At 42.5% G+C, this 144,179-nt stretch overlaps 3 protein-coding genes and 3 pseudogenes across 3 annotated transcripts; all 6 read left to right on the top strand.

The window, feature by feature from the left end:
* The first annotated feature begins 2,511 nt into the window (after nt 1–2,511).
* LOC142210388 (uncharacterized) lies at nt 2,512–89,562 on the top strand. Its single transcript, XM_075279490.1, is given in 17 exon segments — nt 2,512–2,553; nt 5,358–5,438; nt 6,133–6,312; nt 6,392–6,515; nt 6,599–6,672; nt 6,802–6,904; nt 8,419–9,062; nt 9,129–9,488; nt 19,979–20,302; nt 32,133–32,137; nt 35,673–36,218; nt 36,220–36,338; nt 49,414–50,052; nt 59,493–60,002; nt 60,365–60,369; nt 68,634–69,144; nt 88,125–89,562. Coding segments are annotated over 16 exon segments (5,418 nt in total). The 5' UTR covers nt 2,512–2,553; nt 5,358–5,366; the 3' UTR covers nt 89,327–89,562.
* On the top strand, nt 15,625–105,128 carry LOC142209085 (uncharacterized). Its single transcript, XM_075278027.1, has 7 exons — nt 15,625–15,652; nt 101,269–101,401; nt 101,531–101,710; nt 101,792–101,915; nt 101,999–102,090; nt 102,549–102,639; nt 103,657–105,128. The coding sequence occupies exons 2-7, from the start codon at nt 101,324–101,326 to the stop codon at nt 105,126–105,128; spliced, it is 2,037 nt and encodes a 678-aa protein (XP_075134128.1). The 5' UTR covers nt 15,625–15,652; nt 101,269–101,323.
* Nucleotides 43,835–47,691, top strand: LOC142210376 (oocyte zinc finger protein XlCOF29-like). Its single transcript, XM_075279482.1, has 3 exons — nt 43,835–43,908; nt 47,176–47,262; nt 47,392–47,691. The coding sequence occupies exons 1-3, from the start codon at nt 43,882–43,884 to the stop codon at nt 47,614–47,616; spliced, it is 339 nt and encodes a 112-aa protein (XP_075135583.1). The 5' UTR covers nt 43,835–43,881; the 3' UTR covers nt 47,617–47,691.
* LOC142210375 (uncharacterized) lies at nt 85,239–86,644 on the top strand (annotated as a pseudogene).
* Nucleotides 105,129–111,162: 6,034 nt separating the features above from the next.
* LOC142209086 (uncharacterized) lies at nt 111,163–118,462 on the top strand (annotated as a pseudogene).
* Nucleotides 118,463–141,893: 23,431 nt separating this feature from the next.
* Nucleotides 141,894–144,179, top strand: part of LOC142209938 (uncharacterized) — an 8,219-nt pseudogene continuing 5,933 nt past the window's right edge.

The following is a 144,179-nucleotide window of genomic DNA, read 5'->3' on the forward strand; positions in this document are numbered from 1 at the left end:
CACCCCTGATAGGCGGTACAATATGAGCTTTCTCTCCAAATATTGTTGTATTTGGCAAAGGACAAATTTCCCAGTGCTATAGTTCGTTCATAGGGATGAGTATGATCAATAAGAGTTAAGAGTTCCCGAACAGGAGGAGCAGAAGATTGTTTCCAACTCCTAACAATTACTAGTTTAGCGATAACTAAAATCTTACATATTAATTTTCGATTTGGAGATGGAATCGAGCTCAATTCTAAATGGAGAAGAGCCGTCTGTGGAGTACGAGTACGAGTCAGAAACTATGACCGACCGAGCAGTCAAAAGAGCTCGTAATAGCGCTGTATCTACAGCACGTTCTAATAACTGTATGTTTGTCAGCCTCTGATGATGCTGGCACTGTGAATTAGTCAGCTGAAACGCGTCAGGAACTACATATATCTCGCTCTTATTTTAACAAGTTTGTGTGTGTGTCTAAGTATGTGGGTTCCAGCTTGTGTCTAATAGCCTATATCCCAATGCCCGAGAATAGCCCAAACTGAGATTAGCAATGTCACTCCCCTCCCTAGCTATTTGCTGCATGCAATTGTGAATACTTGGTGGTGTGTCTGTCAGAGAACTGTTACTCTGTGTGCTAGTTGGATACTTAGTGGCAATTCATACACCTTTTCTATGCAGCTATAGTGGAACATTGGGTGGTAGTGACTTTAATTGGGTGGGATGCTAACTGAACACCAAACTATTGAGAGTTTTTCCCTTGTATTTAATTAGGGGGAACCCTCTTTTGGTGTCTAAAACACAGCAGCCACATGACCACACACTACGTGAGGAACGTTTAAGTGTGTTATTTTGTTACATTGAGACTTTTAACAATCACTATTAAAAGTTATATTTTAGTGTGCATAAAAATTCCCCTAAAACCTTGTTTTCCGAGTAACCGAACCATGCATTAATTTATCCAAAATATCAAAAACTTCTTTCCAGTATTCAGTTACCCTGATACAGTCCCAAAGGATATGAAGTAAGGAACCAATCTCTCCACATAACCTCCAACATACCGGGGAACATCTGATGTAAGCGGGCCGGGGAAAAATACCATCCCAGGGTAACCTTATATGCAGTCTCTATATGGGAACTGCATATAAGTGAGAAAGCGGCTTGCCATGCTTCATTGGACCAACTTTTATCAAGTGTTCTCTCCATAAACGAATCGGGTGACTCTTTTGAAAGGATGAACGAGAATCAATAGAGTAGTAGATGGGTCGTAGACCATGACGAGGTGGTCTAAGAAGTATAACTTCTGGGTTACAGCTTACTTTGAAATAATCATAAATTTGTATGCGATGTCTAACTTAGAAATATTTATAAAAATCACTGTTGGGCAGATCCAGTTCTTAGGACAGAGAGGCATAAACCTTAAGAATATGAATTTAAACTGACCAGCCCTTTCGTAATCCAGCTCTCTATACTCAAAAACGGGACCAGAATTGAAAATATTGGAATGGGAATCATAGAATAATCTAATATATTTCGTCTAACTGCTCGTGAATAGGGTTGAGATTTCAAGATCGATTTTAAAATCCGATTTCCGATCATTTTCCAGCCGATCTCGATCCCGATCGTGAAATTTGCTCGATTGCCGATCGGAATCCGATCTTTTCCGATCCCGATCCTCCACCCTAGTCAATGCTTTTCTATGGGAAACGTCACTTTTGCGTTTGAGCCGATCTTGAGATAACCATCGATCTCGATCCCGCTGGAAAAGATCGGGTCGGAATTCCGATCGCGATCGTGAAATTTACTTGATCGCCCATCGGAATCCGATCTTTTCCGATCCCGATCGCTCAACCCTACTCGTGAATGAACAGACCTCGGAGCAGAGACGGAGTATTTAGTAATTACCGCCTGGTTAACCACTACGCCGCTCTGTGCGTCAATTGTGAGAAAAGCGCGTTACAAGTCTTTGTTGTCATGGCGTTTACACACAGCTCTGACATTTAACCCCTTTTTGTTTGATCACATGATTATGACATCATCACAGGTCCTTTAGCCTAAAGTTTGACTCCTCCCAGTCATGTGACTGATCACATGGTCAAACATCCCTAAAGGTCCTTTTAGCTCCTCCTGCAGCACAGCCCTGACCCCTCCCACATGTGACTGATCACATGGTCATGACATCATCACAGGTCCTTTCCCCAGCAGGATCCCTCCTCTCACACATATATATATATATATAGTGAACAGGTGTGTATATATAGTATACAAGCGGAGGTATATCACATATATGTGTATAGTCACCGGGGAACATGTACCATTAACCCCTTCATTACCACCTCTCTGACCCGGGGTGGCCTCTCGGACAGTATTGACACCAGGAGGGCGGTGCCGGTAATAATAATTGGTGGTCCAGGGATTTCTCCCTCCCTGATTGGTCAGGCTGTGTGTCAGTCTTCCAGTCTGGCCAATCAGAAGTGTCAGGGGCTGAGAGGACAGAGCTGCAGTGTGGCTGTCAGTGTCCAGCCCAGGACATTGCAGGCTCAGATCCTGGAGCTGTTCTGTCTGCTGGAGCCTGGAGTAAGTGGTGTGCAGGGGATGATGGGGAGACATGGCTGCTGTGTGGGCTGTGCGGGAAGGAGGGGGGGATGCTGCTGCTGCTGCTGCTGCTGCTGATTCTTCATCATGGCTGAGCTGAGTACAGATCAGGGGATAAGATCTCAGATAGAATGGGTTTTGGTTGCAGTAATCATATTGCTTTATATATGGAACAAGAGAAGGCCTTGGGTATTCTGGTTACAAGTAAGGGAAGCAGCAGTGTCAAGCAGTACTCGGCGTCAAGTGGCAACTGCAAAGCAAATAAGATTTTAGGGTGTATACAAAGAGAGGTTAAAAACCTAGGAACCCAATGTAATATGATTCTGGCTCTAGCAGATAAAAATCTGCACTTGCAATTTCCAGTAGAATTTGGAGCTGATTTTGAGGCAGGACTTGATGGGCTGGCATTTATTCAGCCTAATTAAAGGGGTTGTCCAGGAATTGAACAAACTATGGAATGGCCTGGGAAGGTGTAACATATAAAAAAAAATACTCACCTGTCCCTGCTGCAGTCTGTTTAATCGTACACTCTACCATGGCCGGGGAAGCCCTGCACCCACACGTGACCGCTGAGGCCATTGATTGGTCGCTGAAGAGGAACATCACTGGTCACATAAGGTTCAGGGCTTCTGGGGACCAAGTCACGGCCCTCAACCAAATGTACTGTGGCAACAACAACAGAGTGGCGAGGATGAGTGAGTATTTTTTAATGTTTTTATGTTGTACTTGCCCTTTCCAGTTCCTGGACAACCCCTTTAATTACATAACTACGGATGAACCCATTGTAGTATACTGCAGATGATAGATGTCATCAGGGTAACATTCTGCAGGGCACAGATACACCCACTACAATTGCTGCCTTATTTATGTGGTTGTGGAGTACCACGCTTAGGCCATGGTCCCATGTAGAGGCTGGCGAGTTGTCGTGAGACCTATAACATGTCTACAAGCATTTGATTCTTGGTTAATGGGCGCTTGGTTTTTCAGTTTTATCTGGACTCTCTAAGTTCCCTGTGATGTTTTTCTGTATAGTGTCCAGACGATACCTGTTATGTGTATCTGAGATGCTTTGGGGGTGAACTGATCGAACCCTTGTATACAGGGGCGAACCTGCCCCTTTCGCCGCCCGAGGCGAACTACAGAAAGCCGCCCCCCCCTCCGCCGGAGGAGGGGGCGTGGTGAAGTGCAGGGGGAGGGGCTTAGCGCCGTTCGCCGACAGAGAGCAGGCACGGAGACGACCTGCTCTCTGCCTGAGCGTGAGAGGAGGCTGCTGGAGCAGCGCTGCTCCAGTGGCCTCCCCAAACCACCGCTCCATGCTAAACCAGTCCAGGACAGCTTGTCCTAGACTGACTTAGGTAACCAAAAATGCCACCCTCCCTGAGGCCCTGGCATAGCGCCGCCTGAAGCGGTCGCTTCAGGTCGCCTCATGGGAGGTGCGGCGCTGCTTGTATAACCTGTGGGATATAAATCTGTGGTTCACACATTCTGGAGGCTTACCAGTCTTATGAGGAAAAGCACAGACTCTCTGTATAAGTAGAAAGGATATCTGTGATTCTTGTATTTAAAGGGGTTCTCTAGGGACTGTTTAAACACTTTCCTCCCCCTGGGTTCTACTTAGGTTGAACATGGGGTTTTCTGGCTGATTCCACGATCAGAAGTAGCTCCTTGGCACCAAGCTGATCCATCTCCTCCCACCTCTTCCATGTTCACAGGTAGTCACCTGTGTTATGGGGGATGCCAAAATAGCTACTGGTATTATTATAGCCAGTGCTCCAAGGACTGACCTATGAGAACAGGAGAAGGAGGGAGGAGGCAGATCAAATGAGGTACTGGCTGGCTTTGATCATGTGACCCAGGGTAGAAATGTGCCCAGAAATCCAATCTTCAACCCAAATAGAACCCAGGGAAAGTAAAGACTTTAACAGTTTCTTCATTATCTTTGCAACACTACTACACTACAATGGCTATATACAGCTTGCAATGCATCATGGGTACATCACTGTGATTTACATAAATGTGATAGTTTCATCTATTTCACTTTATTAGGCTGTGTATGGACACGTTATACCAGCAGTTCCTGAATATGTGCAGTGGTAGAGTGGGCTTACTCTCAACTACATCACGGCCACACTATAGCTGCCCATTTGTCCAGTAGAACTTGATTGCATCCATGTGTTATCTGTATTAGCAAAACATTTAGATTGCAATCAGAATAGCAGATCTGAACAATCCACCAGGGTCAAATGGCAGCCAGTCAGTGAGGGAGAAGTGACTAAGAGTGCCATTCATGACTGCATAGATGTATGTAATGGCGACATCAAAAATAATAAAAATGAGGCAACATTCCGGGTGGTGAAAAAGTAATCCAATGAGCTTTTTGACCCACACATGGATATATAAACTCACTGGATAATTTTTTCACTAATTGGAATAATTCCTCAATTATTATTAATATAAGGACTCTGAACCAGGACCCGCCAACGACCACCGTAGCTATGCTGCCATATTTTTCCGAGTGAGCACTGTACCCTCTTCACTGAATAACAAGTGCAGCGCTGTATATATCTGTGCTCGGTACTGTTACTGAAGCACGTGACCGATGAAAGTGACATCATCGGAACACAGAAGAGGATGCATTAATCGTGTGAGTGACTGTCTCTTCAACAGCTAATATATATTATGGTCAATGGCTTCAAACATCTGCATAGCCTCAAATATGTCCCTCTATTATCTCCAGTAATTGTAATTTTTGTGATTTTTACATTATTACTCTTCTTTTCAATCAGATTTCTACAATGGATAAGGACAAGAATGCAGAGAATATATTAAATTTCACCTTAGAGATTCTCTTTCTGCTTACTGGAGAGGTGAGAGATTCTGATGATGTCACATTACATCATTCTTATCTATAGTAATAACAGATGATATGACTGGAGAGGTGAGGGACTCTGAGAATGGATGGAGTGATATTTATTAAAGGGATCCTATCACTCAGACACAATTTTTTGTAGGTACCACGTCGGAATAGCCTTAAGAAAGGCTATTCTTCTCCTACCTTTCATCGTCTTCTCCGCGCCGCCGTTTGCCTACAATCCCGGTTCTTGTCGGTATGCAAATGAGCTCTCTCGCAGCACTGGGGGCGGGCCCCAGCGTTCAGACAGCACTGGGGTGTCCCCAGTATTGTAAGCAGCCATTTTCTCGTGGCCTGTGGGCATGCACAGTCTGCTCTGCCCACGGCCCGAGGCCTAGAAGCTACAAGCCATCGCCGGAAGAAGAGGCTGAAGGTGACGTTGATGAAGAAGATGGAGGAGGTGCTGGAGATAGTTCTCTCGCAGCATTGGGGACACCCCCAGTGCTGTCTGAGTGCTGGGGCTCACGCCCCAGTGCTGCAAGACAACTCATTTGCATACCGACAAGAACTGGGATTGTAGGCGAATGGTGGCGCGAAGAAGACGACGAAAGGTAGGAGAGTAGCCTTTCTTAAGGCTATTCCAACGTGGTACCTACAAAAAAATTGTGTCTGAGTGATAGGATCCCTTTAATGTGTCTCTCCATAAACAGGACTACACAGTAGTGAAGAAGACCTCTAGTGGGCCCTGTCAGGCTCCTGTGTCTGAAGGATGGGGGAGAACCCTGAGCCCAATCCCGGGGCCTCCACCTCACTCCCTGATACATGAGGAGATCAATGGACAGAAGATCCTAAAACTCACCAACAAGATCATTGAGCTGCTGACTGGAGAGGTGACACTGCTGGGAATGCTGGGACATTATACAGGAGCTATGAAGGGATCTGGTGATGACTGTATCATTGTGTTGTCAGGTTCCTATAAGGTGTCAGGATGTCACTGTCTATTTCTCCATGGAGGAGTGGGAGTATTTAGAAGGACACAAAGATGTGTACAAGGAGGTGATGATGGAGGATCAGCAGCCCCTCACATCAGCAGGTAATAGACATGACTAAATACACACGGCCTCTCATTATCTGTATGGAAAGAATGAATTCAGTCCCTGTATGTGTTTCCTCCAGTTCCATCCAGTAAGAGAACATCACCGGAGAGATGTCCCAGTCCTCTTCTACCACCGGACTGTAAGGAAGAAAATGTCCTCCAGGATGATCAGGTAGATGGAGATAAGGTGACATGAAATCTTCCTTCTTATCTTATTATTTTATAAAACATCCCACGTGACTTCTCCATCCGTCTGGTGACTTTTACAATATTTATTTCACAGCTTTTGTATCCGGGTGAAGATCTGAACATTATTATTGCTCCGGAGACATATGTGAGGGGTGATGAGGAGTGTAAGGAGGACATTCCTACAGGTGACCGCCCAGGTGAGTAGTCATCACAAAATATAGCAGAGAATAAAACTAACACGAATCTGAAGCTGTATACCCAAATAAGAAATGGAAATCTCAGCAGGAACTAGACAAATTAGAAACTTTAGCTCAGACAAGTTGTGACTAGTGAAGCAGATATTTGGTATACAAAGTTGTAGAGATTGGCTGGGGTAAGATTTAGGTGCATGCATTGACCCTTTCAGATGCATAATGGAAGCGCACACAGGCCCTATTCATAATCTCTCATATTCACTTTCACTGGGACAGAGATGTCATCAGGTTCAGACCAATGTTGTCCCACTTCGCTTTCTCAGAGTTGGAGATGTCCTCGTTTCAAAAACCAGAAACGCAAAGTAAACTGTGTTAAGAGGTTTATACTTTTCATCCACATCTCTTTCCATTTGGGGTATCAAGAACTGCCAAAAGTTAAAGTAAGCTTGTAGACATACAGATCCAAAAAATTCATTCTAACCAGTAACTCCCTTGGCCTGCTTTTGGCTGAGCAAAGGGTAAGAAGTCTATTCTGAAAGGAAGTATGTAGGACAAATTCTATGAATCAGAGGGCAAAGATGTGGAACAAACCACATTTAGACAGCTAAGCTGGCAAACAATGTCCCCACCAAAGAATGGGACCTCAGACCCAGTTGTAAAATGAAGTATACAAAATCAGGGCAAGCCAAGAGCAAAGGATATTTGGAATCAGGCTCTAAATGTGAGACCCCAACTTGGAGCTCTAGAGGTGCAGTCCCTTCCTTGATGGGTTGATTGTTGATGGAAGTAATGACCAGAGGTTTTTTCAGCCAAGTGGTAGGGAGGTGGTACATGGTGCCCCAGGATTAGTGTATGACATTGTCACCAAATCCAGTGTACAAAAAATATTTTACAGAAAAATTGATTCTTTCTGAAGACAGGATTACAAGAACAGCTTAGAAGAGGAGTACAGACTCTAACTCTCCAAGCTGTCGGGAACCCAGTTTGAGTTGCGGACATAGGTTGCAACAAAGGTTGCCTTTGTGTCTAAACTAGCATCCATTGGGAGGCAGTTTCAGAAACTCAACCTGCAAAGAAACTACAATAGCTGATACTAATAAGGAGTCCTGGAATGAGGATGCCATTTGTGTTCTGGAAGATCTCTTCGAGAAAATTCATAAATTCTGGTTGTACAGACAGTATGAAAGGTGGTGAGAATAATCTCTACAGCATGAATGAAATTATACAGATATGACGATAAGGCTTTATACTGCAGTTTAATGTAAAAATTATCTCCTTATTTCAGCAATTTTGTTACTGACGCTTTCATGCTTAGAGAACCAATAGACAGTAAAATTTGTGGCATTCTAAGGTATTCACATAATTGGTGTTGGGTAAAAAAAAAGCCATAGAGACTGCATGGATAGATATTGCACAGTGGTATATGCAATATATTTTTTGAGTTTTCTAAACATACACCCAGTTTTAAGGTTATAGTATTATTAATAAATAATAAAATACATTTTTCTTTTTGCCAGATGACTGTATCGAGAGCTCAGAGGAACGTCTGATGTCTTCAGATTATAAAGCAGATGATGGTGGTATCACACAAGATACATATGAAGAACATGCCATTATCCCAGATATACCCGCAGCGCATCACAGCAACGATCTATCCTCTGATCCTTTTAAATGGGTCCTACCTTCTGTTTCATCAAAGACTGTGAAGCAAAACAAAAGTTACAAAAGGAGTGTTGAACATCAGAGAGTTCACACGGAAGAGAAGCCATATTCATGTTTCGATTGTGGCAAATGTTTTTCTCAGAAATCAAATCTTGTGAGACATGAGCGGATTCACACAGGGGAGAAGCCATATTCATGTTCAGAATGTGGGAAATGTTTTACTCTCAAATTAACTCTCGACACACATCAGAGAACTCACACTGGGGAGAAGCCATTCTCATGCTCAGAATGTGGAAAATGTTTTAGCCAGAAATCAGATCTCGTGAAACATCAGAGAATTCACACTGGAGAGAAGCCATTTTCATGTTCAAAATGTGGGAAATGTTTTAACCAGAAAACACATCTTGTTAAACATCAGGCAACACACAAACGGGAAAAACCATTTTCATGTTCAGAATGTGGAATGTGTTTTAACGAGAAATTTGATCTTTTTAAACATGTGAGAATTCACACAGGGGATAATCCATTTTTATCTTTAGAATTTGTGCAACAAAATTGCAATAAGTCAACTTTAGATATGCATCAGAGACTTCACACAGAGGAGAGGCCATATTCATGTTCAGAATGTGGGAAGTGTTTTCGGCAAAAATCGGAGCTTGTTAGACATCAGAAACTTCATACAGGGGAGAGGCCATTTTCGTGTACAGAATGTGGGAAATGCTTTCGTCAGAAATCCGATCTTGTTGTACATCACAGAATTCACTCAGGGGAGAGGCCATTTTCGTGTTCTGAATGTGGAAAATGTTTTTACCAGAAATCAGATCTTGTTAGACATCAGAGAATTCACACAGGGGAGAAGCCATTTTCATGTTCTGAGTGTGGGAAATGTTTCACCCACAAATCACATTGCCTTAATCATCAAAGGGTTCACACGGGGCAGTAGCCTTTTATAATTATTATTTTATTTGTTATATTGACAACTGTTACAGCCAAAGTAAATTCATGTCATAAAAGGGAAATCCATTTTGAATACTGAGTGATGATTTAGAAATATATGCAACTAGCATTACCCACGACTTCATCCGTGGCCCTCACCCTCCCTGCGCGATCCACCTCCAGCATACCCGCAGGCCGACGCTCCTCAATGAACCTGGCCCCCTTCCCCCGGAGGCGCTCCCGCATCCATGTGCTTCACCCGTCGTGGTGCACCCGCTGCCGCCACTGCTGCCCGCGTGCCTCACCAGCCCTCCTCCGCGGTGCGCGACAACAGCCCCCACCGGTTCAACCCGCACAAACGCCCCTGCCGGGGCCCCCCTACCACAGTTCCCTTGCGGGCCCACCCCTGACCCCAGCCCCCACCTCTGTGAACCCCCCTCCCCCCAACCAAAAAAATAACCCTAACCCCAATCCCACGCACTCTCAAAGTCCCCAAACCCGGAGCCCACTACAGGGCGTCTTGGCCAGGCTGGGGGGGGCGAAGAGCCGGCTGTACTCACCGAACAGGTGGTGCAGAGGTACGTGTGGCGTGGACTCTCCAGCGTCTGTACCTCTGGACAGCAAGGACGCGGGCCGGTGTGCGTGTCCTTCGAATGTGTTGGTGCGCGGCCGCAACCTATGCCGGCACCGCGCTGCTGGCCAGCATGGTGGCATTGCTCCGGAGACGTGAGCAGCTGCCATGTTTACCGGCATAGACTGGGGCACTGGTGCCGCCCATGCAATGCCAGGAACGTATCGGCCCGCATGGCTTCCCCTGCGACCCGCCCTCAGACTGCAGCCAACCAATAGGAGCTCCGCTGCAAGAGCTGCGATGACGTCATCTCAGGCCCTGCAGCGGAGCCAGAGACAACTTTCGCCGGTGGCGGGCGGGATTCTGGTGGTGTGTGGGACCTAATATGTAGCCTATGTTTCCTTCCTCATGAATATCTAGGTACAGTATGTGTGAAATCTCACCTCAATCCGTTCAGCCGTTTGGCTGTGATTGAGGAACAAACATCCAAACACACAAGCATCCAAACTTTTCACATTTTCACATTTATAATATTAGTAGGATTAATGTCTGTGGTCTAAGAAGCAGAATGAATCCTGATAACACATTGATGTAGCGAGCAGAGAATTCACACTACATCCCAGACTTTGTTACATTTCTGGTTTTAGAAATAATCTTCATTTTAATGATATAACACAACTGAGCCAGGCTAGGAAGTCTCCGACCAATCTCATGTCTATAGTTTTAAATGTTAATCCACCTAGAAAAAAAAGTTGGTATTTGTAGTCAAAAAGGTACAAATACTAGGACAGAACTAAAGATGGGCAGAAAGGTTCATAATGATCCAGATATGACCCAAACTTCTGCAAACTTTCGGTTTCTAACAAAATCAAAATTCTCGTGAATAGTCATAGTCACCCTTTGAGTGCCAAATCACCTTTTGTTAAACCGTTTTTGCATTACTCGCTGTGGTTCATTGCAATTTTCAACCATTCTTTCTAAGCTAAGCCTTCCGCAGTATTGTTTTACATATACCCTGATTGCTGGTCAGTCACCCTTTGAGTGCTAAATCGCTTTTTTATTAAACATTTTCTGCATTATTTCATAGTTTCAGTCAAATTGTTTGCAAGCAGTGTTTGTCACAAAATTTTACATACTGCCCACAGTAATTTCTTGCAGTGCCGGTTGTGTAGGCTGAAAATTGTGCACACAATTCTTTCACAATAACAAAAAAATATATGCAGTAAAATATCTGGAAAATGACAGGGCAGGGAACGACGTAAAGGAGGAAAAGGAAATAAAGACATATATTTTGATTACTTGGCTTGCTCATCTAAGTCTTTATCAGGATATTACATCTGACAGTAACACCGTGACTTTAAGTCAGGGTTCTATGTTCCTCCTACGTCATGTTAACATCAAGCAGAAGGTGGCCTTTCTGCTTGATAAACCCTGTCTTCATCTTTACTGATAATGGCTGGCTGCTGATAAAGATATTCCTCCAAGACTTTTGATGAGTTGGATGAGAACAGTTAGCATTTTATATGCAGGAGGTAGAAGTGGAAGACATGACTAGTGGTGTTAGGAGAGAGAGAGAGAGGGGGGTACTATTAGCCATACTGATAGGGGCACTTGAGGGAAATCTAGGGGTTTGGCGTTATGAGGGGATCCATGAATTCCATGGTCATGAAGATAAGTGTAAAGAAAGTGTCGGGATAAGATGATGACATTGCCGATTACTGTATTACGGACAGGACTTTGCAACAGGGTTGGTAAAGAGTTGATCAGAGGAAGAGGGTACGAAGAGCGAACATAGTAACAAACTTAACGTTTTAGTTTCAAAAAGTATTTATTGAAAAATTGAAGGAACGAGAGACACGAGAAGCAATACAACAAACACAGTACAAGCATACAAAGGAAATAGAATTTAAGATTTAAGTATAAAACAGATTTATCGCTATGTTGTTAGACTCAACAAAGGCCTACAATGAGGGGTGAGAATAAAAAGGCATAAAAGCCAAGAACCAACTTAGTGAAAACCATAGAGGGATAAGTAGCGCCAAAGTGTATGTGTGAGGGAAATGAGTATAGTGAAAGCTCCGCTTGAAAAAGAATACATAGGAGATGTACCCAATCCAATTTCCCAGAGTTGAAGACAGTATGGCAGACTTGGGATGCTGGTCCTGTGGAACCATAGTGTCGAGATCTTATCAAAGAGCTGACAATTAGCATTAATCTTTTCATGTAGTATGATGGTATCTGTCACCGAGATAAAAGATTTTCTCCAGTTAAAGAGGACCTTTCATGGTCCAGGGCACAGGCAGTTCTATATACTGCTGGAAAGCCGACAGTGCACTGAATTCAGTGCACTGTTGGCTTTCCCGATCTGTGCCCCGGGTAAAGAGCTATTGGTCCCGGTACCGTAGCTATTTACAGTCAGAAGGGCATTCCTGACAGTCAGTCAGGAACGTCCTTCTTCAAAGCAGCGCCTATAGCACTGTACATTGTGAGCGGGGAGGAACTCCCCCTCCCCCCCTGATAATACTCGTCTATGGACAAGCACTGTGAGCAGAGGAAGGGGGCGTTCCCCCCACACAAACACTCACACTGTACAGCGCAATAGGCATTGCTGTGGAGAAGGACGTACCTGACTGACTGTCAGGAACGCCCTTCTGACTGTAAAGAGCTACAGTACAAGGACCGAAAGCTCTTTACCCGGAGCACAGATCGGGAAAGTCGACAGTGCTCTGAATTCAGCGCACTGTTGGCTTTCAAGCAGTATATAGAACTGCCTGTGCCCCAAACCATGAAAGGTCCTCTTTAAAGGCAATGTGAATTTGGGCGGCCATAAGGATATATTGAAATAATTTGAATTGGACACATTTAATACTGGAAGGCTTAAAACAAAGAAGAAATATAAGAGCAGTCTGAGGAACAGACTGGCTAAAAAGACATTGTATCATTCTATGAATAGCCAGCCAGAAGTGATGGGCATGGGGGCAGTGCCTAGGGCATTACATTCCCTAAAACTTAGGGGTGAGACAGCAGGGTAAAAGCTGTGTAATCGACGAGGGACCATATAGGCCCTATGAAGGACTTTTAGAGGAGACTCCCTAAGGGTGACCTGCCAACTGCCTTTGCTAATGGAAGTGCAACAATCTATTCATTAAGTTAGGGTAGAGTCAAGCTCTCATTCCCAGGCTTCCAAAAAGTCAAGTTTGGTATCAGAAGAAGGAGCATTGAATAGGCTATATAAATGAGAGTGAACCCTTATCAGACTCTCTAAAGAAACATAACTTCTCAACGTCAGAGGGGGAAATCTTTGGGTTGAGTGGGGTAAGAGAGTGCAAGAAATGGAAGACCTATGCAGCCTGGAATGCCTCTGCAGGGGGCCGAGAATAAGTAGTAGTGAAATATTCTTTGGTGAAAACCTGTCAGTTACAGAGAAAATCATAGTGACAGCAAAACCAAGTGTGTCTTCACCAAACACCTCAGGGGAAAGGCCAGGAGGGAATAAGAGGGTTACAATACTGTGGAGTTAAAGTTTAAATTGGGCTTTGCAAGCATTACTGCAAACAAATCCTCCGCCACAATTGCAAAATGTAATCAGTCACCAAATTAAGGCTTGCAAAGAGGTTGGGGCTACCAGTGTTGATTCCAATGTTATCCACTGAGAGCATTATGTCTCGTTATTGATAGTATTTCGTTAAGAGATCCGAGCAGCGATTGAATACTTAAAAAGATGAGGGAACAATAATCTAACTTCTTGTGAAAATGTAACGCATGTACATACAGTATATGGGGCTGTTTATAGGCCGAAATAAAATTCAAAATCTCTTTCTAAAGAGAAGCTAGTCCTATAAAGCAATTGAACAAGTATGGCTGCGCTTATTAGGAGACCTTAGAACTTCAGGAAAAGATTCTTTACATCTTTTAATTTTACAATAAATAAATAAATTAAATTACAATAAATTACAATACATCATTTAATCTTTTACAATAAAATCTACTTTTGTCTACATATCCGTGTATCGATATTTGTCTACACCGAGGGAGCGCGTGGCTAGTTTCTACATTGAGGAACCCTTCCCCAATATATTTTGCATCGTAAAGAGAAGCTAGGAAAATGAAGATCAACCGGGTTTGGAAAGGTGCAGAAAAAAATTGGAATATGGGGGAGAGTAACTCTTTATCAAATGAAAGAGTAGGGCAATGGCACCCAACAAGGTCCCTCAAAAGCTTTAGGATGAGTGTGGCGTAATTCCATTTGAAACAGGAAGCTCAACGCTTTTAGTCGGATGGTATTTGAGTCAGAATTTTGGAGCTTCTAGAAACTCTCTATATTTATGAAGGTCCTTCCATTCATTTCTATGGGAGCGTGCTGTTCAGATCGGCTGATCCGAATAGTGTTCGCTCATCTCTAATAACTATGTCTAAAACTAGAAATGAGACTCATAGCTTAAGACAGTGTAACGTTCGATAGTATCCCTATTCATTTATGGAATTAGAAGTTATCGGGGAGACCAAATGTCTCATTTATCAGCTATGTAATTTACTAGGAAATCAGATACAGCTGCACTTAAGAAAAGTAGAAACTACTAGAGTTCCGCTGTCCTTGGTACCATTTTTCCACATTTGACACATCAAATCGCTCATCAGGCTTGATTCTGACAGTCCTGAAGGAAAAAAAGTGAGAATGTCTAAAATGGGCTTTAGGGCTCATTCACATCTGCACCCGGTCTCCGTTCTACAGGTTTCCGTTTCCTGCACAAACCAGAGGAAGGAGATGGAAACCTGCAGGACTCTTTCATACCCATTCATTTGAATGGGTTTGAAAGCTGTCCGGCCATGAGCATTTTATGCTCTCCGCCACAAAACCGTTTTTTTTTTTAAAAAACTGGACACAGAGTCGGACATGCAGTACACTGTGTCCGGTTTAAAAAATCGGTTTCGCCGCGGAGAGCATAAAACGCTCACCGCCACTCATGGCCGGACCGATTTGATAGGTTTCCGTCTTCTGCATGCACAGAACGGAGACCCGAACGCTGGTGTGAACCTAGCGTTAGTGAGATGTTACCCCCCCCCCCCATTCTGCCTCAAAATCCTGACCAAAAAACCCCGTCTGAACTCAGCCTTATTGTTCTTTCCTGTCCCCTTCGCACCGGCAGGTTACAGGCCTATATACTTAACCCACATTAACTTTAAAAGGCAAAAAACGCTTCATACAAAAAGCTTCTTAAAATATATTGTCGAGACGGACTTCCTGCTACGTTCACACAAAATCTATAAGTGAGGAAGCAAAACAGGACGTCACTTTTCAGTTCCACATAGAAAACCTGCGTGAAACACAAAATGAGGTGTCAAGAAAGAGACACAAACGTCTCCTCAGAAAGCACAGCCTACAGACAGGCTCCTCCCACAATCTGACTGGTCACATGGTCATGACATCATCTAAGGTCCTTTAGCACGTCTGGCTGCACAGCGTAGAGTCTGACTCCTCCCACAGAAGCGAGGGATCACATGGTCAGCTTATCTACGAAGGTCCTTACAACAGTAGGATTCCTCCTCTCCCATATATACAGTATACAGCTGTGCAGGTGGAGGTATGTGTGTGTATATAGTATACAGCTGTAGGTATATGTGTGTGTGTATGTATATACCGTATATATGTCTGTCAGGATTACTGGTCACATGTACCATTAACCCCTTCATTACCACCTCTCTGACCCCAGGGTGGCCTCTCAGCCAGTATTCACAGCAGGAGGGCGGTGCTGGTAATAATAATTAGTGGTTCAGGGATTTCTCTCTCCCTGATTCGTCAGGCTGTGTGTCAGTCTTCCAGCCTGGCCAATCAGAAGTGTTAGGGACTGAGAGGACAGCCCAGGACATTGCAGGCTCAGATCCTGGAGCTATTCTGTCTGCTGGAGCCTGGAGTAAGTGGTGTGCAGGGGATGATGGGGAGACATGGCTGCTGTGTGGACTGGGAGGGGAGAGAGGGGGGATGCTGCTGCAGCTGATTCTTTATCATGGCTGTGCTGGGTACAGATCTGCTCCTCACCTGGCCACCAGCACCGTTGGCCCTTTCTGTTATGAGGGGTGGAGACATACCGAGGACATTGTTTAGATCGTCTTTTTCATGAATATTTCTTGCGCCAATGTTGCAGAAGCATGCAGTGGTGCAGCACAGGGATTACGACCCCAAGTTCACAGTCCTATCTACCCCTTTTGGCTCCAAAAGATGAAGAAGCAGAAAGGAGCCTGAGCAGCCACTGACTAGACTAGTAAGGGCTTGTTCACATGGCGGAAAAGTTTTCTGCCGTTTGGTTTTTTCTTTGGTGCGACTAGCCGCAATGGGATGCTGATGTATTACATCGGCATTCTGTCGCGGCATCCCGCTCCTGATAAGGCCCGAATGAATGAACCTAAACAGGAGCGTGTTTCCAGCTGCGGATGCCGCGGTTGACTCAGCCATGGAATCCACGGCAAGTTAGGTCCTATCTCTTCTTTTTACCAATACTAGCTAGTGGGGAAAAAAAGCGAGCATTGAAGTGAATGGTGCCTTTTTTGCAGGCAGATTTTGAAGCAGATTCCACGTCAAAATCCGCAAAAAACTCCGTGTGAACTAGCCCTAAGAGGAATGATGGCCAGGAAGAAGCTGAGCCAAACTTAGTCTAGATTCAGATGAATGTGGTAGAAAAAATTATGCAAAATGTATGTTTTTCATGCCTGTTTTGCTGTATGAATAGGGACAGTGGATAGCACTAATGTCTTACCTTTTACCTTCAGCTTATACAATCCTTTTTGCCACATTCTTGTAAATTACAATTCACACCAAACTTACAGATACGGATAGATAGATAGATGGATAGATAGATAGATAGATAGATAGATAGGATATAGATAGATAGATAGATAGGATATAGATAGATAGATAGATAGATAGGATATAGATAGATAGATAGATAGATAGATAGATAGATAGATAGATAGATAGATAGGAGATAGATAGATAGATAGATAGATAGATAGATAGATAGATAGATAGATAGGAGATAGATAGATTCACTAATGGGCAGCACATAAAGTTTGAAAGATCCAGATAGATATTGTTTGATACCTCAAAGATGATCTAGGAACTATTGTATTCCCAAGAGACGGACTTAGGAAATCTCTGAGTGATGGATGTATGAAATACTGTACCAGATTAGATCCTTATACTGATATTCACACTGATGTGACCTAAAGGGGAAACTGTACAAACAAGCAATTCAACTCATGTTGTAATCCATGCAAAGAGAGAATACAACATCTACACTTTATTATCTTCTTATTGTGTAATGTTTTTTACATGGTGTTTTGTATGATTTTACAATGGGTCATCTTTCAATTTTCAAGGTTCCTACGATTTAGGTTCTACACAGTGCATATCTTCTATATAAGAAAAGTTACCTGACTGGCCCATCAAGAATGGATAGAGACAGAGACAAGATGGCAGAAAGTATAATAACCCTCACCCTGGAGATCCTGCACCAGCTTACTGGAGAGGTGAGAGATTCTGATGATGTCACATTACATCATTCTTATCTATAGTAATAACAGATGATATGACTGGAGAGGTGAGGGACTCTGGGAATGGATGGAGTGATATTTATTAATGTGTCTCTCCATAAACAGGATTACACAGTAGTGAAGAAGACCTCTAGAGGGCGCTGTCAGGCTCCTGTGTCTGAAGGATGGGGGAGAACCCTGAGCCCAATCCCGGGGCCTCCACCTCACTCCCTGATACATGAGGAGATCAATGGACAGAAGATCCTAGAACTCACCAACAAAATCATTGAGCTGCTGACTGGAGAGGTGACACTGCTGGGAATGCTGGGACATTATACAGGAGCGCTATGAAGGGATCTGGTGATGACTGTATCATTGTGTTGTCAGGTTCCTATAAGGTGTCAGGATGTCACTGTCTATTTCTCCATGGAGGAGTGGGAGTATTTAGAAGGACACAAAGATGTGTACAAGGAGGTGATGATGGAGGATCAGCAGCCCCTCACATCAGCAGGTAATAGACATGACTAAATACACACGGCCTCTCATTATCTGTATGGAAAGAATGAATTCAGTCCCTGTATGTGTTTCCTCCAGTTCCATCCAGTAAGAGAACATCACCGGAGAGATGTCCCAGTCCTCTTCTACCACAGGACTGTAAGGAAGAAAATGTCCTCCAGGATGATCAGGTAGATGACAACATGGTGGATTTATCCCGGAGACCTGCAGCTATTTGGTCAGATAACTCCTGCTGTTTTGGTGGTCATGATAATGAATGATCTTTTTACATTATATAAAACATCCCTCGTGACTTCTCCATCCATCCGGTAACTTTTACAATTTTTTTTTCACAGTTTTCTTTTGTGAGTGAAGATCTTAACGTTATTGTTGTTCCAGAAACATATATGAGTGGCGATGAGGAGTGTAAGGAGGACATTTTTAAAACTGAGAACCCTGGTGAGTAATAACCACTAAATAATGTAGAGAATAGTACCAGCACAATACAGAACATGAAGCTATATACTCAAATAAGAAGCCAAATAATTGTCACATGTTAAGCCTCATTCTTTTTTGGTAAGGCCTGACCCTACTATGCCTCACCGTGTGTCAAGTAAGACAAAAAAGTATCTAAAACACATAACAAACCTTGTGCTCTGCCTGTACACCAGTTTTTGGTGTAAAGACAGGCTCAGGCTCTCCTATATCTATAGCTTCTTCCCCTTCCTTTTGTATATTCATAAATAAATTATTTCGGCAATGGAGCCTAAACAAAGGAAGAGATTGAGATGATCCTGAAAATGTTGAAATGGTTTAATATGGTCGGACCTGGTGAAAAACTCCCTTTACAATGCAGAGGACCTTTATCTGGAACGTTATTTCTGGAAAAGCCACTTCAATGTGACTGAATAGGATACAAAGCTTAAAAAAGTTGATCCTTGTACACTCTAAAGTTGACCAAACCCACCAATTTCTGCTGTGTCTGGAAATGACTTTTTCACCTTTTTTGTCACTCTGTACACTTTTTTAATGTGTGCGTGGGGAGGAATAGCTATAGGCTGACAGGTATTGACAAATGTAGGCACCTTCACAGGATAATAGGATAAAATAAGATAAATAGGATAAATGATTTCTGTTGCATTCTACCTACACGAAGTATAGATCGATAAGATTGATACAACGGAATGTAACGTAGAAATATCTCTTGGTTCATCAATTCTGTTACTGACACCTTCATCCTAAGACAGCTTGTAGACAGTATGATTTGTGGAATCATAAGATATCATTCCACAAGGGTGGTCTTATGAAAGGCAGCTAGGGAGACTTCTTATGGCATGGGCTATAAGTCTAGTTGAGATGTGTAGTTGTATATAATCTGCTATAAAAATACAGAAGGAATATCAACTATGGAAACATCTAATCATTTACTTTTATTTTAGTTCTAAGAACCTCCAGTCTAATTTAGGTGGATGATAATGGATGTTTCAGTGTTGTAGGCTTCATACTGCTATACTGCTTGTCCTCCATATTTGACACTAAAGACATGTTGCATGTAGCAAGATTGCTGATTCCGAACAAATGTTCTGCAACACGTTGGTTGAGTTTTCCAACCGTACACATAATATTATTCAAAAATAATTAATTTTTTTTTCTTGGCAGATGACGGTACCAGAAACTCAGCAGGGCATCTATTATGTAAGGATTTAAAAACAGAGGATGTTGATATCATAGAAGATACATATGGAGAACATGCCATTATCCCAGATATACTCTCCGCCCTTAACAGCAAAGATCTATCAACCGATCCTTTTATACAGGTCCGATCTTCTGATCCATCACAGACTGTTAAGCAAAACAAAAGCTGCAAAAAGAGTGATGTAGATCAGGGAATTCACATGGGCAAGAAGCCATTTTCATGTTTCCACTGTGGCAAATGTTTTTCTCAGAAATCAAATCTGGTTAAACATGAGAGAATTCACACAGGGGAGAAGCCATATTCATGTTCGCAATGTGGGAAGTGTTTTGCTCTCAATTTAACTCTTGCTAGACATCAGAGAATTCACACCGGAGAGAGGCCATTTTCTTGTTCACAATGCGGGAAATGTTTTGTCCAGAAATCCGGGCTTGTGAAACACGAGAGAATTCACACCGGGGAGAGGCCATTTTCATGTTCAGAATGTGGCAAAGGTTTTAAGCAGAAAACACATCTTGTAAAACACGTGGGGACTCACAGAAGGGAGAATCTTTTATCCGCTCAAGTTGTGTGTCCGAGAACTCACACGGAGGAGAGGTCTCTATCGTGTTCCCAGTGTGGGTTTGCCCACAAAAAACATCGTATCATCAAAGACGATATCATTTGAAAATTTGTTTTATTAACAGATATTATGGTCCATTCACACGGAGGAAATTGGCGCGGATTCTAGCGCCGATCCCACGCATATTCCACATGCATACGTGCTAGAATTTGCGCCAATTTCCTCTGTGTAAATGGACCCTTACAAGGAAGAGGCAGGGAAATCAATTCCAAGTGGGGTTGAGCAATCAGGATCGGAAAAGATCGGATTCCGATCGGTGATCGAGTAAATTTCACGATCGCGATCGGAATTCCGATCTTTTCCGGCAGGATCGAGGTCGGAGGTTATTTCCCACAATGCTTGACTACTGGCCAATCATTGTGGGAAAAGCTAACATTTGGGTTGAGCGATCGGGATTGGAAATGATCGGTCGGCGATCGATCAAATTTCACCAGCGGGATCAGGATCGGCTTGAAAATTATCGAAAATCGGATTTTAAAAACGATCCTAAAATCTCAAGATTGGCTCAACCCCAATTCCAAGTGATAAATGTCTGTTATCCAAAAAGCAGATAGAATCCCAATAGCACGTTGACCTGTCAGCCATGTGCAATAAATATCTCACATAATATGTATAGCGGTATCTCAGAAAAGTTAGACTGTGTGCCCATGAAAAATATGGCGCAGGTCTTATTCCTGTCCGTATACGTGGCACAGAGTGGACCCTACAAGTGTATGGGATCAGAAAAGTCTTGCTGTGGATCTATGAATACAGTATGGACATGATTTTTGCGGAACACGGATCTTTGAGTAGAACATGGTTGTGTGCATGGGGCCCTTATTGGACATTCACTTTTATTTCTAAGAGCTGGTTGGTAATTAGTTAGGATAATTTTCTGTTTTGGAAACAATCTTTTTGTATTAACCATTGAGGTACTATATTGTTGACGTACAGTTTACAGCAACTACTATTGAAGGGGTTGTCCAGGGAGTATCTATTCACTTACCTGGTCCGGCGAAATGCTCATCAGCCACGACACAACCCCAGGATCAAGTGATCAGAACAACATTCAAGTTGCTTCACCCACTCTAATTAATTACCCATGAGATTGAAGGAGGGGGGGGGGGCGGAGTAACCCTGGGAGCTGAAGTTTCCCACCAGTCACATGACCCAATTGCATTCCGCCAGACCAAGCAAATGAATAAATACTCCCCGAACAACCCCTCTAAAATGAGATTCGGCAGCATAATTTTATAATATTTGCTTAATGGTTAGGACTGTTGCCTTGTAGCACTGGAGTCTTGGGTTCGAATCCATCTCCTTGTGTTTGGAGTCTGGGAAGACATTGTAATACCTTAAGGAAACCTACACAAAGAGACACAAATGGGAACTGAGATTGTAAACCCTACTGGGGACAGTGAGTGATGATATGTCTGTAACAAGCTATGGAATATGTTGGTGCTATGCGGTTAAAAATTTATCGTGGAAATTTTTTTAAAAAGAAAAAAGCCTGTGACAGTCCTCCATCCTGCAAAGAGTGTCCTCAAACTGATCTTTATTGTAACCACTAGAGATGAGCGAATAGTAATCGAAACTCTAGTTTCGAATACCTCACTCCATAGGAATGAATGGAAGCGGGCGGCCGGCGCTTAACCCCTTGGTGTTCGGCCGCTTCCATTCATTCCTATGGGAGCGAGGTATTCAAAACTAGAGTTTTGAATACTATTCGCTCATCTCTAGTAACCAGCTTGATGTACAATACTGGTTTTTATTTGTGAAGTCCAAAGAATTCAGGTCAAGGAGGATCAAGAGAGTACAAATTTTTTATTGATGATTTTAGAATTTTTTTTACCAACTCACATATGACAGCACCATTAGAGATACTTGCTTCTGCTGGACTGGAAACTTGGAAGATTAAGGCTAAGGCCCTCATGTTGCGGAAAAGCTGTTTCTTTTCGCCAAAGTCAAGAATGGCTACAAAAGGAATGGAAAGTATATAGGAAACTTCTAGTGCTACCCTATGCTCAATCCACTCCTGATTTAGCTCGAGAAACGCAGTAACATCTGCAACAGAAAAAGCTGCATTTCCACAACGTGACATCTTAGCTATAAAGATGATCTAGAAACGCCTCTCGAGCCTGTGTGATCCTTGCCGTTTACCAATGAATACACAATGGATCATTTATATATGGTCTTTCCAATCTTACGTCTTCCTGGGATAGAACATAAAGTCCATTGGACAACAAGAAGTCCAATATGATCCATTCTAAGGCTTGTCTATTTTCAGGGTTCTCCAAGATTTACCAGCTCAGCTGTCCCTCCATTCACAGGAGAAAGATGATCTGTTGACAGATCGATGTCGACGATATCAGTAATTGGTCAGTCTGTTCACATCATCCATCTCAGCAGCAAATTGGCCTCGGTTCAGTTTCAGGAGACTTTAGCCCTAGGCTTTAAATTACTTGGTTGTTCAATTTTTCCTAAAAATAAAATCTAAATATTTTTGAATCTTTATGGGCAATTGTTGATTTTAGTCTCAAATTTTTTGTTTTCGCTTGTATAAATGATAAACTTTTCGTGAGTTGACACAAGGAGAGGTTGATATATTTGATGAGCCTCTGTCCACGACTTCGTCTGCGTGTTGTTGACGTCGATGATCCGCCTATATTCAGCAAATTGCTGCAGTCAATGATTTGCTTGCTCCGGTATTTTGGCAGCTCTTAAACTGTCCTTGCTGCTGAACTTGCTCCTCTCGCGTGCCTGTGATTGTTCTGGCATCTCAGCAGCTCGCTGGGACGACATATAATGAGCATGTTGTTGGCGTTGATAATCCGCCTGCTATGGCATTTTGGCAGCTGTCAAGCTGGTCTGCCGCTAAACTCATTCCTCGCGCTGTGCCCATGATTGTTCCGGCATCTCAGCAGCTCGCTGGGAAGCCATATAATGAGCATATTAAACTAGGGGTTATTCTTCTGCCAGACCACTGTGTATATGGAGGGGCTCGGATAGTACATGGATGAGAGACCTCCTGGGAAGAGCATGGTGCTTTCGGGCACTGTGTGTTTAAGACTATATACCGTTGCATGCGCAGGCATTTCCATCATGGTCACTTTGAACTACAATATAAGCTATGACGCATAAAATAAAATATTTTTCTTATTGGCCGACAAATGCCTTATTTAAAGGAATCCAATCATTGGAATCCCATTTTTTTCTCCCTAACACATAGGAATAGCCTTACGAAAGGCTATTCTTCTCCTACCTTAAGATGTCTTCTCCGCACCGCCGTTCGGTAGAAATCCCGGATTTCTTCAGTATGCAAATGAGTCCTCTCACGGCACTGGGGGAGGTCCCCAGCGCTACTTTGCAGCCAAAAAGAGATGTCACCTGTATTCTGTGTTTTGGTATGATTCCAGAGATACCTAATTTATATGGTTTAATTTACATTTTAACCCCTTAACAAAAATCCAAAACTGCGTTAAAAATTTTTTTTTTAAAAGTCGCCATATTCTGAAACCCGCAACTTTTTTATACATCCGTGTACGGGAATGTATAGGATGTCTTTTTTTGCGGGGCCGGGTGTACTTTTCAGTTATACCATTTTGGGAATTGCTTTTGCTTTGATCACTTTTTATTCAAATTTTTATGAGAGGCAAAACAGTGAAAAAACGGCAATAGGAGATAGATGGATGGATGGATGGATGGATGGATAGATAGATAGATAGATAGATAGATAGATAGATAGATAGATAGATAGATAGATAGATAGAGTTAGGGCCAGAAATATTTGGACAGTGACACAAGTTTTGTTATTTTAGCTGTTTACTAAAACATGTTCAGAAATACAATTATATATATAATATGGGCTGAAAGTGCACACTCCCAGCTGCAATATGAGAGTTTCCACATCCAAATCGGAGAAAGGGTTTAGGAATCATAGCTCTGTAATGCATAGCCTCCTCTTTTTCAAGGGACCAAAAGTAATTGGACAATGGACTCTAAGGGCTGTAATTAACTCTGAAGGCGTCTCCCTCGTAAACCTGTAATCAATGAAGTAGTTAAAAGGTCTGGGGTTGATTCTAGGTGTGTGGTTTTGCATTTGGAAGCTGTTGCTGTGACCAGACAACATGCGGTCAAAGGAACTCTCAATTGAGGTGAAGCAGAACATCCTGAGGCTGAAAAAAAAGAAAAAATCCATCAGAGAGATAGCAGACATGCTTGGAGTAGCAAAATCAACAGTCGGGTACATTCTAAGAAAAAAGGAATTGACTGGTGAGCTTGGGAACTCAAAAAGGCCTGGGCGTCCACAGATGACAACAGTGGTGGATGATCGCCGCATACTTTCTTTGGTCAAGAAGAACCCGTTCACAACATCAACTGAAGTCCAGAACACTCTCAGTGAAGTAGGTGTATCTGTCTCTAAGTCAACAGTAAAGAGAAGACTCCATGAAAGTAAATACAAAGGGTTCACATCTAGATGCAAACCATTCATCAATTCCAAAAATAGACAGGCCAGAGTTAAATTTGCTGAAAAACACCTCAAGAAGCCAGCTCAGTTCTGGAAAAGTATTCTATGGACAGATGAGACAAAGATCAACCTGTACCAGAATGATGGGAAGAAAAAAGTTTGGAGAAGAAAGGGAACGGCACATGATCCAAGGCACACCACATCCTCTGTAAAACATGGTGGAGGCAACGTGATGGCATGGGCATGCATGGCTTTCAATGGCACTGGGTCACTTGTGTTTATTGATGACATAACAGCAGACAAGAGTAGCCGGATGAATTCTGAAGTGTACCGGGATATACTTTCAGCCCAGATTCAGCCAAATGCTGCCAAGTTGATCGGACGGCGCTTCATAGTACAGATGGACAATGACCCCAAGCATACAGCCAAAGCTACCCAGGAGTTCATGAGTGCAAAAAAGTGGAACATTCTGCAATGGCCAAGTCAATCACCAGATCTTAACTCAATTGAGCATGCATTTCACTAGCTCAAATCCAGACTAAGGGTGCATGCACACTGAGTAAACGCTAGCTTATTCTGAACGTAAAACACGTTCAGAATAAGCGGCGTCTAAAGCAGCTCCATTCATTTCTATGGGAGCGGGGATACGAGCGCTCCCCATAGAAATGAATGGGCTGCTTCTTTCACTCCGTGCAGTCCCATTGAAGTGAATGGGGAGTGCCGGCGTGTACGCTCCGGCATGAGCAGAGCTTGCCGTATACGCCGGCACTCCCCATTCACTTCAATGGGACTGCACGGAGTGAAAGAAGCAGCCCATTCATTTCTATGGGGAGCGCTCGTATCCCCGCTCCCATAGAAATGAATGGAGCTGCTTTAGACGCCGCTTATTCTGAACGTGTTTTACGTTCAGAATAAGCTAGCGTTTACTCAGTGTGAATTCACCCTTAAGGCGGAAAGACCCACAAACAAGCAAGACCTGAAGGCTGCGGCTGTAAAGGCCTGGCAAAGCATTAAGAAGGAGGAAACCCAGCGTTTGGTGATGTCCATGGGTTCCAGACTTAAGGCAGTGATTGCCTCCAAAGGATTCGCAACAAAATATTGAAAAAAAAATATTTTGTTTGGGTTATGTTTATTTGTCCAATTACTTTTGAGCTCCTAAAATGTGGAGTGTTTGTAAAGAAATGTGTACAATTCCTACATTTTCTATCAGAAATTTTTGTTCAACCCTTCAAATTAAACGTTACAATCTGCACTTGAATTCTGTTGTAGAGGTTTCATTTCAAAACCAATGTGGTGGCATGCAGAGCCCAACTCGCGAAAATTGTGTCACTGTCCAAATATTTCTGGCCTTAACTGTAGATAGATAGGAGATAGATAGATAGATAGATAGATAGATAGATAGATAGATAGATAGATAGATAGATAGGAGATAGATCGATAGATAGATGATAGATAGAATGATTGATAGATAGATAGGAGATAGATAGAATAGGAGATAGATAGATTAGAATAGAATAGATGTTGGAAATTACTAAAACTGTAACATAGGAAAGTAAATTACAGTAATCCCATTTATTTATTAAATGTCTGCCACAAATTATAAGTAACATAGACACTTTATTTAACCAGTAACACCAGTATCTGGGGTCTGATATTATTTTATGAGGTCTGATAATATTATTATTGTTATTATTATTATTATTATTATTATTATTATTATTATTATTATTATTATATGATGTCTGATTCTAAAAATAATATTAGACATCATGATAATATTATATGATATTTGATATTAATATTATTATTATTATTATTATTATGTGAGCTCTCTTATTATTATTAGGTCTGATTTTATGATTATTATTATCATTATTATTACTACATGGGGTCTGAATATATTTGCTGAATATAAAGGCCACGTCCCTTGATAAGGCCACTCCCACTTTTGCCACGATCAGTCATTGCTGCCCTGCCCTGTGACAGGCTCTCTCGCAGGTTGACATCACCTGCACATGAGGATATCCTCGTATAAACAAGAAAGAATACCTGGCTCCTCCCACACCTGTGACTGGTCACATGATCATGACATCATCACAGGTGTTTTACCTACTTCTCCCTCCCTGATTGGTCAGGCCGTGTGTCAGTCTTCCAGCCTGGCCAATCAGAAGTGTCAGGGGCTGAGAGGATAGTGCTACAGAGTGGCTGTCAGTGTCCAGCCCAGGACATTGGTGGCTCAGATCCTGGAGCTGCTAGCCAGGGGGTGCAGAGGTATCCATTTGCTCCCAGGCCTTGAAACCTGAGGGGGTCCAAAAGCCTCACTACAATATAAGAAGACACCAGTATTATAGAAAACATATGGTAAGTTGGGGGCCCCTTACAGATTTTGCAGTGGGATCAGGAGCTTTAATGGGTTTTTCTAATGAACATATTTAAATTTGTAGATAAATAAAAGTAACATTTATTTGCTAATATAAGCTAAGCTATTAAAAATTTGTAGAATTTTAAGAATTTTCTGTAACAGTTTTAGTAGTTAAAATCTTCTGTCTTCATCAGTAGTTAATAAATACAACCACAAGTGCAAGAACTTTCTATGATGTCCATATTGTAGCCGGGCTATCAGGAGGACACTACATGTATGAGAAGATAACCCAACCATAATAAGGACATCATGGCTGGTTATCAGGAGGACACTACATGTATGAGAAGATAACCCGGCCATAATAAGGACATCATGGCTGGTTATCAGGAGGACACTACATGTATGAGAAGATAACCCAACCATAATAAGGACATCATGGCTGGTTATCAGGAGGACACTACATGTATGAGATGATAACCTGACCACAATAAGGACATCATGGCTGGTTATCAGGAGGACACTACATGTATGAGAAGATAGACGGCCAAAATAAGGACATCATGGCTGGTTATCAGGAGGACACTACATGTGTGAGAAGATAACCTGACCACAATAAAGACATTATGGCTGGCTATCAGGAGGACACTACATGTATGAGAAGATAACCCGGCCACAATAAGGATATTATGGCAGGTTATCAGGAGGGGACACTACATGTATGAGAAGATAACCTGACCACAATAAGGACATCATGGCTGGTTATCAGGAGGACACTGCAGGTATGAGAAAATAACCTGACCACAATAAGGATATTATGGCTGGCTATCAGGAGGACACTACATGTATGAGAAGATAACCCGGCCACAATAAGGACATCATGGCAGGTTATCAGGAGGGGACACTACATGTATGAGAAGTTAGCCTGACCACAATAAGGACATCATGGCTGGTTATCAGGAGGACACTACATGTATGAGAAAATAACCTGACCACAATAAGGACATCATGGCTGGTTATCAGGAGGACACTACATGTATGAGAAGATAACCTGACCACAATGAGGACATCATGGCTGGTTATCAGGAGGACACTACATGTATGAGAAGATAACCTGACTACAATAAGTACACCATGGCTGGTTATCAGGAGGACACTACATGTATGAGATGATAACCTGACCACAATAAGGACATCATGGCTGGTTATCAGGAGGACAGTACATGTATGAGAAGATTACCCAACCACAATAAGGACATCATAGCTCAGTTATCCGGAGGACACTGCATGTGTGAGAAGATAACCTGACCACAATAAGGACATCATGGCTGGCTATCAGGAGGACACTACATGTATGAGAAGATAACCCGACCACAATAAGGACATCATGGCAGGTTATCAGGAGGGGACACTACATGTATGAGAAGATAACCTGACCACAATAAGGACATCATGGCTGGTTATCAGGAGGACATTACATGTATTTTTTTAATTCAAAGATTTTTTTTTAATTCAAAGAAGGAGGACATTACATGTATGAGAAGTTAGCCTGACCACAATAAGGACATCATGGCTGGTTATCAGGAGGACACTACATGTATGAGAAAATAACCTGACCAGAATAAGGACATCATGGCTGGTTATCAGGAGGACACTACATGTATGAGAAGATAACCTGACTACAATAAGGACATCATGGCTGGTTATCAAGAGGACACTACATGTATGAGAAGGTAACCTGACCACAATAAGGATATCATGGCTGGTTATCAGGAGGACACTACATGTATGAGAAGGTAACCTGACCACAATAAGGACATCATGGCTGGTTATCAGGAGGACACTACATGTATGAGAAGATAACCTGACCACAATAAGGACATCATAGCTGATTGTCAGGAGTACACTACATGTATGAGAAGATAACCTGACCACAATAAGGACATCATGGCTGATTGTCAGGAGTACACTACATGCATGAGAAGTATTTATCTTTGTGTGTATATATGTCTGGTCTATCTACCACACATATAGTACAAATGTTTCAGGCAAGCATGGAAAAATGCTGCATAGTAAGGGTTGGTTCACATCTGCTTATGTATTCCATCCACGGAGAGTCTGCATGGAGACACCCCCCCCCCCCCCCCCCCGAATAGAATACAAACACAATTGCAAGCGCTGTGCTGTAAAAGCACACGGACCCCACAGACTATAATGGAGTCCGTGTGCTTGCCACCAGATCTCTGCACAGAACAAGCAGACAGGAAAGTAGTTCACAATCTACTTTCCTGTCCTTATGATTTGTGCGGGCGGTGCACGGCAAGCACACGGACCTCATTATAGTCTATGGGGTCCGTGTGCTTTCACAGCACAGTGCTTACAATTGCGTTTGTATTCCATTCGAGGGTCTCCATGTGGACTGTCGCCAGATGGAATACAAAAGCAGATGTGAACAGGGCATAATAATGCTTTAAAAAAAGTGGTGTTATTTTGTATGAATGAAGAAAAGAGAAATCTAAATCCTATGAGTATTTGTTAAAACCTTTTCTTTCCACTAGTTTTTCTCGCAGCCTTTTATGGGTCAGTAATGAGCCCAGGATCTACACCTAAGCTGAGGCCTACTCCAGATCCACCCTGGACCACACATATGTCAGAAACCTGGGGCTGATATATCCTGACTCCATCACTCTGCCTGCCACCTTCACAAACAAGATTATATATATATATTGTGGTAAAGTGTACGGTAAGGTGGTGGATGGAGTGTATATCTCTCCTGGTTTCCTCAGCCAGGCAAGATAAAGGAAAGCCAGGGTAATCATGTTCTAGCAGAGCATAGTCTGCTGGAGCTCTTGTTCCACTTTATGGGCTGGCTTTTCTGGACTGGAGGGCAGGTTGGTAGTGGGAGCCTTCCAGTCCACACCCTTACTCCACCACGGGTTTTGCCCTGAGTCCGGGGCATTCACAGGTGAGCTTCCTTAGGGTTATTTACTGGGGAAGGAAGCTCAGTTAGGAGCCTGGTACACACAAGGAGTGTGTGAGGAAAACTCTCCTGAGGAAAACAGGTACCTTGTGGACTTTGACTGGCTCATATGGTGACTCAACCTGCTGTAGGTCAGAGAGGTAACCTGCTGTATAGCTAGAGCTGGACAAGGCTTAGGTTTTGTTTGTTGTTTTGTTTCTTTGCTGGCACCGTGTTTTATGCCGAAAGCCCAAATAAAACACTGGACTTGTTTATTCTACTACCTGTCTGCATGGTGTCATTGCCGTTCCCAACCGTGTGAGCTGAACCCCTTACAATATATATATATATATATATATATATATATAATACAAATATGTGTACTCCAATTTCCTAGTAATGATCCGATTTTTCTGCCCCTCCCTCGACCACCTCCACCATTCACCTAATTGTGAAGACATTGTTTTGATCATGTTTTTTGTTTTGTTTTTAAAGCATCCCTAATCTATCAATCAACTTTTGATTTTCTGGCAGTATTTATGTCATTAATTTTCGGATACAATTTGGATTTTGTCTCCTTTTTTTGAAATCCCCTTTTGTCGGCTATTTCTCTATTAGCATTGCTTCTGATAGGGATTACAGGCAAGTACACAAATGTATAACTACTATACCCCAACTGTGTATTCAACTGGTGATATCGGAAATAATACAAGTAGAACTGCAATCTTGGTAACATATGGAAGCTAAGAACCTCATCTTTCTTACGGCATCAGAACCACCCAAGTTTTTAATTTTGACAAATTTACTTAAACTCACATGAGAAAACCTGCTTGAGTTATGAACTCAAATCTACGCCAGTCCATGGCTGCATCACATACTCACCTTTCCTTTGTATCTATTAAAGACTCTGACGACCGATCTGTAAGATCAATGTGGGGCAGGAAAGAGGAAGCAGCACATTTTTTAAAATTTGGCTGTTAAAATTTGAAAAAACAAACAAACCATATTTATCCTTCATACAGTGTCTCCCTGCGTGGTCTGGTCCTGTTGCTCCAGTGTTTCCGCTGCATGTGACCGCTGAGGTATTTTTGTATGATTTTACATTATCTCATATTCTATCTATTTAGGTCTCTACAATGGAGAAGAACCGGGACAAGATTGCAGAGAAAATATTAAATCTTACATTAGACATACTCTTCCAGATTACTGGAGAGGTGAGAGATTCTGATGATGTCACATTACATCATTCTTATCTATAGTAATAACAGATGATATGACTGGAGAGGTGAGGGACTCTGGGAATGGATGGAGTGAGATTTATTAATGTGTCTCTCCATAAACAGGATTACACAGTAGTGAAGAAGACCTCTAGTGGGCGCTGTCAGGCTTCTGTATCTGAAGGATGGGGGAGAACCCTGAGCCCAATCCCGGGGCCTCCACCTCACTCCCTGATACATGAGGAGATCAATGGACAGAAGATCCTAGAACTCACCAACAAGATGATTGAGCTGCTGACTGGAGAGGTGACACTGCTGGGAATGCTGGGACATTATACAGGAGCGCTATGAAGGGATCTGGTGATGACTGTATCATTGTGTTGTCAGGTTCCTATAAGGTGTCAGGATGTCACTGTCTATTTCTCCATGGAGGAGTGGGAGTATTTAGAAGGACACAAAGATGTGTACAAGGAGGTGATGATGGAGGATCAGCAGCCCCTCACATCAGCAGGTAATAGACATGACTAAATACACACGGCCTCTCATTATCTTTATGGAAAGAATGAATTCAGTCCTTGTATGTGTTTCCTCCAGTTCCATCCAGTAAGAGAACATCACCGGAGAGATGTCCCAGTCCTCTTCTACCACAGGACTGTAAGGAAGAAAATGTCCTCCAGGATGATCAGGTAGATGGAGATAAGGTGACATGAAATCTTCCTCTGCCCTGTAGAAGGGCTGTGAAGGTCTCGTGGTCAGTCTGGTTTTATCCCACAGTATTAGATGTTTTCTACTTGTGTAATGAGAAAGGTGGAGATGGCAGGATAAAGCTGACCATAGACATGACATGTTGTCTGGATCTTCTCACAGTTTTCTGGCTATGGAGGCTGCTGGTTGGAATAAGGAACCAACATGGTGGAGTTATCCAGGAGACCTGCAGCTATTTGGTCAGATAACTCCTGCTGTCACTTTTGGTGGTCATGATAATGAATGATCTTTTCTTCTCCTATAAAACATCCCACATGACTTCTCCATCCGTCTGGTGACTTTTACAATATTTGTTTCATAGCTTTTGTATCCGGGTGAAGATCTGAACAATATTAATACTCCGGAGACATATGTGAAAGATGATGAGGAGTGTAAGGAGGACAGTCCTACAGGTGACCGCCCAGGTGAGTAGTGAGCATATAATTTGTTATTTAACACAAGACAGAACATGGGGTCATATACCCAAATAAAGAAAAGATTTCCTGGGGGATGGGAGCTCAGCGCTATGAGGGTCAGGATTGTTGCTCACCACTGTCTAGTCTAAGTTTATGCCACCTATTTATTTGACTTCATTTGCAACAGAAATTTGCTCTGAGGTTCTACCTCCTTTCTGACTAATTCAATCCTTTCCAGGCTAAGTGCCTTAAGCACATTATAAATGGGGGTTGCTGCAGTTTTATGGCATACATTTAGGCAGAAGTCTAGCACACTTAGGTAAGTAAACATGCTTTATAACATTGTAGTAATATGTGCAGCCCTCAGCAATACAATTCTTAAAACATGGGAGGACTTTTTCAAGAACATTATTTTCGTTGAAGCCATTTCAACAAGTAGATGTACAGGAGACAAACCTGGAAATAGAAGGTACTTTATCACCTTTTTCTTCCGTTTCCCCATTCTGCCTGTTTTTCTACACGGAAAGTGTAAAGGAATTAGGAAAAGATTCATATCTAGTGATGAGTTTGATACCACAAAGATTTACGTAGGAAATATATCCTTGGTTCAACCACTGAGTTATAGACACTTCCGTCCTCAGAGAGGCCTTTAATAGTAGGATTTGCAGCAGTCTAAAGTATTGTTTCACATAGGTGGTCTTATTCAAGACAGCCATTGAGACTTCTTGTGGTATCGTCTATGAGACTAGAGTTGAGTAGCTGTATACAATCTGCATCATAAAAATATCAACAAATCAATTTATTGTTATTAGAGATGAGCGAACACTAAAATGTTCGAGGTTCGAAATTCGATTCGAACAGCCGCTCACTGTTCGAGTGTTCGAATGGGTTTCGAACCCCATTATAGTCTATGGGGAACATAAACTCGTTAAGGGGGAAACCCAAATTCGTGTCTGGAGGGTCACCAAGTCCACTATGACACCCCAGGAAATGATACCAACACCCTGGAATGACACTGGGACAGCAGGGGAAGCATGTCTGGGGGCATAAAAGTCACTTTATTTCATGGAAATCCCTGTCAGTTTGCGATTTTCGCAAGCTAACTTTTCCCCATAGAAATGCATTGGCCAGTGCTGATTGGCCAGAGTACGGAACTCGACCAATCAGCGCTGGCTCTGCTGGAGGAGGCGGAGTCTAAGATCGCTCCACACCAGTCTCCATTCAGGTCCGACCTTAGACTCCGCCTCCTCCGGCAGAGCCAGCGCTGATTGGCCGAAGGCTGGCCAATGCATTCCTATGCGAATGCAGAGACTTAGCAGTGCTGAGTCAGTTTTGCTCAACTACACATCTGATGCACACTCGGCACTGCTACATCAGATGTAGCAATCTGATGTAGCAGAGCCGAGGGTGCACTAGAACCCCTGTGCAAACTCAGTTCACGCTAATAGAATGCATTGGCCAGCGCTGATTGGCCAATGCATTCTATTAGCCCGATGAAGTAGAGCTGAATGTGTGTGTTAAGCACACACATTCAGCACTGCTTCATCACGCCAATACAATGCATTAGCCAGTGCTGATTGGCCAGAGTACGGAATTCGGTCAATCAGCGCTGGCTCTGCTGGAGGAGGCGGAGTCTAAGGTCGGACCTGAATGGAGACTGGTGTGGAGCGATCTTAGACTCCGCCTCCTCCAGCAGAGCCAGCGCTGATTGGCCAGAGTACGGAATTCGGCCAATCAGCGCTGGCCAATGCATTCTATTAGCCCGATGAAGTAGAGCTGAATGTGTGTGCTAAGCACACACATTCAGCACTGCTTCATCACGCCAATACAATGCATTAGCCAGTGCTGATTGGCCAGAGTACGGAATTCGGCCAATCAGCGCTGGCTCTGCTGGAGGAGGCGGAGTCTAAGATCGCTCCACACCAGTCTCCATTCAGGTCCGACCTTAGACTCCGCCTCCTCCAGCAGAGCCAGCGCTGATTGGCCGAATTCCGTACTCTGGCCAATCAGCACTGGCTAATGCATTGTATTGGCGTGATGAAGCAGTGCTGAATGTGTGTGCTTAGCACACACATTCAGCTCTACTTCATCGGGCTAATAGAATGCATTGGCCAATCAGCGCTGGCCAATGCATTCTATTAGCTTGATGAAGCAGAGTGTGCACAAGGGTTCAAGCGCACCCTTGGCTCTGATGTAGCAGAGCCGAGGGTGCACAAGGGTTCAAGTGCACCCTCGGCTCTCCTACATCAGAGCCGAGGGTGCGCTTGAACCCTTGTGCAGCCTCAGCTCTGCTACATCAGAGCCGAGGGTGCGCTTGAACCCTTGTGCACACTCTGCTTCATCAAGCTAATAGAATGCATTGGCCAGCACTGATTGGCCAGAGTACGGAATTCGGCCAATCAGCGCTGGCCAATGCATCCCTATGGGAAAAAGTTTATCTCACAAAAATCACAATTACACACCCGATAGAGCCCCAAAAAGTTATTTTTAATAACATTCCCCCCTAAATAAAGGTTATCCCTAGCTATCCCTGCCTGTACAGCTATCCCTGTCTCATAGTCACAAAGTTCACATTCTCATATGACCCGGATTTGAAATCCACTATTCGTCTAAAATGGAGGTCACCTGATTTCGGCAGCCAATGACTTTTTCCAATTTTTTTCAATGCCCCCAGTGTCGTAGTTCCTGTCCCACCTCCCCTGCGCTGTTATTGGTGCAAAAAAGGCGCCAGGGAAGGTGGGAGGGGAATCGAATTTTGGCGCACTTTACCACGCGGTATTCGATTCGAACATGGCGAACACCCTGATATCTGATCGAACATGTGTTCGATAGAACACTGTTCGCTCATCTCTAATTGTTATCTTACTTTGGAAGTTGAGAAAAATCCGTTTTCTTCTTGGCAGATGACTGTACGAGGAGCTCAGAGGAACATCTCATATCTTCAGATTATAAAGCAGATGATGGCGGTATCACACAAGATACATATGAAGAACATGTCATTATCCCAGATATACCCTCAGCCCTTTACAGCAAAGGACTATTATATGATCCTTCCATACAGGTTCTATCTTCTAATCCATCACAGACTATGAAGCAAAGTAAAATCCACAAAAGGAATGTTAGGCATCAGAGAGGTCACAAAGGCAAGAAAACATTTTCTTGTTCAGAATGTGGTAAATGTACCCAGAAAGGAAATCTTGTTAGCCATCAGAGAATTCACACAGGTGAGCTACCATTCTCATGTTCAAAATGCGGCAGATGTTTTAATCAGAAATCAAGTCTTGTTAGACATGAAAAAACTCACACAGGGAGGCCATTTTCATGTTCAGAATGCGACAGATATTTTAACTCTAAAGAACAACTTGTTCAACATGAGAGAACTCACACAGGAGAGAAGCCATACTCATGTTCAGAATGTGGCAAATGTTTTACTCGGAAATCACTTCTGGTAATACATCAGAGATTTCACACAGGAGAGAAACCATATTTGTGTTCAGAATGTGGGAAATGTTTTAGCCAGAAATCATATCTTATTACACATATGAGAATTCACACAGGAGAGAAGCCATATCCATGTTCAGAATGTGGCAAATGTTTTACTCGGAAATCAGTTCTGGTAATGCATCAGAGAATTCACACAGGGGAAAAGCCATATTCATGTTCAAAATGTGAGATGTTTTAACCGGAAAACATTTCTAGTTGTACATCAAAGAATTCACACAGGAGAAAAACCATATTTATGTTCAGAATGTGGGAAATGTTTTAGCCAGAAATCACATCTTGTTAAACATCTAAGAAATCACACATGACACCATTTTCTTCTTTTAAATTTTATCACATAGTATAGAAAAGTGCAGTAGTCCTGCTACATGTCAAGAATGTGGGCACTTAAAAATTCATTCGGTGAAGGTGTAATCCTTATATCAAGCAGATAAACGTTTTCGGTCATTCAAGATCTTCAACAGATCTATATAAAAAATTTTATCACAACATCTGTTAAATCATCACATAAAGCAAAAAGAAAAAAAAAATTGGCGCATGCGCAGAGGATGCTGGTATATAGGATGGAGAAGGAAAATGAGTGGATGAGGCAGATGAAGAAAAGAAAGGAAAGAAGCATAAAAAAGAGAGGCAAAAAAAAAAGGAAGGGGGGAATGAAGGAGGAAGAGGAAAGGGAGAAAGAGAGGAAGGGCCAAGCATGTGACGACTGACTTACCAGATGTTGTTACACAAATTTTTCTATAGATCTGATGAAGGTCTTGCACGACCGAAAATGTTTATCAATTTGATATATGGATTGCAATTTCACATAGCATATCCACATTGTTGAGTGCCTGGATTATACTTCTATTGAACCCCTTCTGGAGCACCAACTACCAGCTAAATTGGGAGTGCTGAGATTACAGCAATTGCATGTTATGAATGTGGTCTGGAGACTATGATCTATGAAGCTAGGAGTCCATGCTTTCTCACGGCTCAACTGTCCTGTGCTGTTTATAATATGGGACAGGAGTCATGAGACGTCAGGGACTCCTAGTATCATAGATAGAGTCCCAGTCTCTGGACCACATTCACATTGGCAAATACGAGCAATATAGGGTCTGAATTTTTTGAATTGTATTTGCCCATGTGTATTGGGCCTTACAGTCAAAGGCCAGTGGTTTCAATTCCATCACCTGGAACGGGAGATAAGCTGCAATGACTCCGTCCCGCAATACACAGAGAAAAGAGCTGTCTGCTTCCTGCTCCATTCTCTGCGTATCAATTGCTGAAAACAGCTGATTAATGGGTGTACCTGGTGTTAGACCCCCATAGATCTGATATTAGTGGCCTATCTTTACAATAGCGCATCAATATTTTAAGGCCTGTAAAAGTCCTTTAAATACCTATGGCGTTCAGGCAGAGTTGGTGGGCATTTTGTGCACAAATAGTGAATTAAAAAAAAAAATTTGTTTCAGAAAAAAATCTTTTCATATTATCCATATTACACCACTGAGCCAGGCTTGGTAGCCTTATAGAGGTGAGGTAGTGTAACGTTGCTGTACAATTTATGGTAGCTGCAGAGGAAACAATTAAATGGGATTCAAGAGCCTCAAGAAATGCTTAATGGTTGTTGACTTGGGTCTTGGTTTCGAATCCAGTTATGGGTATTATCTGCTTGGAGTCTGTATGTTCTCCTTGTGCTTGCTTTGGGTTAACTTTGGGTATGCCAATATCATCCCACACTTTGCATAAACCCTACGGGGACAGTGAGTGATGTCATATCTGTAGAGTCCTATGGACTATAATACTGTGTCTGCGTGGGTTTCCCCTAACACACCAAGTACATAATGATAGAGAATTCAGATTGTGAGCCTTAATATGGGACAGTGAATGACAAAGTCTGTAAAGTGTTGCGGAATATGTTGGCGCCATACGACAAATAAATACATTTTTTCATGGACCAGTTTCAGTGTGAGTGTACATTGGGGAAAATCAAGCAAGTTGGTTGTCGGTGCTAGACTAGTCGGGGTCAGTGGCTATGATGCCACTACCTTCCTATCCATCATGTTCCAAACAATTACTGTATCTGCTACGCACGATCCCTATCAAACTCCCCAGGTCCTATCTTGATAAAGTTAGACACCTCTTTTCTTCCTTCCTTTGGAACCAAAAGCGCCCAAGAATCAAGCACTCACAACTCATTCAACCTCCAAATAAGGGAGGGATCGGGCTACCTGATGTCCAGACGTATTACTATGCCCATCAACTGGAGCGTTGGCTCCTCCTGACTTCCCCCAAGGCCGATAGTGATAACTTAGCGATCCGATTAGAAAGCCATCTTTGCTCTTTAGCTGACAGGCTAGCACTATGGGGCATTAGGCCACCTCTGCCCACAACCAGCTCTCTCCTATATAGTGTTACATCTGCATGGTCCTATCTGAATAAATCAGCCCCCCTGCTATCTCACCCAAGGCCTACCCTCCCGCTGGACCTTCTCCCTTACTTAATCAACCCACAGCGGGAAGTCTCGGCGTCGTTTTGGAATAGGCTCCGTCACTTCACCCTATTCTCTTTCTTTGAACCGGATGCATCACCGACATCTTGGCTCCTGCAGAAAACAGGCCTTGTCTTAACTAATTTTTTGCAACGCATAGACTTCTCTACTACCTGTGAATCCTATCTATCGAAGTGGCAGTCAGCGGAGAGCGCATCGTGGCTGGAAACGTTCTCTACTAACTTCCTACAGGTTAGGGGTGTATGTTCTCGCCTTTACCGATTCCTACTCTCCCTCACTGCTGACTCTAGCCCAGGATTCTTGACTCATTGGGAAACTGACTTACAAATCCAGTTGACGCAGGAGGACAAAAACAAATTACTAACCAACGCCCATGGTTTTTCCAGATGTGTCCAGATACAGGAAAACTCGTACAAACTGGTCACGCGCTGGTACAAGACCCCTTCCTGGCTCCACTCCATTGACCCCACTGTCCCTGACACATGTTGGAGATGCTCATCCGGTATCTGGGATCTTGCGCACATATGGTGGCACTGCCCCCTTATACAACCATATTGGACCGCGGTGCTAGATGCAATAGATAAGATCTGTTCAACCACCCTCCCCCGAGCCCCTGAGCATGTCCTTCTCTGGTTGCCCCACGACACCTTCCTTCCTAAAAGGGGGGATCTGGCGACGCACCTATTAGCTGCTGCGAAGCTCCTCATACCCCTGTACTGGAAAGACACTTCACCCCCATCATTCACTCACTGGGTCCTAAAAGCCTCAGAAATATGCAGACTGGAGGAACTAGCGCACTGGAACACTATGTCAAGACCTCAAGACCTGGTCACCCTGGTTAGCAGCGAGAGACACGATCTTGGTACGCTATTTGCTCTCTAATCAACACTCAAGCCCCGGCACTTCACATTGAAACAACCTTGAAACGACTTTAGAAACAACCTTAGAAACAACCTTCGATACCGCCTTTCATACAGCCATTGAGAGATACATCTTCCTTTCTTCTCTTACAACCTTGATATGTAATGTCCCGGTACTGCTAGTCCAATTCCCTCTAATGCAGACCGAGATAGCATGGACATTTTCATATAAGGTAAATATTTTCCTCCCCCTTCATTCCTTCTATATATTTCTATTCTTCCAGAGCCAGCACACAGGGGGTCTATTAATGCACCATCTTGTGGATGTTTTTGTGAACTGCACCTGCCTATACTTTGCCATTGTAATTTGAGTTGTAACTGTAAAGGGAGTGTCCATTATGATTAGCTGACCTCCAGGACCAATGAGGCTCCCTTGACTGGCCTGGAGGGAGAGTTGAGTGACCACCCTCTCTAGAGGGGGTTGGGGACGTTTTTGGCTGATGTCTTTTGTGTGGGGCTACAAGTGTAGACACAGCTGTGAGACAGAGCACATGGAGCATGGATAATGGCTTCCGACTTATCAGGGTGCACCAAGCAGAGATGTCTTCTTCCCTATCTTCAAGGCCCTTCTCAGAGAGTGTTTTCCTCTGAAGCTCTAATCTTACAAGTGCTGAAGTTGATGGACCTGGTTATCCATACATCTGGGACCCCCCACGTATATCTCTATCCAAGTAAGTCTTTGGGACAAATCTATATTTAAAGAAGCCCATAGCTAGTCTGGCAGAAATTGAGAATCTCCCGCTGCTAAGAAAAATTGTAATTGTTCTTCTACATACGTGTACCCAGTTTGTTGAGGACTAACCCCCTGGATACAGGCCATCTTTACAAGTATATACAAGTTAACTGCCAAGCAACCACTATCCAAAGCATTCTGCCCCATCCTCTGCTAATTGGACACTACCTGCAAAGATCGCTGTATTGTATGTGAAGAAGTCCTCCATATGCACATGTGTATTACTTTGTCCTGCTAGTAAAAAGAAAAGCAACGATTACCCCCGAAGCCTGGTTGTCTGTTGTCATTGTCAGATATCACGCAGGGGAGGGTAGTCGGGGACATCAAAAAGGGAAATTTTGTGCACATTCGGGACCCAGGGACTCCCTGCAAGCCGGCCACATCTGATATTTTACCGTGATACTAGCCCTGGCCCTCCTGAGTGTTGCAGATATGCTTACTGCGCTTCATTTATCCCACCTAGATGTTTGCCCTGTCCATACCTTTGTATTAGTTTATCCCTCCCCCCCTGGTTTTGTCTCTCTCCATCCCACACCCCCCTACCCTATCCCACACCCCCCTACCCTTCCCCTCCCCGCCCCACCCCATAAACTTTTATTGTTATGCTATGATATGTTTACTTGCATTGAAAAAATAACAAAAGTTGTGCATTGTACCTTATATTTTTGTTTGCTGTGTGGACATGCTATCTGGTGCTCTGTACTTCTTAATAAAAACAGTTTTAAAACAAACATCATGTTCCAAACTGAGCTGCTTTAAATTTAAGTCCTGCTGGCTGCCTGCCTTTATAGGGGGCGGTATACCACCTTGCAGTAGCTTTGTCCAAGTGAAAATTTAAATAAAATAAATGTAACTTTATTTAAATCAAATTTGCTAAATACGGAACAGTGTTTCATCTACTACACGTGTGGAAAACATTACATTTGTGAAAATGAATCAGGCACGAATCCATAAAATGTTCACCTACGGGCTATGGCTAATGCCAATGAATGGATCAGTTGACAGTGGGGATGATACCACTGTTGTCTGCCTATCTGTACTGCCAAACTATACTGCTTTAAACTGAAATTCTGGTGACTGCCTGCATTTATCGGGGGCAGTATACCTCGCTTCAATCGCTTTATCCAAATTTAATTTAAATCCAGTTTGCTAGCTTTTAAATGATGGAACAGTATTTTCGTCAGAAAATACTGCAAAAAAATTATATTGCGTGATGAGGATGTAATTACCACATTTGACCTATAGGGTATTTCGGAAGGACTCATGGTTTCTTCTAAGAATTAGAAATGTATTGAAGTCAGTAGATATAGGAAAAATATGCAGAATGAGTAACAGATATATCAGCTGTCCATAGCGAGGCTTCCATTACAAAGTGAGGGTACGTTCACATGGAGATTTTTGGTCAGGATTTTGTGGCTGTATCCATCTCAAAATCCTGACCAAAAAGACAGCTCCCATTGAAATCAATGGGAGCCGCTCAGTAGTTTTTTCCATGAGCCGTTTCTTCTGGCTCCCGGAAAAAACAAGCGAGGTGCTCGTGCTTCAGGCCGAGTTGCCTCGCGATTCGGCCTGAAGACACTCCCCTCCTCCGGACTAGACCCATTCATTGGGCCTAATCCGGAACGGAGTGCGCGGTAGGATGCCGTTGCAGTGGATCGGCTTTCAGTCACGGCTACCTGGTTTTTCGTCCTCAGGATTTTTGGTTCCTCAGATTTTGGTTTTTGGTTCCTCAGGTTCCGGACCAAAAAACCCCATCTGAACTTACCCTCAGTGTTCAGAGGGCAGAGACTTCATCCAGGCTTCTGTGTATCCATCTGTCTCTTCTCCATCAATGTCCACATCATGTAAGTGTGTCACAACCCACAGCAGCCATAGCAGCATTGACCTACCACATGAGTGTCTGCCAATCATTCATACCAGTAATGTAGGTGCTTTAGAAGCTTAGATATTCGTGCCTTCCACAATGATGAGTGCACCCAGATGGCTGATGACACGTGCCTCCTGCCATTGGTTATTTAACGTTGATGTCAAAAGTAGGCGGTGGTCGAATTAATATGACTGGACTGTGCATATGGATAACTCCACCATAGATTATATCCATGATAAAGTAATGAATAGATCCGCCATTGCTGACAGTGGGGCTGATATCACTGCCACTGTCTGCCTGCCATAATTTTTTTTATATTTTTCTATTCACAAAGCCATAAGGGCCTAATGTTTCTGGGATGAATTGTACTTGGCACCATTTAATATTCTGTACAATGTCCTGGGAAGCTGGAAAAAAATTCTGAATGAAGTGGAATTTGAGAAAAACTGCGTTTGTGCGACTTTATTACAGGCTTAATTTTCACGACATTCACTGTGCAGCCGAAATAACATGTCACCCGTATTCTATGGGTCAGAATGAATCCAGGGATACTAAATTTCTATAACTTTATTTGCATTTGCAACCCCCCAAATCTGAAACTTTGCAAAAAAAAAAAAGGCAATGTCCAAGTGCCTCGGTCAGGTTTCACTGAGGCGACAGAGGATTTATTGGCGCGATCAGTGCCCACAGTGTATTAGCACTGGGTCTATGGTGGACACTCATCTCCAGGATGTCAGGAAGGGGTTAATTTTAAAAAGCATTTTAAAAAATTCTGTTAGTTCAGCGAGTTTCGCCTGTTTAGCCGTAGCTGTTGCTTTCACTTTGGCATTACTAAAGCTGTGCTTTGTGAATTAAAGAGCTAGTAAGGGGTTACATAGAGTCCTCGGAGTCATGGACTGTCCAATTGTTCCTACTTATTGATATCGCAGCTCACTTGAGTGGGACTGAGTTACCACAATGTCACATGGTCTGTGATGTGGAGCAGCTGATTCATGGGGATCCCAAGTGTTGGACAACCACAAATCTTTAGTTGATGGATCATCCGTCCTAGAAAACCCCTTTAATGAAACCATCTGGAGCGTCTGGTGTCCAAGTCCACGCAATGACTATTGGGTACTGGTTATTTCCAGCAGTCTCATAGAGGAGGAATGGATTGGCCGCACACATGCTGACCAGCCACTCTATTTACATGGGGATATAAGCTCTACATCCTACTGGGGGAAGAAGAGGCCACTGTGGAGATCGCTGCCCAATAAGTTTCCAGCTGTCACCAACTAAGATGAGACGCATGGACTATCAAACCACCCATCCGCCATGGACTATTAAACCCCCCTAAGCCCCCCCCCATCACCTGTCTACCCTATACCCACCGACGCCCAAACGCCCCAAACAAGAACGAAGAGACCAGAAAGACACTTAAACCCCCAACCCACGAACCCCGTACCCATCCCTTCCACCACCCCCAATCTTTTTTCTGCTTTGGCAACACCAAATGTTTTATTCTTTGGTAATGCTAATAAAGCTTATTTGTATCTTGTATAAGCGACTAATTCTCATGGTCAATTTTGGTGGCAGACCCCTCAGATCAGAAAGTTACCCCCTCCCTCGTGAAGGTAGGCATGTGTGTATATAAAGAATACAGAGCAAAGCGTGCACAGCAGGCAACACAGCCTGGAGACTGACTCCTCCTTCTTATGACATCATCACATGCTCCACCAGAGGCACAGCCTGACTCCTCCCACACATGTGACATTTCACATGGTCATGACATCATCAAAGGTCCTTTCCTCAATGGGATTCCTCTTCTCCTATATATGCAGTATATAGCTGTACAGGTGGAGGTATGTGTGTGTATATGTATAGTCACCGTCTGTCAGGATTACTGGCCACGTGTGCCATTAACCGCTTCATTACCACCTCTCTGACCTAGAGTGACCTCTAGCCCAGTATTCACACCAGGAGGGCGGTGCTGGTAATAATAATTGGTGGTTCAGGGGTTTCTCCCTCCCTGATTGGTCAGGCTGTGTGTCAGTCTTCCAGCCTGGCCAATCAGAAGTTACCTTTCTGAATACAATCTACATGATGTACTTGTTTATAAACATACACACACGTACAATATATATATGTATGTATGAAGAATGTTTGTGTGTGTGTGTATATGAGCGAACAGTAAAATGTTCGATATTCGTTAGGAATAGCACCTCAATATTCAACTATTCGAACGAATATCAAACCCCATTATAGTCTATGGGGAAAAATGCTTCGTTTCAGGGGATCCTACCATTGAGCTCAGGAGGGTCACCATGTCTACTATGACACCTCAGCAAATGATGCCAACACCTCTGGAATGACACTGGGACAGCAGGGGAAGCATGTCTGGGGGCATCTAACACACCAAAGACCCTCTATTACCCCAACATCACAGCCTAACAACTACACACTTTCCATATTCAAAAAAACCTCTATCAAAGTGGGAAAGTACATGGAAACCTTCTTTACTCCCCAAATGGATGGACACAAACCCTAATTTAAGCTCAACAAACATTAACAAGCACCCCTTTAAATCACGTTCCCCATGACAACCACAGATGGAATAGACAATGGGAAATCCTTCAGTCCCCACCCTGAACTGTCATTGTGGATGTGTGTGATGTGGTGAGACCTTCCAAAATTCATTTTTATGGCCCTTAACATGAGCCCTTCCAAATTAAGTTAGAGGCCCTTAAGCTGAGCTACCAGCAGAGATTGAGGCCCTTCAGGTGACTTCAGCCTTTTGCCTGCAGAGTTTTAGGCCCTTTACCTTAGTTCAGCCTTGCACCAGCAGAGATTTGTTGGCCCTTTGGGTGAGTGGAGCCTTTAAACAGCAGAGATTTAGTTTTTGGCCCTTGGAGTGAGTAGAGACTTTAAAATACAGTGCTTTTGGCCCTTGGGGTGACTAGAGCCTTGTAGCAGCAGTGTTTTATTTTTTTGGCCCTTGGGGTGACTAGAGCCATGCAGCAGCAGTGTTTTATTTTTTGGCCCTTTGGGGAGCCCTAAAAAATTAGATTTCAGGCCCTTGGGGGTGAGCCCTAAAGAAAAAATTTGCAGGCCCTTGGGCTGGAGCCCTAAAAATTGATTTGCAGGCCCTTGGGGGGTATACATGAAAAATTGATTGTAATTATAAAAACAAAAACAAAAAAAACCCACTTTTTTAAATTATTGTAATAAAAAAACAAACAAACAAAAAAAAAAAAACGTTTTTTTTTATTACATACCGGAGAAGGGGCTGGGGTTGTAGGAGGAGAAGGAGGATGAGTGAATTGGGTGTTGGCAGCCTCTCTCCAGTACCTGGACTGTGGAGTGGATACACAGCTGGGTATCCACTTCTACGTCCTAGCCCACGTCCCCTGCTCATACTGACGAAGGGCACTGCTGGCAGCCTCTCTCCAGTACCTGGACTGTGGAGTGGATACACAGCTGGGTATCCACTTCTACGTCCTAGCCCACGTCCCCTGCTCATACTGACGAAGGGCACTGCTGGCAGCCTCTCTCCAGTACCTGGACTGTGGAGTGGATATACAGCTGGATATCCACATCCTCGCCCACATACCCTGCTTCTACTGACGAGAGACACTGCTGGCAGCCCCTCTCCAGTACTTGGACTGTGGAGTGGATATCCAGCTAGGTATCCACATCCTCGCCCACGTCCCCTGCTGCTACACGCTGCATGATTTGCAGTTTGATTTTATATTTAGCTCTGAAAAGAGCTGTTATTTCCTGCCTAACCAAAGCTAAAAGCACTGTATCGCCCTGAGACCAAGGTCTACCTATCACTCCAAAACGAAAATGAGACAAAGATGGCCGACACTATTCTTATGAATCAGAGGTCACATGTTTTCGGCAGCCAATGGGTTGGTATTGGTGCAAAAAAAGCGCCAGGGAAGGTGGGAGGGGATACGAATTTTTACTGCGTTTGCGGCCTTGTATTCAATTGGAATCGACTACCTCGAACATCCTGATATTCGATCGAATACCTATTCGATCGAACGGCGTTCGCTCATCTCTAGTAATGATATAATGCTATTCTGTATACATGTATGTCAATTCAGTCCTTGAAGTCATCCAGTTTTTCCTATAATAATTACACTATACAACTCAAAACTATAGGATAGTAACTATGGTATAACAACACGGCAGTAATACAAAAATATAAAATAAATGTTAAGGGCTCTTTCACATCTGCGCCCGGTCTCCGTTCTGCAGGTTTCCGTTTCCTGCACAAAGCAGAGCAGGAGATGGAAACCTGCAGGACTCTTTCATGCCCATTCATTTGAATAGGTTTGAAAGATGTCGGACATGCAGTACTCTGTGTCCAGTTTTAAAAAAACGGTTTTGCAGCGGAGAACATAAAACGCTCACCAGCGCTCACAGCGGACCCGGTCTGACAGGTTTCCGTCTTCTGCATGCAGAAGATGGAAAGCTCAGAACGGACTCCGGGCGCTAGTGTGAACCTAGCGTAAACAGTTACATTAAAAACATTAAAACACCGATCAGGTGCCATGAAAGACGGCAGGATGGCATGGAAGGAAATAAGTAATATATGTGCCAATGTATCAAATACCAGTGAAAGTACTACTATATGTAAGAATACAAGGACTGTGCCCGAGTGTTATATAGAGAGAGCAATAAATTAGTGACACAAGTTGGAAATCTTGTAAAAATATGGATGGTAGTTAAAAAAAACCCAAAAAAAACAATCATCTCTCAGTATATCATATGAGATGCTACCATTGGTACACACAATTTGTCCCACAAAAAATAAGCGTTAGACCTATTGAACAATATAATCTATGGTCTCTTATGATTCCGATATCAGGATATGAGGAATATTTATCTGGGAGCCAGACCTGAAGTACTACACAAGATGACGTCTGTATACTCGCCTCACTACTGTGGTTCATAACTGGTTATACAGGTCGTGTATGGCACTGATTTCACCTAAATAATGGAGGAATTGCCTTATCAAGCAGAACCTATAACATATACATAGCATGCAGTATACCACTGAGATACCAATGTGGCCTCTAATACTCTTCTGTTATTAGATTTCTCATCTACTTTCTATTCAGGTTTCTACAATGGATAAGGAGAGGGAGAAGATTACAGAGAATATACTAAATCTCACCCTAGAGATCCTGCAGCAGCTTACTGGAGAGGTGAGAGATTCTGATTATGTCACATTACATCATTCTTATCTATAGTAATAACAGATGATATGACTGGAGAGGTGAGGGACTCTGGGAATGGATGGAGTGAGATTTATTAATGTGTCTCTCCATAAACAGGATTACACAGTAGTGAAGAAGACCTCTAGTGGGCGCTGTCAGGCTCCTGTGTCTGAAGGATGTGGGAGAACCCTGAGCCCAATCCCAGGCCCTTCACCTCACTCCCTCATACATGAGGAGATCAATGGACAGAAGATCCTAGAACTCACCAACAAGATGATTGAGCTGCTGACTGGAGAGGTGACACTGCTGGGAATGCTGGGACATTATACAGGAGCGCTATGAAGGGATCTGCTGATGACTGTATCATTGTGTTGTCAGGTTCCTATAAGGTGTCAGGATGTCACTGTCTATTTCTCCATGGAGGAGTGGGAGTATTTAGAAGGACACAAAGATGTGTACAAGGAGGTGATGATGGAGGATCAGCCGCCCCTCACATCAGCAGGTAATAGACATGACTAAATACACACGGCCTCTCATTATCTGTATGGAAAGAATGAATTCAGTCCCTGTATGTGTTTCCTTCAGTTCCATCCAGTAAGAGAACATCACCGGAGAGATGTCCCAGTCCTCTTCTACCACAGGACTGTAAGGAAGAAAATGTCCTCCAGGATGATCAGGTAGATGGAGATAAGGTGACATGAAATCTTCCTCTGCCCTGTAGAAGGGCTGTACAGGTCTCGTGGTCAGTCTGGTTTTATCCCACAGTATTAGATGTTTTCTACTTGTGTAATGAGAAAGGTGGAGATGGCAGGATAAAGCAGACCATAGATATGACATGTTGTCTGGATCTTCTCACAGTTTTCTGGCTATGGAGGCTGCTGGTTGAGTAGTGGAGCACCGGAGAGATGTCCCAGTCCTCTTCTACCACAGGACTGTAAGGAAGAAAATATCCTCCAGGATGATCAGGTAGATGACAACATGGTGGATTTATCCCGGAGACCTGCAGCTATTTGGTCAGATAACTCCTGCTGTCACTTTTGGTGGTCATGATAATGAATGATCTTTTCTTCTCCTATAAAACATCCCACGTGACTTCTCCATCCGTCTGGTGACTTTTACAATATTTGTTTCACAGCTTTTGTATCTGGGTGAAGATCTGAACATTATTAAGGTTCCAGAGACATTTGTGAGGGGTGATGAGGAGAGTAAGGAGGACATTCCTACAGGTGACCGCCCGGGTGAGTAGTTACCACTAAATAAAGCAGAGCATAGTGCTAACACAATACAGGACATGGAGTCATATACACAAATAAGAATCCACATAATAATGGATTCTCTAGAGGATGGGAGGTCAGTGCTCTGATGGTTAGGATCGCTGCTGTTGTGGTAGAATGAAGTAATTGGGTAGATTTACTAATCAGATGTTATTTTTTAGAGAGTGCAAACTTAATCCAGATACAGTATATCACAATGGCTGATGCTAGATGACAATTCTGATGCTTTTTGCACTAGATATGGTAAATTTATACCACTTATTAGTTTGCGTACTTTGTGATACAAATTTGTTCCAGAATTTTAGTGCAATTCTAGTGTACAATGTTATGTTCATTAGAGGTGAGTAAATTGGTTTTAAGTTTGACCTGAACTTTCCAAAAATTTTCGGTTTGCATGTGAATTTTTTATTGATTTCGTGCCAGTACGGTGAGCCTTTGGATACACCCTTTGTCTCATAATGTTTATCAGATTGCTGTATTTGAAACTTTTAATTTATGAACTTCCATGAACTCTCCATGAACCTATTTGACACTATGTGGAGACAAGAAACGATATAGACGTTGCTGATAATGAACAAATTTTCTGCAATACATTTGTGGAGTTTTTGAATATTAAGGCTATTTTCAAAAATAATATCTGGTTTCTTCTTGGCAGATTGTACCAGGAGCTCAGAGGGACATCTCATATCTTCAGATTATAAAGCAGATGATGGCGGTATCACACAAGATACATATGAAGAACATGTCATTATCCCAGATATACCCTCAGCCCTTCCATGCCAAGATCCATCATCTATACAGGTCCAATCTTCTGATCCATCACAGACTGTGACGCAAGATAAAAGCCACAGTAGGAGTGTTGTACATCAGAGAAGTAACACAGGAGAGAAACCATTTCATTGTTCAGAATGTGGAAAGTTTTTTATCCAGAAATCAGATCTTTTTACACATCAGAGAATCCACACAGGGAAGAAGCCATTTTCATTCTCAGAATGTGGGAAATCTTTTAACTGGAAAGAACTTGTTAAACATGAGAGAACTCATACAGAGGAGAAGCTGTTTCCATGTTCAGAATGTGAGAAATGTTTTCGGCAGAAATCAGATCTTGTTAGACATCTAAAAATCCACACAGGGGAGAAGCCATTTTTATGTTCGGAATGTGGAAAGTCTTTTAACCACAAATCAGATCTTGTTAAACACAAGAGAATACACACAGGGGAAAAACCCTTTTCATGTTTCGAATGTGGGAAAGGTTTTAAAAAGAAAGAACATCTGGTTAAACATGAGAGAATTCACACGGGGGATAAACCATTTTCATGTTTAGAATGTGGAAAATGTTTTCGCCAGAAATCCGATCTTGTCAGACATCAGAGAATTCACACAGGAGAGAAGCCATATTCATGTTCAGAATGTGGGAGGTGTTTTCACCACAAATCAGTTCTTCTTGAACATCTGAGAATTCACACAGGAGAGAAGCCATATTCATGTTTGGAATGTGGGAAATGTTTTAAAAAGCAATCAAATCATATTAGACATCTGAGAGTTCACACAGGGAAGAAGCTATGTTCAGAAAGTGGGAAATGTTTTTAAACAGAAATCAGATCTTTTGTAATTTTTAACTTGCTTTATTGAAAAAATTATTGGCCGATTTCTTTTTCCTTCTCAAACAAATTTAAAAAAAAACAACAAAACTAATACTTCTGTTATACCTTTTTTTATTATTGAGTTTATGCTGCATAAGAGTCGTTTAGTAAATTTTGGCCTGTTTTTTTCTTGCTAAAAAAGACCAAAAAATTATTACACTCCAACCTGGGATGACCTTTCTCATGACATAAAGAAGAATCTAAAATATTTATGTGTAAACCAACATCTTACACTAATTCTAGATGTATATCACAGCAAGAGAGATAATGATCACATGCTGGTCCACTCCGGCCTTGGGGCTAACGATCAACAGGTTATTGACAGGTTTCTACACCCACCCTCAAAGATGAATACTCTTACCACAAACAGATAAGGAGTTATAACCCAACCATCAACATTCCACACGCCTTATCCTCTAAAGGGGTCTCTTAGACTCTAAACAGACATTTTCATAAAGTTTATATAAGAAAAAGGTTACAAGATGGCTGACAGAATACAAGATGGAAGATGTGATCCTAACAATAGTGAAGCTATACACCACACTAGTAGCTTTTTTACGTTTGAAGTTGAGCATTGCTGTTTTTTTTCCTTGCCAAATAAGACCACACAAATCCATTACTAGTGAAGTTATACACTGCACTATTAGCATGATTTTGATACGGAATCCACCTCAAAATCCGCCTGCAAAAATGGCTCCGCAGCTCGAGACACACTCCTGTTTAGGCCTATTCATTGGGGCCTAATAAGGAGTGGGATGCCATAATGGAATGCCGATGCTGCATTGGCATCCCGTCACGGCTAGCCTCGCATAAAGTTCACAAGGCGGAAAAGGTTTCCGCCACCTTTTCCTCCATGTGAACATATCCTTAGTTCATCAGAACCTTTCTCAAGCAGTGGATAGCAATGTACACACAGATTTATAGGGCTTCATGGGACATACGAATTAGCAATCAATTACATAGACTATATCGCAATCCTATACAATATATGTCCTATATATTCAATAAAACGGTGATTATATACTTGTGATGCACATTGGTGAAAGAAAGTCTTGATCAACATCAGCATATAGTAAAAAAAAATCCATACTAAGGGAGCCTTCACACGGAGTTACGTAAAACTCGTTCAGAATGAGTGTGTAAAAAACAGATCCCATTGATTTCTATGGGTGCAGGCATACGAGCGCTACCCATTGACATCAGTGGGAGGTTTTTTAACCTATTGCTTTCAATGTGATATGCGCGTATGCCGTCACCCATAGAAAGTTGTTCCTGGACTATAGTGTTACATGGGGAGCAGTATGGGTCACTCTTTCCAGTAAGGTACACGTCGCCGTCAGCACATAGTGCAGCGATTAAAGATGGAGAGTGTACGTGTTATTCTCAAGGCACCAGGTCAGTGTTTTCAACAGTAGTGAGGCGGTAGGAGCCATCGCTAGTCCAGAAAATGGCCTCAAGTGGGTGACTATATTGCCCTTACCCGATACTGGCCTGTAATACTGTGTTATGCATTTTATGACGTGTATTTTACTCAATATACTGATGACTTATTGCACTGTATGATATCATCACTTCATCATCGGTCTGGTATTTTCTAGAGACAAGGCAGACAATGGATCTTCAAATCAGGTTTCGCCCATTGGCAGGGCAGCCAGAGATGTCTTATTCTCTTCACTCGCTACAGACTGGTCTGTGAAGGTGTCAGACACAAAACATCTGTTGTTAGCAAGTGACCCCAACCCTGTGCTGTGTGCAAGGGCGTAACTTGAGGGTTCAGTCGCATCAGGGCCCAGGAGCCTTAGAGGGCCCATAAGCACTGGCATCAGTATTGAGATTACAGTTTCCATCTGGCCCATAAACCAAAGAGACCCTACAGATTACCCGAACCACACTAAGGTGGATGAAACTCCTTAGACCCCGTAACCACATACCTCCCAACCGTCCCGATTTCCGTGGGACATTCACGATTTGGGTGACATGTCCCACGGTCCCGGTTGGAGGGAGGTATGTCCCGATTTCAACTCAGATCTGTGTCCAGAGGACGCAGATCTAAGTTGAACACAGACGCGGCTAAAGCAAGGAGCTGTGTCACGTCTACAATTGTGTCAGCGAGAGAGAGAGCGGCGAGGGAGCGAAGGAGAAGGTAAGTATAATGTGTACACTAAGGTGGAACATGAAACTGGGGGCAGATGAAGGAGAGGACGGCATGACACTGGGGGCAGAGATGTGGGGACATGAATCTGGGGGCAGAGATGTGGAGACATGAATCTGGGGGCAGAGATGGAGGGGGGACATGAATCTGGGGGCAGAGATGGGGGACATGAATCTGGGGGCAGAGATGGAGAGGACATGAATCTGGGGGCAGAGGTGGAGGGGACATGAATCTGGGGACAGAGATGGAGGGGACATGAATCTGGGGCAGAGATGGGGGGACATGAATCTGGGGGCAGAGATGGAGAGGACATGAATCTGGGGGCAGAGATGGGGGGACATGAATCTGGGGGCAGAGATGTGGGGACATGAAACTGGGGGCAGAGATGGAGGGGACATGAATCTGGGGCAGAGATGGAGAGGACATGAATCTGGGGGCAGAGATGGAGGGGACATGAATCTGGGGGCAGAGATGGAGGGGGCATGAATCTGGGGGAAGAGATGGAGGGGACATGAATCTGGGGGCAGAGATGTGGGGACATGAAACTGGGGGCAGAGGAAGGGTGTATATGAAACTGGGGGAGAGATGGAGGGGGGACATATAATTTACGGGTGACTGTAGGAGGATTATACTGTGTGCGGGCACATGAAAAATTAATGAGTGGGTGGAGTCAACACAAAAGTGGTCAGGGCTAAATTTGCCACGGCATGTCGCACATTTTGTCCCTCTTTTGGTTCTTCAAAAGTTGGGAGATATGCGTAACCATCACTATCAAGAATTCGCTGTAGAGATGAGGTAGGGGGCCCGGACAAAAGATTACACCAGGGCCCACAAGGCTTTAGTTACGCCAATGACTTTGTGACTAAGGGCTCATTCACATCAGCGCCGTTCTCCGTTCTGCAGGTTTCCGTTTCCTGCACAAAACAGGGCGGGAGGTGGAAACCTGCAGGACTCTTTCATTTGAATGGGTTTGAAAAGTGTCTGGCCGTGAGCGCGTTTGAGCGTTTATGCTCTCCGCGGCGAAACCATTTTTTTTTTAAACGGACACAGAGTCGGACATGCAGTACTCCGTGTCGGCAGTAGACGGAAACCTGATAACAGAGTCCAGACGCTGGTGTGAACCCAGCCTAACATGTAGAGTATAGAGCAGGCGGCAGTCTGAGCCTGACCCCGCCTACACATGACTGATCACATGATCATGACATCACCAAAGGTCCTTTATCACCTCAAGTAGCACAACTTGAATCCTGACTCCTCCCAAACCTAACTAATCACATGATCATGACATCATCAAAGGTCCTTCAAGCCTAGGAGTTATATACAGCTGTGCAGGTGGAGGTATGTGTGTATATATAGTATACAGCTGCAGGTAGGTGTGTGTATATATATATATATATATATATATATATATATATATATGTGTATAGTCTCCGTCACTGTCTTTCAGCATCATCGGGGGAACATGTACCATTAACCCCTTCTTTACCACCTCTCTGGCCCGGGGTGGCTTCTCAGCCAGTATTCACACCAGGAGGGCGGTGCTGGTAATAATTGGTGGTCCAGGGATTTCTCCCTCCCTGATTGGTCAGGCTGTGTGTCAGTCTTCCAGCCTGGCCAATCAGAAGTGTCAGGGGCTGAGAGGACAGAGCTGCAGAGTGGCTGTCAGTGTCTAGCCCAGGACATTGGTGGCTCAGATCCTGGAGCTGTTCTGTCTGCTGGAGCCTGGAGTAAGTGGTGTGCAGGGGATGATGGGGAGACATGGCTGCTGTGTGGACTGTGCGGGGAGGAGGGGGGGACACTGCTGCTGCTGATTCTTCATCATGGTTGCACTATATAATGTGCATGTGTATATACAGTATATTGTGTATTGTAAGCCAATGGCTGTCAGGTAATGGAGGGGGTGTACATCTCAACCAGACTACTAAGGTGGGTGAGATGAGAAAACTCCAGAAAGAACATTTCCCAGCAGATAACTATTGTCTGCTGAGGGTTATTTCAGCGTTCTGGTTACTGGGCTGGATTTTTAGGAATGGTGTAACATCTCTGCCTGTTCGGGTCACTGCACTACCCTCTGCTCGTGTGCGGTGGCGCAGGAGGCGGGTGCAGTTTGGTTCTTGGCTTAAAGTGTTTGGTCGCACTGTGTGAACTCTGCTCTAGTTCTGTGATTGCACCACACCCGTCTTCTGCCCTTGTTGCCTCTGTCCATTAAGTGGTTAATTTTGTCTTGCCGGTGATTGACAGCCTGCCTTCCTGTCAACTCCATGGGCGGGTTCTTCCTCCCTATATAGCCTTGGCTCCCATTCACACCAGTGCTTGCTATTGCCGTGTGCATACCTGCTCTTACTGTCTCTTTGCTTGCATTCTTATCCTTGACCTCTGGCTTTCCCTACTGACATTTCTTTAGACTCCGATTTGGTACTGCATCGCTGGACTGTTACTGACCCTTGGCTAGCTGACCTTCCGTTGTTGTTGTTCGTCTTGTCTGCGTTTTGTGTTTCACATATTCAGGGAGGGACTGTCTTCATGGTTGTCGCCTATTACCTAGGATAGGGTCTGGCAATAGGAAGGGAAAGTTGGGGGCTTCAGCTTAGGGCTCACTGTCTCTTGTATCCCGTCCCAGGGTTCTACCAGTTACTGGGGAATTGCGGTTCTAGCAATTCCCTTACAAATGACAGGTAGGTTGGTAGTGGGACCTGTCATTCCACCCCCCTCCAGTCCACACTTTGGGGATGTTCCGGCAGCGACTCAGCTGCAGAGAGTCTGCTCATCAAGGGAGCTTAAGAAGTTGCTCCAGCAGCAGACTGGGGGCAGAGTTTGGCTGGATAAGCCAACAGAGAGGTCATATTTTTGGAGTTGTGTCCTGAGTGATTCTACTGGCTTTTGGATTTCTGTTCTTCTAGGTGAGGTAATCTATTCTATGTTTAGTTAGAGCCTAGCCGGGCAGGGATTTATTTTTGTATTGTTCCCTTTTGTTGCTGCACTATATTTTTGAATGAAAATAAAGCTCTACCTTTGTTTTGGACTAAAGAATCTGGACTTGTGTGTCTATGCCACCCCATCTAGCAACCCCACACCCGGACAGTATGTATAGATTTTGTACATATATATAATGATACTCTGTATATAGGTATTCCTGTTCATCTCACCTTAGTGGAGACACACTATAATTACATTTTTTTCATTGCTATTAGAATTGGACAAACTCTCCAAGATTTGTTTTCGTTCCAGGTTTGGGTGGCTCAGGTCTCTGATTCTTTTCGGATCTATTAAGTTTGGATAGAACTAGAAGTGAGGTTATTATACTGCAGGATCTCTTCAGATCCCAGAGGAGACTCAGGGAGGTATAAAACAACATTCATACTCACCTTTTCCTCATCTCTTCTAAGCCTCCTCGCAGTGAATTCTCTCAGTCTCCTCGGTGGCATCATGTGTCCAGCGCTGAGGCCTGTGATGGGGTCTTAGCAGTCACATGGGCATGCTGAGTATCATAATGCTCAGCGTGCCCATGTCACCAAAGTGGCCTAATCACAGGCCTCAATGGTGACTCCAGGTGTGTGACGTCACCAGGAGAGCGGTGGACACTACGAGGAGATAAGGGGAGGTGAGTATATATGTTTTACGTTTAACTCCTCCGTTGAGCCTCCACCTATTATACTCTGGGGTCTGAAGAGGCTCCATAATATAATAATTTAACACAATGCAATTCACGGTGGCCATTTTAGTTTGTCTGAGACAAATCTCCAATTGTTGGTGTCCCCTCACCAATCAGATATTTATCCTGAACAACCCCTTTATCTTGTAGTAGCCCCAGCAAAGGGGCTTGCTACAGTGCTTAGTTATAGTAAGGATTTACCATAGGGACAGATTATGCAACAACGGGACAGTCACATACACAAGAAATATGAAGTAAGTATCAAATCACTAGCAGGTAACAAGAATGAAAGCTATTCAACTATTCTAATCCGTGCAAAAATTGAGAATATATCATCATACCATCATAACATATACCATTGTGCCATATACAATCATACCTTATCACATGTACCATCATCTCCTCAAATATTTTTCCTTTTCATCTCCATTGATCACATTTTTTACATTTGATTTTAAATTGTCTTATCTTCTTTCCAATCAGGTTACTACAATATAGGATCTCCTCCTCTATATGAGAATTTTTCTGATTGAACCTGAAGATGGACAGGCATAAGATGGCAGAAAGTATATTACATCTCACCCTAGAGATCCTGCACCAGCTTACTGGAGAGGTGAGAGATTCTGATGATGTCACATTACATCATTCTTATCTATAGTAATAACAGATGATATGACTGGAGAGGTGAGGGACTCTGATGATGCCACATTACATCATGATAAACCTTAAGATTCAGAATTGATGTTTTCTGTTCCTCTCACCTCTCAAAAACAAAAAGTAATAAAAACTGATCCAAAACTCTTCTGTACCCAGAAAATACAAGGTCTTGTAAAGCTACATAGAAATAAAATGTAAAAAGTTATGAAAAAGGGAAGATAGAGAGAGATAAAATGTTATTGGTTTAAAAAGGTCCTTTCATGTCCTCATAGATTGGAGGTATTATGTACCAATAGAAAGGTGACAGTGCACGTAATTCATCCATCAATAGTAAAAACTGGATAACCCCTTTAAAGCATCTGTTTCCAAACAGGATTGCACAGTAGTGAAGACCTCTAGTGGGCGCTGTCAGGCTCCTGTGTCTGAAGGATGGGGGAGAACCCTGAGCCCAATCCTTGGGCCTCCACCTCACTCCCTGATACAGGAGGAGATCAATGGACAGAAGATCCTAAAACTCACCAACAAGATCATTGAGCTGCTGACTGGAGAGGTGACACTGCTGGGAATGCTGGGACATTATACAGGAGCGCTATGAAGGGATCAGGTGATGATTGTATCATTGTGTTGTCAGGTTCCTATAAGGTGTCAGGATGTCACTGTCTATTTCTCCATGGAGGAGTGGGAGTATTTAGAAGGACACAAAGATGTGTACAAGGAGGTGATGATGGAGGATCAGCAGCCCCTCACATCAGCAGGTAATAGACATGACTAAATACACACGGCCTCTCATTATCTGTATGGAAAGAATGAATTCAGTCCCTGTATGTGTTTCCTCCAGTTCCATCCAGTAAGAGAACATCACCGGAGAGATGTCCCAGTCCTCTTCTACCACAGGCCTGTAAGGAAGAAAATGTCCTCCAGGATGATCAGGTAGATGGAGATAAGGTGACATGAAGTCTTCCTCTGCCCTGTAGAAGGGCTGTGAAGGTCTCGTGGTCAGTCTGGTTTTATCCCACAGTATTAGATGTTTTCTACTTGTGTAATGAGAAAGGTGGAGATGGCAGGATAAAGCTGACCATAGACATGACATGTTGTCTGGATCTTCTCACAGTTTTCTGGCTATGGAGGCTGCTGGCTAGAATAAGGAACCAACATGGTGGATTTATCCAGGAGACCTGCAGCTATTTGGTCAGATAACTCCTGCTGTCACTTTTGGTGGTCATGATAATGAATGATCTTTTCTTCTCCTATAAAACATCCCACGTGACTTCTCCATCCGTCTGGTGACTTCTACAATATTTGTTTCACAGCTTTTGTATCCGGGTGAAGATCTGAACAATATTAATGCTCCGGAGACATATGTGAGGGGTGATGAGGAGAGTAAGGAGGACATTCCTACAAGTGACCGTCCAGGTGAGTAGTGAGCATATAATTTGTTATTTAACACAAGACAGAACATGGAGTCATATACCCAAATAAAGAAAAGATTTCCTGGGGGATGGGAGCTCAGCGCTATGAGGGTCAGGAGTGTTCCATCATACACACATGTACGTGATGTGAAACAGTTTGCTCACAGATCACATTTACTGCACACAGGACAATTGCACAGATTACGAAAAGGACAATAAAAAGGAAGGCCAAGAGTTCCAAGTAAGGTTAAAAAGGACAAACACACTTCCCCACACACCTACAAAAATTAATTGTGGCAGCCCCAATTCTCATGTACTGCATTCTGCTAGGGGATGATACCATTCACCAGTTTCTTCCTTTGGAAAATAAGAGGCTAGCCACTGTATGGCTATAGCTTTGCAGCTTAAATAAGACCTCAAATAAAAAGATCTGTTCATGATAATTCCAATCAACACCCAATAGCCGCCCACACAGGCATGTCTCTGTGGTCAAAGGAACAGGCCAGCTCAATAAGCAGAACAAAAGAGACACTACCACCGACCAGTAAAAGCGTATTGAAGGACATAACCAGATGAGATCCATTTTCTCTGCCTGCAGTGGTATATGATTCCATTTGTAACATTTCATATAGAAATGTTATAAAAAAATCAATATAATTTTAACGTTATATAATGAAAAACTCAAATCCATTTTCTTCTTGGCAGATGACTGTACCTGGAGCTCAGAGGGACATCTCATATCTTCAGATTATAAAGCAGATGAAGATACATATGAAGAACATGCCATTATCCCAGATATACCCTCAGCCTTTCACAGCCAAGATCTATCATCTGATCCATCACATACTGTGAAGGAAGTTAAAAGTGAGATTGACTATCAAAGAAGTCTCACACTGGAAAAGCTGTTTTCATGTTCATGTGGGAAATGTTTTCCTCAAAAATCAAATCTGGTTAAACATGAGAGAATTCACACGGGGGCAAAGCCATATTCATGTCCACAATGTACGAAATGTTTTGCCCTAAAAAAAACCCTTGTTACACATCAAAGAATTCACACTGGGGAAAAACCATTTTCATGTTCAGAATGTGGCAAATGTTTTAACCAGAAATCAGGTCTTGTTAAACATGAGAGAACTCACACGGGGGAGAAGCCATTTTCATGTTCAGAATGTGGCAAATGTTTTAACCAGAAATCGCATCTTGTTAAGCATGAGAGAACTCACACAGGGGAGAGGCCGTTTTTATGTTCAGACTGTGGCAAATGTTTTTATCAGAAATCAGATCTTTTTAAACATGTGAGAATTCACACAGGAGAGAAGCCGTTCTCATGTTCGGAATGTGGTAAATGTTTTACAGATAAATCAGTACTTGTTAAACATGAAAGACTTCACACGGGGGAAAATCTATTTTCATGTTCAGAATGTGGGAAAGGTTTTACAGACAAATCAAATCTTATTAAGCATGAGCGACATCACACAGGGGAGAAACCATTTTCATGCCTACAATGTGGGAAACACTATAGTGTTAAATCGGATCTTCTGAGACATCAGAGAATCCACACAGGGGAGAAGCCATATTCATGTTCAGAATGTGGGAAATGTTTTAACCAGAAAGCAAATCTTATTAAGCATGAGAGAATCCACTCAGGGGAGAAGCCATTCTCCTGTTCAGAATGTGGGAAAGGTTATAGTGTTAAATCAGCTCTAGTAATGCATCAGAGACTACACACAGGGGAGAAACCATTTTCCTGTTCAGAATGTGGAAAATGTTTCAACCAAAAATCAGATCTCGTTAGACATCAGAGAATTCACACAGGAGAGAAGCCATATTCATGTTCAGAATGTGGGAAATGTTTTTACCAGAAATCAGATCTTGTAGTACATCGCAGAAGTCACACAGGGGAGAAGCCATTCTCTTGCTCAGAATGTGGGAAATCTTATAGTGTTAAATCAGATTTGGCTAGACATCTGAGAATTCACACAGGAGAGAAGCCATTTTCTTGCCGAGAATGTGGGAAATGTTTTACTCGAAGATCAAATCTTGTTGAACATCAGAAATACTCGCACAACAGTGAGACTTTATGCATGTGATTGTGGGAAATGTTCTAGCAACAAATCATCAATTATTTCACATGGGGAAGTAGCAATACAAAACTTGTATAAAAAGCAAAAAATAAACAAATAAAAATATAAATGGAAAGCAATTACGTGATGATTGAGAAATATGTGTAATTGTCAATAAATGTTACGTAAAAACTATACAATCCAGAATGTTTTCATTCTGCAGAAACTTTGAATTTAAAGAGGTTGTCAAGGGAATTTATGTTTTATGGCCTATAAAAATATTTTATTATTGAGTCTGATGGTTGGCCCCTTCACGGATCAGAATTTCGGTGCTACTACCAATGACTGTACTCCAGGAGGACTGTAAACCAGGAGACGTCTCTGTGCCTTGTTGGGCTCTGTAGACTGTGTTCCTGATAAGGCTGGCACAATGGAACCTCATTTCACCCTTTCCTTGTTAGAATTGCTTATTGGTTCCCTTACATCCTACCAGCAGAACAACATGGGATATTTCTGCCCCTGTGTGCTGGTAGGAGAGGGGGAATTTTTAATTGGCATACTTTAATTGCAAGACAATACACCCTTATAATAGGGCAAATGTTTTTTCTGTCCGGTGTCCTATTGAACACTTGAGAAAGGAACCAGAGTAGGTTCCAAAACGCATTGTGTGAAAAGGCTTGTAATAAAAGGAACTTGTCAAGATTTTGGAGGGGAAGCGCGGATCTTTATTCTTTTCCTGCAGTCCTGTGAAGAGTTGTTTGGTTTGATCCAGTCTATTGTGGTTCACACGTTATCTAGGTCTACGATCTGCTGTTTTTTTGGGCTCGACTTTACATATGTCTTTTGGGGTGCTGTGACCACATCATAGCACCAAGAGGTGATTACTCACTTAAACCTACAGTGTTGGCCAAAAGTATTGGCACCCCTGCAATTGTGTCAGATAATACTCATTTTCTTCTTCTTGGTATTATTATCTTCATTTAATTTGTCTTCAATGGAAAACCACAAAAAGAATTATCAAAAAGCCAAATTGGATATAATTCCACAGCAAACATAAAAAAGGGGGTGGACAAAAGTATTGGCACTGTTTGAAAAATCATGTGATGCTTCTCTAATTTGTGTAATTAACAGCACCTGTTACTTACCTGAGGCACCTAACAGGTGGTGGCAATAACTAAATCACACTTGCAGCCAGTTGAAATGGATTAAAGTTGACTCAACCTCTGTCCTGTGTCCTTGTGTGTAACACATTGAGCATGGAGAATACAAAGAAGACCAAAGAACTGTCTGAGGACTTGAGAAGCAAAACTGTGAGGAAGCATGAGCAATCTCAAGGCTACAAGTCCAGTTCTTGTGTCTACCGTGCGCAGTGTCATCAAGAAATTTAAAGCCCATGGCACTGTGGCTAACCTCCCTAGATGTGGACGGAAAAGAAAAAATGACGAGAGATTTCAACGCAAGATTGTGTGGACGGTGGATAAAGAACCTCGACTAACATCCAAACAAGTTCAAGCTTCCCTGCAGTCTGAGGGTACAACAGTGTCAACCTGTACTATCCGTCGGCGTCTGAATGAAAAGGGACTGTATGGTAGGAGACCCAGGAAGACCCCACTTCTTACCCACAGACATAAAAAAGCCAGGCTGGAGTTTGCCAAAACTTAACTGAGAAAGCCAAAAAACGTTTTGGAAGAATGTTCTCTGGTCAGAGGAGACAAAAGTAGGAAAAGGCATCAACATAGAGTTTACAGGAAAAAAAAAGAGGTCTTCAAAGAAAAGAACACGGTCCCTACAGTCAAACATGGCGAAGGGTCCCTGATGTTTTGGGGTTGCTTTGCTGCCTCTGGCACTGGACTACTTGACTGTGTGCATGGCATTATGAAGTCTGAAGACTACCAACACATTGTGCAGCATAATGTAGGGCCCAGTGTGAGAAAGCTGGGTCTCCCTCAGAGGTCAGGGGTCTTCCAGCAGGACAATGACCCAAAACACACTTCAGGTCAGCACTAGAAAATGGTTTGAGAGAAAGCCCTGGAGACTTGTAAAGTGGCAGCAATGAGTCCAGCCCTGAATCCCATAGAACACCTGTGGGGGAGGAGAGATCTCTTGGTGGCAGTTTGGAGAAGGCCCCCTTCACATCTCAGGGACCTGGAGCAGTTTGCCAAAGAAGAATGGTCTAAAATTCCAGCAGAGCCTTGTAAGAAACTCATTGATGGTTACCGGTTGTTCGCAGTTATTTTGTCTAAAGGTTGTGCTACCAAGTATTAGGCTGAGGGGGCCAATACTTTTGTCCAGCCCATTTTTGGAGTTTTGTGTAAAATGATCAAAGATTTGACTTTTTTTTCATTCTCTTTTGTGTTTTTTCATTGCAAGCAAAATAAATGAAGATATTAGCAAAGAGTTTGTGCTTGCAATCATTTTCTGGAGGAACATGAGTATTATCTGACAGAATTGCAGGATTGCCAATACTTTTGGCCAACACTATATCTATGACTGCCATCTATGTCAAGTGATAATGCGCCAGGTACCGCACGGTGCTATGTTTGTGTTTTCTTTTTAGAATAGGTAATGTCTTCAAGGGGTGGTGCTCGAAACAAGAAGTTAATAGCTCAAAACCTTGTACTGGAGTAATTCTAAATTTCCTTCAAGATGGTACAGGTAAATGTGCGGTTTGACTTCGTCTTTTTGACTGGCGCTACCGTACAGCGGATACACCATGGGTTTCTATCGAGGCTGACCTATCGGTTCCTCTCCCCTCCTGGTTCATTTCCACTGAGCACTCACTCCTTTCCGTACACTTCCTTAAGACCTGGGATTCAGTGTGTTCAAGTGGGAGAGTGGCTAGAGTTCCTGGCCCCCTTAGTCCTCTTAGCGCTATCGGTTCTTTGCAGCATTCTTCTGCGACATGCTACTCCTGGGACCCCTCTTATACAGGCCCCTGGTAGTCAGACCTTCACGCTAGTCTTCTTCCTGCTGACTGGGATAGATCCTTCTTGTTCGCACATAATCTAACATTGCCTTGCGGTGTGCAAGAAAAGAACTTCAAGATTCTCTCTCGGTGGTAACAGTGCATCAACTTCCTGCAAGCCGGCTGGCTGTATAAGCCAGCCCGGATATTGAGTGGCTGTTGGTGACCTATGCCCTTCCCCTCAAGGGGGTTCTTTCCCATTCATTGGTGGCCCGGGGAGGGGGGCGGGGCCGCCCACAGGATTATCCAGGGCAGCTCTGGGCGGGGAACTTCCTTTTGAATCCCGGCCAGAGCTAACAAAGCAACCCCCCACCCACCCACCCCTAAACCTAGTCGCTAACTCATTTTCTTTCCATTTATGATTGTACCCCTCTTTCCTTGGATGCCTTTCTTGAAGAGTAAAATATAACAGGTTATGGACTCTAGAATTTTAAGGACACGTTGATCCAGGGTTTTTCATACTGACTGCCAGATTTGGAGTTGGAAAGCAATTTTCCCCCTGAAATAGGGCAAATTGGCATGAGCCTCATGGGGTTTTTCGCCTTCCTCTGGATCAACACTGTAGTGTTTGTAGGGAATAATGTCCTTATCCAACCTCATTGACTATGTAACTATGTACCGTGCAGATAAAAGTTTTGTTTGTTTCTTCTTTCTGTTAGCAAATGACATGCTGTAAATATATATTTGCATTAAAATTGTTGTTACAGCAGGCATAGTAGCAGGACCTTGGCCCCCTTTCTCAGCGATGTAGAGTACCAGCGACGTGCCCCACCAGGGGGCACACACCAAAACGTTCGCTGAGGAGGAGGGGAACAGGGGTTACTGCTTATGTCAGATAATATATATATATTTAATAAAGCTGTGGCCGACCCCACCCATTCAAAGGTAACTTGGTCCGTATTTATGTGAAGATCACACACAAGGGGTTTAGCAGAGGGGAAGGGGGTTTTGGTTTGGTCTCGATAAAGGCTCAAATACGGCCGGTCTCCCCAGAATCTATCCTGCTGTGACTGACCATTGCTGACGCTGTGGCTCTGAGAAAGGTATCCTATATCACATTTGGTGGGAGTGTGACATTCTCAGCCCCTTTTGGAATGCTGTGTTCACTCTATATACTAAGGTATGTGGTTGCACCATTGCAGTAACTCCCCAAATGGCCCTTCTTTCAGTTATTCCCAGCAGGATTTCTGTGGTAAAGAAGGATCTCCTGCGGCACTTACTCACTGCTGCTAGAATAATCCTTCCCAGGCATTAGCATAGCTCTACTGCGCTCTCCCTACTTGAGTTTCTGCAGAAGCTTCTCCTCATAAGGCTAATATAAGCCCTGGTGGTAGAGGATTCCCCTGATGTGTGGGTGGTGTTTCAGGAGTCCGATGAGTTCTCCTCCTTTTTCTCCTGATTTAGAGTAAGGGCCCCTTCACACGGCGTAAGCGCTCGGCTCATTCCGAGCCGTACATGCAAGAGCTTCTAAACACTTCCCATTCACTTCAATGGGAGAGCGTGTAAAACTGGCTTTACGAGCGCTCCCATTGAAGTGAATGGGAAGTGTTTAGAAGCGCTCACGTGTACGGCTCGGAATGAGCCGAGCGCTTACGCCGTGTGAAGGGGTCCTTGCCTTGTTTTTCTCTTCCTTTCCCTTCGGGAGCTTGCTGGTTGCTCTGCTCTCCTTTTGTTGTTGTCCCCCCCCCCACCAACTGCCGTTTGTGTCCTCACAATTGTTGTTTCCATTGTGTGTCCCCTCTGTTTGTTTATCTTTTTTTTATCTGAAGCCAATGTTTTTTTTTTTGGTCTCTTCGTTCCAGTGTTCTACTCACTAGGTTGTTAATTTATTGTTGAGTATTCCCCTTGCCTTCTTTATTCGGGTGCGGCCTGCGTGCCTTCACACAATTTGTTCGTTTACATTTGTTTTTCTTTTTGTTGTATTAAAAAAAAAAACTTTAATAAACTTTAATTAAATATAATGTTGATCTGTTTTCCCTAAGTCCTAACAGCAGCACAAGCTTTCCTCTCCAGGTAATATTGTTCTTTCATTATTGAGAGAGAGAGGGGGGAGATCTTTTTGATCCCAAACTTCTGTGATTCCGTGTTGTCAAGTTTGGGATAGCACCATCGGTTAATTGTGGTTTTAACTAGTAATACCTCCAGGTATATATTTTTTCCAATCTAGATCTCTGTACATACTGGGAATACACAATGAATATGCGATGGGCTGCTTGACAACACTTAGTCACAGAATTGCTGCGGGATAACCAACCTAGCTATATTGGTGACCTATGAGCAGCACAGCCTGGACTATGGCTCCTCCCTCATATATGACTGATCACATGGTCATGACATCACCATAGGTCCTGTAGCTTCTCAAATAAAACAGCCTGACTCCTCCCACATATGTGACTGATCACATGGTCATGACATCACCAAAGGTCCTTTAGCTTCTCAAATAGAACAGCCTGGAGCCTGACTCCTCCCACAGATGACTGATCTCATGATGATGACATCATCACAGGTCCTTTCCTCAGTAGGTTTATATATATAGTACAGCTGTGCAGGTGGAGGTATGCGTATAGTACCATCACCGTCTGTCAGGATTGGGGTGTACACTAGGGGCAGTGTCAAGGTTAGAACCAGGCCCTTGTTGATCCTGGCCGGCCACTAGTCTTCTGAATGATGACAGTTTTCGGTGATCTGGTCACCAATGAGCATTCCTGTCAACCGTGATGGAAGAGTTCACTGCTTACTGGCGAAGCCCGGGGAGTGAGCGGTGAGTACGTTTCTTAGTACGTGGTCATCGCCTTAGGCGCCAAGAACAGAAGGAGCAGGGAGTCCTTAGAACAAGTTCACAAGACGGAATTTGCAGAGAAATCTTAAGTGGCCTTCTGGCTTGTATTCCTCTTCAAATTCCAGTCCTGTGTAACCTGCGATGAAAAGCCAAAGCTGAGCTTCAATGATTAGCCTCAGACAGGGGCATAGCTATAAGGGGTGCAGCAGATATTGGGCACTGGACCCTGAGGAAGCCCCAAAGGTTCATCTGCCACATAATATATATTGTTATTCTAAATGGCAGAAGGTCAATAGGAGCCCCATTACAGATTTTGCATTGGGATCCAAAAGCTTCAAGTTCTGCTTCTGGCCAGAAAAAGAATTGGGCGACTCAATGTCAGTCTTGCACCAGGGGTCTGTAGCTGAAGCAGCCGCGGAATCAACAGTAAGATCGAACAGGATGCTGCAGTGTACTGAAATTAAGAAACATTTGTCACTGCCTTCCATTGAATACATATTCCAGACATAATCTCCATTAATTCTATTTTTTTTTTATGTGGGATTTAGTATGATTTTTACATTGACATCTTCTTTTCATTCCTACAGCATAGGATCCTCTCAGTGGATTTCTTATGTATAAAATGATTTTTATGATTGATTTGTAAATGATGGACAAGAACAAGATGGCAGAGAATATATTAAGTCTCACCCTGGAGATCCTGCACCAGCTTACTGGAGAGGTGAGAGATTCTGATGATGTCACATTACATCATTCTTATCTATAGTAATAACAGATGATATGACTGGAGAGGTGAGGGTCTCTGGGAATGGATGAGTGATATTTATTAATGTGTCTCTCCATAAACAGGATTACACAGTAGTGAAGAAGACCTCTAGTGGGCGCTGTCAGGCTCCTGTGTCTGAAGGATGGGGGAGAACCCTGAGCCCAATCCCAGGGCTTCCACCTCACTCCCTGATACATGAGGAGATCAATGGACAGAAGATCCTAGAACTCACCAACAAGATGATTGAGCTGCTGACTAGAGAGGTGACACTGCTGGGAATGCTGGGACATTATACAGGAGCGCTATGAAGGGATCTGGTGATGACTGTATCATTGTGTTGTCAGGTTCCTATAAGGTGTCAGGATGTCACTGTCTATTTCTCCATGGAGGAGTGGGAGTATTTAGAAGGACACAAAGATGTTTACAAGGAGGTGATGATGGAGGATCAGCAGCCCCTCACATCAGCAGGTAATAGACATGACTAAATACACACAGCCTCTCATTATCTGTATGGAAAGAATGAATTCAGTCCCTGTATGTGTTTCCTCCAGTTCCATCCAGTAAGAGAACATCACCGGAGAGATGTCCCAGTCCTCTTCTACCACAGGACTGTAAGGAAGAAAATGTCTTCCAGGATGATCAGGTAGATGGAGATAAGGTGACATGAAATCTTCCTCTGCCCTGTAGAAGGGCTGTGAAGGTCTTGTGGTCAGTCTGGTTTTATCCCACAGTATTAGATGTTTTCTACTTGTGTAATGAGAAAGGTGGAGATGGCAGGATAAAGCTGCCCATAGACATGACATGTTGTCTGGATCTTCTCACAGTTTTCTGGCTATGGAGGTTGCTGGTTGGAATAAGGAACCAACATGGTGGATTTATCCAGGAGACCTGCAGCTATTTGGTCAGATAACTCCTGCTGTCACTTTTGGTGGTCATGATAATAAATGATCTTTTCTTCTCCTATAAAACTTCCCACGTGACTTCTCCATCCGTCTGGTGACTTTTATAATATATGTTTCACAGCTTTTGTATCCGGGTGAAGATCTGAACATTATTAATGCTCCAGAGAAATATGTGAGGGGTGATGAGGAGTGTAAGGAGGACATTCCTACAGGGAAAAACCCAGGTGAGTAGTAACTAGAGATGAGTAACTGGTTCATAATAAGCCGGGTTTGTTAAAAAATTTTCAAACAATTTGGGTTCAACTAAACCTGAAATTTTTGGGGTCACAACCCACAAAACATTGTTCTACTCTGCCTTCTCTTCAAACCTCAAAGTATAAAAAGCAGAGGCCCAGACAAAACATAATAAGTACGAACACTTGCTTTCCCTCACCTATCCTGAGCTCCCTTGTGGTCCTCTTTGGTCATCTTCTGGCCTTTGGATGATGCCATGGGTCATGCTTCTTATATTATGGGAAGAAAAAGTATAATGGATTTGTCCATTTTGTATCTACTTTTAACTTCACCTTAAAATAAATAACAGAAAAGTACTGTTACTACTGCATAACCACGAGTGGTCACCTTATATTAATATCCAACATCCTATTTAAATACACAAAAGTATTACAGTGGAAGTGTTAAGGTTATATTATTCATAAATAATAAAATCCATTTTCTCCTTGGCAGATGACTGTACCAAGAGCTCAGAAGAACATCTTATATCTTCAGATTATAAAGCAGATGATGGTGGTATCACACAAGATACATATGAAGAACATGCCATTTTCCCAGATATACCCTCAGCCCTTCACAGCAAAGATCTATCCTCTGATCCTTCTATACTGGTCCGATCTTCTGATCTATCACAGACTGAAGAGCAAAATAATAGCCACAGACGGAGTGTTGTACATCAAAGAATTCACACAGAGGAGAAACCATGTTCAAGTTCAGAAGTTGGAGAAAATTACACATATAAATCAGGTCTTAATAGACAAAAAATAATTCACACGTCGGAAATGTTATTTTCATGCACAGAATGTGGGAAATGTTGTAGCCAGAAATCACACCTTGTAATCCATCAGAGAATTCACACAGGGGAGAAGCCATATTTATGTTCAGAATGTGGAAAATGTTTCAGTCAGAAATCCGCTCTTATCATACATCAGAGAAGTCACACAGGGGAGAAGCCATATTTATGCTCAGAATGTGGGAAAGGTTTCAGCCAGAAATCAGCTCTTGTTATACATCAGAGACTTCACACGTGGGAGAAGCCATTTTCGTGTTTAGAATGTGGAAAATGTTTTAGCCAGAAAACATATCTTGTTAAACATCAGAGAATACATACAGAAGAAAAACCATTTTCATGTTCAGAATGTGGGAAATATTTCCGACAGAAATCAGAATTAGTTAAACACGAGAGAATTCACACAGGGGAGAAGCCATTTTCATGTTCAGAATGTGGCAAATGTTTCCGCCAGAGATCAAGTTTAGTTAAACACGAGAGGATTCACACTGGAGAGAAGCCGTTTTCATGTTCAGAATGTGGCAAATGTTTCAGGCAGAAGTCAGGTTTTGATATACATTTCAGAATTCACACTGGGGTGAAACCATTTTCTTGTTCACAATGCGGAAACATGTATAGTGTAAAATCAGCTCTTGTTAGACACGAGAGAACTCACACAGGAGAGATGCCCTTTTCTTGTTTACAATGTGGGAAACAGTACAACAAGAAATCGCATCTTGTTGTACATCAGAGACTTCACACAGGGGAGAAACCATTTTCATGCTCAGATTGTGGGAAATGTTTTAGAAGTAAAGAACAACTTATTCAACATGAGAAAGTTCACACAGGAGAAAAACCATTTTCGTGTTCAGAATGTGGGAAATATTTTAGCAGAAAAGGAAATCTGGTTAAACATCTCAGAATTCACACAAGGGAGAAGCCATTTTCATGTTCAGAATGTCTGAAATGTTTTATCCAGAAATCAGATCTTGTTAGACATCAGAGAATTCACACAGGGGAGAAATCATTATTTTGTTCAAAATGTGGGAAGCATTTTATTAATAAAAAAAATCTTGTTCGACATGAAAGAATTCACACAGTAGAGAAACCAACGTAATGCACAGAGGATAGGAAATGTCAAAAGTAGCTTAAACATCAAAAAATTGACACAGGTCAGGAGACCTTTACAGTAAAGTTGTATCATACAGGACAAAGTGACGATAAGGAAATGTCTATTTTCTAAAATAATCAGATGTAATCCAGATTGCACACCACTACGTCAATCCTACAGTGTTGGCCAAAAGTATTGGCACCCCTGCAATTCTGTCAGATAATACTCAGTTTCTTCCAGAAAATGATTGCAATCACAAATTCTTTGGTATTATTATCTTCATTTAATTTGTCTTCAATGGAAAACCACAAAAAGAATTGTCAAAAGCCAAATTGTATATAGTTCCACACCACACATAAAAAAGGGGGTAGACAAAAGTATTGGCACTGTTTGAAAAATCATGTGATGCTTCTCTAATTTGTGTAATTAACAGCACCTGTTACTTACCTGAGGCGCCTAACAGGTGGTGGCAATAACTAAATCACACTTGCAGCCAGTTGAAATGGATTAAAGTTGACTCAACCTCTGTCCTGTGTCCTTGTGTGTACCACATTGAGCATGGAGAAAAGAAAGAAGACCAAAGCATTGTCTGAGGACTTGAGAGGCAAAATTGTGAGGAAGCATGAGCAATCTCAAGGCTACAAGTCCATCTCCAAAGACCTGAATGTTCCTGTGTCTACCGTGTGCAGTGTCATCAAAAAGTTTAAAGCCCATGGGACTGTGGCTAACCTCCCTAGATGTGGACGGAAAAGAAAAATTGACGAGAGATTTCAACGCAAGATTGTGCGGATGGTGGATAAAGAACCTCGACTAACATTCAAACAAGTTCAAGTTGCTCTGCAGTCCGAGGGTACAACAGTGTCAACCCGAACTATCCGTCAGCGTCTGAATGAAAAGGGACTGTATGGTAGGATACCCAGGAAGACCTCACTTCTTACCCAGAGACATAAAAAAGCCAGACTGGAGTTTGCTAAAACTTACCTGAGAAAGCCAAAAACGTTTTGGAAGAATGTTCTCTGGTCAAATGAGACAAAAGTAGAGCTTTTTGGGAAAAGGCATCAACATAGGGTTTACAGGGAAAAAAAATAGGCCTTCAAAGAAAAGAACACGGTCCCTACAGTCAAACATGGTTCCCTGATGTTTTGGGGTTGCTTTGCTGCCTCTGGCACTGGACTGCTTGACCGTGTGCATGGCATTATGAAGTCTGAAGACTACCAACAAATTTTGCAGTATAATGTAGGGCCCAGTGTGAGAAAGCCGGGTCTTCCTCAGAGGTCATGGGTCTTCCAGCAGGACAATGACCCAAAACACACTTCAAAAAGCACTAGAAAATGGTTTGAGAGAAAGCACTGGAGACTTGTAAAGTGGCCAGCAATGAGTCCAGCCCTGAATCCCATAGAACACCTGTGGAGAGATCTCAAAATGGCAGTTTGGAGAAGGCCCCCTTCACATCTCAGGGGGGACCTTGAGCAGTTTGCCAAAGAAGAATGGTCTAAAATTCCAGCAGAACCTTGTAAGAAACTCATTGCTGGTTACCGGAAGCGGTTGTTCGCAGTTATTTTGTCTAAAGGTTGTGCTACCAAGTATTAGACTGAGGGGGACAATACTTTTGTCTGGCCCATTTTTGGAGTTTTGTGTAAGATGATCAATGATTTGACTTTTTTTTCATTCTCTTTTGTGTTTTTTCATTGCAAGCAAAATAAATGAAGATATTAATACCAAAGAGTTTGTGCTTGCAATCATTTTCTGGAAGAAACAGAGTATTATCTGATAGAATTGCAGGGGTGCCAATACTTTTGGCCAACACTGTATATATAGAATATGTCACAATGATATATGTAACTGTATCTTAGAACTTGTTACCAATTGTTAAAACCAATTGCATTTGAGAGACATTTCCTCGTGTTTTGGCCTTTCCCTATTATATCGTGGATACCATGAAATTTGTTAGTCGTAGTATCGTAGAGGATCACTCCCTGTGATAAATGTTACTATTCCATGTTTTATAATGTTTTATCAGTTTGCACTTTTCCAGCTTTTATACTGTACCATTTCCTATTTTTTTTTTTTAATTTTGTATTGATATTAAAACGACAATTTACACAATTGAAATTAAACCATTCATATACTACTGAAAAATATAATTATATGAATGTGCGTGTTCCTATGCCCACCCTTTACAAAAAGATGTTGAAACAAAGGAAGAAAAAAAAGTGTAAAAATTCTAAACTCTTGGGGTTGAAACTTCCAACCAGCAGGCCCAACTTCTTCTCGTCTCTTGCATATAGGTATAACAAAAATGGTATAATAAGTGGAACCCCGAAGGAAGTACCGAGGGAAGGCTGAGGTCGTAGTAGGTGTCACTAAAATCTGACATTGATCATATTTTCACGTACTTATCTCCAATCTGTGGCAAGTAGGACAGGCATAAAAGCCAGACTGAAAGAAAGGTTTTTTAGTATCCTGAACCCTCAAAAATGGGATCTAGTGTTGTCGGATGATTGTGCGGTCTTCTCCTGTTCATTGACGTACCAGGTATCACCAATTGCCACAAATTGAAAGGGACAGAATAATTTGAGGGACCTTGGTGTATCTTTCCGCAGATCACTTCACACCTACACTGAGATGTCTGTGCTGTTTATTGTTCAGTGTACCGGTGGATGGGAAAGCAACAATTGGAATGAGATTAATGGGTATGTAGAGGTGAACCTCTGAATGACCTAATCATCTGATTAGGAGAATGGCGCGTAGTGAACCATTCTGTACTACAAGTGAAATTGAACTTCCCAAACTTAGTGGACCAAATAGTATCAACACAAACCATCAGAAGGTGTTTGCATGACATTGGGCTATGAGCCTGATCTCAAGTCATTGCTTTTGAAGGCTATCATAGTGCACAGCAAGGCTAGTATGGAGGTCTATCCTCTTCAGCGATGACTTTTTTTTGCCTCAGAGGTAATGATAGCTGGAGACCACATGAGCAACGCCATGAAAAGTCCTTACCAATGAATGTCACATCGATGCTACTCCCAGGATTATGATGTAGTGTAACAGTGTACAGTAGCTGGACCCCTGTAGTCTTTATTTCAGGTACACTAACGGCTTGGCTTTACATTGATTCAGTCATGAAACCAGTGCTTTGGCAATTTCTCCAAAGTATCCCAGAAGACATTTTTTAACAGAATAATTCTAGGCTGCATGTTACTTATGTTATTGTGGCCTAAACATGGCCTGCAGTATCTCTGGACTTATCTCCCTTTGAGCATATCTGGGACATCATTGGTCGTCAATTTCGAAGTCTTAAAGATTTTCACCAGGGCTGTGGAGTCAGGACCAATTTTGGGTGGTCAGAATAAAGATTCCAACTCCGGCTTCAAAATAAAATCATTCATTATTTTTAATTACATTATACAATTATTGAATTAGTGGATTTTTGTGGAGTGGAGTTTGTGACTATCAGCAATGAAGGAGTCAGAGTCCATCACTGGTCTCTCCTACCAACTCCACAGCCCTGATGCCTAAGGGCATTCAGCAAGGCATAACATTCCTCAGGCAATCATTTATAACCTTATTGGTAGCATGCCAGCATGCCATGGGGTGTAAGTGCGGGGATGTCTATATGTGGTGCTCATACTTCATATTGAGATAATTTGAATATTTTGTTTCCATTTTTTTATCATTTGCATATCATTAACAGATCTATCCTGTGATTTCCATAATTCCAAGACTCTTCCTTCTCAGTGTTGTAATTTCAATATTGAGGTGTGTATACAGGGCAGAGCTGTGTGTATGTAATATGTAGTGCAGAGCTTACTTCTATGTGTTGTAATTTCAGTGTTGAGGAGTGTATACAGTGCAAAGCTATGACTATATATGCACTGCTCAAAAAAATAAAGGGAACACTCAAATAACACATCCTACATCTGAATGAATGAAATATTGTCATTGAATACTTTGTTCTGTACAAAGTGGAATGTGATGACAACAAAAATCACACAAAAATCATCAATGGAAATCAAATTTATTAACTAAATGGAGGCCTGGATTTGAAGTCATGGCGCGAGACATGATGTCCCAGATATGTGCAATCAAATTCAAGTCTGGGCAACACGCGGGCCAGTCCATAGCTTCAATGCCTTCATCTTGCAGGAACTGCTGACACAATCCAGCCACATGAGGTCTAGCATTGTCCTGCATAAGAAGGAACCCAGCATATGGTCTCACAAGGGGTCTGAGGATCTCTTCTCTATACCTAATGGCAGTCAGGCTACCTCTGGCGAGCACATGGAGGGCTGTGCAGTCCTCCAAAGAAATGCCACCCAACACCATTACTGACCCATTGCCAAATCAGTCATGCTGAAGGATGTTGCAGGCAGCAGATCACTCTCTATGGTGTCTCCAGACTCTGTCATGTGCTCAGTGTGAACCTGCTTTCATCTGTAAAGAGCACAGGGCACCAGTGGCGTAGTTGCCAATCCTGGTGTTCTGTGGCAAATGCCAAGCGTCCTGCACAGTGTTGGGCTGTGAGCACAACCCCCATCTGGCCCTCATACCATCCTCATGGAGTCGGTTTCTAACCATTTGTGCAGACACATGCACATTTGTGGCCTGCTGGAGGTAATTTTGCAGGGCTCTGGCAGTGCTCCTTCTGTTCCTCCTTGCACAAAGGCGAGGTAGCGGTCCTGCTGCTGGGTTTTTGCCCTCCTACGGCCCCCTGCACGTCTCCTGGTGTACTGGCCTGTCTCCAGGTAGTGCCCCCGGCCTCTGGACACTACGCTGACAGACACAGCAAACCTTCTTGACAGCTCGCATTGATGTGCCATCTTGGATGAGCTGCACTACCTGAGCCACTTCTGTGGGTTGTAGAGTCCGTCTCCTGCTACCACGAGTGTGAAAGCACAACCAACATTCAAAAGTGACCAAAACATCAGCCAGAAAGCATTAGTACTGAGATAATGTCTGTGGTCCCCACCGCATGTGAAATCAATCAGCGTTGCTTGGAGTTACATTGTGTTGCTTAAGTGTTCCCTTTACTTTTTTCAGCATTGTATATAGTACAGAGTTATGTGCGTATATACCAGTGCGGAGCCGTGTGTGTGTTTATAGCATCCGATACGTAGCTGTGTGTGTACATAACATACAATATAGAGCTGTGTATATATACCATACAGTATACAGCTGTGTATATAACACAGTATATATAGAGCTGTGAGTATATATAGATAACATACAGTATATAACATACAATATAGAGCTGTGTATATATACCATACCGTATACAGCTGTGTATATAACACAGTATATATAGAGCTGTGAGTATATATAGATAACATACAGTATATAACATACAATATAGAGCTGTGTATATATACCATACCGTATACAGCTGTGTATATAACACAGTATATATAGAGCTGTGAGTATATATAGATAACATACAGTATATAACATACAATATAGAGCTGTGTATATATACCATACCGTATACAGCTGTGTATATAACATAGTATATATAGAGCTGTGAGTATATATAGATAACATACAGTATACACTCACCGGCCACTTTATTAGGTACACCTGTCCAACTGCTCGTTAACACTTAATTTCTAATCAGCCAATCACATGGCGGCAACTCAGTGCATTTAGGCATGTAGACATGGTCAAGACAATCTCCTGCAGTTCAAACCGAGCATCAGTATGGGGAAGAAAGGTGATTTGAGTGCCTTTGAACGTGGCATGGTTGTTGGTGCCAGAAGGGCTGGTCTGAGTATTTCAGAAACTGCTGATCTACTGGGATTTTCACGCACAACCATCTCTAGGGTTTACAGAGAATGGTCCGAAAAAGAAAAAACATCCAGTGAGCGGCAGTTCTGTGGGCGGAAATGCGTTGTTGATGCCAGAGGTCAGAGGAGAATGGCCAGACTGGTTCGAGCTGATAGAAAGGCAACAGTGACTCAAATAGCCACCCGTTACAACCAAGGTAGCCAGAAGAGCATCTCTGAACGCACAGTACGTCGAACTTTGAGGCAGATGGGCTACAGCAGCAGAAGACCACACCGGGTGCCACTCCTTTCAGCTAAGAACAGGAAACTGAGGCTACAATTTGCACAAGCTCATCGAAATTGGACAATTGAAGATTGGAAAAACGTTGCCTGGTCTGATGAGTCTCGATTTCTGCTGCGACATTCGGATGGTAGGGTCAGAATTTGGCGTCAACAACATGAAAGCATGGATCCATCCTGCCTTGTATCAACGGTTCAGGCTGGTGGTGGTGGTGCTATAGTCTGGGGAATATTTTCTTGGCACTCTTTGGGCCCCTTGGTACCAATTGAGCATCGTTGCAACGCCAAAGCCTACCTGAGTATTGTTGCTGACCATGTCCATCCCTTTATGACCACAATGTACCCAACATCTGATGGCTACTTTCAGCAGGATAATGCGCCATGTCATAAAGTTGGAATCATCTCAGACTGCTTTCTTGAACATGACAATGAGTTCACTGTACTCCAATGGCCTCCACAGTCACCAGATCTCAATCCAATAGAGCATCTTTGGGATGTGGTGGAACGGGAGATTCGCATCATGGATGTGCAGCCGACAAATCTGCGGCAACTGTGTGATGCCATCATGTCAATATGGACCAAAATCTCTGAGGAATGCTTCCAGCACCTTGTTGTATCTATGCCACGAAGAATTGAGGCAGTTCTGAAGGCAAAAGGGGGTCCAACCCGTTACTAGCATGGTGTACCTAATAAAGTGGCCGGTGAGTGTATATAGAGCTGTGAGTATATATAGATAACATACAGTATATATAGAGCTGTGAGTATATATAGATAACATACAGTATATATAGAGCTGTGAGTATATATAGATAACATACAGTATATAACATACAGTACAGATCCGTATTCTGTCATGAAGCGCACGCATCTATTTTACCTCATGAAAGAACCTGAAGCCTGACTCCTCCCACATGTGACAGATCACATGATCATGACATCATCACAGGTCCTTCCCCCAGTATTATTCCTCCTCTCCTATATATATGCAGTACAGGAGGAGGTATGTGTGTATATGTGTGTGTGTGTGTATATGTGTGTGTATGTGTGTGTAGATATATATATTCAGTTTGTGTATAGTCCCCGTCACATGTATAACATATAATTTAAGGGGTTGTCCAGGAATTTTGTTTGTCCTACAGATATCTGATTGGTGGGTGTGTGACAACCAGCCCCTGCATGGATCAGCTATTCGGAGATGTATCTGCTCTGTGGGCTTTACACAGCTGTTGGCTCTGGTCCGTATATAGTGGGCGGGGGTCTGTATACAGCTCAGCTTCGGTAGACACATTTCTAGGTGGTATAAAACTGAAGATACAGCTATATGACACCCCCTCCCCTATATCCTGGTATCACAACTGTGTACAGAGATTTGCTCGGGAGAACGTTACAGCCTGCCTTCTAGGATAATAAAGTACATTACAGAAATGCTGATAACGTCCATGTCTTGAAGAGGTTTTCTACCCCAGCCCCGCACAGATCATCTGTTGTACCAACTCCTGGGTGGTCCATATAGTGCGGTTAGGTCCTCAGTATGAAATTTCTATTTGAGGCCAGAAAATCCCTTTAATATCAGATACGTGGACAGGTATTACTGGAGATGTGTGGCTCTTCTTGCAGTTTGTGCGGTGAGGGTTTAAAGGGATTCTACCATTAAAAAACAATTTTTTCTAGGTAACACGTCGGAATAGCCTTTAGAAAGGCTATTCGTCTCCTACCTTTGGAAGTGCTCTCCACCGCGCCGTTCGTTCGAAATATCGGTTTGTACCGGTATGTTAATTAGTTCTCTCGCAGCGATGGGGGCATCCCCCAGCACAGGAGATGCGATGGGGGCGTCCCCATTGCTACTCGAAAACTGACTGCAGCGCCGCCTCTATGTTCTTCTGTATCCTCCCCTTCCTTCTTCGGCTTGATGTCGGACACCTGCGCAGTACGCTCTGTTCGGCGAAGACTTCGAGGAACGTACTGCGCATGCGGGAAATTGCGGTGTCGGCACTATGGCCGCAGGCTTGTGCAGTATGTTCGGCAAAGTTCGCCGAACAGAGCGTACTGCGCAGGCGTACGACATCAAGTTGAAGAAGGAAGGGGAGGATACAGAAGAACATAGAGGCGGCGCTGCAGTCGGTTTTCGAGCAGCAATGGGGACGCCCCCATCGCTGCGAGAGAACTAATTAGCATACCGGTACAAACCGGTATTTCGAACGAACGGCGTGGCGGAGAGCACTTCCAAAGGTAGGAGACGAATAGCCTTTCTAAAGGCTATTCCGACGTGTTACCTAGAAAAAAATAGTTTTTTAATGGTAGAATCCCTTTAAGGGTGAGGATGAAGATTAATAGGAACGGAGATGACGTTGAAGAAAATTCCATTCACCAGAATTTTTGCAGAAGGGATGGAGTATATAGGTGTATTTCATGTTTTCTCTAAGGCCAGTGTTATGGAAGGTCTCCTCCATAAACATCCACTTGGCCCTTTAGTGCCTCTGCTGAGAAGCATGAAGGGGGTGCTATCCAATTTAGATTTGTGGATTAATGACCTTTGTATTATTGTCACATATGTCTGTCCATACCATAATACCTGTCCTGGTAAATGATTCAGAATTGTGGTAATTTCATGTCAACATTGTGCAAGGATATCAGGTAATACCTAGAGCAGTGGTTCTTAACCTTGTTTGAGGTACCGAACCCACCAGTTTCATCTGCACATTCACCGAACCCTTCTTTAGTGATAAATCAAATAGGATTTTTTTCCAAATTCAAGACATAGGTATATGTTTATTTACTGGTACACAAAATGGAGGATTATGTAGATAATCTGTTTTCCCATAGTCCAAACAGCAGCACAACAGATGGGGTATTCCTGCCCCTGCGTGCAATCAGGACAGGTGGAACTTTTACTCAATCAAAGAACCACCCCTATAAGAGGTCACCAGACCTCCCCCTCCTCGTGTTAGTTCTAAAGTAGAGATTTCCAAACCCTTCAGAAAATTAACAAGCCAAACATACAGGGAGGGAGCTTTGTGCTGCTGTTTGGACTATGGGAAAACAGATTATCTACATAATCCTCCATTCCCCATACGTCCAACACAGCAGCACAACAGATGGGGAGGTAGCAAGAAACCCCCCCTAGGGTGGGACTTCCTGACAAACTGATGTCAATACCGAGTCACCGAAGGCAGCCGCCTCCGCGCTTAAAATCGTCCAACCTATCATGTCTCACAAAAGTTAAGTGAGAACTCCAGGTCGCTGCCGCACAAATCTGGTCCAGGGAGATGGAATATCTCTCCCCACATGTCGCGGCAACTGCACAAGTAGAATGTGCCCTTACAAACTCAGGCGGAAGTAGGCCCTGAGTACTGAATGCTTGAGAGATGGCCTCTTTGATCCATCTCGCCAATGTTGCCTTCAAGGCTACACACCCCTTGTATTTTCTGAAAAGACTTACCAGAAAGGTTTTCTGGGTCGACGGGACTTTTTTTTGGAATAAATCCCGGGAGATATCTTAATTGTATCCTGTCTGGAAAGAATAGTAAATACGGCTCAGAGGCTGCTAAAGCCTGCAGTTCTCCAGTACGCTTAGCTGATGTGACGGCTAAGAGGAATTCCACCTTGCAGAAGAGGAACTCTAGTCCTACGTCTTGTAGTGGTTCAAAGGGGGGCCCACAGAGCCCCTGCAGTACCGTAGCTAAATCCCATTGGGGGATTGGGACTTGGATGGCGGTCGGAGCCACCGGCCCCTCTTAAGGATTAACTTACCAGCGGATCTTGAGACAATCTTATCCCTAATACGGCTGAAAGGGCAGCTACATGCACTTTTAATGTCACCGGGGTGAGGGCTTTCTCCAGCCCGCTTTACCAAAACTCCAATACCGACTCAATAACTGGTATTGCACGTTGATTCTCTGTGCACCATTGCTGGTAAATTCTGCCAATCCTCATGTAGCTTCTATTCATAGAATCTGCCCTTGAGCAGGCCAGTGTTGTCCGCATGGCCTGTGACAATCCCCCATGTCCGTATAGGGTGCGGTCAACCTCCAGGCTGTCAGGTTGAACCTCTTCAGGTCCTGGCATAGCCACTTGTTTCGGGTTACCAGGTTGTGAAGAAGTGGAAGCCTCCAGTAATTCCCTCGACTCATCTGTATGAGGTGGGTAAATCATGCCCTTTTTGGCCAGAACGGTATGATGGCAATCATCCATACCTGGTCTTGTCTGATCTTGGCCAATACCTTCGAAACCATGGAAGTGGAGGGAAGATGTATGCCAGCCTGAACCTCCAAGGTATTAATAGGGCATCCACTGCCAAGGGGTTGTCCTCCTGGTAGAGGGAACAGACCCTCTCCACCTTGGCATTGTACTGGGTGGCCATCAGATCCACCTCGGGGAGACCCCTCATCCGAGTCAACTGACGAAAGACCTCCTGGTTGAGGGACCACTCACCCGACACTGCTTCTCCCCTGCTGAGCTGGTCTGCCAGCACGTTCAGATGTCCCCTTATGTGCACCGAACTGAGGTGGCTTAGATTTTCCTCAGCCCAGGGAAAAAATCTGAACTGTTAGCTTGAGGAGGGAGGACCTCGTCCCTCCCTGCTTGTTCAGGTAGAGGACCACCGTGACATTGTCCGTTCTGACTCTGACCGCCTTGCCGCGTAGATCCTGGGTGAAGTATAGCAGGGTTCGATACACTGCGCATAACTCGCGCCAATTTGATGACTGAGCAGTCTCCAGTCGGCTCCATGTCCCTTGTGCCAGGGTCTCCCCCCGATGTGCTCCCCAGCCATGGAAGGAGGCATCCGTTGTCAACAGGGTCCAGTCGGGCTGGACCGTGGACATCCCGTCCTTCAATAGGGACCACCATTGCAGTGATCGACGGGTACTGATGGACAACTGGATAGGCTTCTTCAGCCCTGAGGGGCTGCGGCTCCAAACCTTGAGGATCTCGCTCTGTAGTGGACGCATATGCTCTAGTGCCCATGGAACTGCATCCGCAGCTGCTGACATTAAACCTAGGACCTTCATTGCGGTTCTTACCCGAACCTCCCACGTATCCACCAGATGTTGCAACGCCCGACAAATCTACTCCTTCCGACTGTGAGGAAGAGATATCTCCATCCTCTGAGAGTCTACAATGAACCCAAGAACTGGATTCTGGTGATGGGGACGACTGCCGAGTTTTGACCATTGATCAGCCCGCCTAACTCTTCTAGGAAGGCGATAGTGATCCTTAGGTGGGCCGCGAGAACCTCTGTTGAGTGGGCCTTTAACAGCCAATCGTCTAGGTACGGTATGATGAATATACCTTGGAGCCGAAGAGCTGCAACGACCGGGGCCACGACCTTTGTAAAGGTGTGGGGGGCCGAGGATATTCCGAACGGAAGAGCTGTGAACTGCAGATGAGACAGAGTACCGTTCAGCACAACCCCAATCCTCAAGAACCTTCTGTGTGGCGGAAATATCGGGCCGTGTAAATATGCGTCCCTTAAATCTAGGGTGACAAACCTGTCTCCTCGGTGCAGAAAAGGTGTCACTGACCTGATAGTTCCCATCCGGAAACGGGTCTTGAGGACGTATTGGTTGAGAAATCCTAAATCGACCACCATTCTCCGACTCCCGATGTTTTGGGTCCCAAAAACACTGGAGAGTAAAATCCGGTCGATTGCTCTGCCAGGCACTGGCTCTAGAGCGCCTTTGTCCAGGTATCCCTGAACAGCGTTCTCCAGAAGGATCTGCTTTTGAACACAAAACGCGGGCTTACACAAATTTGTCGGGTGGGTGAGATGTGAACTTTATTTTGTAGCTCAAATACACGAGCTGGAGGCCCCATGGGACCTGAATGTGACGGCTCCATGCCGCCGAGAAGTGGGAAAGCCGACCTTCCACTGGCAAAGCGGATACAAGGGGAGGGGGAGTAGACGTCAGAAGGTAGTTTTCTCCTTCTCAGGCTCCTGGATGGTGTGTCAATTTATACCTCCATAATGGTATCCAGCTCTTTCCAAAAGAGCCTGCCCGGCTCAAACGGAAGTGCGCACAAGTTGTATTTGGAAGTACTATCTGCCCTCCTGGGCTTCATCCACAGGGGGCGTTTTGCGGCCGTGGCTAATGCGATAGCCTTCGCCGCAATCTTCACTTGATACAAACCTGCTTCTGCCAAATAATCCACTGCTACGGAGGTGGAGGATAGGAACGCCAGAAGATCATCACAGGGAACGCCTGTATCGATATCTCTATGCAGAGTAGATATATTACCTCGCAGGAACTGAACGACTTCTCCTGTTGAACTCCCACGGAGGCCTGCGCAGATGCTGCAGTATAAATTCGGTGCAGGGACCCCTCTGCCCGCCTGTGTATCGCATCCTGGAGATTTGAGCCATCTTCTGATGGCACTAACGTGCGCCTCAATAATTTAGAAACAGCCATATCGACTCTTGGGGGAGGGCCCCAATGATCAAATTTGTAGTCACGCCGACACAGTAGGCATTAGTCAGGCAGCCCACAGGCAGATGGCACAGATGGCAGAAGGCAGATCTAGCCTTCGGGTAGAGTACGAAAAGTATAGAACTCTAGACCCGGTGCACTTAACATAAAAGTCTGTTTCCTTACAGACAGCAACACGAAAAAAACGCCCCCTTTTTTTTTTTTTTTTTTTTTTTAAAAAGGGACTTGTTCACTCACAAAAGTAGTCTTGGTGCACCGTAGCTTACCTCACCAGAGCTGTGGGAGTTGCTGGATAACTCACTGCCATCTCATAGGCTGCAGTTCCCATTAGCTGCGCTTTAGGGCAGCGGGAAGCCCGGCCAGATAGGTGCAGTAAAGCCATAGCAATCGCACAGGGCATCGCAATAGACATGCACAACTATGCACTAAGCAAGAAGGGAGCAGAAGCTGACACACAAATTCCATGCCTGTGAACTGTAACACAGCTAGGCACCTACAGGCCACAGTAATAGACATAAGTGCTCACACTATGCACTAAGCATGAATGGAGCAAAGGCTCCACACAAATTCCATGCCTGACTGTAACACAGACAGGCCATTGCAATAGAAATGAGTGCTCACACTATGCACCAAGCATGAAGGGAAGCAAGGCTCTCACACAAATTCCATGCCTGCCTGTAACACAGACAGGTACATACACACCACTGCAATAGACATAAGTGCTACACTATGCACTATGCATGAATGGAGCAAAGGCTCCATCCAAATTCCATGCCTGCCTGTAACACAGACAGGTATATACACACCACTGCACTCGACATAAGTGCTACACTATGCACTAAGCATGAATGGAGCAAAGGCTCCACCCAAATTCCATGCCTGACTGTAACACAGACAGGCCATTGCAATAGAAATGAGTGCTCACACTATGCACTAAGCATGGAGGGAAGCAAAGCTCCCACAAAAATTCCATGCCTGACTGTAACACAGACAGGTACATACAGGCCATTGCAATAGACATACCATAGACATAATAGAGTGCCCATAGCAAAAAGTATCAGTGCTTTTAGTTTTCAGAAAACACAGAGGAAAGCTAGGACTCAGCTTACCTTACTGGGCAGTGAATGAGCTGTGCACAGCTGAGCCATCAGACACCCTGCAAAGCAGGTAAGACAAAACCTAAATCTTTCTCTCAGAAGGAAAGAAAGAGAAGGAAAGAAAGGGAAAGAAGAAGGAGCTAACAGTCACCTTCTTCCGATCCCGGAGGAGGCCACAGGCCTCCTCACCACCTGTCCCTGTCCGCAGGACAGAAAAAAACACGAGGAGGGGGAGGTCTGGTGACCTCTTATAGGGGAGGTTCTTTGATTGAGTAAAAGTTCCACCTGTCCTGATTGCACGCAGGGGCAGGAATACCCCATCTGTTGTGCTGCTGTGTTGGACGTATGGGGAATGAACCGTGCGTAGGGCCTAGGGTTCGATCAAACCCTGGTTAAAGAGGACCTTTCACCATTTTGCCCATAAGCAGTTCTATATACTGCCGGAAAGCTGACACTGCGCTGAGTTCAGCGCACTGTCGGCTTTCCCGATCTGGGCCCAGTGTGAAGAGCTTACGGTCTGGTAACGTAGCTCTTCTATGGTCAGAAGGGCGTTTCTGACACTTAGCCAGAGACGTCCTTCTTCACAGCACAGCCAATCGCGCTGTGCTGTGAGAGCCGGGAGGAACTCCCCCCTCCCGCTCCTGATAATGCTCGTCTATGGACGAGTACTGCGAGCAGATGGAGGGGGCGTTCCTCCCGGCTCTCACAACACAGCGCGATTGGCTGTGCTATGAAGAAGGACGTTACCAGACCGTAGGCTCTTCACACTGGGCACAGATCGGGAAAGCCGACAGTGCGCTGAACTCAGCGCACTGTCAGCTTTCCGGCAGTATATAGAACTGCCTGTGGGCAAAATGGTGAAAGGTCCTCTTTAAGAACCACTGACCTAGGGCAATGCATTGGATCCTTGCCTGGTTTAGAGACTATGACAATGCCTAGTTCACACGGGGACATGGACGCTGATTTTGACAGCTTATTTCGCGGCCAAATCAGCCTCCATAAAATGTAGCCCTATGTGAATTGCTAGCTTTTTTTTCCTGCTAGCTTGCTAGCAGAAAAAGAAGTGACATGACCTTTCTTCAGGTGTTTAACGCCTGAAAAAATGAATTGGAGTCTATGGGGCGCTGAAAAAACCGCTAGCGGTTTTTAGTCGCTTATTTTTGCAGCTGTTTTGGCAAAAACCGACTGAAACCGCTAGCGTTTTTTTTATCATGTACTTTTTTGTAGTGCAAAAAAAAAGCTTCAAAAAAACAGCGACCGAAAAAGCGTCAAAAACAGTGTCAAAAACAGCGTCCAATGCAAAAAACAGTGTCCAAAAAAAGCGACGCTGAAAAATCAGTGACAAGATCAGCTAGGCTTTTTTGACGTGTGAACTAGGGTCAGTGCACACAGAGTTTTTTGGCGCTGATTTTGATGCTGAATCCGCCTCTATTAGGAGACTTTTTTTGGAGGCTGATTTTGAGGAAGACAAGTCACTAACGTAAAGATACACAGAGTTTCTGTTGCTCCTGATCAGGGATGGAAGAACAGAGGGATCATTACTGAACAAGCCCAAACAGGAAGATGCAGCTCAAGATAAAAGATCTTCTCTTCCCTTTGTCGAGTATTGAGGTGTGTGGTGGTGACGGCTACCAAATTTTATTGACTGTTTTAAGTCTGCCAATGTTGTTGCCCTGCGTTCTCTATATTGTTGAATAGCTTCAGAAGATCTGTATTTTTTTTTTTTTTAATAAGACTTGGAATGTTTTGTTCTGATTTCTAGACTTATGACGTTCCCTACGATATGACCTCTGGTGCCTGTGATTGGCTGTAGTGGTCATGTGACTTCTAACATGGAGGAGCTACCATCACTAGTTATCCAACACGTTACAATCTGAAAGAAAATACAACATCTACACTTTATTATCTCCTCACATGTTTCTTATTATTGTATTCAGTAACTGAATTTTTTTCATTGTATTTTATATGATTTTACATTGACTCATCTTCTTTTCATTCAGGTTCCTACAGTGTAGGATCTGCTCAGTGGAGATCTTCTATGTAAGACCATTTTCTTGATTGGTCCATGGAGGATGGATAAAAACAGAGACAATATGGCAGAAAGTATAATAACCCTCACCCTGGAGATCCTGTACCAGCTTACTGGAGAGGTGAGAGATTCTGATGAGGTCACATTACATCATTCTTATCTATAGTAATAACAGATGATATGACTGGAGAGGTGAGGGACTCTGGGAATGGATGGAGTGAGATTTATTAATGTGTCTCTCCATAAACAGGATTACACAGTAGTGAAGAAGACCTCTAGTGGGCGCTGTCAGGCTCCTGTATCTGAAGGATGGGGGAGAACCCTGAGCCCAATCGTGGGGCCTCCACCTCACTCCCTGATACATGAGGAGATCAATGGACAGAAGATCCTAGAACTCACCAACAAGATGATTGAGCTGCTGACTGGAGAGGTGACACTGCTGGGAATGCTGGGACATTATACAGGAGCACTATGAAGGGATCTGGTGATGACTGTATCATTGTGTTGTCAGGTTCCTATAAGGTGTCAGGATGTCACTGTCTATTTCTCCATGGAGGAGTGGGAGTATTTAGAAGGACACAAAGATGTGTACAAGGAGGTGATGATGGAGGATCAGCAGCCCCTCACATCAGCAGGTAATAGACATGACTAAATACACACGGCCTCTCATTATCTGTATGGAAAGAATGAATTCAGTCCATGTATGTGTTTCCTCCAGTTCCATCCAGTAAGAGAACATCACCGGAGAGATGTCCCAGTCCTCTTCTACCACAGGACTGTAAGGAAGAAAACGTCCTCCAGGATGATCAGGTAGATGGAGATAAGGTGACATGAAATCTTCCTCTGCCCTGTAGAAGGGCTGTGAAGGTCTCGTGGTCAGTCTGGTTGTATTCCACAGTATTAGATGTTTTCTACTTGTGTAATGAGAAAGGTGGAGATGGCAGGATAAAGCTGACCATAGACATGACATGTTGTCTGGATCTTCTCACTGTTTTCTGGCTATGGAGGCTGCTGGTTGGAATAAGGAACCAATATGGTGGATTTATCCAGGAGACCTGCAGCTATTTGGTCAGATAACTCCTGCTGTCACTTTTGGTGGTCATGATAATGAATGATCTTTTCTTCTCCTATAAAACATCCCACGTGACTTTTCCATCCGTCTGGTGACTTTTACAATATTTGTTTCACAGCTTTCATATCTAGTTGAAGATCTCATCATTATTAAGGTTCCAGAGACATATGTGAGGGGGGATGAGGAGTGTAAAGAGGAGATTTCTTCAGGGAACTATCCAGGTGAGTAGTCACCACTAAAGAGAGAACAGTCACAGATTCTCTTCATGTACTGGCTAGAAAAATATTTTAGTGATATTTTCTAATATGATACCATTAGAATTGAAAAAGCATAAACTGGAATATGGGTATGAAACATTCCTGTGAGAAAAAGGCCTTCATCATCTTCTTCCAGTGCTTTCTTAATTTTAGAACTTGGGAATCATTATCTCCTATTAGACTCATATTGAGTTACTAGTGCTCAGTTACAGCTTGATGCGCCTCCCACTGCTCTGCTGTCTAATGGACACCTTGTTGACAAGTCATGGAGCAAATTAGCACAGTCATGGATTGACATAACGTCATATAGAATTAATATATGTACAAATTTGTTTTTATAGATAAGCTTTTCTAGATTTGTCATACACTGGGTATTATTGAAATCCTGTTTTACATGATATTTTGATGCAGCTCGACCTCGCTGATCTACCAAGGTCTTATTCGCATGAGAGAAACAATGAATGTGAGAGTGAATGAAAAAACTGACATGTTCTATCTCTGTCTATTTTGACGAATATACAGACCCACTAGAAATCAATGGATCCATTTTTAATGGATGTAAAACAGAATGACATCTGAATCATGTCCGTCAAAAATCGGTCAGTGGGTCGGGTCAAAAAAAAAAGATCCTCTTTAGAAATTGCTTTACAATGACAATTTCATGTAAAACTAATATGTACCGTATGTAATAACCAACATTTGGAGGTTTACCTCTCTATCATTGCTCTTCTCATCTCCCCAATTCTTTTGCTGTATTTGATATAACTGAACTGAAAGTGTGATTGTGAGTCTATTAAATCTGGATCCCTTCTTATTAATCAGTTGAAGCTTTGCCACACTATGGCTCATATTTACAAAGGTGGATGTGCCTCGAAAGTGGCCAAACATTTACCTTACCTCAGCGCACTGTGGTGTAACTTTACCTCTATGCCTCGCTCGCCCTGGTCTGCAAGATTTACTATAACTTGCACCAATAAATTGGCTGAGGTATATATGGAACAAGGTGCTAGAATTAATAAGGGCCTCTTATTAATTCTAGTTAGTCGTGCGTCTGGCAGGGAATGAATTAAGACTGGCATAAGAATTGCCAGGCTGAATTAATTCCACCACATATCTTCTTTTTCCCGAGGCTAAAAAACTGAAAAGTCCTGCTCATGCTGGGAGAAGTTCCTAATTTTTCCCAAGATTCTGTTTGTAGAGAGACTTTGAGTATGACTGCTAAAATGTTATTATAAAAATAATAAAATCAATTTTCTTCTTGGCAGATGACTGCATGAGGAGCTCAGAGGAACACCTCCTATCTTCAGGTTATAAAGCAGATGGTTGTGGTATCATACAAGATTTATATGAAGAACCCGACTTTATCCCAGATATACCCTCGGCCATTCAAAGCAAAGATCCATCATCTGATCCTTTCATTCAGGTCCTAAGTCAAGGAATTCACACAGATGAGAAGCCATATTCATGTTCAGAATGTGGGAAATGTTTTAAAGCACAATCAAATCTTGTTAAGCATGAGAGAATTCACACAGGGGAGAAGCCGTTTTCATGTTTAGACTGTGGGAAACGGTTTCACGAGAAATCTTCTCTTGTTATACATCAGAGAACACACACAGGGGAGAGGCCATATTCATGTTCAGAATGTGGAAAATGCTATAAAGATAAACCGCAGCTTGTTATACATAAGAGAATTCATACGGGAGAGAAGCCATTTTCATGTTCAGAATGTGGAAAAAGTTATAGCAAGAAATCAAATCTTGTTATACATCAGAGACTTCATACAGGGGAGATGCCATATTCATGTTTAGAATGTGGGAAATGTTTTAGCCAAAAATCAAATTTTGTTAAACATGAGCGAATTCACACAGGGGATAAACCATTTTCATGCTCAGAATGTGAAAAAAGTTTTAGCCAGAAATCAAATCTTGTTAAACATCAGAGAATACACACAGGGAGCATGCCATTTTCATGTTCAGAATGTGGAAAATGTTACAGCAGGAAAACAAATCTTGTTCAACATCAGAGAATTCACACAGGAGAAAAGGCATATTCATGTTCAGAATGTGGCAAAGGTTATATTTCAGCACCAGAACTTGTAGCACATCAGAGAATTCACACGGGGGAGAAACCATTCTCATGTTCAGAATGTGGGAAATCTTTTCGACAGAAATCAGCTCTTATTACACATCAGAGAATTCACACGGGGGAGAAGCCATTTTCATGTTTAGAATGTGGGAGATGTTTTAGTACTAAAAAAGATCTTGTTATACATCAGAGAATTCACACAGGGGAGAAAGGATATATATGTTCAGAATGTGGGAGATGTTTTAGCCAGAAATCAGATCTTGTTATACATCAGAGAATTCACACAGGTGAGAAGCCATATTCATGTTTAGAATGTGGGAAATGCTTTAGTAGGAAATCATATCTTGTCAGACATCTTAGAATTCATACAGGAGAGAAGCCATATTCATGTTCAAAATGTGGGAAATGTTTTAACCAGAAATCAACTCTCATTATACATCATAGAAGTCATACAGGGGAGAGGCCATTTTGGTGTTCAGAATGTGGAAAATATTTTACCCAGAAATCAATTCTGGATAAACATAAGCGACGTCATGCGGAGGAGAAACAAATCTAATGTGCAAAACGTGGGAAATGTTTTATTCAAAAATCAAATCATCTTAAAGCCTAACTAAACTTTCAGACAACTTTTGATTTTCTGGCATTGTAAAATGTAGAAACTTGCTTTTGGTGTCATATGAAGCAGGAGATCTCACCTTTCATATGGCTCTAAGGTTGCAGTTCTACGTGTATGATTTCCAGAGATATCACTGGTTGTAAACACAGTTGAGATTGGGATATATATACGTAGCTGCAGCTATACCTGTCCCAATCCCATATGTGTCCTCAATGTCATGCAACAGAAAAGGAAAGCAATTCACCATTAAGTGATAATTAAAGAAAAAAAAAAAAAAAGTCTTATTTTGAGTCTCTTTTTCCTTATTACATTATGGGTCTCAGCCTATGTGGAATTTGTTAGGATAGTTTCTGTTTTTATTGGTCCTTTCACATTAACATTATTATCCAACTGTGCCGAGCTAGGATATCTCCTACCCATCTGGGGTTTTTTTTCAATTTCCAGTGGGGGACTTTAAGGGAGTCTACCACCTCTTCAAAGCATATTCAACTGTCACCACCATGCTACAGAGCACGTTACAGTGATATACATCTTTGTTATGTAAGTCACTGTGGTAGATTTGGGAAAAAAACTACTTCGAAGCCTTATGCACATGGAGCAGTTGGTTCACTCTTGCCACAACCATCTCCTGACCACACCACCCTGTACAGTGAGTTAATCGTCCCTCTGCAGTCACATCACCCATCCTGTGTCATATGCCATTTGTGAAGAGGTCAACTCTGAGGCCTATAATTGGCTGAAGGGGTCTCCTAGTACAAATAGAACATCACTGGTGACGTCAACAAAGGGTCTTGTACACAGATTAACAGAGCTGGCACTGCTGGCAATGGAGACTTACCGTATATACTCCAGTATAAGCCGAATTTTTCAGTCCAGTTTTTGTGCTGAAAAAGCCTCCCTCGGCTTATACTCGAGTCAGCAAAAAAAAAAAAAAAAAAAATTAAAAATTTTTTTTAGGGGGGGGGAGGGGTCTATGACGAGCCACAATATCAATGTATAGAATCTCCCATAAAATAGTGCAAAAAAAAAAAAAAGATTTAAAAAAAATAAAAGTTCTTAATCCCGCCTTTCCCTAGAATACATACAAAAGTAGAAAATGACTGTGAAACACAAACACATTAGGTATCCCTGTGTATACTGAATATAGGGGATCTGCAGTGCTCCTGTTCTGTCAGGAAGGGGTTAATAGGAGCACTGCAGATCCCCTATATTCAGCCAGGCTGAATTCCAAGTGGGGGAAGAAAAAACAGTCCTCAAGCTCAGGGAAGGGGCAGACAGACAACCAAAACACCCCTCCCCTTCCCCAGCATCTACTGCACCCACAAACTCTGTCCATTTTAATTTTTGAAATTTTCCAGTAGCTGCTACATTTCCCCCCTCGGCTTATACTCGAGTCAATAAGTTTTCCCAGTTTTTTGTGGTAAAATTAGGGGGGGGGGGTCGGCTTATACTCGAGTATATACGGTAGTTCTCTTTTATGTTCCTACAACCCACAGCACTATTAAATAATGAAAATCTAAGTTGGAACACCCCTTCAAGGACACCCCCTTCGGGGAAGTAATCCATTCATGATGACTTCACTTATCAAATGTTCATGTAAGTATACTTACTGACCAAGCCCTTTAATCAAATGTTCCCTAGAGATGAGTGAACCAGATCGTAGTTATCGATGGATGAATCAGTTCGTAACGAGCCAGGTTCGTCCTGAATATTCCAAATTGGTTTTTAACAAAACCGAACAAATAGCGATTCACTTAAGATGAACAAAGCTGGAAGGACTATAAGATAATGGCCGCCACATTGTGTTTGACCAGGATATACAAACCAGACAATGTCTTGTGTGCAGTGACTTACATCATGTGAAAGCGATATCTGACAGTCTTCCCAGTGCAAATTTGCCTCCAGTATTTGCTGCATTCATCTTAGGAATGGTCATAAGCCTTGTTGACACCGCTCCAAATGTAAAAAAATTTTGTGTTATCATTCATATTCTCTGAAAAAAGGCCAAAAAACTGCCCAAACAATCTGCCGGGGTAGCACAAATGTACAAACAGTATCTTGTTATTGTTCACCCAATATAAAACCATTTAGGAATCTTATGGGGTTTTTCCCACTCTGATCTGGAGTCAACAATGTGAAGAAGTATTGTTGTTAATCTGAACTAAATATTTTATTCATTTCTCTGTAGTTCAGTAGTAATGGCTGTCATAGTACTAGTAGTGCATCTTTTTCTAGTGTAAAAAAAAAAAAAAAAGACAGAAAAATTTCTGTGCACTTCAGCTTTTCTTACATTGCAAAAAACATGCATTAACTTGCATCAGTCCTCTACATCAACTTATTTGAGACATTCCAACTCTGTGGAATTTCACCTTAAACACACTGGTCAACCACGTGAGCAGGTATGAAGGTATGAATTATTACATGCAGCAAATCTTGGAGACAATATGTTACTTTGAGATATATCATTGGAGGCTCATGAGCGAAGTGTGCCAGTGTTAGGATCGGGTCTCGCAGGTTTCCATCCTGGCACACAGCGCCACTGTGGGTCAGTCCGACTCTCGCCCTTGCCCTCATGCAGTGAGACGACTGGAGTCTAAGTCCAGCTTTCGGCCTACTGAGCATGCTCAGACCTTTTGGAGCTGCTCAGAGGCTAAGTCCAATTTTTCCCATACTGAGCATGATCGGTAAGGTCATGGCCACCGCCCTGTTGGGCGGGGACTAGCCTTTATATAGTGTGAGCCGATGCCCGCCTGGTGCTCACACTTTCTCCAAAACACACTTGAGACAGGAGGTTATGACAGTAGTTCCAGTAGTTAGGCAGGTTGTTAGGCTAGGCCTCTGTGTGAGGTTACCTTAACTGCCATCTGGCACAGTTAGTATAGACCTGTAAGTCCTGAACTGGCAGCCCTACACTACGGCTCGGTGCAGTGGTCTCTGTACCAGCTGGTGGCGCTACCAGCAGGTTCGGTCTTAGCTAAACTATCTGTTACTGTCTACTTGTGTTGTAGCTCCAAGCTGTGCGGAGCCATTTGTGCTGCTGACAGGGGTGATGTTTAAACCCTGGCAGCTTTTGCCGCAGCCACTCACACGGTAGCTGCACAAACCATTTACCCAGTGAGGTGAACTGGTGTAAATCTCCATTGCAGCCTGTTCACACTGTCTCTGCACAACTCAGTTACCCAGTGAAGTCAACTGGCGTAAAACCTATTGCAGTCTGTTCACACTAAAGTTGCACAAAGCTATTTACCCAGTGAAGTCAACTGGTGCAAACCTCGTCGCAGCCTGTGCACACTGTAGCTGCTCTAACGCATTCACTCAGTGAAGTTAACTGGTGCATGTGTGTTATTCCCTGTTCAGACATACTGCTGCCTGGCACTGGCACGCTGCCGTCCATCTGGGCCTGTGGACCCCACTGCAGTGTCCTGCAGTCTGGCGTTCTGTAGTTGAAAAAACATTTTTATATATACACACAGAACCGTAACAGCCAGCTTCTCAAGCCCTTTGAAGAAGCCACAAAATCTGCCAGCAGGGGCGACCATAGCATCAGCGTTGTGATTATTAATTACAGAACACAATATAAACTTATCACCCTTATCCACAAGGCTCTCCATAATGCCGCACCTCCATACATTTCCTCCCTCATCTCTGTCTACGACCCAACCCATGCTCTTTGTTCACTCAATGACCTAAAACTAACACCCTCTATTATCAGAATCTCCCACGTTCATATACAAGACTTCTCTCGAGTTGCACCACTTCTCTGGAATACTCTATCCTGAACAATCAGATTAACTCCCAATTTTTACAGCTTCAAGTGCAAAATACAGACACGTCTTTTCAGACAGGCCTATCACAATTCCTAATGTAAACCCTTCTGCACCACAATTATCCCTAAAATGAACCCTCCTCTGTTCACGTTCCCACATTAACGCATAGGATATGATGCCATTTCAGGCTAACGTTATATGTCCAGGCACCATGTGGACGTTAAAGGACATGATTGGTGACGACTCATACAGTTTTATGTTTGTATAATGACAGTAACCTCCATCACAAAATTGTCTGACCACAGTATAAACAATACCGCCCCTGCTACCTCTTGTTCCTCTACTTCATAGATTGTAAGTTCTTGCAAGCAGGACCCTCAGTCCCATTGTGTGAATTGACTATTTCTTTGTAATGTATCTTTTTGTCTGCACTTGAACCCTACAAATTGTACAGTGCTGCGGAATATGTTGGCGTTTTATAAAGAAAATGTATTATTATGCTTTCTATTGTATATCTTACAAGAAACTCTTACACTCATGCACTGAGGGATGGAAGAGGAGGAATATCTTCCACCTCTTAGTCAACGTTATCGCCCTTTGTTGATGGAAGAGGATGCAGATTAGTGTCATTATGATAAAGGAATTGGAACTCCTAGATTAGAAGAGGAGAAAGACTCTCTTGGATACAGAGAGGGCCCTTAAAATGTCACAGGCACAGCCAGGGGAGGAGGCTGACCCTTATCTGTTTCAAGAAAATGATGATGACAATCATGACCATGCTAACCAAGAACAACAACCATTGTAGGTCCCTAGGTCCGTGTATATCCTGGCAAGCATGGCAGGCTGTAAGAGTGTTATTAGTATCAAGGTATAAATACTTGATGGCAGTGATCTTAGAACCTCGCTATAAAGACAAAATACTATAAAAATTTGATTATTATCAGGATAGGCTGTATACCAAGCTTCTCGCAGCATTTAGAAGAGCACTACAACTCCCAGTCACACTTGTACCCAGGTGACCTCTGATCACTCCCAGTCCACCTCACTCAGCCAGCGCTCCTAGTGTGCCGGTGTCACAAGTGTCAGGAGGAGAAAATCAGCAGACAGGCCCATTACAGTATCTGGAAGAGGATGAACCACAATTATTCAGCGCATAGCACCAACCAGCGCCACATCATACAACTGACACCCACCAACTGCACCAGCAGATACAGTGAAACTTAGAGTGCACCTCTATTCTAGCTGATAACTCTGACCTCATTGAATTCTCGGCCAATAGGTTAACCACTTCCGGACCGCCCATAGACTATAAACGTCTGGGAAGTGGTTGCCTTGTTCTGATAGGACGTACCGGTACGTCCAATCAGAACACAGCAGCTGCACAAGATCGTGCAGCTGCTTTCACTGGGAGCCAGCTGTAACTTCAGCCGGAGCTCCCAGAGAGAAGACAGGGAAGGTTTATTCCCATCCCTGCTTTCTCGATCGCTGTATACACGGCTATGGACGCCGCCATGATGCGACCGCCCTCTGACCCGGTCACGTGATCCGCCAGGAGCAGCATCGTGCAAGAGCTGCTGGGTCCTACAGGACCCAGATCAGCTCTGTATACCATCTATAGCAGCATGCTGGAGGCTGTATTCCTCCTGCAAATGGCGCTAAATGTAACAGCCCCAGTTATAGGAGAAATCAGCCTCCAGTACAAAAAAAAAAAAAAGTGATCAGATGTCCCCAAAGGTCTCTTATGACCTTATGGGGACACCATCTGAAAAAAAAATATTAAAAAATTCATAAAAAAGTTTTAAAAAAAATGAAATAAAATAAGTAAAATAATATGCCAATAAAATAACATTATAAAAGGTTATAGCCCCACCCCCGTCTACGCCATATAAAATAAAAGTTACCATAATGGAGAGGAAAAACTATTTTATAAAGTTTTTCAGTTGCACTTTGTGTTATTAAATAAATAAAAAAATTTAAAAAAAGTGAAAACCAGACACAATTTCCCCCCTATTATCTTTATATTTTCCCGGATATAAAAAAAACTAAAACACATTCGAAAATAAAAACAACATAAAAATAAAGCCGTATGTGTCCCCGAAAAAAGACGCAAAAATTAGTTGAATGAGATGTATGAGAAAAATGTTACAGCCCTCAAAACCGCACATCCAAAATAAACCTAAAATGTGTCTGGTCCTGGACCACAAATTGGCCCGGTACTGAAGTGGTTAAAGTAGTAGAAGGACCTGGCCCAGTCTGCCATGGGAATTTTATCGTGTCTGGCCTCAGGCAGACAAAATGCCCTGCTACACTGCCACAGCTACCATTACTCAGTCAGACATATCCGGTGGCCTCGTCCATCATATTATGTGCTGCCACAGCTGCCTAGTGCTTACCACTAGTGTTGAGCGAATAGTAGATACGAATACCTTGCTCCCATAGGAAAGCGTGTTAGCAGCCAGCAAATCTTCACAGTGCTTAACCCCTTGGTGTTCGGCCGCTTCCATGCATTCCTATCTGAGCGAGGTATTCGACGAATAGTTTTGAATACTATTCGCTCATCTCTACTTACCACCACTCAGGCAGACATGTCCTACAGCCTAGTGCATCATATTATGCCTTGCCGTACTGCTACATATTGTTACCACAGCTTCCACCACTCAGACATGTCTTGTGGCCTTGTCCATCATATTAGTCCCTGCCACAGCTACTTAATGCCTACCACCAGTCAAGAAGATATGTCCTGCAGCCTGGTCCATCATATTATGCTCTGCTACACTGCCACAGATGTTGCCACAGCTGCCATCGCTCAGTCAGACATGTCCTGCCGCCTCATCCATCATATTATACAGCTGCATGCGCTCATGTCTGTAACCTTGTGGCCATGTTTCACTGAGATTGGAAAAACCCTTTTACCCCTTCCCGACATCCGCCGTAATAGTACGGCGCTGCCGGCAAGGACTTCCCGCAAACCTGAGTGCGCACCATGCGCTGCGGGTGTCAGCCGTAATACACGGCTGACTATGCCCTGTAACACCCTCGGTCGGAACCGGGTCCGATTGCGGGTGTTAACGCCTGCGATGCAGGCGGTCAACATGACCGTCGGCATCTACGGGGATCATGATACAATGGTGCCGATCGGCAACCCCCGTGACGGTTTAGGGGGGTGCCGGTGTTCGTAGGGGGCAGCCCGGGGTCTGATCAGTGACCCGGGGTCTGCCCCATGCCGTCCCCTTCACTTACCTGGCTGATCCTGCCAGGAATGGAAGCTGTCATCCTGTCCGTCTACACAGGATGACAGCTTCCTATGTTCTGCAATACACGTGTAACACGTGTATTGCAGATACATATAGTGAAGCAGTGATCAATCGATCACTGCTTCAATCCCCCATGGGGACAGAAAAAAAAAGTGATAAAAAAGTAAAAATAAAAAGTTTAAATAAGTTTAAAATAAATTAGAAATAAATAAAGCCCCCAAAATCCCTTTTTCCACATATAAAATATTTTATTATGTAAAATAAAGAAAAATAGAAAAAAACATTACATATTTGGTATCACCGCGTCCGTAATCACCTGAACAATAAAATTAAAACATTATTTAACCCGAACGGTGAATGTAATAAAAAAAAAAACGTAGAAAACCGCACAAAATAATGATTATTCACCACCTTTCTCTTACAAAATGTTCAATAAAAAGTAATCAAATGGTCAGATGAAAACCAAAATGGTACCAATAAAAAGCAGAGGTCATCCCGCAAAAAATAAGCCCTCAACCAGCTCTGTCTACCGAAAAATAAAAATGTTATACCTTTCAGAAAATGGCGATGCAAAAATAATTGATTTTTTCCCCTAAATTGAATTTTATTCTGCAGAAATAGCAACGCATTAAAAAATCGTATAAATGAGGTATCGCCGTAACCGTACCGACCCGCAGAATAAAGGTAACATGTTACTTATGCTGTACGCTGCACGGGAAAAAAAATAAATACTAAAAAGTAATGCCAGAATTGATGTTTCCTTTTACATCCCACCCAGAAAGAGTTAATAAAATGTAGTCAATAAGTTACAGGCACTCCAAAATGGTGGCATTGAGAAGCTCATCTAATACCGCAAACACCAAGCCCTCATATGGCCACATTGCCAGAAAATAAAAATAAAAATCTAGCTTTTACAATGTGAAGACAAAAACCCTAAAAGTCGCCAAATCATTAGGATATAAGTGGCTGCGACTAGAAGGACATGTATAATCGGTGTGAGCATTTTCAGGGGACACCCCATATTTAGAGCTTATGAGAGATAATACACCAGCGCTAATCCCCCAGAATGCCCCTCTTCCCCGTCCGTGTCATAGGAGCTAGTGGGAAAATAGAATGGGATTTGGTGTACCCAATTTACTCCGCACAGCTTACATATTCACTTCGGGGTTACTAATGCTCACTACATCACTTGATAAATTATTTGAGGGGTGCGGTTTTCAAAATAGGGTGACTTTCTAGAGGTTTCCACTGTTTTGACACCACAAGGGCTTTGTAAATGCGACATGGCTCCTGAAACTGATCACAGCCAGATCTGCCCTCTAAAAGCTCCTTGGCGCGCCTTCCCTTCTGCGTCTCGCTGTGCGTCTATATATTAGTTTACACCCACAAGTGGGGTACTATGGTAGTTGGGAGAACTTGCATAACAAATTGTGGGATGCGTTTTCTCCTTTAACCCCTTGTGAATGTGCAAATTCTAGGGCTAAACGAAAATATTAGTAAAATAAAATCAAATTTGAAAATTTCACCTCCAATTTGTATTAATTCCTGTTAAGCACTTATAGGGTTAAACTACTAGGTATATGTTGTTTTCGCTTATTTAAGGGGTGCAGTTTTGAAAATGGGGTGATTTAGGGGGGGTTTAATACAAGGGTCTTTCAAAACCCCTTCATAACTGTATTAGTCCCTTAAAAAATGGGTTTTGGAAATTTCTTGAAGAGTCTGAATATTGTTGTTTCACTTGTAAATCTTATAATGTCTGTAAAAAATAAAAGGGTGATTAAAGTTTGATGCCGACATAAAGCAGAGATCTGGGACATGAGATTTATGATATAATTTTGGCGGTCTGACTATCTGTATGTAATGTACATCATTTCAAACTTTATAAAATGCATATTTTTCAAAATTTCCACCAAATTTCCTATTTTTTCATGACTAAACACAAAACATATCAACCAAAATTTACCACTAACATGAAGTACAATGTGGTACGAAAAAACAGTCTCAAAACCACTTTGGTAAGTTAAAGCATTCCAAAGTTATTGCCACATAAAGTGATACATGGCAGTTATGAAAAATCGAGCTTGGTCAGGAAGTCAAAAAGTGCCATCGGCGGGAAGGGGTTAAGTAACACCCGATGAGGGCAGAACTAGGTACAGCAGACACCACAACATGGAGCCTGACTCCTCCCACACATAACTGATCACATGACCATGACATCATCATAGGTCCTTTCGCTCTTCCAGCTCTCAATCTGACTCCTCCCACATTGACTGATCACATGGTCATGACATCTTCACAGGTCCTTTAAGCTCTTGCAGCTGTACAACTTTGAAGCCTGACTCCTCCCACACGTAGGACTGATCTCATGGTCATTATAGTAACCAAAACACTTTCCCCAGTAGGATTCTGTCAGGATTACGGGGCCGCATGTACCATTAACCCCTTCATTACCACCTCTCTGACCCGAAGTGGCCTCTTGGCCAGTATTCACACCAGGAGGGCGGTGCTGGTAATAATAATTGGTGGTTCAGGGATTTCTCCCTCCCTGATTGGTCAGGCCGTGTGTCAGTCTTCCAGCCTGGCCAATCAGAAGTGTTAGGGGCTGAGAGGACATCTCAGGACATTGCAGGCTCAGATCCCAGAGCTGTTCTGTCTGCTGGAGCCTGGAGTAAGTGGTGTGTAGGGGATGATGGAGAGACATGGCTACTGTGTGGGGAGGGGTGGGAGGTGGGGAGACGCTTCTGCTGCTGATTCTTCATCATTGCTGCACTGGGTACAGTTTGGCCAGGGAGGGAGAGCTGGGCTCTGTAAGCAGCCGTGCAGAGGTGACATCTATGATCTTCCCAGTAACTTTTTACTAAATATTTGGGGAATTTATCAAGACTGTTTTTTAGGATACCAGTCTTGATATTCCCTACATGACCGGAGAGGCACTACGTTTATGATAACACACGTCATGTACTGAAATCTATCAGCTGCGCAGATTTGAGGCATCATTTACGTGATGCCTAATTCAGTGAAGTAGTGTAATTGATCATAATTCTGTCAGGCTGCACTTTTATAGTCTATGATCCAAACAATGGTACCGGACAGGCAGCATTGATTCAGAAGAAAGGATCACGCTAGACACCAGAAATCAGCAAAAAGGTCGGATGGCAGGGAGGGGTCAGGTGTAAAATACAGGTAGTCAAAGTCGCCATTGCAGAAGTTAGGATAATTTTTTTGCTCAGGCAACTTTCTGTGGGAGAAGATTGACTGAGAGCAGAGTGCAAGGTTTTACCCCACAATCCCATTCACACGACTTAAAGGGGTTGTCCCATCACAAGGATCCTATCTATACTGCTTGTTAATGTGGATGTAAGACTTTTTCTAAATACACTGCTTCAGCAAAACTGCTTTGTTTGTCCACTATCTTACTTTATTCAATTCATTGTTGACACATCCCTTGACTTATTGACTTATCTGCTCAAAAGTCAAGTGATGTATCTGCTGCTCTCAGGGGAGAGGGAGGAGGGGCTAAGTGCAGGGAGCCAGCCTGTTTTTCTAGCTATTCCTGTGTCTGCACCACCTGACCTACCTCCCTGCTCTCAGATAGAGGAGAGGAGCTGCTTGCATTTCTAGACTCGTCTTCTGTTCTCCCATTTATCAGGCTAGCTAATTCAATTGTGTTCATTATGGCAGAGACAGGCAGTATTGTGCATATTGTGTTGTTTGAGGACCTTTGATGACATCACAGGCCCTTCAGCCGCCCATAGGATCACACTATGCGGTGGGCGGAACTACACGCTAATTTGGGGGCGGAGCTAAATGGCATGTTGCATGAAACCCCGCCCACCAAATGATGCAAGAAACCAGGAAGAAAGAAGATTTTACAGCAGTGAAGACTGGTGAGTATGCGGCGTGGGAATACCCCTTTAAGTTTTAGCTGTGAAACCCTGTTGGAGTGTTCGCCAGATTTACCAGCATGAACAGTATGCAGGGAGAGGGAGTCCTACCATTATAGTTATGTATGCTGCTAGGAGTCTACACTATGATCATTATGGGACAGTGTGTCACTGGGAGGCAGAGACTCCTAACATCCTACTTCCTATCCTACTAATATTATAAATGTGAAAATTTGGATGTTTGTGTTTGGATGTTTGTTAATCAATCACGCAAAAAACGGCTAAACGGATTTGAATGAAATTTGGCACATAGATAGTTTGTAACCTCGATTAACACATAGGCTACTTTTTATCCTGGTAAATGAATTTGTTACTATACTATGTTAAACTGCAGGACAATTCAACTAATTGTACTTTGCTGATAAAGCCTGGTGTGTTATATCTCTATGTAAACACACAGATAACACTGAGTCCATTCTGTACAAGCATCTGCATATTATCTGATCTGCAGAAGTGTCTGTGTCCTGTTCAGCTAGAGGGAGGAGACAAACACAGACAATGAGAAGCAGACACTGCAGGCAGAGTTCTAATACACTGAGAAGGGAATAACGCTGTAATCCAAATTGTCAGTTTCCCAATTTTAAACGTACCAAGAAAATGAAAATCTAATGTGTCGCAAAATTCTCAAAAAAATGAGAGCTATGAAGGTAGCCAGAAGTCAACGGAGTTCTCCTCAAGCGGAGCTGAGGAGGATTGAGCAAGCTAGGCATCAAGCAGCTCTTAGAGCAGCCGAAACGCATTCACCATATGGGAAAACTATTTTTACATGTTTGTAGTTTAGGCATTTTTGTAGTGCCGATATCTGTTGTAATGGAGTAACTGCTTGGACAAACTATTCATTTCATGCTGCAGTCCATACACAAAGACAACACAACATCTGCACTTTATTATCTCCTTTTATTTACAGTAACTGTTTTTCACATGATTGTAGGATTTTACATTAACTCATTTTTCCATTAATTTTTCTACAGTATAAAATCTGCTGGGTAGATATATAAGATTATTTTACCGATTTGCCCATGAAGGATGGAGAGAGACAGAGACAAGACGGCAGAAGGTATAATAAATCTCACCCTAGAGATCCTGCACCAGCTTACTGGAGAGGTGAGAGATTCTGATGATGTCACATTACATCATTCTTATCTATAGTAATAACAGATGATATGACTGGAGAGGTGAGGGACTCTGGGAATGGATGGAGTGATATTTATTAATGTATCTCTCCATAAACAGGGTTACACAGTAGTGAAGAAGACCTCTAGTGGGCGCTGTCAGGTTCCTGTATCTGAAGGATGGGGGAGAACCCTGAGCCCAATCCCGGGGCCTCCACTTCACTCCCTGATACATGAGGAGATCAATGGACAGAAGATCCTAGAACTCACCAACAAGATGATTGAGCTGCTGACTGGAGAGGTGACACTGCTGGGAATGCTGGGACATTATACAGGAGCGCTATGAAGGGATGTGGTGATGACTGTATCATTGTGTTGTCAGGTTCCTATAAGGTGTCAGGATGTCACTGTCTATTTCTCCATGGAGGAGTGGGAGTATTTAGAAGGACACAAAGATGTGTACAAGGAGGTGATGATGGAGGATCAGCCGCCCCTCACATCAGCAGGTAATAGACATGACTAAATACACACGGCCTCTCATTATCTGTATGGAAAGAATGAATTCAGTCCCTGTATATGTTTCCTCCAGTTCCATCCAGTAAGAGAACATCACCGGAGAGATGTCCCAGTCCTCTTCTACCACAGGACTGTAAGGAAGAAAATGTCCTCCAGGATGATCAGGTAGATGGGGATAAGGTGACATGAAATCTTCCTCTGCCCTGTAGAAGGACTGTGAAGGTCTCGTGGTCAGTCTGGTTTTATCCCACAGTATTAGATGTTTTCTACTAGTGTAATGAGAAAGGTGGAGATGGCAGGATAAAGCTGACCATAGACATGACATGTTGTCTGGATCTTCTCACAGTTTTCTGGCTATGGAGGCTGCTGGTTGAGCAGTGGAGCACCGGAGAGATGTCCCAGTCCTCTTCTACCACAGGACTGTAAGGAAGAAAATGTCCTCCAGGATGATCAGGTAGATGACAACATGGTGGATTTATCCAGGAGACCTGCAGCTATTTGGTCAGATAACTCCTGCTGTCACTTTTGGTGGTCATGATAATGAATTATGTTTTCTTCTCCTATAAAACATCCCACGTGACCTCTCCATCCGAGTGGTGACTTTTACAATATTTCTTTCACAGCTTTTGTATCCGGGTGAAGATCTGAACATTATTATTGTTCCAGAGACATATGTGAGGGTCAATGAGGAGAGTAAGGAGGACATTCCTATAGGTGACCACCCGGGTGAGTAGTCACCACTAAATACAGAATGGTCACAGATTCTCCTAATTCACCTGCTACAACAGCTTTTTGTTGGTCCAAAAAAAAAACAAAAAAACCCATGCACAGAAATATTTTTAAAAAAATTATTTTTATTTTTAAAGGACATGCAATGGAGGTCAGAGGTGTATTTATTTTTGCATAAACCTTTCCTAATCTTTACTCTACTTTATTTTAACATTTGTCAGCCTGATGAACGACCTGGAGATTTCCAAAATTGTAATGGCCTTTTCCACCTGAACGAATCCTGCTCATTGCGATCAGCAACAGGCCAAAAATATATTAGATCGCAAAATGGCTTAAAATGTAAATTAGCGACATAGTTATGTGCTAGCAATATTTACTTCAGCCATAAATTCTAAATCTGATGTTAACAAAGGTGACATTTTTGGGAAGGTTTTAGGATTTCAGTAGCTGTTAGGGATTAACAAGATATTTGTTAGAATTATTATTGTTATAATAAATTTTTTCATATAAGAGAGACAAATTCTTCAAGTAGATTTTATTTTAGAACTAGACTCCTAGAATTAGACTCCTATTGAATTCCTAGTGGTCACTGGCCTGTTTGGCTTGTTGCGTTTCCCACTTGTCATTCTGCTGTCTAAAGGACAACTTATTGACAAGTCAGAGAACATATGAACATAGTGATGGTTTGACATGACTTCCTATAAACTTTTTGTATGTGCAAAGTTGTATACTTTATATGTCGTTTGGGCTCGGTGATCTACCAAGGAAAGACAGCTTGGACTATTATAGGATTATCTTATCTTATTATTGTGAGGGATGCAACTACAATTACTTTTGCATGACCCTTTTTGAGATTCCCCAACATCTCTAGGTTGGTGATGGCACCCAAAATTAGTTATTTATAATGTAACATTCGCACATGTAGTTTTTGCTTCGGTTTTTTTTTGTAGATCTTTTTTTAGCCACAGCCATTAGTAGATTATTGTATTATAAGTAGATAAGAAAATATTTTTTTTTTCTTCTTGACAGATAACGGTTTCAGAATCTCAGAGGGACATCTCATATCTTCATATTATAAAGGAGAGGATGGTGGTATCACACAAGATACATATGAAGAACATGTCATTATCCCAGATATACCCTCAGCCCTTCACAGCCAAGATCCATCATTTGATCCTTCTATACAGGCCCGATCTTCTGATCCATCCCAGACAGAGAAGAAAGATAAAAAATGCAGGACTGCTGTACAAGAAAGCTCTCACGCGGCGGAGAAACCATTCACCTGTTCACAATGTGGGAAATATTTTAGCCTGAAATCAAATCTTGTTAAACATGAGAGAACTCACACAGGAGAGAAGACATATTCATGCTCGGAATGTGGAAAATGGTTTACATATAAATCAAATCTTGTTCAACATGAGAGAATTCACAGAAGAGAAAAGCCATTTTCATGTTCAGAATGTGGAAAAGGTTTTAGCCAAAAACAATCTCTTTTTATACATCAGAGAATTCACACAGGAGAGAGGCCATTTTCATGTTTAGAATGTGGGAAATGTTTTACAAGCAAACCACAACTGGTTCAACATGAGAGAAGTCACACAGGAGATAAACCATTTGCATGTTCAGAATGTGGAAAAAGTTTTGTAACTAAAACACAACTTGTTAAACATGAGAGAATTCACACAGGGGAGAAGCCATTTTCATGCTCAGAATGTGGCAAATGTTTTAACCAAAAAGCAAATCTTTTTAAACATGAGAGAACTCACACAGGGGAGAAGCCATATTCATGTTTAGAATGTGGGAAGTGTTTTAGACAGAAAACAGATCTTGGTATCCATTTCAGAAATAGACATCAGAGAATTCACACAGGGGTGAAGCCATTTGCATGTTTGGAATGTGGGAAACATTATAGAAAGAAATCAGATCTTGTTATACATCAGAGATTTCACACAGGGGAGAAGCCATTTCCATGTTTGGAGTGTGAAAAATGTTTTACAAGTAAACCACAACTTGTTAAACATGAAAGAATTCACACAGGTGAGAAGCCATTTTCATGTTCAGAATGTGGGTATTATTTTAGCCAAAAATCAAATCTTCTTATGCATCAGAAAATTCACACAGGTGAAAAGCTGTTTCCATGTTTAGAGTGTGGAAAATCTTTTCTACGTAAAACACAACTTACTAAACATGAGAGGAGTCACACAGGGGAGAAGCCATTTCCGTGTTCAGAATGTGGAAAATCTTTTAGCCAGAAGTCAGACCTTGCTATACATTTCAGACTTCACACAGGGGAGAGGCCATTTTCATGTTCAGAATGTGGAAAACGTTTTAGCAGTAAAAAATATCTTGTTCGACACCAAAGAATTCACACAGGGAAGAAGCCATATTCATGTTCAGACTGTAGGAAATGTTTTAGCCAAAAATCAGATCTTGTAAGACATGAAATAATTCATACAGGACAGAATGACATTTAATGTACAATGTCCTAGATAAGAGAAGTCACGGGAATAGCTAAATTTTTATGCTCAGAACCTTTGGAAATTTATACATTAAAGAATTCAATAGGACAGTAGCCATTTTTTTTTAAATTGTTTTCTTGATAAAGAGTATGAAAAAAAACAAAAATCATTCTCTATTGACATGACATTGAAAATGTGGCATTTTTATAGCTCACTCAGACTCAAGTCTATGAGGTATTTCTGAAAACCTATGATGGGAGTATAGTGGCCATGATGGGATTTGTCAGCGGTGGCCAATAAACTCAACTACTTCTTCTAGCTCACTGTTAGGATGGGGTCTGCAGGCTACCGTTCCGGCGCACGGCGCCACCTGCGGGTTAACCCGACTCTCGTCCTCGTGCAGTGAGGCGTCTAGAGACTAAGTCCCTTTTTTCCTCTACTGAGCATGCTCGGACCTTTTGGAGCCGCTCAGAGGCCAAGTCCCATTTTGCCCATACTGAGCATGATCGGTGAGGTCATGGCCACCACCCTGCTGGGCGGGGACTTTCCTTTATATCGTTTGAGTGTTCCGCCGCCTGACGCTCACACTTTGACTGGAAATTGTTAATGACAGAAGTTCTGGGTATTGCTAGTAAGACCTGTAATCCTCCTGAAATGTCAGCTCTACACTAGGGCTTTGGAGCAGTGGTCTCTGTTCCATCCCGTGGCGCTGTCAGCAGGTTTGGTCTCTGTGTTAGCCTGTGCCCTGACACTTTATTCCTGTCAGTTCTAAATACTAGGGGTCTGTGAGCCACTGATCTCTTTGTGTTGCTGACCAGGGGCGACATTTAACCCCTGGCAGCCTGCACCTTTAGAATCTACTCACAGGTGTGTTTATCCTGTGCAGTTAAACTGGTGAACCTTGTTGCAGTCTGTTCACACTGTATCACAGATGCTATTCCCCAGTGAAGTTGAACTGGTGGAGACTTTTGTTGCAGTCTGTGCGCACTGAATCGTACAAATCTCGACTGTCTAGTGCAGCTAACTGGCAGTTGTTCATACAAACGGCTGCCCTCTGGGGCCTGTGGACCTCGACTGCAGTTATCAGCGCAGTCTAAAGGGTTCTGCCATCATTCACATTTTAATTTAAATATATATAGGCAGAGCCATAACACTCACCTCCTGGGCTGGTGCAGAGTTGAGGGGGCCTTCAGGGTAAATGAGGAGCTTCCTAATGGTCTTCAGCCTGCCTGAGCCAAGTGGAAATCAAATGGGCTCTTGATGGTGAATGCATTGGGAGACACAAAGTTGCAGATGAAATCAGGTTCAAACTAAAGTGCAGCAATAACAACAACCAACCTCTTCCAAATTAATGTGAAGGTGCAGTTCTTAAGCCGGGCAATGGTTTTTATACAGCAGTTTATGCCTAAAAGGTGCACTGTCAATATACTCTGTCTCTCTCTCTTACGGTATACACCCTGGATAGCTCTTTGAGTCTTGTAGCACAACAGGATTTCTTGGAAAATAATATAATATACATAAAATAACATATACAATGTCTCTTTTGCGTCGTTCACAGGGTCTCTAGGAACGGTGCTAAAAACAAGTGAAAATAGATATAGACATAACAGGGCGGCCTTTTATATAGGTAGCAAGAGTGGTATATTATTATTATATTACTGCACCAGTGAGATGACATTAGTGTGGCCTGTTGTGCAGCTACATGACCTACACAGATGTTGTTACCACGTATATGATGACCGTGCTCAAGATGGCATTTGGTGGCGTGACCTTAGCAGGTGAGCAATGAGGTAGTTAGCTGCATCCCTGGAGCCAATTGGGCCTTAGGCAAACCTGGTGTGGCTGTGGTGGACTCCTACCAGACTTCACGTAGCAGTGATGACACAGGGACCTGGTTCATATCTGCATCCCAAAATCTCTTCGGGCCAACGTAGAGGGTGAACTCCACTCCTTCTCCTGGGTGGAAGTTTCAGCAGCCCAGGCCTCTTGCTTGACCTCTGGTTTACAAACACAATGAGTTGTTCTCCTACCTCCTCAATGTGGCTACAACCAGTGAATCGGTCAAAGTCCAGAATCATGTATCTCCTCTAGTCTGATATCTCACCTTCAACAGGTAGTTTGCATCAATCCTAGCAATAAGAGTAGGTTTTGTGTTCCTCAAACTTGAGCCATTACTGTCCAGAAATGGTGGTTTCTCTTGAGGTACACGCCATTGCAGGTGGTATAGCAGATACTTCAGTAGGAGATCCAGCCAGTTTCTCGGGACAGCACTGACAATAGCATTAGCTACAGTTTCTTCCATCAGCTCCATAACTTTCTCACAGGCCTGGGGATCCTGGTTTAAGTCCTTTATGTGTGGGGGGATATGACATAGTTGCGGAACAAACAGACAACCCACCTGCATGAAACTTTGGCAAACTTTCTGGCAATTGCTGGGAGTGGTTTTGGCTGTGCATAGAAAACAGGCTCAAGCACCCAAAAGATGGAGGTGCCAATGGACTTTGGCTGTTCCGGTTGTAAAGACTTTACACAAAAGCAACTGGCCAAATATTGTTTCCTATTTGCAGGTTTCTAGGCAGCAAAGGACTTTCCCATCTTAGGGTGCATGCACACTACGTAACGCCGGGCGTGTATGAGAGCCGTACACGCCGGCGTTACAGCAGGGCTGCCGAACACTTCCCATTCACTTCAATGGGAGCGCTCGTAAACGCCGCTGTTACGAGCGCTCCCATTGAAGTGAATGGGAAGTGTTCGGCAGCCCTGCTGTAATGCCGGCGTGTACGGCTCTCATACACGCCCGGCGTTACGTAGTGTGCATGCACCCTTAGATTGTTTTTTTGACGGCAAAGAGTTAACCTCTGTGGAGTGTTATGTTATACAGTAGAAATTGCAATGGTCTTTAACCCTTTCGTGGTGAGTCTCTTTTGCACAGTGATGTTGTCGCAAACAATACAGCAGTCCAGCAATGGCTGGCAGTCTCAGAATTTACAGTCCATAAAACACTTTTGCTAAAAAGTAGCAATAAATTCAGTATAGCGACGCACAATTCAGTCTGCGACTCTACAACAGTACATATGCACAATACAGAGTCCTTTATTCTATTACAGGACATTGGGGTCCCCATATGGACCAGAATGACGGAGACCGGAGTGCTAGTGGGAACCTAGTGTAACCCTAGATTCACACAACCAAAATGCACCCGTGAAACCTAGTCTCGGATTTACTGGCCTGAACATCATGCAGGGATAGGGGTTCTTAGCACAATAAGTCTGATTATAGTATGGGACGGAATGTCACTGGGAGGCAGGGACTCCTAACATCATAGATAACTATAATGCTGCGAACCCCTCTCCCATCCTAATGTTCAGGCCTGTAAATTTGGCAAATACTCAGATTAAGTTTCAATGGCTAAAACCTGGTCGTATCAATCTATGGTAAAGGTGTTTCAACTAAGGACATTGGATTGGAAGTGTGGGTCTACAGGTCCTTCGACCACTAAATAAAGGGACACTAACCCTAGTTACTGACAAATCTGTTACTGGTCACCTGAGGTATATTTGCCCACAAATGCTGCAACTGGGTCTGCAAGTGAATTAAATAATTTCTTTACTGGTGGTCTGTCTGTAGCCTGCCTTCAAATATAACCACTGCTTCCAAAACCTCTAACAGCTAGGTCAAAATGGACTAAATGGCGAAAAAATATATTTAAATGACCATTCTGCTTCTATTAGCCCAGTGATGATCCCCCTCTCAAAGTCTGGCAACTGAGCAGAATATCTTTGAGTGCACTGAACAAGCATATCTAGCAATCAATGATCTCTAACAGAGGTAGACTACCCACAAGAAGCCTTTGAGAGCCTTTTTTATAGCAATATACAGGATTCCCTCTGGTTGGACCAAACAGGGAGTGCAGAGGAGTGGGGTATGGTATAGAGCCGTGTGTATATAACATACAGTATAGAGCTGTGTATATATAACACACAGTATAGAGCCGTGTATGTATAACATCCGGTATAGAGCCGTGTGTGCATATAACATACAGTATAGAGCCGTGTATGTATAACATCCGGTATAGAGCCGTGTATATAACATACAGTATAGAGCCGTGTATATATATCATACAGTATAGAGCCGTGTATATATAACATACAGTATAGAGCCGTATATATTTAACATACAGTATAGAGCCGTGTATATATAACATACAGTATAGAGCCGTGTATATATAACATACAGTATAGAGCCGTGTATATATAACATACAGTATAGAGCTGTGTGTGTATATAACATACAGTATAGAGCCGTGTATATATAACATACAGTATAGAGCCGTGTGTGTATATAACATACAGTATAGAGCCGTGTATATATAACATACAGTATAGAGCCGTGTATATATAACATACAGTATAGAGCCGTGTATATATAACATACAGTATAGAGCCGTGTATATATAACATACAGTATAGAGCCGTGTGTGTATATAACATACAGTATAGAGCCGTGTGTGTATATAACATACAGTATAGAGCCGTGTGTGTATATAACATACAGTATAGAGCCGTGTATATATAACATACAGTATAGAGCCGTGTATATATAACATACAGTATAGAGCCGTGTATATATAACATACAGTATAGAGCCGTGTGTATATATAACATACAGTATAGAGCCGTGTGTGTATATAACATACAGTATAGAGCCGTATATATTTAACATACAGTATAGAGCCGTGTATATATAACATACAGTATAGAGCCGTGTATATATAACATACAGTATAGAGCCGTGTATATATAACATACAGTATAGAGCCGTGTATATATAACATACAGTATAGAGCTGTGTGTGTATATAACATACAGTATAGAGCCGTGTATATATAACATACAGTATAGAGCCGTGTGTGTATATAACATACAGTATAGAGCCGTGTATATATAACATACAGTATAGAGCCGTGTGTATATATAACATACAGTATAGAGCCGTGTGTGTATATAACATACAGTATAGAGCCGTATATATTTAACATACAGTATAGAGCCGTGTATATATAACATACAGTATAGAGCCGTGTATATATAACATACAGTATAGAGCCGTGTATATATAACATACAGTATAGAGCCGTGTGTGTATATAACATACAGTATAGAGCCGTGTATATATAACATACAGTATAGAGCCGTGTGTGTATATAACATACAGTATAGAGCCGTGTATATATAACATACAGTATAGAGCCGTGTATACATAACATACAGTATAGAGCCGTGTATATATAACATACAGTATAGAGCCGTGTATATATAACATACAGTATAGAGCCGTGTATATATAACATACAGTATAGAGCCGTGTATATATAACATACAGTATAGAGCCGTGTATATATAACATACAGTATAGAGCCGTGTATATATAACATACAGTATAGAGCCGTGTATATATAACATACAGTATAGAGCCGTGTGTGTATATAACATACAGTATAGAGCCGTGTATATATAACATACAGTATAGAGCCGTGTATATATAACATACAGTATAGAGCCGTGTATATATAACATACAGTATAGAGCCGTGTATATATAACATACAGTATAGAGCCGTGTATATATAACATACAGTATAGAGCCGTGTATATATAACATACAGTATAGAGCCGTGTATATATAACATACAGTATAGAGCCGTGTATATATAACATACAGTATAGAGCCGTGTATATATAACATACAGTATAGAGCCGTGTGTGTATATAACATACAGTATAGAGCCGTGTATATATAACATACAGTATAGAGCCGTGTGTGTATATAACATACAGTATAGAGCCGTGTATATATAACATACAGTATAGAGCCGTGTGTGTATATAACATACATTATATAACATATAGGACAGATCTGTGTTCTGAGGCTCATGAAGCGCGCGCATCTATTTTACCTCATGAAAAAACCTGACGTCTGTCTCCTCCCACACGACTGGTCACATGATCATGACATCATCACAGGTCCTTTCCCCAGTAGATTTCCTCCTCTGCCATATACCTAGTGTAGAGCTGTACAGGTGGAGGTATGTGTGTGTATGTGAGTATATATCTGTATATATCTGTGTATGTACCGTCACCGTCACTGTCTGTCAGGATTACTGGGCCGCTTGTGTCAGTAACCCCTTCACTACCATCTCTATGATCCTTGCTCAGTATTCACACCAGGGGGACGTGCTGGTAATAATAATTGGTGTGTCAGGGATTTCGCCTTCCCTTATTGGCCAGGCTGTGCGCCAGTCCTATAGCAGCAGCCAATCAGAAGTTTCCTTCATGTCTACTGCAGGGATTGATTGATAATCCTTGTGTGGTTCGGCAGATTACACGATCATCGATTGACGATGACTTTATTGACCAGTCCATGTTGCCCGGATTTGTATGTACACTCGATCACATGATCTGAGGCCACCCATTGAAAACATCCGTTCCCTCATTGCGTTGTGGTAATGCCAGGGTCATGGGCTTAGACATGGTAGATAGGCGCAGTAACGCGCAGTGGTTGTTTCTATTCGTTAAAATACGCCACGCCATACGATCGGGAGATTTTATAAATGAAGTTTATTTCCTATTGGCTGAAATGTGTCACATGATTGGTGGAGTATATAAAAAGAGGATTATGTTACAATAGGATTTTTCCTCTTCTATCAGGTAAATTGTGGGTTAATACCAAATATACATACATTTCATAAAATTTTGCGGCAAATTCACTCTCTATAATTCACTATTACCTATGTGTTACAAAAAGAAGCCAGAATTCATTAGTAACGTACATAAAGCAAATACTGCTAAAAAATCTAAAGTTACTCAAAAGTTTATGTACAATTTTAATGTTTCCTCTTATAAGTTCTGTAAGTATACTTTTACATGCGTTTTTAGTTTGACTTTAAATTGACTCATCTTCTTTCCATTCTGGATCCTCCAGTATAGAATCCACTCAGTAGATATCTTCTATAAAGGAACATTTTTCTGATGGGCCCAACAAGGATGGATAGAGACAGAGACAAGATGGCAGAAAGAATAATAAATCTCACCCTAGAGATCCTGCACCAACTTACTGGAGAGGTGAGAGATTCTGATGATGTCACATTACATCATTCTTATCTATAGTAATAACAGATGACATGACTGGAGAGGTGAGGGACTCTGGGAATGGATGGAGTGATATTTATTAATGTGTCTCTCCATAAACAGGATTACACAGTAGTGAAGAAGACCTCTAGTGGGCGCTGTCAGGCTCCTGTATCTGATGGATGGGGGAGAACCCTGAGCCCAATCCCGGGGCCTCCACCTCACTCCCTGATATATGAGAAGATCAATGGACAGAAGATCCTAGAACTCACCAACAAGATGATTGAGCTGCTGACTGGAGAGGTGACACTGCTGGGAATGCTGGGACATTATACAGGAGCTCTATGAAGGGATCTGGTGATGACTGTATCATTGTGTTGTCAGGTTCCTATAAGGTGTCAGGATGTCACTGTCTATTTCTCCATGGAGGAGTGGGAGTATTTAGAAGGACACAAAGATGTGTACAAGGAGGTGATGATGGAGGATCAGCAGCCCCTCACATCAGCAGGTAATAGACATGACTAAATACACACGGCCTCTCATTATCTGTATGGAAAGAATGAATTCAGTCCCTGTATGTGTTTCCTCCAGTTCCATCCAGTAAGAGAACATCACCGGAGAGATGTCCCAGTCCTCTTCTACCACAGAATTGTAATGAAGAAAATGTCCTCCAGGATGATCAGGTAGATGGAGATAAGGTGACATGAGATCTTCCTCTGCCCTGTAGAAGGGCTGTGAAGGTCTCGTGGTCAGTCTGGTTTTATCCCACAGTATTAGATGTTTTCTACTTGTGTAATGAGAAAAGTGGAGATGGCAGGATAAAGCTGACCATAGACATGACATGTTGTCTGGATCTTCTCACAGTTTACTGGCTATGGAGGCTGCTGGTTGAACAGTGGAGCAATGGAGAGATGTCCCAGTCCTCTTCTACCACAGGACTGTAAGGAAGAAAATGTCCTCCAGGATGATCAGGTAGATGACAACATGGTGGATTTATCCAGGAGACCTGCAGCTATTTGGTCAGATAACTCCTGCTGTCACTTTTGGTGGTCATGATAATAAATGATCTTTTCTTCTCCTATAAAACATCACACGTGACTTCTTCATCCGTCTGGTGACTTTTACAATATTTGTTTTGCAGCTTTTGCATCCGGGTGAAGATCTGAACATTATTGTTGTTCCTGAGACATATGTGAGCAGTGATGAGTGTACGGAGGACATTCCTACAGGTAACCACCCAATAAATAGAGGACACAGAATCGCCTCATTCGCCTGCTATAGTTATGTGATGATTTGTTTTTTTAATGTGATACTGTATGTAGGTGATAAGACAAACGTTACTTTTATAAAATTGACATAAAATCACTCCTGGAATATGGACGTAGTTAGATAGTAGATGAGGTCGGATGAAGACACAGGTCCATCAAGTCCAACCTATAATAATACTTCAACATTGATCCAGAGAAAGGCCAAAAAAAAAACCATGAGCCTTATGCCAATTGCCCCATGTAAGGGGAGAAAATCTCTTCCCAAATCCAAATCCTACAATCAGTATACACCCCAGGGTCAGATTGTCCTTGCCAAAATCTAAAACCTGTAACCTGTAATATTTTTATGGTCAAGAGCGACATTCAGGACTTTCTTGAACTTGCACAATGAATCCACCATCACCACATCCTATGGCAGTGAGTTCCACAATCTCACTGCTTTTACAGTAAAGAATCCCGAAATGAAATATTTCTGTGTAAACAAGGGCTTTTTCTTCATTACAGGCGCTCAGTACTAAAAGTAAAAAGTATCTCATTCTATTTGTATCAGGTTACAACTAGTCAGTGACATGTAATTCACACATACTGATCCATATGCCTCCAGCAGACACTGATATACCAAGTAGTCAGATGTACAGTACTCACAAAAAAAGAACCACTCATTAAAACTTCACCTTTAACCCTTCCTTTAACCCATGCACTGTACTATTAGAGTGCGTTCACACGATGTAACGTGGAGCACAATCTGGCACATATACACGTGCCGGCAGATGACGCGCTCAAAATGCTCTCATTCATTTCAATGGGAGTTAGGAGCGTATACGTATTTTGCACCCGTGATTTTACAGCGTATACGCTCCTAACTCCCATTGAAATAAATGAGAGCATTTTGAGCGCATCATCTGCCGTCACGTGTATACGTGCCAGATTGCGCTCCACATTACATCGTGTGAATGCACCCTTATGGCGGATGTTGGTTATTTAAATATGGCGGCCGCTAGGGAACTAAGCGTCTGCCATAGCTGCCGGGTCTTTCCTCAGCCGACCTGGTGCTATTGCCCACTATCAGTGCTCGGTATTGGTACATTTTGAAGTGGGTCCAGCACAAATTTAAAAAAAAATAAAAAATCAAGTTGGAGCAAATCCGAATACGACATGTGAAAGCAAGGAGAAAACAGAGAAGAATGATCACGTGACAGGGGACATCACTGATGATTCATAATAAGTTTATAAGGCCAAGGTAGAACCAGAAGGTGTCCATTTTGTGGGGAGAGATTAAACAGAGGAAGATAATTCAAGGATGATAAAGTCTAGAATTTACTCCAGGCATAGGGAACGTACGGCTCTCCAGCTGTTACAAAACTACAACTCCCAGCATGCATACTTGCTCTGCTGTTCTTGGAACTCCCATGGAAGTGAATGGAGCATGTTGGGAGTTGTAGTTTTACAGCAGCTGGAGAGCCGAAGGTTCCCTATCCCTGATTTACTTCCTGTTAAGACACAAAAATCAAACTTTTGGTCTGAACTTGAAACTGATCTTGAAAGGTTTGCCAATCTCTATTTCCATCCTGTCTGTGCTAAAGCACATGTAGTCGGGGAGTGTGTGAGACTCACAGGAGCCTTTATGGTTCTCCACTGAGCATTACACGAAAAGAAAGAGGTGACAGGAGCAGTGACACATGAACCTACAGTGCCTACAAGTAGTATTCAACCCCCTGCAGATTTAGCAGGTTTACACATTCGGAAGTAACTTGGCATTGTGACATTTGGACTGTAGATCAGCCTGGAAGTGTGAAATGCACTGCAGCAAAAAATAATGTTATTTCTTTGTTTAATTTTTTTTTAAATTGTGAAAAGTTTATTCAGAGGGTCATTTATTATTCAACCCCTCAAACCACCAGAATTCTGTTTGGTTCCCCTAAAGTATTAAGAAGTAGTTCAGGCACAAAGAATAATGAGCTTCACATGTTTGGATTCATTATCTCTTTTTCCAGCCTTTTCTGACTGTTTAAGACCCTCCCCAAACTTGTGAACAGCACTCATACATGGTCAACATGGGAAAGACAAAGGAGCATTCCAAGGCCATCAGAGACAAGATCGTGGAGGGTCACAAGGCTGGCAAGGGGTACAAAACCCTTTCCAAGGAGTTGGGCCTACCTGTCTCCACTGTTGGGAGCATCATCCGGAAGTGGAAGGCTTATGGAACTACTGTTAGCCTTCCACGGCCTGGACAGCCTTTGAAAGTTTCCTCCCGTGCCGAGGCCAGGATTGTCCGAAGAGTCAAGGCTAACCCAAGGACAACAAGGAAGGAGCTCCGGGAAGATCTCATGGCAGTGGGGACTTTGGTTTCAGTCAATACCATAAGTAACGTTCTCCACCACAATGGTCTCCGTTCCAGACGAGCCTGGAAGGTACCTTTACTTTCAAAGCGTCATGTCAAGGCTCGTCTACAGTTTGCTCATGATCACTTGGAGGACTCTGAGACAGACTGGTTCAAGGTTCTCTGGTCTGATGAGACCAAGATCGAGATCTTTGGTGCCAACCACACATGTGACGTTTGGAGACTGGATGGCACTGCATACGACCCCAAGAATACCATCCCTACAGTCAAGCATGGTGGTGGCAGCATCATGCTGTGGGGCTGCTTCTCAGCCAAGGGGCCTGGCCATCTGGTCCGCATCCATGGGAAGATGGATAGCACGGCCTACCTGGAGATTTTGGACAAGAACCTCCGCTCCTCCATCAAGGATCTTAAGATGGGTCGTCATTTCATCTTCCAACAAGACAACGACCCAAAGCACACAGCCAAGAAAACCAAGAGGGAAAAAATCAAGGTGTTGCAGTGGCCTAGTCAGTCTCCTGACCTTAACCCAATTGAAAACTTGTGGAAGGAGCTCAAGATTAAAGTCCACATGAGACACCCAAAGAACCTAGATAACTTGGAGAAGATCTGAATGGAGGAGTGGGCCAAGATAACTCCAGAGACCTGTGCCGGCCTGATCAGGTCTTATAAAAGACGATTATTAGCTGTAATTGCAAACAAAGGTTACTCCACAAAATATTAAACCTAGGGGTTGAATAATAATTGACCCACACTTTTATGTTTAAAATTTATTGAAATTTAACTGAGCAACATAACTTTTTGGTTTGTAAGATCTATACATCTGTTAATAAATCCTGCTCTTGTTTGAAGTTTGACGGCTCTAAGTTATTTGCATCTTATCAAACCTGCTAAATCTGCAGGGGGTTGAATACTACTTGTAGGCACTGTAGAAAGATGGTGGCTGCAAGATAGAAGAGGAGAACAGCCTGGTGGCCAAACATCATCATCTACTGGTCCTCACTCTGAAGTCTACTGTTAGATGTTTATCTGTTTTGTCCCCGTTGTCTTAGTATAATTTTTCTAGATGCCTTGTAATTTGTATGCCAAATGGTATATAGAAATGAAAATATTGTTAAAATATTATAATTTTAGAAATCATAAAATCAGTTCTCTTCTTGGCAGATGACTGTACCTGGAGCACAGAGGAACATCTCATCTCTTCAGATTATAAAGCAGATGATGGTGGTATCATACAAGATACATATGAAGAACAAGCCATGATCCCAACTGTACCCACAGCCCTTCACAGCAAAGATCTATTATCTGATCCTTCTATACAGGTCCGATCTTCTGATCTCTCACAGACTGAGCAGCAAATTAAAAGTCACGGAAAGAATGTTGTACATCAGAGAGATATTAGAGAGGAGAAGCCATATTTATGTCCAGAAGTCGGGGAAAGTTACAGCTCTAACTTAGGTATTGCTGGACATAACATAATTCAGACAGGAAAGTCACTTTCATGTACTTTATGTGGGAAATGTTTTAGCCAAAAATCAGCTCTTATTCGACATCAGAGACTTCACACAGGAGAGAAAACATTTTCATGTTCAGAATGTGGGAAATATTTTAGCCAAAAATCAGCTCTTGTTAGCCATGAGAGACTTCACACAGGAGAGAAGCCATATTCATGTCCACAATGTGGGAAATGTTTTTCAACTAAATCACATCTTGTTAAACATAAGAAAATTCACACGGGGGAGAAATCGTATTTATGTTCACAATGTGGAAAATATTTTGGCCAGAAGTCAGATCTTGTTATACATTACAGAATTCACACAGGAGAGAGGCCATATTCATGTTCGGAATGTGGGAAATGTTATAGCCAGAAATCTCATCTTGTTCTACATCACAGACTTCACACAGGGGAGAGACCATTTTCATGTTTAGAATGTGGAAAAGATCATATCTCTAAAGCGCAACTTGTTATACATCAGAGAATTCACACAGGGGAGAAGCCATTTCAATGTTCAGAATGTGGGAGATGTTTTTCAAATAAAACACTTCTCGTTAAACATGAGAGAATTCACACGGGAGAGAAGCCATTTTTATGTTTAGAATGTGGGAAATATTTCAGAGACAAATCAAATCTTCTTAAACATGAGAGAATTCACACGGGGGAGAAGCCATATTCATGTTCAGTATGTGGGAAATGTTTTACAAATAAATCACATCTTGTTAAACATCAGAGAATTCACACGGTGAGAAACCATTTTCATGTTCAGAACGCGGTTACAACGTTAAATTAGATCTTGTTGACACCTTGTTGACACTTGTTGCATTCAGAATGTTTGGAAATGTTATGCAGAGAAATCAAATTGTCTAAAAGACCAAAGAACTCACACAGTGGAGAAGACTTTATATTTTTATTTTTTTTTTTAGTAGTATGGAAAACATACAAGCTAGAGTCAAAGTAAAGTCACAAAGCAATTCAGAGCGCTAATTGATGATGAGGAAATGTCTGTTGTGCAATAATAATCTCAAAATCTAGATAAACCACCGATATATTAACCCTGTGTATAGAATATGTCATAATAACATATGTAACTGTATCTCATAACTTGTTACCCATTGTTAATAGACACTTGTTTTTTAATTCTATCTTTGTGTTTGAAGGTGCCTTTCTTTGATACCGCTTGGATCCCAACTTTTTTGGAATTTTTATTTTTCATTTTTGTTATATTAACCATTTTATAATTTTATATAAACCATCGTAAGCAGAGCAGCTACGTGTTTATGAATAGGCGCCATAAGGCCAGTGCCTAGGTGGACGGCAGCCGCTGAGGCTGGTAGTAAAAATCATTTTTCTCCTTCTTCTAACCCTCTCCATCCTCCAGCAAGACTAAGGTCTCGTTCATATCTGCGTTTGGTAATCACATCCAGGCGTCTGTATTGGGACCCCCCCGAACGAACTACCAAATGCACTGACAAGTGGTATGCACGGACCCCATAGACTATAATGGAGTCTGTGTGCTTTCTGCGTGCTGCCCACACGAAACATGCGGACATGAAATAGATCACAAAGTATTTTTCTGTCCACATGTTCCATGTGGACACCACGCGGAGAGCACACGGACCCCATTATAGTGTATGGGCTCTGTGTGCTTTCACTGCACACCGCTTGCCAATGTGTTTGGTATTCCATTCGAGGGGGGGGGGGAGGTCCTCATACGGACTCCTCGAACGGATTAACAAACGCAGATGTGAACGAGGCATAAGGCTCTAGATTCATACTTGCATTGCAGTCCCAGAAACTCAGTCCCAGATTCCACTTATTATGGGAGGAGAGAAAAGTCCTGCAAGATGGACTATTTCAGTAAAAAAAACATTGGAAACCCCTGCAGACCCCATTATAGTCTATGGGGTTTCTGTAGGTAACCCTTTTTTAAGCGGATAGGGTCTCCATCTTTTGGGTCTCCATACGGACCTGAACATCGGAGACTCAAATGATAGTGTGAACCTAATGTTAGTGGTATAAACAACAGAAGAGGGGAGTGGGTGGCGGGGCTGCTACCTCCTATAGTTTAAGGCAGACCTGGGCAATGTGCGGCCCGCGGGTCACAACCGGCCCTGTGACTGCTTCTGTCCGGCCCGTATAGCTAGTGGAAGATTTTTCAAGGACCTGTGATGATGTCATCACAGCCTATCACCAGGATAGGCTATGACTCGTTAGTGGGCAGAGCCACACGGGACTGTGCGCTTGCTTCAAGCTGCCGGCAATGGGGGCTGCTGGATGATAAAGAGAGAAGAGACAGCATGTGTAAGCAAGAGGGGGGAACTATGGGCAATTAAACTTAATGCACATGTAGGGGGGACATTAAACTAGATAAGATAATCCTTTAATAGTCCCACAGTGGGGAAATTTCAGTATGTTACAGCAGCATAGTAATATAGATACAGGATAATACACAGTAAATATAATACAGATGTAGACACACATATGCTGAGAAGAGAAGATATACTAGGAGACCATAGCAGCTAAGGAACGGAAGAGAAAGAAGGGGGCAGATGGAGGGTGACATTAAACTGGGGCAAGTGGAGGAGGATATTAAACCATGGGGGATAGCTGCCCCAGTTTAATGTCCCCTCTAGTTTCTGCTGGTTTATACTGGGGCACCAGGAGAGGGACTTAATACTGTGGGACATTTGGAGGGAAATGTTATAATGTGGGGGTGTATAATGTTAGGGTGACTGTAGGAGGATTTTACTTTGTGGGGCACATGTAAAAATGATTGAGAATGGGCAGAGTCAGCAGAGAAGTGGGTGGAGCTAAATTTGCCACGACACGCATGGCCCTCTAGAACTGTTACAATTTCTCATGTGGCCCATGGGAAAATTAATTGCCCACCCCTGGTTTAGGGGATCAATATGTGATTTCTGAGACTGCAACATTTCAGAAGTTGATCCATGGACTTCATATTTGGAGTTGGGAAGAAATTTTTTTCCTTTGATGGGGTAACCTCTTGGGATTTATTACCTTCCCCTGGATTAACTTGGTAGGTTTATCAGGTGGATAAAGACACAAGTCCATGATGTTCTATTAATGAATAGACTGAATACAATGTTCACAAGGTCTCATTCACATGCGTACAGCACATCCAGAATTCTACATCAAATCTGCACCACTTTTTAAAACTTTTTTAATATTTAATTTTTATTGGCCATTACATATCTAATAAATTCACATATTTATATATATATATATATATATATATATATATATATATATATATATATATATATATATATCCCAAATACTTGAAAACAAATCTATGTATTTGACTTTATCAAATAAATCTCCTAATTCAAAGAAATGATCTAAGATTATCAAAACCATTGGGTACAGGAACAATGTTTTCCAAAATGTTTCAAATTTATGAAAATGATGAGATGAGCTTTACCGTCTGCTTGGCGTCTATTGTCTGCTACCCTTAGGAATATGTACGTATGGCATATTATCATGTGGTACTATAAAGGTATCAATTTAGCCAAGGTGCAAGTGCCTCGATCCCCTGCAGGTACCCATTTATGTGCATATAATAAAAAAAAAATTCTGGTGGCAGACAGAAGACCTCAGGTTTTTTATCATCATAAATGCAGCATTGACAAGCATAGTTGTATTTTTTATTAAAACACCAACTGCGGTTTGTACTATTTACCATGGGACTAAAATAGTTAAAGAATCCACAATTAGCATTTTTCCCATTATCCCCAATTTTAGCTAATTTTCTCCGAAGAATTATATGTATTTCCAGTAGGAAACAAGTAGGCCTTAAGTTACATTGTGTATAGTTCTATGTGTACATGTAGGATAGTCACAAAACTTCTTGTCATCTAACTTGCGCTCTTCAAGTATAGTCCCCACATTCATAACTCTTATTCTATTTCCACGCTCCAATTGCAGTCGATACCCAAGTTCTGCATGACTTCCTGCAGTCAAATTTGCTTGCCACCATGGCATTTTGACCCAGCCTACTATCGGAAGTGGGACAGCAGAAAAATTGCAAAAATGTCAGACTACCATCATTTATAAACAACCATCTCGGCTATCATACAAAGATTTGACTTGCAACTGTTTAGCACATGATTAGTTATGCAGATTCTTGTCATGTAACTACATTGTTACTGTTTTGCTCCTCAGTATATAATGCACCTTAGTGCACCTAAGCTCCTTATTGCGCCACCAACAGTATAATGCTCCTTAATGCCGACCACACAGTATACTGCCACATTAGGAAATATTTTTTCCTAATTTTTCTTGTATGTCTTATAGTTAGACGTCTTTTTGTCGGGAAAAATATTGTCAAAAATGCTGGACGTGTTCAGTTGCTATTCAGCTCAGACCTTTACTTGATGGCGGATCCCTATTCTAGACCATACAGTTTGATGAAATTCTGTAAGTCACTGACCCACTCTCCTATCTACAACGGTGACACAACTGAGTGGCTATGAAAAACAGAGTGGCAAGGTGACGTAATGTGGAGGTGGCAGCAGCATGATGGAGCTGATACTGCTCCCCCCCACCCACCTACAGCAGCCATGGCAGTGCCAGGTGAGTGACTCCGTTTGGCCAGGCAAACAAGGTGTAGAACAGCGTGAAACCACCGTGCCCTGCACATGTGGTATGGAGGAGTAGCACTGTGAATTGTCCCTGCAGTGAAGGATGAGGACACAGTGGAATAAAGCGGATATTATTGCAGGACTAATGGCGTGAGAACGTGGAGGCAGAAGCAGTGTCACCTGGCCAAGTTGCTGGTGTGTATGGGCAGGAACCACATTCACCTAGTGATCCGTAAAGGACATATATTGTCCTTGACTGTAGTTACAGCTCCACACGTCGGCACCGCCATGCACTTTGGCAGACACCGACAGGCTCAAGGACTAGCCCACTTTCTGTTCTACATATTTGGGCAGGGCTTGTACTGCCTTTTTGACAAAGAAATGACAGCTTGGGACTCTTAAACTCAGCTCGGCACAAGCCCTCAGTTCTCTGAAAGGTGCAGAGTCCACCACATGGAAAGGGAGGGATTGCAGCACCAGCAACTTGGACAGGAGCACTTTCAGCTTCTGCACTGTTGGATGAGTGCACACATACAGTTGTCTCTTTGAACTCGCTTGGGTGAACGATTGGAGACGCAATGACCGACTAGGAGGAGGAGCAGGAGCATCAGGACCAAATGATGGGAAGAACACACAGCTTCCTTTGACTGAGGTGGAGTAGCCACTTTATGGTGATGCTGCATTTGTTGATGCAAGGCTGTGGTGCCAACATTGGCACTCTGGCTAAGCTTCACCTTCTGGCCAGAGATTCAACATATGGTCATGTTCAACTTCTCCAGCGGCTGAACTAAAAACTGCTCCAATACTCCGCACAGACTAACTACTACCAACTCTGCCTCCATGAACTGCTGCACCACTGCTTTCTTGGCAGGAAGGCTCCTGTGAAGCAGATGGTCTACACAGGGCACTTTTGGCTTCAAACCTACCACTGCTGCTTCCCACCCATGGTACTGACTTGCTGCCTGCGCCGCTGCCTCATGTGCAAGCTGCCACCCCCTTCTCCCGATGATGATAAAGCCCCTTTGTCACCCGGCTCCCAGTTGTGATCAGCTACATCATCATCGAGTACTGTCTGCACATCGTCCTCCACGGTCTCTGAGCCAGGAGCCTGACCACTTTTAACGCCAGCTCTCACGTCACTCTCCTCATCACTACTTGCCCGCCTATTGGAGGAGGTGGCGGCAGATGTCCCCTCCAGATCTTGGCTGGGCACTAGCTGCTGACTGTCCTCTAGTAGCTTGTTCTTGCTGTATAGTGGAGCTAAGCCCACAGCATAGAATACTTCTCTGGCTGAGAGAACAGAAAAGGATAGAGGCAGGTTGAGGACAGGTGAGGGCACTGGGCCTGTTCCCGGGCCATGCCAAATAAGGGCTGTGTCTGATGAACTCACCAACTCTTGGCTGGGGGTGTCTGATGTGACTTGGGATGAAATGGATGACCGAGTCAACCATTCTAGAACCGCTGGGTTGCTGATCAAGACACGACCTCTTACTAACACTGGGAGCTCAGGCATCTGGAAGTGACCTCTGCTGCTACACCCCCTTACTTTGCTGCAACCTGTGCCTGCACCAGAAACATTTAGGCCTGTATCCCTCCCCTGTGCAGGGCCTGTTGCTTCTCTGTCTGACATACTGTTAGATAAACCAAAAACAAGAACCCAAGAGTGCAAAACAGCCTGGTCTCAAAACAAATACAAATATACCTTTCAAACAACTAGAGACACAGAATATAAAAATGACATAACTTTATTAATAAATATCACATAAAACAGTACATCAACAAACAAGGGAGACACACATAGGGAAAAAGATAAATTTCCCCATAGAGTAGCGGAAGAATACCAAAAACCCTCCCACCAGTCAAAGGCTGAGTCAGACCCCAAACATGATATATATAAAAGTGCAAGAACAAGAATCACAAAAAGAGGAATATAATCCCCAATTAGATACTTAATATTACACACCGATCATAGGCTAGGGGACTAGAATACACATGTCCTCACAAGAAAAGAGGCACCCCAAATAGGGTCACCTTAATACATACCCGTAGGTGTAGACATATTCTCTGTAGGTACCACTATATAAATGGAGAAAATAACACAGGGGACTCAGTCAGAGACTGGTAGGACCATGGGAAACGCCTGACGCGCGTTTCGCCTTCACTCGGCTTCGTCAGGAGGCTGAATAACCATAGACCAAGGCGCGGTATATATAACCAAGAATACATATAGATAATAAGGATCACCTGCTCAACGGAGCTCCATTCGTCCCTCCTTCCCTAATCCGGCTGGTTGTCAACTGCGCATGACCGCGAGTCACAGATGACGTCATCACGTACGCGTAGCGCGATGACGTCATTGTGCTCCAAAGTTGTATTAATAAAGTTTGGCCAGACGCGCACGCGTACACGCGCCTGCCTCATATATCACATATAAGCGGCCACAGAGACGAACCGCCGCACAGGCAAAAATAGCTGGGGTACAAAGACAATGAATGAATATAGTTACGTTCAATGCATAACGCATAAGGGCATAAATAAATAGAAACTATTTTGAAGGTAAGATCCGCAGCTCTTGTTCGTTGATAAAAAATAACTTTTATTGCTTCATTTAAAAATTGGTAAAGACACCATAACGTACAAGTGAAAAAAGATTAGAAAAAACATGAAAGTGAATTAAAAACCGCAATAACTACATATTAGGCTGACTGACGCGTTTCGAGACACAAAAACGGTCTCTTATTCATAGTCTTGTAAATGCCCTAAACAAGTGAGACTAGAACTTCCTTATATAACCCACATATTACAGGTGTAGTTAATTAAACTTCCTCAGCAGAAACGCCTAATCCTGTCTCAGGAATGACGTAAATAAATTTATTCGTAAAACATGCATCTTGTGTATTGTCCTTATTATTAGTGTAAGCTGAAGACCTTGTATACACTTACATAGATAGAAATTTTCTTATTCAACAACAAAATGTCCTAAATATGTCACTATAGTACATTTATAGACCAAAAATAATCATATGACGATGCAACAATATAAACAACTATAAACCATAACATAGGCTAAATGATACATTATTCACAATATATTCATGCACGTATATTGGCTGTTGGTAACGGTATAAGTGATATATCCAAATAAAACACTATAGGACTGCGTACCTATATAAATCCAAAAGGCCGCTTGTATAAGGATTTCAAGAAACGCTACATGCAGCCCCTAGTTGAGGTCTATCGTCATATACATCGTTTTTACTATCCCTCATTCATAGATTTTATTTAGTCACGTGATGTAAAATGACCAATCATGATGCATTCTATATGACAGTATGTTGGAAAGTGACCTCTAGCGTCTCTTTGTAGTATTAAGTTAATCACTACCCCTCATTCAAAGATTTATTGTGGTCACGTGATATAAATTGACCAATCACAATATATTTCTTTGATCCTGACCTGGGGAAGCGACCTCTAGCGTTCACTACTAATATTAGGTTCGCCCGACAAAGCCCGTCCAAGTTTCAACTAGCCAATTAACAATTAGGAAACCATTACAACTTATTCATACCTACTAATACAAGCACAAACCACACTCAACTATATGCCAAGAGGTAAGTGCAGTAGAATTATAAAGTTATAAAATATTGAACAGGTTTGAACAGATCAGATCAAAGTTAATAAATTGTAATAATAGAAGTATAGGGAACATGTACCTAAAAGTAAAACAGCAAGAGATGCATATAATTCCCAACTTGAATTAGAGTTAGAGGTATATATCTAAATCTTTTTTAATAAATTAGCGACAAATCCAATCTCATATTGAGGCCCTGTGGTTGTCTGCTGCCAAACCGCAAGATCCACAGGGCCTCCTTTTTAAATAGGAGCTCCTTAATGTTGCCACCTCTGGGAGATGCTTGGATCTTATCTATACCCCAAAATTTTAGGGTGGAGACTGATCCCTTGTGTACCAGAGCGAAGTGCTTTGAAGCCCCCGACATGCCTTCTGATATACTTTTGCTGCTGTCTTTGACATGCTCTAAAATTCTATTTTTTAACGGTCTCATTGTACATCCGATGTATTCAACTCTGCATTTCTCGCACCTGATGCAGTAAACAACCGCATCAGTGCAGCAATTCATGTGTGAATAATACCTGACATTGTAATTGGTTGTTAAACTAGACAGGCTAGTGATATCATTTGTGTATTTGCAGGTTTTACACTTAAGCTGTTTGCATTTAAAAAATCCATTAGGTGATAGTTTTTGATTCCCCAATTCAGCACTTGTATGTAAAAAACTTGGTGATAAGGCATCACCTAAGGTCGAACCTCTTTTGGGGACAAATTGTATACCATTTGCCAGGATTTTACCAGTAATGTCATCAGCCTCTAGAATGGGCAGATTTTTTTCTATAATATTTTTTATTTCCTTGAATTCAAGGCTAAAAGCTGTGGAAAAAACAACATTTTGTTTTTCATTAATGGTTGATTGATCTAAGAGCAAGGACTTCCTGTCTCTTATTTCAACTAAGGTCCTTGCCCTGTCAATCATCCAGCTGGGGTAATCTCTTTGTTTTAATCTACCTGTAAGTTCTTGGGCTTGTTTGATATAATCATCATCATTATTACAAGCTCTTTTGACACGTATTAATTCCCCCACGGGGATGCTCCGGACAGTGGCGCTCGGATGACAGCTGGTAGCTCTAAGTAAACTGTTGCCTGCCGATGGCTTCCTATATAATTTAGTAACAACCCTACCCTCATCTGCCACTCCCCTCAGGGTAATGTCCAAAAAATTAATTTCCACAGACTGATGTTCAAATGTAAATTTTAAACCAAAATCGTTGTTATTCAGAAACTCAATAAAACCTGGTATGGGCGCTACATTACCGACCCACACGATAAGTAGGTCGTCTATGTAGCGCCCATACCAGTGTAAATAATTCAAAAAAGGATTATGGACAGAAAACAAAAACCGCTCCTCCCAGTAAGACAAAAATAAATTTGCTAAAGATGGTGAGAAGGGGGCACCCATGGGTGCCCCCCGTATCTGCAAATAAAAAATGTTGTCAAAAACAAAAAAGTTGTGGGTAAGTAAATATTTAGTGACAGTAAGAATGAACTCATTGAAGATCTCAGTGCAACAGCTGTACTTGTAAAGGTGGAACGCCAGTGCCTCAAGAGCATCCCCATGGGGGATACTAGGGTATAACGCCTGTATGTCACAGGTGACCCAAGAGTAATGTTTGTTCCACTCAAAATTGTTGAAACATTTGAGCACCTCCTTACTATCCCGAATATATCCTGAAGTACGATGTACCAAGGGTTGGAGGATTTTATCGAGCCATGAGCCCAAGCGTTCATTGATGGAATTTCTTCCTGAAATTATAGGGCGCAGCGGTACCGGTCTTTCCAACTTGTGTATTTTGGGAAGTCCATATAGTGTAGCTACTGTAGGGGAGGAATTATGTAAAAAATCTGCTTCCATTTCTGTAAGGATACCTAAAGATACCCCTTCTGATGTTAACATTTTGATCTCCTCATTAAACTTTTCAGTTGGATTATAGGATAATTGTAAATATTAGAGATGAGCGAACAGTGTTCTATCGAACACATGTTCGATCGGATATCAGGGTGTTCGCCATGTTCGAATCGAATCGAACACCACGTGGTAAAGTGCGCCAAAATTCGATTCCCCTCCCACCTTCCCTGGCGCCTTTTTTGCACCAATAACAGCGCAGGGGAGGTGGGACAGGAACTACGACACTGGGGGCATTGAAAAAAATTGGAAAAAGTCATTGGCTGCCGAAATCAGGTGACCTCCATTTTAGACGAATAGTGGATTTCAAATCCGGGTCATATGAGAATGTGAACTTTGTGACTATGAGACAGGGATAGCTGTACAGGCAGGGATAGCTAGGGATAACCTTTATTTAGGGGGGAATGTTATTAAAAATAACTTTTTGGGGCTCTATCGGGTGTGTAATTGTGATTTTTGTGAGATAAACTTTTTCCCATAGGGATGCATTGGCCAGCGCTGATTGGCCGAATTCCGTACTCTGGCCAATCAGTGCTGGCCAATGCATTCTATTAGCTTGATGAAGCAGAGTGTGCACAAGGGTTCAAGCGCACCCTCGGCTCTGATGTAGCAGAGCCGAGGCTGCACAAGGGTTCAAGCGCACCCTCGGCTCTGATGTAGGAGAGCCGAGGGTGCACTTGAACCCTTGTGCACCCTCAGCTCTGCTACATCAGAGCCGAGGGTGCGCTTGAACCCTTGTGCACACTCTGCTTCATCAAGCTAATAGAATGCATTGGCCAGCGCTGATTGGCCAATGTATTCTATTAGCCTTATGAAGTAGAGCTGAATGTGTGTGCTAAGCACACACATTCAGCTCTACTTCATCGGGCTAATAGAATGCATTGGCCAGCGCTGATTGGCCAGAGTACGGAACTCGACCAATCAGCGCTGGCTCTGCTGGAGGAGGCGGAGTCTAAGATCGCTCCACACCAGTCTCCATTCAGGTCCGACCTTAGACTCCGCCTCCTCCGGCAGAGCCAGCGCTGATTGGCCGAAGGCTGGCCAATGCATTCCTATGCGAATGCAGAGACTTAGCAGTGCTGAGTCAGTTTTGCTCAACTACACATCTGATGCACACTCGGCACTGCTACATCAGATGTAGCAATCTGATGTAGCAGAGCCGAGGGTGCACTAGAACCCCTGTGCAAACTCAGTTCACGCTAATAGAATGCATTGGCCAGCGCTGATTGGCCAATGCATTCTATTAGCCCGATGAAGTAGAGCTGAATGTGTGTGCTAAGCACACACATTCAGCACTGCTTCATCACGCCAATACAATGCATTAGCCAGTGCTGATTGGCCAGAGTACGGAATTCGGCCAATCAGCGCTGGCTCTGCTGGAGGAGGCGGAGTCTAAGGTCGGACCTGAATGGAGACTGGTGTGGAGCGATCTTAGACTCCGCCTCCTCCAGCAGAGCCAGCGCTGATTGGTCGAGTTCCGTACTCTGGCCAATCAGCGCTGGCCAATGCATTCTATTAGCCCGATGAAGTAGAGCTGAATGTGTGTGCTTAGCACACACATTCAGCTCTACTTCATCAGGCTAATAGAATACATTGGCCAATCAGCGCTGGCCAATGCATTCTATTAGCTTGATGAAGCAGAGTGTGCACAAGGGTTCAAGCGCACCCTCGGCTCTGATGTAGCAGAGCCGAGGCTGCACAAGGGTTCAAGTGCACCCTCGGCTCTCCTACATCAGAGCCGAGGGTGCGCTTGAACCCTTGTGCAGCCTCGGCTCTGCTACATCAGAGCCGAGGGTGCGCTTGAACCCTTGTGCACACTCTGCTTCATCAAGCTAATAGAATGCATTGGCCAGCACTGATTGGCCAGAGTACGGAATTCGGCGGAGTCTAAGATCGCTCCACACCAGTCTCCATTCAGGTCCGACCTTAGACTCCGCCTCCTCCAGCAGAGCCAGCGCTGATTGGCCGAATTCCGTACTCTGGCCAATCAGCACTGGCTAATGCATTGTATTGGCTTGATGAAGCAGTGCTGAATGTGTGTGCTTAGCACACACATTCAGCTCTACTTCATCGGGCTAATAGAATGCATTGGCCAATCAGCGCTGGCCAATGCATTCTATTAGCGTGAACTGAGTTTGCACAGGGGTTCTAGTGCACCCTCGGCTCTGCTACATCAGATTGCTACATCTGATGTAGCAGTGCCGAGTGTGCATCAGATGTGTAGTTGAGCAAAACTGACTCAGCACTGCTAAGTCTGCATTCGCATAGGAATGCATTGGCCAGCCTTCGGCCAATCAGCGCTGGCTCATCATGCATTTCTATGGGGAAAAGTTAGCTTGCGAAAATCGCAAACTGACAGGGATTTCCATGAAATAAAGTGACTTTTATGCCCCCAGACATGCTTCCCCTGCTGTCCCAGTGTCATTCCAGGGTGTTGGTATCATTTCCTGGGGTGTCATAGTGGACTTGGTGACCCTCCAGACACGAATTTGGGTTTCCCCCTTAACGAGTTTATGTTCCCCATAGACTATAATGGGGTTCGAAACCCATTCGAACACTCGAACAGTGAGCGGCTGTTCGAATCGAATTTCGAACCTCGAACATTTTAGTGTTCGCTCATCTCTAGTAAATATGTATTTGTATCATTTAAGATTTTTTTACAGCTCTCAATATAATCCACTCTATCTAATATTACTGTGCTCCCCCCTTTGTCCGCTCTTTTAATAATTAGGTTTTTCTCTTTTTTCAATTCAAAAAACGCCTTTCTTTCTGCCCAAGTTAGATTATGTTTAATTTTTTTGTTTTTGACTTTATTCTCTAATTTCGTTAGATCTTCCTCTATTTTTTGTTGGAACAGAGTGTAATTGATGTTTCTTGCTTTAAGGGGGTAAAATTTTGGATTCTCTCTATCTACTTTGATCATATCCACCTCTCTGGTAACTGTTGTACTTTCGTAATTCAAATCAATGAGATTCTGCATAGATGTATGTTCCTGGCAAGAAGCACTAAGTGTAAGGGCACTTCTATTCTCTATCAAATGCGTTTTTTCTTTTTTATTAATTTTTTCTTTGTTATCATTTTCCTCCGAAAAGAAATGTTTTTTTACTGCCAAGGAACGAACAAATTTATTTGTATCTAAAATGGTTTGGAAGAGATCAAAATGTTTGACTGGTACAAAACCCAAACCCTTATTCAAAAGTTTAAGTTGTGCTTCTGTCAATGTGACAGATGATAGGTTAACCACACTATAGTCCTCCTTGTTTCCGGAACCAGTTATTGTCTCGGTCGTATCGAGTATCTGGCTCTCTTTCTTCTTCCTTCCCCTCTGTCCCCTTCTCGTGCGTCGTTTTTTGGACCAGAATCGTAATGTTTTCTAAAGTGTGAATCCGATGTGCTCTCGAAGGAATCCGTAGAACTGGTATACTTTTTGTTTGAAAATAATGAAGAATCTGAATCTCTCCATACGTCAAAAGAGACATTCTTATTAATAGATCGTGCACCTGTTCTGCGGTTGAATTTTCTCTTTAAGATTGATCTAGGGATAGGTGATGAAGTTCTTTGTGGTCTTTTGTATACATAACCTTCTTTGTAATCACGTGTATCTCTTTCAAATTTTTTCTTTTTGTTTTCCGTGATTATATCCTCCATTTTTGCCAGTTTAGATTTAATCTTCGAATCCCATTCATCGAGCTTTTCAGTGGATTGCATCTTATCAATTTCTTTTTGTAAAATTGATATTTCATCTCTTATTTGACTAAGTTTATTATTTTCAAATTCCACTATAAGACTCATGAGTTTAATAGAACAGTCACTAAGTATTCTGTTCCATAGTTCTAAAAACTTGTCATCGAATTCAAACGAAGGTAGTTTGTGTAACCTCAAACCACGAGGTATCATAGATTTTTCTATATATTGAGACAAGGTTGCTTGATCCCAAAACAATTTCAGTTCCTGTGTCAAAAGTTTCTCCTTTTTCTTTAACCAATCATCGCCCAAATTATGGGTTTCTCTAGTGTCACTTGTAGTACCACCAAAAATGGCAGCAAGTTTCTCGGATCTTTGTTTGAATTGATCCATAATATACAAAACTTAAAAAAGGCGGTGAAGCTTATAACAAATAAGTCCAATACAAAAACAGTCCAAATAAAGTCAAATGTAAAAGCTCACCATATCCCGAAGCAAGGTGCACGATCTATTTCTCCCGGACTTGAGGAGGAAGAGGAAACACAGAAACTATTTTGAAGGTAAGATCCGCAGCTCTTGTTCGTTGATAAAAAATAACTTTTATTGCTTCATTTAAAAATTGGTAAAGACACCATAACGTACAAGTGAAAAAAGATTAGAAAAAACATGAAAGTGAATTAAAAACCGCAATAACTACATATTAGGCTGACTGACGCGTTTCAAGACACAAAAACGGTCTCTTATTCATAGTCTTGTAAATGCCCTAAACAAGTGAGACTAGAACTTCCTTATATAACCCACATATTACAGGTGTAGTTAATTAAACTTCCTCAGCAGAAACGCCTAATCCTGTCTCAGGAATGACGTAAATAAATTTATTCGTAAAACATGCATCTTGTGTATTGTCCTTATTATTAGTGTAAGCTGAAGACCTTGTATACACTTACATAGATAGAAATTTTCTTATTCAACAACAAAATGTCCTAAATATGTCACTATAGTACATTTATAGACCAAAAATAATCATATGACGATGCAACAATATAAACAACTATAAACCATAACATAGGCTAAATGATACATTATTCACAATATATTCATGCACGTATATTGGCTGTTGGTAACGGTATAAGTGATATATCCAAATAAAACACTATAGGACTGCGTACCTATATAAATCCAAAAGGCCGCTTGTATAAGGATTTCAAGAAACGCTACATGCAGCCCCTAGTTGAGGTCTATCGTCATATACATCGTTTTTACTATCCCTCATTCATAGATTTTATTTAGTCACGTGATGTAAAATGACCAATCATGATGCATTCTATATGACAGTATGTTGGAAAGTGACCTCTAGCGTCTCTTTGTAGTATTAAGTTAATCACTACCCCTCATTCAAAGATTTATTGTGGTCACGTGATATAAATTGACCAATCACAATATATTTCTTTGATCCTGACCTGGGGAAGCGACCTCTAGCGTTCACTACTAATATTAGGTTCGCCCGACAAAGCCCGTCCAAGTTTCAACTAGCCAATTAACAATTAGGAAACCATTACAACTTATTCATACCTACTAATACAAGCACAAACCACACTCAACTATATGCCAAGAGGTAAGTGCAGTAGAATTATAGTTATAAAATATTGAACAGGTTTGAACAGATCAGATCAAAGTTAATAAATTGTAATAATAGAAGTATAGGGAACATGTACCTAAAAGTAAAACAGCAAGAGATGCATATAATTCCCAACTTGAATTAGAGTTAGAGGTATATATCTAAATCTTTTTTAATAAATTAGCGACAAATCCAATCTCATATTGAGGCCCTGTGGTTGTCTGCTGCCAAACCGCAAGATCCACAGGGCCTCCTTTTTAAATAGGAGCTCCTTAATGTTGCCACCTCTGGGAGATGCTTGGATCTTATCTATACCCCAAAATTTTAGGGTGGAGACTGATCCCTTGTGTACCAGAGCGAAGTGCTTTGAAGCCCCCGACATGCCTTCTGATATACTTTTGCTGCTGTCTTTGACATGCTCTAAAATTCTATTTTTTAACGGTCTCATTGTACATCCGATGTATTCAACTCTGCATTTCTCGCACCTGATGCAGTAAACAACCGCATCAGTGCAGCAATTCATGTGTGAATAATACCTGACATTGTAATTGGTTGTTAAACTAGACAGGCTAGTGATATCATTTGTGTATTTGCAGGTTTTACACTTAAGCTGTTTGCATTTAAAAAATCCATTAGGTGATAGTTTTTGATTCCCCAATTCAGCACTTGTATGTAAAAAACTTGGTGATAAGGCATCACCTAAGGTCGAACCTCTTTTGGGGACAAATTGTATACCATTTGCCAGGATTTTACCAGTAATGTCATCAGCCTCTAGAATGGGCAGATTTTTTTCTATAATATTTTTTATTTCCTTGAATTCAAGGCTTTTACATTTGACTTTATTTGGACTATAAATAAATAGAATAAATTTACAAAAATGAAAAAATATATATAATACACTGAGAACAAAAAACTAAACATAAAGTGAAATGATATGTGAAATACAAATACCAAATACCAAAAATTCATTACATATATTCAATATTTAATAGTAAATACCTAATTAGTGTATAAATTCATATTAAATTTTTAACAAAACTAATATAATTAAATTAAATATAAATAGTGTAAAATAACATATATGTGTACCCTAATGTGTTGAAACAATAATATAAAGTGCTATTTAATATATATATAAAATAACGATAATAATAAAGTGAATAAGTGAATAAAAGTGCTAAGAAGTGCTAATAAATAAAAAATAAATAAAAAATAAATAAAATAAAAAATAAATAAAAAACAATAATGAATATATAAATAAATAATAAAAAATGAAAAAATAAATAAATAAAAAATAATAAATAAATAATGATAAATAATAATTAATAAATAACAACACATAAATAACTGATAACTAAATAAATAAATACCACAAATACAATTATACATAAATGTCCACGTTTAATATACAAATCTAATTTTTTATTGTACTCAATTTAAAACCCAGCAGGAATGGCGCCAATAAAGTCCAAGCTTCGGTAGTCACAAAATCAACGTCGACAGCCATCGGACCAGGACAACAGGTAAGTAATAAAATGTTCAATGCATTTCAATATGCTCCTATCCCAGATGTGCTCCAATTCTGTTTATATTCAAAAATAATAGAACTCAGCAGAGACGACACCAACAAAGATCCAAAACACCAAGGCAGCGGAATCGGCACCGACAACCACCGGACCAGGAAAGCAGGTAACCAATGGAACTTCTCATATACGCAACATTTCCCCCCTTTTTCACTCTGTCCGCCTGTTGATATTTTTTTCAGACTAGTAAGTAGAGATTTTGCATCCCTTTCTACTAAAATTGAGAACTCTAATCTGACTTTTAAACAGAGATTAGCCTTACAGCAATTAAAAGCTTTGAGGGATGTTGTCATAAAACCAGCAGATAAGGGAGGGAATGTTGTGGTCTGGCCAGCAGAAATGTATGAGCGGGAAGCCTTCCGACAGTTAAATAACTCTGATTGTTATCGTAGGTTGGCAGATAATCCTATGCCCTTGTTCAAAAGACAGTTGGATGCCATTGTAACTCGGGCTGTGGAAAATAATATCATCACTCCTAAAATTAAGGAAGGACTTATGGTTGATTCTCCTGTGATACCTACTTTTTATCTTTTGCCTAAGGTCCACAAGAGTGCCTCCAATCCTCCGGGACGTCCTATCGTCTCGGGGATTGGGGGCCTCTGTGAGAATCTTGGAAGATTTGTTGACTACTATCTGCAGCAATGTGTGGAATTATTGCCATCTTTTACGAGAGATTCGACTGATATTTTGAGTCGACTGAACGGATTGCAGTTGGAAAGCGATATGTGTCTGGTGACATGTGACGTGGAGTCCCTGTACACATCTATTGACCACAGTCAGGGCCTTCGAGCATCAGATTATTTTTTACGTTCTCTTAATTTTGATCCTGATTTAACAGCATTTATTTTGGAACTTTTGGATTTTGTTTTGAGACATAATTTTTTTATTTTTAAGGACCGCCTCTTCCTACAGCTCCAGGGAACAGCCATGGGGGCCGTTTGTGCCCCATCATATGCCAACTTGTTCCTGGGGCTGTGGGAGAGGGAGGTGTTTCAACATATTGAGGGATACGAGAGGGTCCTGCTGTGGTCAAGATACATCGATGATGTGTTATTTATTTGGCAGGGCTCCACGTCACAACTAGATTCTTTTTTATCAGCACTCAACTGCAATGACCGTAATATTCATTTGACTTCTACCATTAGTTATGATCAGGTTGATTTTCTGGACATATCTATCAAACGGAAAAGAGATGGATCCATTGCTACAGATGTTTTTAGAAAAGGTACATCCACCAATGCCTTGCTTCATGCCACCTCTTCTCATTATCCCAAAGTTAAAAAAGCCATACCCATCGGCCAATTCCTGAGAATGAAACGAGTCTGTTCCGATGATGCAACATTTGAACATCAAGCTGAAGATCTGTCTAAGAGATTTTTTAATCGGGGATATCACTATAAGTCGGTGATTGATGGATATCAGAGAGCAAGAAATACTCCCAGAGACTCACTACTGGTAAGCAAACCGAGGAAAAAGATTATTGGGGCTACTTCCCAGGATGTACGTTTGGTTACGAGGTTCAATTGCCAGTGGAAGATGGTACGTGATATTGTTGGTAAATATTGGAATATCTTACACACAGACCAGCAACTATCACAGATCCTGCCATCTTATCCTTGCATAACGTGGAAACGCTCCAGAAATTTAAGGGACATTTTGACGAACAGTCACTATGTCCCTAATACACCAAAATATATTTTTGGGAGTCGTGGTCCTCCATGGGGTTCTTTTTGTTGTGGAGATTGCGCAGCGTGCAAGTACATGCTGCGCACCTCCACCTTTTTGAACTCAGGGGGAGACAGAGAATTCAAAATTGTACAACATATCTCATGCAACACTGAGGGAGTCATTTACCATGCAACTTGCCCATGTGGATTCATTTATATTGGAATGACCACTAGGGCACTTAAAATTAGGGTACTTGAACATGTTGGCAAAATTGTGGCTTCGGCACGTGCAAGGGAGTTCGAAAAATTGCAGCCTGTACCCAGGCATTTTCGGGACTTCCACCAGAGTGATCCTCGAGGATTTAAATTCCGAGGGATTGACAGAGTCCATTTGGGGAGTAGAGGTGGGGATTTACGGAAAGCGCTTTTGCGTAAGGAAACACGCTGGATAGTTGAATTGAATATATCTACTCCAGCAGGTCTCAATGAAATGGTTAGTTTTAAGCCCTTTTTGTGATTTCTATCGCGGTTTTTTATTGTGCATGTTTTATTTTTATGTATGTTTTGTGTGTATCTGTATATTGATTGTTATTGTCTTTGTAGATTTGCGTATATGAGAAGTTCCATTGGTTACCTGCTTTCCTGGTCCGGTGGTTGTCGGTGCCAATTCCGCTGCCTTGGTGTTTTGGATCTTTGTTGGTGTCATCTCTGCTGAGTTCTATTATTTTTTGAATATAAACAGAATTGGAGCACATCTGGGATAGGAGCATATTGAAATGCATTGGACATTTTATTACTTACCTGTTGTCCTGGTCCGATGGCTGTCGACGTTGATTTTGTGACTACCGAAGCTTGGACTTTATTGGCGCCATTCCTGCTGGGTTTTAAATTGAGTACAATAAAAAATTAGATTTGTATATTAAACGTGGACATTTATGTATAATTGTATTTGTGGTATTTATTTATTTAGTTATCAGTTATTTATGTGTTGTTATTTATTAATTATTATTTATCATTATTTATTTATTTATTATTTTTTATTTATTTTATTTATTTATTTTTTCATTTTTTATTATTTATTTATATATTCATTATTGTTTTTTATTTATTTTTTATTTTATTTATTTTTTATTTATTTTTTTATTTATTAGCACTTCTTAGCACTTTTATTCACTTTATTATTATCATTATTTTATATATATTAAATAGCACTTTATATTATTGTTTCAACACATTAGGGTACACATATATGTTATTTTACACTATTTATATTTAATTTAATTATATTAGTTTTGTTAAAAATTTAATATGAATTTATTCACTAATTAGGTATTTACTATTAAATATTGAATATATGTAATGAATTTTTGGTATTTGGTATTTGTATTTCACATATCATTTCACTTTATGTTTAGTTTTTTGTTCTCAGTGTATTATATATATTTTTTCATTTTTGTAAATTTATTCTATTTATTTATGCCCTTATGCGTTATGCATTGAACGTAACTATATTCATTCATTGTCTTTGTACCCCAGCTATTTTTGCCTGTGCGGCGGTTCGTCTCTGTGGCCGCTTATATGTGATATATGAGGCAGGCGCGTGTACGCGTGCGCGTCTGGCCAAACTTTATTAATACAACTTTGGAGCACAATGACGTCATCGCGCTACGCGTACGTGATGACGTCATCTGTGACTCGCGGTCATGCGCAGTTGACGACCAGCCGGATTAGGGAAGGAGGGACGAATGGAGCTCCGTTGAGCAGGTGATCCTTATTATCTATATGTATTCTTGGTTATATATACCGCGCCTTGGTCTATGGTTATTCAGCCTCCTGACGAAGCCGAGTGAAGGCGAAACGCGCGTCAGGCGTTTCCCATGGTCCTACCAGTCTCTGACTGAGTCCCCTGTGTTATTTTCTCCATTTATATAGTGGTACCTACAGAGAATATGTCTACACCTACGGGTATGTATTAAGGTGACCCTATTTGGGGTGCCTCTTTTCTTGTGAGGACATGTGTATTCTAGTCCCCTAGCCTATGATCGGTGTGTAATATTAAGTATCTAATTGGGGATTATATTCCTCTTTTTGTGATTCTTGTTCTTGCACTTTTATATATCATGTTTGGGGTCTGACTCAGCCTTTGACTGGTGGGAGGGTTTTTGGTATTCTTCCGCTACTCTATGGGGAAATTTATCTTTTTCCCTATGTGTGTCTCCCTTGTTTGTTGATGTACTGTTTTATGTGATATTTATTAATAAAGTTATGTCATTTTTATATTCTGTGTCTCTAGTTGTTTGAAAGGTATACTGTTAGATAAAATAAGTAAATGAAAAAGAAATTAATACATCGCAAAAAGGCCTGTAATATACCCCCTTCAGTGCACAACGGCAAATAAGCCACTTATTTTTTCCTTACTAATAAACGCCAAGAAAACGCATAAGAACAGATAACTGCAGAGATTACTGGATAACAATCCTAGAGCTGTGTGTGTGTATATAAAATAAGATAAGATAATCCCACAGTGGGGAAATTTCAGCATGTTACAGCAGCATAGTAATACAGATACAGGATAATACACAGTAATATATTACGGCCGTAGACACAGATAAGCTGAGAAGAGAAGATATACTAGGAGTCCATAGCAGCTAAAGAACAGAAGAGAAAGAAGGAAGACTTCATAGTCATAATCATTAGTTCTCTGTGCGCAGTGATCTTCGCTTGGTCTGATGTAGATTATACAGCCTGGTCGCGGTTGGAAGGAAGGACTTGCCATAGCTCCTTCTCACACTTGGGGTGAAGCAGACATCTGGTATAGAGCCGTGTGTGTATAACATCCGGTATAGAGCCGTGTGTGTATAACATCCGGTATAGAGCCGTGTGTGTATAACATCCGGTATAGAGCCGTGTGTATAACATCCGGTATAGAGCCGTGTCTGTATATAACATACAGTATAGAGCCGTGTCTGTATATAACATACAGTATAGAGCCGTGTGTGTATATAACATCCGGTATAGAGCCGTGTGTGTATAACATCCGGTATAAAGCCGTGTGCGTGTATAACATCCGGTATAGAGCAGTGTGTGTATATAACATCCGGTATAAAGCCGTGTGCGTGTATATAACATCCGGTATAGAGCTGTGTGTGCGTATAACATCCGGTATAAAGCCGTGTGTGTATATAACATCCGGTATAAAGCCGTGTGTGTATATAACATCCGGTATAGAGCTGCGTGTATATAACATGCGGTGCGGAGATATATAGAACAGGCAGCACAGATGTGTTCTCGGAGGCTCATGAAATAACCATAGCTGGGAACCTGACTCCTCCCTCACATGTGACTGATCACATGATCATGACATCATCACAGGTCTTTTAGCTCCTCCAGCAGCAGCCTGAAGTCTGACTCCTCCCACACATGTGACTGGTCATGACATCATCACAGGTCCTTTGTCCTGTATTATTCCACCTCTCCCAGATACCCTTATAGCATACAGCTGTACAGGAGGAGGTATGTGTGTGTGTGCGGGGGTGTGTGTATATAAATATATATGTGTATAGTCACCGTCACTGTCTGTCAGCATCACCGGGGGAACATGTACCATTAACCCCTTCATTACCACCTCTCTGACCCGGGGTGGCCTCTCGGACAGTATTGACACCAGGAGGGCGGGGCCGGTAATAATAATTGGTGGTCCAGGGATTTCTCCCTCCCTGATTGGTCAGGCTGTGTGTCAGTCTTCCAGCCTGGCCAATCAGAAGTGTCAGGGGCTGAGAGGACAGAGCTGCAGTGTGGCTGTCAGTGTCCAGCCCAGGACATTGCAGGCTCAGATCCTGGAGCTGTTCTATCTGCTGGAGCCTGGAGTAAGTGGTGTGCAGGGGATGCCATATCAGCCGGGTGATGGGATAGGGGAAGATGCCGGATAGAAATCACTTGGGTTTTCTGATTCCCCCTATAGTGAATATAAGATATAATCTATCTGGTATTTCTCTGTCTCTGCCTAGCACTGTCTGTACTGAGCAATCTCCTCTCCTCGTATCTCTCTCCACAGCCCTTCCCTACTGACTAGCTTCAAGGATGTCCTTAAAGAGGACTTTTCCCCATCTCCATGTCTTTGCATCTTTCAATAGGAGCTTCTCCACGGAGACTGTGGTGGTTGGACTTTTTCTCTACCCCCCACCATTCCTGAGCAATCTATGTTGTTAGTTCCAGCATCCACTTTGGTAATTCAGCTCTCGACTGTCAGGTGGGCGGTTTTGGGCTGGAGCAGATAGTCTGGGACCGCCCACCTGACAGTACAGAACCTAATTAGGATATTGGGTTGCTCAAGAAAAAAAATTCATAGGTACCAAAAGAAGTGGAGATGGGGGTGGTGGAAGGTGACCTTTAAACTCCACAGTCCTGGTTCTTCACATTTTGAAACAAAATACTGTAACATTCTTCGTAACTTACACTTCTTCTGGATCCACATCTGACTTTAGGTATTCATCAATATGGAAACCCTATCAGTCTTTATACAGTCAATCAGTATGGTAATGATGAATGTATAAATGTCACCTGTCCAATCAGAAGAAGGGAACAACAATGAGACTGGGAATACAACTTGTTTTCCCAGAAGGTATCGTGGAGCCATGTGATGTATAAAAGTGACCACAACTGGTTTTAGTGACTGTATAAAGACTGTTGACATTGCACGTTCAGTTCTCTATTGTTTAGAAACTACAAAAAGATCTATACTTGTCCAAACCTAGTTATATGACCTGCTCCATTACATTACTGCTTAAAGCTAAGACAAAGTCATTGTAATTTTTTACATGGAATTTTTTTAGGATTTTACATTGACTCATCTTCTTTCCATTTAGGCCACTACAGTATAGAATCTCCTGAGTAGATGTCTTTGATATAAGATCATTTTCCTGATTGGCCCATCAAAGATGGATAGAGAGAAAGACAAGATGGCAGAAAGTATAATAACCCTCACCCTAGAGATCCTGCACCAGCTTACTGGAGAGGTGAGAGATTCTGATGATGTCACATTACATCATTCTTATCTATAGTAATAACAGATTATATGACTGGAGAGGTGAGGGACTCTGGGAATGGATGGAGTGAGATTTATTAATGTGTCTCTCCATAACCAGGATTACACAGTAGTGAAGAAGACCTCTAGTGGGCGCTGTCAGGCTCCTGTATCTGAAGGATGGGGGAGAACCCTGAGCCCAATCCCGTGGCCTCCACTTCACTCCCTGATACATGAGGAGATCAATAGACAGAAGATCCTAGAACTCACCAACAAGATCATTGAGCTGCTGACTGGAGAGGTGACACTGCTGGGAATGCTGGGACATTATACAGGAGCGCTATGAAGGGATCTGGTGATGACTGTATCATTGTGTTGTCAGGTTCCTATAAGGTGTCAGGATGTCACTGTCTATTTCTCCATGGAGGAGTGGGAGTATTTAGAAGGACACAAAGATGTGTACAAGGAGGTGATGATGGAGGATCAGCAGTCCCTCACATCAGCAGGTAATAGACATGACTAAATACACACGGCCTCTCATTATCTTTATGGAAAGAATGAATTCAGTCCCTGTATGTGTTTCCTCCAGTTCCATCCAGTAAGAGAACATCACCGGAGAGATGTCCCAGTCCTCTTCTACCACAGGACTGTAAGGAAGAAAATGTCCTCCAGGATGATCAGGTAGATGGAGATAAGGTGACATGAAATCTTCCTCTGCCCTGTAGAAGGGCTGTGAAGGTCTCGATGTTTTCTACTTGTGTAATGAGAAAGGTGGAGATGGCAGGATAAAGCTGACCATAGACATGACATGTTGTCTGGATCTTCTCACAGTTTTCTGGCTATGGAGGCTGCTGGATGAACAGTGGAGGAACGGAGAGATGTCCCAGTCCTCTTCTATTACAGGATTGCAAGGAAGAAGATGACTCCCAGGATGATCAGGTAGATGACAACATGGTGGATTTATCCAGGAGACCTGCAGCTATTTGGTCAGATGACTCCTGCTGTCACTTTTGGTGGTCATGATGATGAATGATCTTTTCTTCTCCTATAAAACATCCCACGTGACTTCTCCATCCGTCTGGTGACTTTTACAATATTTCATTCACAGCTTTTGTATCCGGGTGAAGATCTGAACATTATTAATGCTCCGGAGACATATGTGAGGGGTGATGAGGAGGAGATTCCTACAGGTGACCACCCGGGTGAGTAGTCACCACTAAGTACACAATAATCACTGATTCTCCTCATTCTCCAGCTACAAATCATGTGATGCTTTTCTTAATGTGATTCCATTACATTGTGCATTTACAAACCTATATCAATATAAACTTACCCCTGCAATATGGGCATGAAATAATTCTAGGTACATGAGGCCTATTACTTTCTGCTCTCACAAGGGATAAGTAAAAAGCATTTGCCTGTTTTTAGAACCTGTATCAAATAACCAGTGGTCATTGACCTATAATTCTATATATCAGTGCCTGTGGGTGGCCTAGAGACCAGTATAACAATAAGTAGTTCACTATACAATACTTGCAAACCGTTTATCTAAAAACTTAACGTTTAATTAAGTTGATTAACAACACTAAAGTGCAATAAAACACATCCGGTGATAGAAACCAAAATATAATGTTTCCAGAGGACACAGCGGTAACCCATCGGATGATGGAAAAGGATGAAAGACTATCTATGCTGTACAATGGCAGTCATATTGGAAACTGGATATCATTCTCAACCAAAAAACAATACCCTGGATCCAGGGCTCTGTGTATGTCCTTCATACACATGCAGAAGAAAAACCATTGACTATAATAACCACATGACATGTTTTTCTATTTGACCTAGCCAGCTAAAATGCGGCAACTCAGTGGCTCAGTGGTTAGCACTGCAGCCCTACAGAGCTGGAGTCCTGGGCTCAAATCCCGCCAGGAACAACATCTGTAAGGAGTTTGTATGTTCCCCCTGTGATTGCGTGGATTTCCTCCCATTCTACAAAGACATACTGATGGGAAAAAAATTGTGGGTTATATAGATAACCTGTTTCCCTTAGTCCAAACAGCGGTACAACAGATGGGGTATTCCTACCCCTGTGCGTGGTTTAGGACAGGTGGAATTTTAATTAATTAATTAAATTCAAGACTGACCCCCTCCTATAAGAAGGTAAGAGGAACCTCCTCCCCTTGTGTTAGATATAAAGAAATCCTGAAAAAATAAATATTTAATAGGGAGGGAGTCTTGTGCCACTGTTTGGACTAAGGGAAACAGGTTATCTATATAACCCATGATTCCCCCACGTCCAAACCGCGGCACAACAGATGGGGATGTAGCGAGATAACCTCTAGGGAGGGCTCCCTCAGCACACAGATGATAAAACTGTTTGGCCGAAGGCAGTAGCCTCTGGCCTTTGAAGGTCTAGACGGTAATGTTTTACAAAGATACTGTGGCAGCCGCACAAATATGCTCCAAAGACACCGCATGTTTCTCTGCACAGGAGGTGGACATTGCCCTGGTGGAATGGGCTTTAATAAATTCAGGGGGAGTAAGCCCCTGATAGATGAAAGATAGCCTTATCGCCTCCTTGATCCACCTGGCTAGTGTGGGTTTTGAGGCTTTCAATCCCTTGGAGCGCCCAAAAAAGGAAACCAGCAGGTTCTCTTCCCTTCTGAAACTGCTTGTCCGCTCTAGATAGATACGTAAGCACCTTACAATGTCTAGAGTGTGCCACTTCTCCTCCTCAGGAGAGGATGGAAAAGAGAAAAACACAGGCAGGGAGATGACCTGATTTAAATTGGCATAAGAAGGGACTTTAGGTAAAAACCCCAGTAAAAACCTCAATTGGGCCCGGTCAGGATAAAAAACTGTGTAGGGCTCATTGGCTGACAGAGCTTGCAGTTCCCCCACACGTTTAGCTGAGGTGATAGCTAACAGAAAAGACACCTTCAGGGTCATGAATTTAAAGTCCACTTCTTGCATCGGTTCAAAGTCCTGATAGGACAGTGGAAAGGTCCCACTGAGGGACTGGCGACCTTATAGAAGGTCTTAATCTAGTTGCCCCCTTAAGGAACCGGGATATGAAGGTGTCCTGGGTTAAACACCTGTTCAGACAGGCTGATAAGGCAG

The sequence above is a fragment of the Leptodactylus fuscus genome, chromosome 6 (genome assembly GCF_031893055.1).
Source record: "Leptodactylus fuscus isolate aLepFus1 chromosome 6, aLepFus1.hap2, whole genome shotgun sequence".
In the NCBI taxonomy this organism is placed as follows: domain Eukaryota; kingdom Metazoa; phylum Chordata; class Amphibia; order Anura; family Leptodactylidae; genus Leptodactylus; species Leptodactylus fuscus.

Excerpts from the sequence above, each read along its gene's own strand:
- LOC142210376 (XM_075279482.1), top strand. The coding sequence starts at position 43,882 with ATGCAGTATATAGCTGTACAGGTGGAG. Across the intron at positions 43,909-47,175 it reads ATATAGCTGTACAGGTGGAG|GTTTCTACAATGGATAAGGA; the intron begins GTATGTGTGTGT and ends CTTTCTATTCAG. Across the intron at positions 47,263-47,391 it reads TGCAGCAGCTTACTGGAGAG|GATTACACAGTAGTGAAGAA; the intron begins GTGAGAGATTCT and ends CTCCATAAACAG.
- LOC142209085 (XM_075278027.1), top strand. The coding sequence starts at position 101,324 with ATGGAGAGAGACAGAGACAAGACGGCAGAAGGTATAATAAATCTCACC. Across the intron at positions 101,402-101,530 it reads TGCACCAGCTTACTGGAGAG|GGTTACACAGTAGTGAAGAA; the intron begins GTGAGAGATTCT and ends CTCCATAAACAG. Across the intron at positions 102,640-103,656 it reads TAAGGAGGACATTCCTATAG|AAAATATTTTTTTTTTCTTC; the intron begins GTGACCACCCGG and ends TAAGTAGATAAG.